Raw genomic sequence first — 144179 nt, 5'->3', positions numbered from 1 at the left:
ACACACAACCCTCAAGCTGCATCCATCAAACACTGAGAGTTGAGACTAGAGATAAACAATATTAAAATAGGAGTCGGCGACTTCAGCACACCACTCTCAAGGGAGGGCAGAACAACTGGAAAACACTTAATAAAAACACATTAGAACTAAAGAGCACAAGCAATCAACTTGACCTCTTAGACATATACAGAGCACTCCAGCCAATAACATCACAATATACATTCCTTTTAAAAAAACATTTTATTAGGGGCTCATACAACTCTTATCACAATCAAAACGCACATCAATTGTGTAAAGCACGTTAGTGCATTCGTTGCCCTCATCATTCTCAAAACATTCGCTCTCCGCCTAAGCCTCTGGCATCAGCTCCTCATTTCCCCCCTTCCTCCCCGCTCCCCCCTCCCTCATGAACCCTTGATAATTTATAAATTATTATTTTGTCATATCTCACACTGTCCGATGTCTCCCTTCACCCACTTTTCTGTTGTCCGTCCCCCAGGGAGGAGGTCACATGTAGAGCCTTATAACTGGTTCCGCCTTCCCAACCCACCCTCCATCCACAATATACATTCTTTGGGGCCACAAAGTAAGCCTTAACACATTAAAAAATGCAGAGATATTACAAGCCATTTTCTCAGATTACTACACTATAGAAGTAGAAATCACTGTAGGAAGGCCAAGTTAGGTGGGAAATCATATACATGGAACTTTAACAACATTCCACTTAAAACATTACTGGGTGATCGGAGAACTAAGGAACGGAATTTAGAAATCCCTTGAGAGAAATTAAAAGAAAAGCATGACAAACCGAAACCTTTGAGAGCCAGGAACAGCAGACTCTGTAGCAATGGCCACACTCACCCCAAAGGAAGGCTCAAAACTCTGCCCCTTCAACCACTAGAACAAAAGCAGAAAATAAACGTCCAGACTCCAGAGGGAAAGAAATAAAGATTAGAGCAGAAGTATGTGAACGAATCAGAAGACAGAAAAACAGTAGGAAAGAAATAAGACAAGAAGTTTCTTCTCTGAAAAGATGAACAACATGAACAAACCACCGGCAAATTTAACCAAGGAGAAGAAGCAAACGTCACTGACGATAAAAGAACAAGGAACTATCACAACAGAACCAACGGAAGTAAAAGAACACAGACGCAAGATTTTCCAACACAATCCTAGCTAGAATCCAATAATATATTTATAAAAAAATTCATGATCAAGTGGGATTTATATCAGGGATGCTGGTATAAAGGGAGGTTCGGCATTAGAAAATAACAAAGCAATGTAACCCGCTACATGAATAAAATAAAGGGAAAGAACTGCATGATCATATCAATGCATACAGAAAAGGCATTTGACAAAATCCAACACTGAACCCCGACAAAAACCCCCAGCAAAATAGGAATACAGGTCGAAGGTAAACAGCGAAACCAAAGGCCAACATCTCACTTAGTGGGGCGCAAATGGCGGATTCCGTTAGCTGGTGAACAGGGGGCCTCAACACCACTTTCATTCAATCGCTGGAAGTCTTGAAGCTATTTCACAAGAAGAAGAAAGCAAAGGCATCCAAACTGGCAAATAATAAGTAAAACTCTCTTTGCAGATGATATGATTGTCTCTGTAGAAAACCCCAAAGACTGGACAGGAATTGTTGGAAATAAACAGAAAGCATTGGCAACACGGCAGGGTACAAGGTAAACATGCAAGAATCTATCAGCCATTTCTATGATGGCAAAATGACACAACCATAATAAAACAAAGCTCTGTGGAGGAATGGCTAAAGGAGCTCTAGTACATACCCACCATGAAAGATTACTTATCCTGAAGAGAGCAATGATGAGTTCATCGACCACATCGTGGAAACATGAGAGGATCTTATGCTCAGTGAAGTTAGTCAGTCTCATAAAGATAAGCATTTCACGACACCGTTATGATAAGGGAAAGAATGGCGTTTCCACCAAAGGCAGAGACTTTGAAGACAGTGATGAAGCCAGGGACCGGAAGTACCGGGAGAGGGAAGGACAAGGAGGAGGGTGGACGGGGGGTGGGGGGGTGTGGGTGGACGGGGGGACAAGAAAGAACCACGGGGTTCCTCGCTGCCAGGGTTCTCTTATGCAGTAGGCCACGCAGTCACACACACGGTTTTCTTTGTATGTGTTATGTTTCACAAATGAAGGGGAAAAATGAAGATGAATAAAATTGAAGTTAAAAAGAGAGAGGGGGGCGGTGTCACAGCCTGAAAAACTCTCCAGATTCCTTCCCCATCAGACTAAACACTGGTTTACGGAAGAAAAGTAAAATTTAACTGACTTAATTTTTTTTCTAACACACCATGAGTTGGGTGTTTTTTTTTAAGATCAACCTGCAGTAATCAATTGGATTCTGGTATAGGAAAAAAAGAGCTCTGAAGTGATAATCTAGAAAACAATGCCATTACAAAGTCACACAAAACATGAAATTCTTAGAAATAAATCTAACCAGAGAAACAAATGATCTGTACAAAAATAAAACAAAACACACACACATTAAAAAACCCACAAAACACTAGTTCAAGAAAGCCATAGAGACCTACATAAATGGAAGAATGTTCCATGTTCATGGACAAGAAGACTTACCATTGTGGAAATGTCAATCATTACTACCCAAAGCAATCTAGAAAGATGAAGTTCCAATCCAAATCCTAGAATCATTCTTTAAACAAATGGAGAAAGTAATCATATCAATATTAATTGGAAGGGAAAGACCCAGATAAGCAAAGGACTACTTAAGAAGAACTAAGTAGTACGCCTCCTCTCATTTCCTGACCTCCAAACCTACTACACAGCCCCAATAGTCAAAACATCCTGGTACAGTGCCAGACAGGCAGACCAGTGGGACGGCCGAGACAACCCCCAAAATAAATCCATCCACCTACAAACAGCTGATTTGTGACAAAGGGCCAAAGTACACTGAATGGGGGAAAGACAGTCTCTTTAATCAACAGAGCTGGCAAAACTGGATCTCCATTTGCATAAGAAGGAAATAGGACCCATCCTCACTTCATACACAAAAACCAACTCAATGCGTAATAAAGACCTAAATGCAAACACTACAACTATAAAGTTCATCAATGAAAAAACAGGGATAAAATGAAAGGCACCAATGCATGGAGTGAATACACTAACACACACACACACACACTCACACACACACACAAAACAGAAAACTGAGAACCAAGGGGAACAAAAGAGAGAATAATCCAACTTAAGAAATGAGTGGAGGGCATGAACTGATCGTTTGCCAAAGACAACCAGGCAGCTGACAAATATATGAAGAAATGCTCAGATGAGGAGCCATTTGAGAAGGCAAATCAAAACAGTGATAACACCACACCCTGGCATTGATAGCAAAGTGAAACCAACCCACCCACCAACCAACCAACCAATCAACCAACCAACCAACCAACCAACCAACCAACCAACCAACCAACCAACCAACCAACCAACCAACCAACCAGAAGGCAACAAATGCTGGAGAGGGAGCTGAGAGACTGGAGCCCTCAGAGAGGCTGGTGGGACTGAAAATGCGCAAGCGCGGTGAGCATCAACGTGGTGCTTCATGGGACAGCTGGGACTAGCAGTTCCCTGTGACCGGCTGTCCGTTTCTCCGCACAGCCCTAGAGAAACAGGAGCTGTAGCCGGTACGGATACACGCATAGCCACGTGGCTCACAGCTCTGCTCACCACAGTACACGAGAGACAGGCCCTGCGGGCAATGCCCACCAGTGGGAGAATGGCTCAGGGCACTGTGGTGCAGGCACACGTTAGAATACTATGCGGCAGAGAATAATGATGATCCGAATGGTGACGAAAGTGTGAAGCCCCCTCTCCCCCCATGACACCACGGATGGATCTGCAGGATATGATGCCGAGCGAAGTCAGTCAATCACAAGAGGGCACACATGGTATGAGACCATTGCTACAAAAGAAAAAAAAATCAAGGTAACGTGTTTTTTTTGTACCCAAGGAAACAGACTCTGATGGTAGCTGGGGGCAATGGGCTGGGAAGCGAGAAAGAGGAAGCAATGGGCTCGAGCAGTGGTCCTCAACCTGTGGTGTGTGACGCCTTTCACATGGTCGCCTAAGACCATCGGAAAATACATAAACATCTCACAATATAGAATTACACATTGTTTTGTGATTCATCACTATGCTTTAATGATGTTCAATTTGTAACAATGACAATACATCCTGCACATCAGATACTTACAGGACGATTCATAACAGTAGCAAAATTAGCAATGATGTAGCAACGAAAATAATGTGATGGTTGGGGGGTCACCACACATGAGGAACTGTATGAAAGGGTCTCAGCACGAGGAAGGTTGAGAACCACTGGGCTAGCGGGGGGACGTGTTAACTTGGGCGAAGTGGAAGCTGATCTCCCAGAGGGAGGAGAGAAATAAAGGCGCAGATAGGGCAGGCTACTGAGCGGCTTGGTAAGTTGTTTAAATTGTTAAATACAAATAGGATGCTCTGAAATACAAACCTCCAGCTAATCCACAGTGAACGTTTAAAAATACACAATACCCTTGAAGTGAGGGCAGATGCAGGTTTGAGTTCAGACACGGCCGCCTACTAGGCATATAGATCCATGGGCGAGCCATTTGATTTCCCCTCAGTGTATAAAGCCCTTGGGAAATTGCTAAAGAAATGGTGCATGCACTTCTCAGAGGCCGGGGGGTGGGTGATCTGGTCATCAGTTTCTCAGGACGCGCTCGTGCGTGTGCGCGCGTGCGTGTGCATGGGGCCTCAGTACAGGGGATGGCGGGTTGATGTGGTGTGGGGAAGGTGAGCTTAGGTCTCGGGCTCTTGGACGGGGTCCTGTAGGCCACTCCTGGGGAGCCCTGAGTGCCGGCAGCAGCAGGGTGAGGCTAGGGAAGGCCGGGTGCCCGTGGGGAGCTTGGTGGTGGCGGTGGCTGTGTTGTGCTGGCCGAGGAGTCCGCCCAGGGCCGAACCGCAACAAGCCAGGACAAAGGGGAGCCCAGGGCGGGGGGGGGGGGGGGGGCGGGGAGGAGGGGGGGTGGAGAAGGGGGGAGGACCGCAGTAGCAGGCGAGGTGGACGGGTCTGCAGCGTCCCGGATTGCAACAGAAGGAGACAAAGGGGAGCCCGGGGCGCAGGGGACGGGGAGGTGGCAGTGTGCGCGCGCGTGTGTAACTGACCGATGGCAGACCAGGCTGAAGGGTCGGCCCAGGCCTGGACGGTAACAAGCGGAGACAAAGGGGCGCCCGGCGCGCGGGGTCGGGGCGTCCGGGAGGCGCCGGCCTTGCCCATCTTCCCCCACTCCCACCCCCCGGTCCCCGGGGACGCCCTCTGCCCGCGAGCACGCGCACTCTTACCTGGCTGGGGACGCCCCGAGCGGTGCGGCTGCACCCCACCTCGCGGCGCTCTGTGGCGGCTGCGCCCAGGGTCGGGGTCTCCGGGCGACGAGAGGTCCCGGGGCTCGGGGGCGGGGCCTGGGGACGCGGGGCGGGGCCTGGGGCGCCCAGGGCGGGCGGCGTACGCAGGGAGAGTGCCACCCGAGCAGGTGCGCCCCCAACCACGGCTGCGGAAGACGCCCAGAAGCTCACTCCTTCTTCCGGTGACCCGGGCGCTCGGTGCATCCGGGGAGGGGTTCCGTGCGCGAACCCCAAGGGCTCCCACTTGCGTCCCTGGGGTTACGTGGTTCCCCCCTTTGTGCGAGAGACCTGGCCACAGGCGTCCCTCTTTCAGCTACAGAGAAGAGCCCAGGCTTTAAAAACAGCAGCAACAAACATGCGATTGTCCACAGTGTCAGGGGTGAAAAGAGGGTTTTGCAATGCCAAGGCCAAGGTGCGTATCCGAGCGAGGGATCCGCTGCAGTGCACGGGGCACAGGCGACCAGCGGATCCCACCCAGTCAGTGACAGTGAGGGAGGGGCTCGTGGACATAGACAGACCGGCTGTTGGAAAATGACCGCGCACTGACTTCAGATCAGTAATACAGAGGGGTCAATTTTAAAAGAGAGGAAGCAGATGTAGATCGTTCCAGGGAGTACAAAACGCCTTCAAACTTTAGCTGGCGATGCTCCTTGCTGCAGTGTGTTCGCAGATCTTGGTCACAAAACCAAGTAAGGGTCTCAGTCCTCTGATTTCAGACATGACCACGCCATCGCGACAGGTGTACTGGCCCTTACGTTCTAACATGTTTGCTCCGTGGAAGGCAGCTGTCGACAGTGGGAGCCCTAATTTTGAGGCTTGGCCTGAATTCAGGTTCCATTCGTGTTCTTTCTGACCGGGAACATCCGTTTTGCATTCAGAGGGGTGCAACTCTGGGGAGCCCCGGCAGGGGGCCAATTTTGCTCTCAGGCTTCCACAAAGAACCAAGTAACTTTTCCGGGAGTATCCTTATTGATTTACTAAAAATAGCTTCACTTTATTTTAAAAGGGTCAACCTGAGTCATATGCCCCATCACCTCTACATAGCCGGATGACCAAATGTTCAGAAGTCATCTTGATAGCTTTTAAAACTTGCACTGTGCACATATCCCAACCAGGGTCCTTGCCCTGCAGCTGTCTCCCTGTCGACAGCAATGATAAGCTTGACAGGCCCCAGATCATGGGTTTGTAATCGTTTCCTTAATTCTCCTGCCTCTACACTCAGCCCCACAACCTTGAAGATAGCCGGCTCCATTTTGCCTGGAGAAAGTCAGGATTTTTTATTCCCATATGAGAGTGACAGCCATGGAAATTCACCACCGGGGCAGGTCCACCTTGTCCTGTGGGGTCGATATGAGTCGGCATCCAGTCGATGGCAGGGAGTTTTTGTTGGTTTCCTTTGGCCTAACCCTGAAGGTTTCCCTCAGCTGAATGAGCTCTGCTGAGTCACTGAAATTCAAGGCAGAAAAGCCATCCTCTTTTTGCCTTTGGGTTAAAGGAAGGTCCAGCGTAAAGCAGAAGAGTGGGTTCAGAAGGTGAGGGCGACTGTTTTGGGGTGTGTTTTGCTTTAACTCACAGGGGGTAAGGCCCTCAACCAGATGGACGGCACAGAGGCTGCAATGACGGGCTCCCACCTAACAATGTTGGTGAGGCTGGCATAGGACTTGGGCAGGGTTTGCTTCTGTTGTGCACAGGGGCCCCTACCAACAACATGGGGTAATCTCTATAGGTTTTCTTAAAGGACACAGGGCTATCGAGAGGGGGCTGCACAGGAAGAAATGTAAAGGAGTTTACTAACTGGACTAGCGAGGAAAAGCCACCGACACTGTGCCAACGATTCGCTTTCCATCCTGACAAGGGGAGTACTCATCTTATGAGGGCAGGGCTGGCCCAGGGGGATTGCTTTGGGAAACCTTACAGCATCTACCTGACAGTCAAGGTTGTGCACCTTCGGACTTCTTTTCGTTCCCCCAAAGTCAAAGAATATTTTAAAAGAACATGATTTGAGTCCCAGTCTAGCAGGAGCCCTGGTGTCTTAGTGGTTATGTATCGGGCTGCTAACTGCAAGGCCAGCAGTTTGAATCCACTCACTGCTGTGAGACAGGATTTCTTCTGTTTTCAATCATTTTATTGGGGGCTCGTACAATTCTTATCACCATCCATCCACCCATCCATTGTGTCAAGCACATTTGTACATTTGTTGCCATCATCGTTCTCAAAACATTTTCTTTCTACTTAAGCCCTTGATATCAGCTCATTTCCCCCCTCCCTCCCTGCTCCCCTCCCTCATGAATCCTTAATAATTTATAAATTATTATTTTGTCATATCTTACACTGTCCGATGTCTCCCTTCACCCATTCTTCTATTGTCCATCCCCCAGGGAGGAGGTTATATGTAGATCCTTCTAACCGGTTCCCCCTTTCTACCCCAACTCCTCTCCACCCTCCAGGTATCCTCACTCTCACTGCTGGTCCTGAAGGGATCATCTGTCCTGGATTCCCTCTATTTCCAGTTCCTATCTGTACCAATGTATATCCTCTGGTCTAGCCAGATTTGTAAGGTAGAATTGGGATCATGATAGTGGGGGGAGGAAGCATTTAAGAAGTAGAGGAAAGTTGTATGTTTCATCATTGATACGCTGCACCCTGACTGGCTCATCTCCTCCCCACAACCCTTCTGTAAGGGAGTGTCCAGTTGCCTACAGATGGGCTTTGGGTCTCCACTCTGCACTCACCTTCATTTACAATGATATGATTTTTTTGTTCTTTAATGCCTGATACCTGATTCCGTCAACACCTCATGATCACACAGGCTGGTGTGCTTCTTCTATGTGGGCTTTGCTGCTTCTGAGCTAGATGGCTGCTTGTTTTTCTTCAAGCCTTTAAGACCCCAGACACTATATCTTTTGATAGCCGGGCACCATCTGCTTTTTTCACCACATTTGTTTATGCACCCATTTGTCTTCAGTGATTGTGTAGGGAAGGTGAATCATGGAATGCCAATTTAATAGAACAAAGTGTTCTTGCATTCAGGGAGTACTTGAGTGGAGGTTCAATGTTGATCTGCTGCCTTAATACTAAACCTATAAATATATGCATGTAGATCTATTTCCCCACCATTCTATATAAAGAGATTTACATATGTGCATGCTTATATTTAGACCTTTATTTATTTTTGCAATTATTTATTTATGTTTTATTATTTTTTAACACTTTATTAGGGGCTCATACAACTCTTATCACAATCCATACATATACATACATCAATTGTATAAAGCACATCTGTACATTCTTTTCCCTAATCATTTTCAAAGCATTTGCTCTCCACTTAAGCCCTTTGCATCAGGTCCTCTTGTTTTTCCCCCTCCCTCCCTGCTCCCCCCTCCCTCATGAGTATTTAGACCTTTATAAATACCCTTTGTCTCCTAATTCTTTCCTCCCCTTTTACTTTCCTCTTGTGCCACTATCATGCTAAGCCTTCATTTGGGTTTCAGCAATTTATCTTTGTTACATTGCCCTTGCTGAATCCTTACCAGGTCTCTCACACCCTCCTTGCCACTAATTTTGGATTACTTGTTGCTCCCTTGTCGCTGGGTTTGTCAACACCACCTCTTTTCCCCTGCCTTCCCCTCTCCCATGTCCCCCTAGAACCCTTGGTCCCGCTGTTTTCTCCTCCAGACTGTTCATCCAGCCTATCTTATCTAGATAGATCTGAAGAGATAATAATATGCACCCCAAAACAAGGCATAGCAAGACAAAGTGACAAAAGAGAACACAACGATGACAACAACAAAGAAAACCAATGACCCAGAGAAGAATAAATTAACTAAAAAAATGAAAAAAAAACCCTATAAATAGATCAAGGTCTGATCTTTGACCTCTAGGCATGTCCTCCAGTCAAGTCTAAAGGGGTGCCATGCTCTGGTCCCAGAGTCTATCCTTTGCACTCCCTTGGGAGCTCCCTGCTCTGCTCACCCCCAAAACCTTAGTGTTTTGTCTTGGTGTGGTGGGGTCAGACTGGGCCAATCCAGACACTGAATCCAGTGTTGTTCCACATAGGGCCATGGGTCAGTAAGGGACATTGTGTCTCATAGTGGGATCAGCCATGTGGCCTACTCTGTGCACTGGCTGCTCAGAGCGGGAATATCATCCTCCAGGCCTGGTGGGCCGGAATGTGCTCCACTCCCTTTTTCTCCCCATTCATTTGCTCCTGTGTGCTCTGATCAGACATGTCCCTTTCCCGAGCTGCAGCTTCAGTGCCGTCCTCTAAAGTAAATCCTTCTGGGGGGAGGGGCAGTTCTGAGACAGGATTTCTACTCCTGTAAAAAGTGACTCAGATTTCAGATATCTCCAGGGGCAGCTGTACGCGGTCCATTAGGGCACTGACGCTGGCAGCAGGTTTGATTTGCTTTGAGAATATACCGAAACTTCCATTTTGCCGTGGTGTGAATAGAAGAGCTTCGAATCGTTCAGGGAAGGGCAGAGAAAGAACGCCTTCTGAAGTATCTGAGGCAGTGGTTCTCAACCTTCCCAGTGCCGCGACCCTTTCATACAATTCCTTATGTGGTGGTGACCCCCCACCCATAAAATTATTTTCCTTGCTACTTCATAACTGTAATTTGGCTACTGTTATGAATTGGGCGACCCTGTGAAAGGGTCCTTCGATCTCCAAAGGGGTCACGACCCACAGAAGTAATAGTTTCACAGTTTTCCATATGTTTTTTGTTTAACAATGGTGTTCATTATTTTGTAGCAACACTTTTTGACTCACCCTTGAACCCATCCAGGGGGTTGCCAGCTGTGTGGGTAATTACAGCAGGAATCCGAGGAAACCACTGAAGCTTGAGGGCCCAAAATGGGCAGGACATTGGAGGTCATGGCATCTCTTTAAAGAAGCAGAAGCAGAAGGAATGAGCAGTCTCCACCCCTATTCTGCCCACGTCGATGTGTGACTCAGAACACAAGGGAAGACATCCCCTCACTGATCAGAATATCTTGTGTGGCAGGAATGAGTGGCCAAATGAGGGGACCATTTCCAGCAAACTTGGGCAGGGGTCTCCCGTAGGGGAGTCACAATAGCTAATATGGGAGCTAGGCATGTATGCCCAGAAGCCCAGGGGTCAGCCAATAAGCTCTTCATCCCACACATGAAAGAAAAGTTCTTACACAGGCAGCCCGGTCCTCCTGGTGAGGCACACTGGTGACCATCCTGAGCCTCCACGCAGCCCAGACAGTATTGCAGTTGTGACAGGTTATAACTGCTGAGAAGAAACTAAGACGGCAAGGGAGAAGAGGGTGCAAATGGTGGGAAGAGAGAAAAGCGAGTGGCACTCTTGTTAGGGTGGCGGTCTATTTGGGGTGGCAAGCAGATATGGATGAACTTCGTGGCCTCTGATTGGCAGTTAGCAAGATGGACTAACAATGACCGCAGTTATACCCTGTGGAAAGATCTAAACACGGAACAAGCTTCGCTCCTGGTGTCTTGTTGCTTCTTGGAGGAAGCAGCCGTTGCCTCAAAGCAACATCGTGTGTTAAGCCCACTTGCAGGTTTGAACCCTGCAGTGGAATGGGAGGCCCATGCAGTGGTTACACTGACCCACTGCCATTCCAGCTCATATCAAGCCCAGAAAACGGACTAGAACTGTCCCTGTGGATTTTTCTAAAACAGCCAATCTTTATGTGAATAGAAAACCTCATCTTTGCCCCATGGAGGGGCTGGTTGTTTTGAACGGCTGACCTTGCAGTTAACTGTCCAAGGTGTAATCCACTATACCACCAGGGCTCCTCAAAGGTCACAGCTCATTGGTTAAAAACCAGCAGGCAACACGTGTTAGCTTTGGTTTACAAGCGGCAGAGTGCCTTCATCCTTGGAAGTCTTCAATGGTTCCAAGCCACTCCACCCCCAGACATTAATGTGCATGGAGGAAAGTCTAGACACATATTTAAGACATTCAACCCTACACTTGAAGCATTGCTGATACAGATCAGGGATGGTAGTCTTCAATGTAGATTACAACTCAATGTAAAGGAAGCCAAAATGCTCACAGCTGGGCCAATAGGCAACAGCATGTTAAATGGAGAAAACATTGAAGTGATCAAGGATTTTGTTTGTGTGGAGTCATAATCAGTGCTCGTGGAAGCAGCAGTCAAGCCACAAATGACACATTGCTGTGGGTCAATCTGCTGAACAAATCTCTGTAGTGTTAAACAGCCAGGATGCGACTCGAGGAGAGTGCTCCCTTACACTCAGGCCTGCCAGGCAATTGAAAACACAATGGCTTGGGCCAGGCCCATAGGGCTTCAAAGTGACATCGTGGATTTTTAATACTTTAACAAGATCTTTTGCAGTAGGTTTGTCCACTGCAAAATGTCACTTGATTTCTGGACTTTTCCTCTGGGTGTTGATAATGAATTCAAGCAAAATACAATCCTCGACAAGTTAAATACTTTCTCAGTTTATCATAATGTTGCTTATTTGTCCTGTTCTGCGAACTTGTGTTTTATGTTGAGATGTAATCCATGCTGAAATCTTTGATTGCCATTAAGTTGTTGTTGTTGTTAGGTGCCGTAGAGTTGGTTCCAAACCATCCCAACCCTATGCATAACAGGACAAAACACTGCCCCATCTTGTACCATCTTCACAATTGTTATGTTTCAGTCCATGGTTGCAGCCACTGTGTCAATCCATCTCCGTGAGGGCCTGCCTATTCTCTGCCCCTCGACTTTACAAACATGATGTCCTCCTCCATAGACTGGTCTCTCCAAAGTATGCAAGATGAACTCTCCGCATTCTTGCCTCCAAGGAGCACTTTGGCCATACTTCCACCAAGACAGATGTTTTTCCTTTTAGCAGTCCCTGGGACTTTCAATATTCTTCTCCAGCCCCACGATTCGAACCCACTGATTCCATTTCCACCTTTCACATGCATGTGAGGCAATTGAAAAAACAGTGGTCTGGGTCAGGTGCACTGTGGTCCTCAAAGTAACATCCTTGCTTTTCAGTACTCCAAAGAGGTATTCTGTCATCGGTGTTCAATGAGTCAAATTCATTATTGAGATATTCTTGAAATTCAGGTGGAATAGACTCAAGGTCATATTTTGGATTCGCTTTACTTTTCTTTACTTCAGTCAGAGCTTACAGAAGAGCAATGTCTGCTCCACAGTCAGACCCTGACCTGGATTTAGCTGCTGACTGAGCCTCTCCATCGTCTCTTCCCACAGACGTAGTCAATTTGATTCCTGTGGATTCCACCTGGAGAAGTCCACAGGTGTAGCTGCCTTTTGTGTTGTTGAAAAAAGGCATTTGCTATGAACAAGTCATTGGTTTTTCAGAATTTGATCATACGATCTCTAGTCCTGGCCCTACCACCAAGAGCTTATTTTCCAGCTACTGTTCCTTCCTGCTTGTTTCCAACGTTTGTATGCCAATCGCCAAAAATTATCCATGCACCTTGATTGCATGCTTGATCAATTTGACTGCTGTCGTCGGTAGAACTCTTCAATATTTTCATCACTAGCTTTTGTGTTTGGAGCATAAATGTGAAGAATAGCTGTATTGGTCGGATTTTCATTGAAGCGGATAGGTATAATCTTTTCAAAGACAGCATTTCACTTTATGATTGTGCTACTCCCATTAATAGTAAACCATACAATTTTCTGATTCAAAATGCCCAACAACAGTCCATTTCTGCTCACTGATAATCTTTACATGTTCCACCTCATCTTTGGCTACTTCCAGTTTTCCAAGATTCCTACTTCCCCACGAGTTCCAAGTTCTGATCAGTAGCTGGTTTTTTCAGCTGTTGCGCCCCACGGGAGTCATGCCCCATTGTCATTTGAACTTCTGAAGGCTCTACTCCCACAGGCGTCACCTCACTCATGTCAACACAGTCAATTCTACTTTGAGAAAGAGGCTCCTGCTCAGTCGCATTTCCAGTGCGTTCTGTTTCGAGGGCCCACTCCTCTGGCACCATCTCTGACACGGCTCTGCTCCCATGCATCAAGTCTTTATTATCTCATAAGGTCTCAGAGCTCTACATATGATTTTCAGTGGCCCTTTGCTCTCAAGTGGGAGCCAAGTCCTTCTTCACGATCTGGTCTTAGTCTGGAAGCTCTGCTAAATCCTGTTCACTTTGGGTGACACTGGTGGCATTTGAAATACCAGCGACACAGATTCCGGCCTCACATCAACACACAAGCTACCACTGTACACAGACAAGTGGTTTTTTCCAGTCTCCGTAATTTCCTGTACAGCTTTCTCATGAGCTAAGAGTAGAAGTCAGTCTATACTTTCAGTCTATATTGACATCAAAAGGAGATAAAAAAGAATACACAGAATCACTATATCAAAAAGTAGTTAACATTCTACCCTTGCAAGTAGTAGTATGTTAGCAAGAACCAATCAATGATGCTGAAGGAAGAAGTTCATAGTGCACAGAAAGCTTTAGCCAAAAACAAAGCTCTAGGAATTGATGGAATGCCAACTGAAATGTTCTGAAAGCTGAAGAAGCACTGGTAGCACTCACTCTTCTACACCAGGAAATTTGAAAGCCAGCTTCTTGGTCACGTGACCGGAAGAGATTCGTATTTGTGCCCATTCCAAAGAACGGTGACCTAACAGAATGCTCACACTACAGAATAATATCACTGATAACACATGCCAGCAAAGTGTTGCTGAAAATCATCCAACAACATTTGCTGCAGTGCACCGACAAGAACTTCTAGTCAGATTCAGGCCAGATTCAGAAGAAGACTTGGAACAAGGGATGCCATTGCTGATGTCAAATGGATCTTGGCTCAATGCAGAGAGTACCGAGAATATTTTTGCTTGTGTTTTATTAAGTAGGCCAAGGGATTTGACTTTGGGGGTCATAACAAAGTATGGTCACCTTGACAAGAACGGGAACTGCAGAACACTTCACTATGCTCACGCAAAACTTGTACACAGATCAAGAGGCAGTTGTGTCCATGAAACAAGGAAATACTGCGTGGTTTAAAATCAATCAGGAAAGGTGTGCATCAGGGGTGTATCATCATATTTATTCAATGTGAGTGCTGAGCAAATAGTCAGACACTCTGGATTAAATGAAGAATGTGGCATCAAGTTGAAGGAAGTCTTACTAACAATCTGCGATATTCATATGATACAACCTTGCTTGCTGAAAGTGAGGAGGACTTGAAGTTATCATCATAATAAATGGAGGAAAAGTTGAAGTTGTCAAAGATTTTGTCTTGCTTGGAGCCATAATCAATGCTCATGGAAGCAGCAGTCAAGAAATCAAAAGATGAGTTATATTAAGTAAATCTGCTGCACAAGACGTTTTTAGAGTATCGAAATGCACTGATGTTACATTAAGAACTAAGGTGTGCTTGAGCCAAGACATGGTATTTTCAATTACATCATATGCATGTGAAAGTTAGACAATAAATAAGGTAGATCAAAGAAGAATCCATGCATTTGAACTGTGGTGCTGGAGAAGAAGATTGAAAGTACCATTAACTGCTAGAAGGACAAACTGATCTGCCTTGGAAGAAGTATGGCAAGACTGCTCTTTAGAGGCAAGGATGGCAAGACTTCATCTTACATACTTTGGACATGTTGTCAGGAGAGACCAGTGCCTGGAGAAGGACGCCATGTTTGGTCAAGGAGAGGGGCAGCGAGAAAGAGGAAGGCCCTCAACAAGATAGACTGGAACAGTGGCCACAACAATTGTGAGCCTGGTACAGGACCGGGCAATGTGTTCTGCTACGAGTCAGAAGAGGCTCTATGGCACCTAACAACATCCTGACATCTCCTTGGGTTGGTGTTCTTTCCTGCCCTTTCAGTAATCCTCTGGTTCCTTCAAGTATGACCTTACCACACAACTCATCTGTTTTTTGTTCAGTCATCAGTGATCAATGCATCAATTACATTTTGAGATGATTTTAAAATTTAGATGGAATTTCTACTCAAGGTACAAGAAGGTTTGTGTAGTCAAGGTAGCACTTTCACTCTTGTGGGCTTATTTTAGTTTTCTTTATCTTGACTTTGAGTTTCCAATGAGCCATTGATGTTTGATTCTGAAATCAGACCGTGGCCTTGTTTCGACTAATATTGAATGTCTTTGATTCTAATGTGTTTCTGAGATTGATGAGTATAGCCACTGTTTTTATTGCTAAAAAATGCACCTGGAATGAATCAGTAGTCTTTCAAAATTCTATCATGTTCCATAGTGCACACGTGCACGTAGTTTACTGTGCACTAAGGCAGGGTTATTTCTAATTCTCATACTGACACCAGTTGAGGAAACTGAGTGTTTAGACAGATTGATATACTCATCTTAGACTACAAAGCTACAGAAGTCTGCTTGATTCAAAACTCAATCCCATTCTACTCCTGTGATTCAAAACTATTGGTGTACATTAGAATTATCCTGAAGGAAAATTTAAAAGAGTATTTCATTTTCAATTAAAGTGGGTCAGAAGGGAGATAAGATGATAAGGGGTTAAATTTTATCCTGCTTCTCCAATAATCCAATTTCCACAGCATTAAGAATTACAGCAAGGCTATTCAAGGCTCTAAGATCAGGGGGATTACTCCTTGGAGGCTTAATCTATGTGTATTTCCACTTAACTTTTTTTTTAAAACTAAAACAGCTTCGACATGATGTTAAACCATGCAGTATTCTCTTGTTCTGTTTGTATTGCCTCTTGGTCATTGACAGGTCCTACATAAGCACAATTGCGTGTTCTGGAATTCCCATTTTTCACAATGTTATCCAGTTTGTTATGATCCAAAGTTGAATGCCTTTCATAGTGAATAAAACACAAATGAACATCTTGCTGGTATTCTGTGCTTTCAAGATCCACTTGACATCAGCAATGACATCCCTCTTGCCATATCTTCTTCAAGCCATCTGGTTCGAATTCCTGACAGCTCCCTGTCAATGTACTCTTGCAACCAATTTTGAATTCTCTTCAGAAAGAAATTTACTTGTATTAATTTAGTGTCGATATTGTTTGAACTTAGTGCTAATGATATTGCTTGATATTCTGCATCATGTTGTGTCTCCTTGGGCACAGAAGGACCTCTTCCAGGCAGTTACTCAGGTAGTAGTCTTCCAATTGCTTGCATAGCAAGTGAGTGTTTCCCTTACTTCACCAGTTTGCGGAAACTTTCCATTGGTTTTCCACCAATTCCTGGGTCCTTTTCTTTGGCTAATGCCTCAGTGCAGCTTGGGCTTCTGCACTCAGTACCACTGGTTCTTGAGCATATAGTACCTTGTATATTGACAAGTTATTTTTGGCACAATGATGGTGCAATGCTCCCATCATCTTTTGATGAATGGCATCATATATAAATAAATATATTATCAAAGGACAGGAAACAGAAAACCAAAATGGATGTCAAAAGAGATGCTGAAACTTGTTCTTGCATATACAGAGGTAAAGGGACTAGAGGAGTGATGACTAGACAATTTCACAGAATAACTCAATAATGACTTGTGCCAAGACCCAGAATTAGAAAAGCAAAAGGGAAAATGCAGTTGGCATTTCTGGACCATAAAGGATGAAGGAAAATTCAAACAGGGGCCTGCAGCATTGAAAGATTTAATGGGCTAGATATTGTACGGCGATGGTAGCATACAGGAAGATAAGAGGAATACGTTGTTACTGCGCCAGAGAGAAATGGTCAGTGTTCAAAGAGGGTCACTTAATGAGTTAACATTGCGTAGCCTCCTGTCAACTTGAGTGAATGCGTGGAGTCAATCAGGTCATAGCCAGTGATGCTCAGTGTGGGCATGGCCTTCTCCTGAGGATTCTAGGAACTCATGGTTCCCTCCAGGAGGCGGGACACACCCTTTCTCTGCTTCACAATGCCTTGACAAACCATATGAAGTCAAGTTGATGGCATCCAGAGCCCTAGAGCCACGTGGAAAGTCATGCCAGCATTGATATGCTTCCACAAGACTTTTCACCTACTGACCTGTGATCTTCCTATTTTCAGCATCATTGCATGTACTGCATGAGTCTGCAGAAGAACTTAAGGACTCGTATTGGGCTTATGGGCTAATATTGAACTTATGGACTTGATCTGCACAGGGGCGCTTCCTGTCAGTCTGTGGAAGAGGTAGTCTTTGGTCACCTTCCTTGTCATGGCTGCGGGGGTTTGAACTGCCAATTTTGAGGCTAGGCGTCAAGCACGAACACTTGCCCCACAGACTTTGCTGTTCCTTCTCACAGAACACTTCCTGATTCCCCTGGACTGTGTTGGCCAAGGGTGTCTGGGCCTTCTGTACCAGTGTGCATTTCTGAGCTCAACCTTTAAACAGTGGTTCTCAACCTGTGGGTTGCGACCCCTTTGGGGGGGGGGTGTTCGAATGGCCCTTTCACAGGGGTTGCCTGATTTATATATAGCAGTAGCCAAATTATAGATAAGAAGTAGCAATGAAAATATTTTTATGGTTGGGAGGGTTACAACATGAGGAACTGCATTAAAGGGTCGCAGTATGAGGGAGGTTGAGAACCACTGCTTTAAGAGATCTTGTGTGTTGTCACTGCACTATCACTTCTCATCCCAGCAGCTGGTCTACTGAGGAGACGTGGGGGGTGAGGTCAGCACACAGCAGAGCTGTTTCTGCCCCTGCAGCAAGCGCTCAACAACACAGCACTGCTCCTGTGCCAGCCCTTACATGGCAGGTTCTTTCAGGATCCTCTTATTTACCAGAATAAGAGAATCCTTATTCCTATAACCAAGTGAGGAAACTGAGACTCCAAGAAGTCACAAGCCTGTCATGGGGACAAATGCCCAAGGCAAGACTAAGTGTATACAAGAGTAAGCACACATACATATAAACAAAAAACACCCATGGCCATCAAATCAATTCTGAGTAATAGCGACTCCATAGGGCAGAACTGCCCCTTTGTTTATAAGGCTGTACATCTACAGGAGCCGACAGCCTCATCTTTCTTGGGCAGAGCAGCTGGTGGTTTTGAATTGCTGTCCTTCAGCACAGCAGTCCAATTTGTAACCCACTACACCACCAGGGCTCCATGCACACCACACACACATACAGAGTGTGAGATGGTTTCAAAATGTTTGCGCATAAAATTTGAGTGAAATTTTCTCATGAACTCTGGGAAGCCCATGGGGCAATCCTACTGTCCTATCTACAGGGCTGCGGTGAGTAGGAACTGAATTGGTGGCAGAGAGACCTGTTGAGAGGTTAGTGGTTTGAAACTACCCAGAAGAACCTTGAAACAGACAGCCTGGAGATGTTTCTGCAATGCAGAGCCTTGAAGAGCCACAGAGCACAGAAAAACTTTGTCACATTTGGGTCACATAAGCTGGCATTGATTCAATGAGCAATTCTTTAGTGGCTCATATTGGACAACTGTTGTTGCAGGTGACAGAATTGCCATGACCCAGCGATTCAACTCCTACCTATATAATAGCCACAGGAGCGTTTTACATGGATATTCATAGAAATGTTATTCACAGTGGACTAAGGTGAAAAGAAACCACATTATCGGTCGAAATATAATGAACATACTATGATATATAAAACACACACACACACACACACACACCCCTCTGGTGGCATAGTGGCTATGGGTTCGGCTACTAACCCCAAGGTCAGAAGTTCAAAACCACCAGACACTCCTCAGGAGAAGGAGGAGGGTTTCTCCTTCTGGAGAGTCAAGTCTTGGAAACCCACAGGGGAAGTTCTACCCTGTTCCATAGGTCACTTTGAGTCAGCATTGCCTGGATGGCAGTGAGTTTTTAAAAAACATATACCATATACTCAACCTTAAAAAGAAATAAATATCTGATACATGTTATGACACTGATGAACCTTAAAGGCATTATCGCGAGTAAAAAAAAAAGACAGCAAAGGACATTACTTGCATGGCTCCATTTTTATGAAATGTCCACAACACGTAAATGCAGAAACCAAGAGTTCACAATGGTTACCAGGAACTGAAAGGGAGGGGAAACAGGCAGTTATTGATAAAAAGGTACGGAATTTTTCCGTGGGGCGATGGGATTGTTTTTAAATAGAGTGAAGGCTGCGCAACATTGGGAATGTACAAACTCATTTCCACATGTAAAAACATTAAATAACATTTACATGTGTTTTACTTTAAAAACTAAGAAAAACAAATGTCGAGTTCATAGAAAACACAAGATAAGTAACTTTGAAAAATTGTGCAACCTGTACTGTTAAAATTTTTTTAAAAAAAGGGCTACCACGTCCTCTGTTGCTTTAAATATTTAATTTCACGGAAGCACATGCTTACATGAAAACTGTGCATAAAGTCCCCAGGCAGCCCACCCACTGACATGCAGCTTCTCCTACAATCCTTTGGGATTGTGTGGCACACCCGTTCAGGGGCTTTCTGCTGTACTTCTCCCTTGGCTTATTTGTTCTTCTGACCACAGTCACTGCCACGGAGTTAGTGTCGGCTCAGAGCCACCCCATGCAGCAGGGCAGAAGCACCCTACTGCTTCAGTGAGTTTCTGAGACTGTCACTCTTTACGGAGTAGAAAGCCCCACCTTTCCCCCATTCTTCTGATAGACCAGTGTACTTCTTCATCAATTCCATAATTCAAAGGCATCAATTCTTTCCCAGTGTTCCTTACTCATTCTCCAGCTTTCACACTGTCCTGCATAAGAGATGGTGTAAGATTCCATGGCTTGGGTCAAGCAGATCTGAGCCTTAAAAGTTATATATTTGACTTTTCACACTTTAAGGTGGTCTTTTGCAGCAGATTTACCCCATATAATATATACTTTGATTTCAAAACTATTCCTGGTGTTCATTTTCATCCAAGTAAAATAAAAATAAACTAACAAGTTAGGAAGAGACGTAGAAGAATCTTAAATGCATAATGCCACATGAAAACAAGAAAAACCAGTACAGCCTTCAGTATAGTTTGTACCTCAATTAAAGAAAAAAATAATGTTCACAATTATACCAATATGCAATTCCACAACAAATGGAGAAAACATAGAAGTTTGGAAGTTTTCAAGGATTTAATTTTATTTGAATCCACAATCAACATTCACAGAAATAGCAATCAATAAATCAAATGATGATCTGCATTGGATAAATCTGCTGAAAACTATCTCTTCAACATGCCTAAAAGTAAGGATTTCACGTTGAGGACTAAGGTGTGCTTGGCTGATCTCCAATGGGCTCTGATACATGAGAAAGGTGGACAGTGAATAAGGAAGTACAGAAAAGACCTGCTGCCTCTGAATTGTGCTTCTGGTGAAGAATATTAAATGAAACACAAATTGTCAGAAAAACGGATATATGTGTTGGAAGAAGCACAACTAGAAAACGCCTTAGAAGGATGGTGAGGCTTCTTGTGTAATTGGGGCATGTTATCTGGAGGGAAAAATCCTTGGAGGACATTTTGCTTGGCAAATTAGAGGATGGGTGACAAGGAAGAAGAACTTGAACAAGATGCAGTGACATCAACCACAGCTGATAAAATAGGCTCAAACATAGCAAGTTGTGAAGTTGGCACAAGAAAGTGTTTCCGTCCATGATATTTGAGTCATTTCAGTAAGAACCAAATCAATAGCAATCGAGAACAACTTAAAAGTTCCAAATAACTGTGTGGAACAATCTGAGCAAAAAAGAACACCACCACCACCACCAGAAGGCCAGTTAAAATTTTGGTATAACAATTAAATAAAGGAGAAGAAAAAACTAATTTTTGGTATAATTCCAGATTTTATATAGATATATGAAATAATTGCGAATAGAAAATACTATTTGTTAAACAGCATGGTAATAATAATCACAGCCAAAAATCATCTATGAGCAGTAAAATTAGTAGGACAAAAGATGATGAGAATCAAAATATTTACACTCTCTCAGAATTTTTGTCCTAATAGAAACTTACTAGCAATAAAGGGTTTTTTAGTTAGCATTACAATAGGGAAGAATGAGAGAAAATGTAAAAAACATGGAAGCAGAGTAAAACACTCTTACACCAATACAAGATTGGGGTATTTCAGTGTATAAAATTAATGTCAATAACATTAAAAAACCATAAAATCACAATTTCTAAAGTTATTCCCTGCAGCCTCCTTGAGATAGCCAAAGACTTAAAGATAAAATTTAGGTTCAAGTAAGGAAGTAGCAAATACTAAGGAGGACACCAGCACCACTGTTGCAATGAAACGATCATTTCCCCCCATGCACAAAGTGGCTTTAACGATCCCTTCTGAGTCAGTATTGTGTTCTGGGAAGTTATTTTTTATTTTAGACTTCCAGAAATGTCCTATTTGATAGTATGTAAGCAAGAATGAAACAAACCTCCCAATGTTGTTCCAAATGTTGCTCTAGCCAGTAACCTGTGAGTCATGTCAAGTATAAAGGCTTTCCTATAATCTTAAGAAGATGGAATGACTGAGTGGCTTCAACAATGGGCTCACAATAATAAACAATCATGAGGGTGGTTCTGTTGTACATAGGGTCCCTAGGAGTCAGAATCGAGTCTATGGCACCTAAAAATAACTTGTCCCTTACATTCATAGAGCCTTCACCCACTATGAGTTCTTATGTGTGCATTGAGGGCTGAGACCTGCCTGAAGGCTTTCCCACATTCCTTGCATTCATAGGGCCTCACATTACTGTGAGTCCTTATATGTTTATTGAGAGTTGAGAGCTGCCTGAAGGCTTTCCCACATTCCTTGCATTCATAGGGCCGCTCTCCAGTGTGGGTTCTTATGTGTGTTATGAGCGTTGAAGAACAAATAAAGGTCTTTCCACATTCCTTACACTCATATGGCCTCTCTCCACTGTAAGTCCGAATGTGTGCAATGAGGGCTGAGAGCTGCCTAAAGGCCTTCCCACATTCCTTACACTCGTAAGGTTTCTCTCCAGTGTGAATCCGTGTATGTATCGTGAGAGTTGAGGAATCATTAAAGGCTTTCCCACATTCCTTGCATTTATACGGTCTCTCTTCACTGTGAGTCCTTCTTATATGTTTAGTGAGGGTTGAGAGCTGTTTAAAATCTTTCCCACATTCCTTACATTCATAAGGCCGCTCTCCTGTGTGGGTTCTGATATGTCTAGTGAGGGTGGAAGCTCGACTAAAGGATTCCCCGCAGTGTTTACAGTCGTAAGCCCTCTCTTCAGTGTGGATTCTTAAATGTTTAGTGAGGGCTGAGGCATGAATAAAGGCTTTCCCACATTCCTTACATTCATACGGTCTCTCTACAGTGTGAGTTCTATGTATAGTAAGGGCTACAGAATCCAAACCTTTCCCATATTCCTTGGTGTCACGAGGTCCCTCCACATGAATTCTTCTTACATGCTTAGTTAGGTGTGAGTGTCGACTAAAAGCTTTCCCACATTCCTTACATTCATAAGGCCTCTCCCCACTGTGGGTTCTGATATGTCTAGTGAGAGTTGAGGCAATTCTAAAGGTTTTGCCACATTCCATGCATTCGTAAGGCCTCTCTTCACTGTGAGTTCTTATATGTTTAGTTAGGTATGAGGCCTCAGTAAAGGCTTTTCCACATTCCTTACATTCGTAAGGTCTCTCTGCACTGTGAGTTCTTACGTGTTTGCTAAGGTTGGATGAACACGTAAAGGTTTTCCCACATTCCTTACATTCATAGGGCCTTTCTCCAGTGTGGGTTCTGATATGTTTAGTGAGGGATGAGGCCTCACTAAAAGCTTTCCCACATTCTCCACATTCATAAGGCCTTTCTCCGCTGTGAGTTCGTAAATGTCTAGTGAGGGCTGAGAGGTGCAAAAAGGCTTTCCCACATTCCTTACACTCATAAGGCATATCTCTATTATATTTTTTATCTAAAATGAGGGAAGAAGTTTGACTGTACGTTTTACAACATTCTTTACATTCACAGTTGCTTGCATGCTCCCAAAAGGACGAAAGACTACAAAAATCTTTCCCATAGTCATTGCATTCCTGACTTTTCACACTTGTGAGTGGTGTCACAGGAGTCTTAAGTGCTGAGGTACACATGAAGTCTTTTCCACATGCCTTACAGTTAAGGGGCTTCCTTCCATTAAGGGTTGTCATAGAGGTGAGAAGTGAGAGGTAGGAGGGAGAACTGGCTTCTCCACATTCCTTAAACGGACAAGTGCGGCGTCCACTTTGAGATGTGCCATGATGTGAGCAACGATCCACGAAGGCTTGCCCACACTCATAGCATTCAAAAGGGTTTTCTTCCGGAGGGTTTCTCTGTAACGCAGTAAGATCTGGAATCCAGCTGACAGTTTCTCCACACTGATTGTCTTGGCTATTTTCACAGAGGTTCTCTATTGTATGACTTCTGCTAAAAACAGGTAACATGGTTAGAAATACATTCGTTCCCATTTCTCAATTATTAAAGTAAATGTGTAAGGTTCCAGTCTTGTCACCTAGTCAAAATACTACTTTATCACTTTTTCAAAAACATATGGCTTCCTGATAACTGTATCCAAGTAATATATATTCCAAATACTTGATATCTTACACATGAACATGGGTAAGTGTATTGGGAAAGTTCATTGAATTTATAGCTTTATAGCTAGGTTTATGTATATGTTGTTAGGTCCTGTCAAGTCAGGCCTGCTTCATGGCAATCCTGCCTACAATAAAATGAAACACTGTGTGATCATGCATCAGTCTTTTGAATTGTTGCTGTTTGGGCCCATAATTGCAGTCACTGTATCAATACATCTATTTCAAAATCTTTTTACTGATCCTCTACTTCACCACAAATTTGTGTGTGTATACCTGTGTGTGTACCTGGAGGTGGGATTAACTACTGCCTTTGTAGTCCACAACTCAGAGTGCCCACAGGGCTCACAGAGATGTGTGTCTGTATGTATAAACCTAAGTTACATCTTGTGATGAAACACAGAAGTTTATCCTGAGGCACTAATTCCTCTTCTATAAATGACACTCACCTCAACTCACTCCTCTGTTTTTTCAGCTGATCTTTATCATCACCAGATTCAGAGGTTTCTTCCAACATGAAGGACCAGGTGTTATTCTTTGGAGTTTCCACTATTACCTGTTCACTGGATGACTTTTCTCCATCACTAAGGTTTTTAGACACTGAACCAATAATGCAAGTTCAGGTTCACAATATGAAACAAAAAAGGAAAGTAATTATTAATGAGGGAAAGGCTGCTGTGAACAAAGGCAGACTTAGCCACATCTTGCTGCTTTAGTATCTGGTAATGGTTACAAAGTAACGTACTAAGAAATGCGTCCATGAGGATTAGAAAGACCTAGAAACAAATAAGTATCATTAGGAGAGCTTAGTGGAAACATGTGGGCTACAACACCCACAGAGCATTCGATGAGGAAAGGGTCTCTGATTGCAGATGCAAGAGGAATGCTAAAGGCAGGAAAGTAAGCCCCAGTTCTCTGTGAAGCAGTGTCTTCAACCCCAAGGGGACTTTTCCTTGGTGACTGATTCTAGTGGAACCCCATCTCCACTGTTCCCCTCTCCTCCAGAGACAAAAGGTTGTCGCTGACATGGCTCCCAGACAGGTGTACCTCACGAGAGAAGCGAGGGGAAACCATGAACCATCCCCTTTGCTTTTCAAGGTCGTGGGACATGGATAGGGATGCGTTTTATCTGCAGGTAAATAATCATGTCACCTTTGTATCCAGCACAGGTGGATACAAGGTCTCCAAACACAACTCTATCAGGACCACAAAATAAACCCTGAAACTAAATGCTTACCTTACTCTTAGAACCCTTTCAAAACCTCAGGCTGCTAACTACAGTCTAAGTGAAAACTCACTTTACAACACAGGTCTTTCTATGTAAGGGCCCACGGTCGCTGGGGCTCTCGTCAGGTTTGTTCAATAATTATTCTCATTCTTTACCCCACAACTGAAGGAGTCATTGAGTAACACATTTTGTTCACTAAAAGAACATATATTTTTTTCAAATGATACTTTTCTTACCTACTGAGGCCAAGTTCTTGAAGGTTTCCGTCATCACATCTCTGTAGAGTTTCTTCTGAGTGAGATCCAGCAACGCCCACTCTTCCTGGCTGAAGACCACTTCCACATCCTCAATCAGCAGCGATTCCTAAAACATCCCACACGTAACCGATCAGAGCATGGTACCACGCATGCCCATGTGTACAAGAAATGAAAGGTGAGGTTAACAGGCTGGGGGAGGAGGGTGTCTGAAAATTCTTCAGGCTATAAAATGAGGTTGTATTCCACCTAGATTTCTCCAGAGTACACTTATCCACTTAATTTCCTCACTCACTATATTCCCTTCCCTATTGACTGCACCCTGTCTCTCAGGCTCCAGAACACGGAGACAAATTCTCAACAGTTTTGAGTACCGCCATATACAGCCTTTGTTCTCTCTTTATGGAATGGAGGAAAAGACCAAAATTGACATCTGCATAAACTCTAAAACTTGATGTTGAATTGAGAGTAGTTAAAGAAAATGGGAGAACCCCCCACCCCCGCCATGAAATAAGAGCTGGGCAGAAGTTTTCAAAGGGCAGCTCAGAAAGACAAAGTAACACACTGTAATAGACTAAGATGTGCAAAGACCTGGAGTGAGAAAACCACAGAAACTGAAAGAAGAGAAGAAACTCGCAGCTGAAGCTGAAGTGATAAAAGATTCGATGAGCACCACGTTACAGGCTCCATGAAGTGTCAAAGTGTATTGAAAGTGGACTGCCCTTAGAAGCGATAGCAACAGGAACTGACTGATACTCCAACCTTGCAGAGGTGCTTTATGGTCAAGAATTAATGGCATTTAAAGATGTCCAGAGCTTTAAAAAATTCTCTATTAAAAAATAAGCCACCAGGAATTGACAGAAAACCAAGAGAAATGTTTCAACAAATGAACACAATGCTGAAAATGTGAACTCATCAATGAGAAGAATTGGGGCAGCTGGGAAATGCAAATCAAAACAACCATAAGTTACCCTACTACCCACAGGATCGCCCAATTTAAAAACCAGAAAGCACCAAATGTTGGAGGGGGTGTGGTGAGATAGGAACTTTCATTCACTGCGGGTGGTCTTGTAGATACAGACAGCCACTGTAGAAAGCAATTTGGAAATACCCAAAACAGATGGAAAAATAGAGTTACCTTCCAACCCAGCGATTCCAATACTGGGCATCTACCCAGAAGAAAGAAAAACAGACCACGACCAGACACCTGCGCTCCAACGTTCATCGCTGTGCAGTTCACAATCGCACATAATTGGAAAAAGCCTAAATTTCCATCAATATAGGAAATGGATTAAAACTCTGGTATATAAAAAAATAAAACTCTGGTATATACACACAATGGAGTACTAGCACCCCTAAAAACAGTGATGAAATACTAAAGCACCCGTCTTGTGGAAAGAGCTGGAGGACATTATGCTGAGTGAAGCTAGCCAAGCAGAAAGGGACAAGTGCAGCGTGAGTCTGCTGAGCTAAGTTCCACAAGAGAATGGGCACGGGGGAAAGGCACATACAGCACCCTCCCTGGGCTGAGGCCCAGACACTCTGGCAAGAGTCGGGTCAAACACAATGCTGCATACGACATCAAATAAATACATAAATATAAAGAAAAAAAGATGCAGGTAACACCTGTGCGGAAAGACACCCCCTCCCCTCACCCCCACCCCCCATAGGCCTTTGTGGCCCACAGAGGGATGGGGAAGAGAACAGATGGGCAAGGGGGAACAGGGCACTAATCCACCCAGTGGAGGACACTGCTTATGTCTCCACAGGAAAGGGATAAAGAATAGATCACATTCCAGAGCGCCATGCCGTAAGGGTGACACCCTGCACAGGGCCACTCGACCCCACGGAGAGGGCTGCAGGGCTGGCCTCAGTTCCAGACATGACAGCCCCTCCACAGAGGGCAGCGCTGTAGAGGACGGCACTGAAGACACACTTGGGGAGTTGACCACGTGGGGGCAAACCACGAGGGGAGCACAACAGACCAGCAATGGGAGCAAAGCCATGATGTCCCTGAGGAAGTGCAATTGTAGACTTCGGACTTGGGGGGCAGCACTTGGCACCTCACCTTTACTGGTTGGAGGAGATTGACAAGGGGCCACAGAAAAAGTCTAAAGGCGTCACAGGGTGGGGGTGGGGCACTAGACCAATCCGTACTTGACTGCAAGGAGAGCAATGGGGGCTTGTAGAGCGGCAGTTCTCAACCTGTGGGTCGCGACAGTGATGAAGTAGCAATGAAAATAATTCTATGGTTGGGGGTCACCATCACATGAGGTACAGTATGAAAGGGTCACAGCATTAGGAGGTTGAGAGCCACTGCTGTAGAAGGCGCGTCCCTTGGGCTTGAACACTGAGGACTCAAAGGGTATTGGGGATATTCAGTGAGCAGGTCTTGGGAAAGGGACCCTGAAAGAAAAGGGGATTGGACGGTGGGTGATAACAGGGCTTGCTCGCTGTGTAGCAGAGGGATGCTCGGCAATGCTGGGTCAGGACAGCAGCTCGACTCGGAACTACTTGTACGGTCTCTCTTTTTCTTTTCTCTCCTTTGGTGTCTGTCTATAGAAGACCGGCAGGACAAGCAATCCCAAGGAGACAGCAATGGGACCGAAGATGAGCATGTGGGGGCTGGCAGCAGCTGCAGGTGCACGCATGGGAAAGGAGAAGGTGCGGGGAGTGGATCGAGGAGCCAACAACGACAGGAGCAGGGGAACAGCATGGGATATGAAATTGAAGGGGGTGTGGGGTATAGCATTCTGGATCATGTTCGATCAATGGAAATGTATCTGAGAGGAATAACTGAGAGGTGAACAATAAGTACACATGAGTGGGGTGGAAGGAAAGAAAAAGAAAAAAGACCCAGAAAATAATAATGCATAGAGGTATAAATATAGATCTATAAACATGTAAATATACAAAGATATAAAGATGGACTTGGGGCCTCTACTTAAATCTTACCTGAGTACAAGAATGGTTTGTTTTGATAATGTGGCAATGTATGATATTCACCTTCCCTACACGATCGCTGAAGACAAAATAGGTGCATTAGCAAACGTGGTGAAGAAAGCTGATGGTGCCCAGTTATCAAAAGATCTGGCATCTGGGGTCTTAAAGGATTATAGTTAGACAAGTGGCCATCTAGCAGGGAAGCAACAAAGCCCACGTGGAAGAACCATACCAGCTGGTGTGATCATCAGGTGTCAATGGAACAGGTATCAGAAGTTCAAAATCAAGCAATCAAATTGACTTGAAGAAACGTAGGCAAAGTGGAGACCCAAAACCCACCTGTAAGACAATTGGACAGTCCTTCACAGAAGGGGCATATGGGAGGGAGGATGTGTCCACGGCGCAGTACAGCACTGATGACATACATAACTATCCTCGAGTTCTTTAATATTTCTGCCCCTTACTATTATGGTCCCAGTTTTACCTCATTACCCTCGTGAGACCTGCAAATATTCATTTGAATAATGAAGATCGCTCGATGCCTGAAATCCAAGACAGATAAACCCTCAGAAATAGTAATTGTGGGGAGGGGTTAACAATAGTAATGGGAGCAATGACTCCCTGGGGGTAAGGAAGAGGGAGGAGGGCGAACCAATAGGAAAGATGACTGTATAACCTCCCCCGAGGGGAACGGATACAGTGGATGGTGTAAGATATGGCAAATAATAACTATTTATAATATAAGAACAGGGTTCCTGGGGGGGGGCAGGGTGGGAAGGGAGGGGATAAAGGGGACCTGATAGCAAAGAGTCCAAAGAGAAAGAAAATGTTTTGAAAATGATGGTGGCAGTAACTGTACAATTGTTTGACCTAATTGAATTATGGATTGTTATATTATCTGTAAGAGCTCCCAATAAAATGATTAAAAAAAAAAAAGAAATTTGGAAGACAACTACCTGTCCGATCACCTGGGAGATATCTAGGTATCAACATTTATGCCTATCCAAAGAAAAATCACTGAACAAAATGGGGAGTTTACTGAAAAAATACCAGTACTACTACAAGGAAGTAAACTTTGGCTGAAAATAATTGAAAAGCAGTTGCAGCAGTCCACTGACAAGGAAGTCCCGGACACCCAAGGTCTCTGCAGAGAAGGACGTGGAACAAGGGACATCAGCGTGGAGAAAACTAGGAAAGCTTCTACCTACGTTGTACAGACCAGGGAAAGTGGCATTAGGGACAACGTGGCAAAGAACGGGAGTTCCCGAGCACTTCATCGTGCTCTCGAGGGATGTGCACATGCCCCACGAGGCAGTCCTTGGAATCAAACAAGAGGATACCGCACGGTTTAAAGTCAGGAGAGATGCAAGTCGGGGCTGTGCCCTTTACCCACACCCATTTATTCTGCATCCTGAGAAGACACACAGTAGATGAAGAAAACACTGCAGCAGGAGAGAAAACAGTCTTGCTTACGGAAACTCATGAGAGCTTAAAACGCATACTTATGAAAACCAATGGCCACAGCCTTCAGGATTAGACTCAGCAAAAAGGAAACCAAAATGCTCACAGCTGGCCCAATAAGCAACACAGTGATTGACTCCACAATCAATGCCATGTCAACAGCTCTCATGAAATGAAATTTCATACTGCACTGAGGAAATCTGCTGCCAAAGGCCTTGCAAAAGGCTGAAGAGCAAAGATGCCACACTGAAGACCACGGAGTGCCTGGCCCAGGCTCCGCTTCCCGAGCCACAGCAACATGCAAACCTTCCCAGAATGGGCCGCCGGCAGTGAGGGCGGACCAGTGACACTCGCCCTGCGGAAACAAGCATAGCAGGCTGTGTTGACTGGCGGAGAAGAAGTTCTGTGACTGCACAGTACCGCAGAGTAAGCAGCAATTTCCACCTGCACACCTTGCTGGCTTGGCCACTGTTTGGTTACACGTACTTTTTACCACCCACACACCCACATAGACACATATTTGTAAGTGAGCTGAAGTGCAGACAGCTCACCTGTTAAATTACCCCGAAGTCACACACTTAACACCCAACCTCGAGGAACCATTCCAAAAATTCCTCAGATTTCCAGCCCCTTCATAGACCGTCACGCCAACCTGGACCCTGACTAAGGGACCCCTGTGTGAAATCCAGATGTTGTGCGAGAGAAACCCTGCTACACTGCATGCTGGGTGCTAACAAAGCAGCTTTCAAGGGTGACTCCTCCTGTCAGGGGAGCGATGGGGCAAGGCCTCCGCGCCTCGCTCATCAGCCCTGTATGACGGGTGCCCCAAATCCAAACTCCTCTCCCAAGGCAGGGGGCCACGTTCCACGTGTTCAAGGCACCCCAAACATAACAGCACCACAATGCTACGAGGCTCCGGCACCGAGGAACTGGGGTTCCTGGGAGGTTTTCAACATTGTTGTTGTTGCTGTTTTAGGTGCCATCTAGTCCATCCCACAGTGACACGACACACACAGAACGCAACACTGCATGGTCCGGCGCCATCCTTGCAATTGCTCCTGTGCCTGAGCCCACTGCTGCAGCTACAGGGCAGCCCATCTCACTGAGGACCCCAGTAACAAGTACTTACCACCGATCTCCAGTCTGACAAAGACAGCTTATACTGAAGGTCTATTTATCGATTCCATTTCCCTTGACTTTGTTCATAATCTCCAATGTTCAACAGCAGACTACCAGTCACACTGAAGACAGAAACACAACTTCAAGAGACAGAGCAAGCATCAAATTCAGACTAAGATCAGGCACAGATTTTTCAATGATCAGGCAACCGAGTCAAAAACCATAGGGTTAACATGCTGGGAACATCAATAAGCATACAACATGTAACATGTAATAACACATGGGTCATGTAAGCAGAGTGCTAAAAAGCATAACAAAGAAAACAAAGGGAATGTTGGAGATAAGAAAATGGAACGAGAGGTCGGGAATGAAGACCCCTTTAGCTCAGGCCAACTGGATGCAGCATTCTGTAGTCCTTTCAGGTTAAGAATGCACATTGAGCTGCTAATCCCACGGTCAGCAGTTCGAAACCATCGGCTGCTCTACAGGGGAAAGATGAGGCTTTCCACTGCTGGAAAGAGTTCCAATCTCACAAATCTACAAGGGCATGTCTACCCTGTCCTATCGGGTCGCCATGAGTCAGAGTGAACTCAACGGCACGGAGCTTGGAGTTGATTTTGGTGTGTACTGCCAGGAAAAGGGCGCAAGGCGAACTCGTATATTAACAAGTGTACATCTGATGCTGTCTTTCGGGTAACACGGGAACTGAAGTAGAAACTGTCTGCTGTTTCGCTGTAAACCATGGCAAGGTGCTTCCAAAAGTAACACAGTGGGCACTCGAGGGAAGACCGAGCTGGGTGAAGATGAGAGAGGGGACAGGTCTTCATAAAGCACACCTGCAAACTTCATGCGGCTCTGAAATCTGAAGGCATTCCCCACTGAAAAGCACAATTCCAGCTAATTATTGTACTTTTGGAACTTGATATCAATTCGATCTTAACTGTTTTTTTTCTAGGAATCACGTTCATACTAATAAAACTACTGAAAATTTGGCTATTTAGGATTCTGATGTTATTAAATAATCTAATGAACCAAACCCAGTGTTGTCCAGTCAGTCCTTGATTCATAACGATCGTGTAGGACAATAGCGTCCAAAGCTGCCATGTCTGAAAAGAACCGCTAAGTAACATCACGGTGAATGGGGAAAGGATAGAAGCCGCCCAGGATTTCATCTTGCTTGGATCCACAATCTATTATCAGGGAAGCAACAATCAAGAGATCAGAAGACCCACTGCGCTGGGTAGCTAACTATGCTGATTAAGACTTCTTTATAAAGCACTGAGAAGCAAGGATGCTACTTTGAAGACTAAGGGGCGCCTGACCCACACCAAGGTATTTTCAGTCGCCTCACACGCATGTGGAAGTTGGACACCGAATAAGGGAGTCTGAAGAGGAATCCACACATTTGAACTGTGGTACTGGAAAAGAATATAGAAACTACCATGGGCTGCCCAAAGAAGAAACACATCTGTCTTAGAAGAAGTTGACCAGAATGTTCCCTAGAAGCAAGGATGGTGAGACTTCGTCTCACGTACTTCGGACATGTTGTCAGGGGACCAGACCCTGAAGAAGGACATCGTGATTGGTAAAGGGGAGGGGCAGTGAATGAGGAAGGCCCTCCAGGAGATGGATGGACACCACAATGTGCCCAAACACAAAACAGCCGTCAGGATGCTGCAAGCAGGAAACACTGCTGTAGATGGGGGTCAGGTAGGAGCCCAAGCCAATCCAACAGACCAGCCACTGCCCGTGGGGATGGAGCGGCAACCCTCTCTCCTGCAGGAATGCCTAGTGGCTTGTGCAAATCACCGAGGGATAGATTCAAGTCCTGACTAGCCACACACACACCACAACCAGGGGTATTCGAGTCTGCACGCGTAGTTCACTCCGTCAGGAGGATGGTGCTACACGGCTAGATATTTAACCCTCGGGGTCTTGCACGGCTTGTTCCATGTAGTAGGGACTTTTTAGGTCCTTCTCAAGATTTAAGAAAGCTGATGGTGCCCGGCTATCGAAAGAGACAGTGTCTGGGGTCTTAAAGGCTTGAAGGTGAACAAGCGGCCATCTAGCTCAGAAGCAATAAAGCCCACACAGAAGAAGCACACCAGCCTGTGCGATCACGAGGTGCCAAAGGGACCAGGTATAAGGCATCACGCAAAAAAATATATATATATACATATATATACACCATAGTGAATGAAGGGGGAAGTGCAGAGTGGAGACCCAAGGCCCATTTGTCGGCCACTGGAGATCCCCTCATAGAGGGGTTTAGGAGAGGAGATGGGTTAATTAGGGTGCGAGGTAGTACCAATGAAGAACACAGCTTTCCCCCAGATCCTGGATGCTTCCTTCCCCCAACTACCATGATCCGAATTCTACCTTGCAGGGCTGGATAGGGCAGAGGTTGTACACTGGTGCATATGGGAGCTGGAGGCACAGGGAATCCAGGGTGGATGATACCTTCAGGACCAGGGGTGTGAGGGGCGATGCTGGGAGAGTGGAGGGTGAGTGGGTTGGAAAGGGGGAACTGATTACAAGGATCCACATGTGACCTCCTCCCTGGGAGATGGACGGCAGAGAAAGGGGGGGAAGGGAGACTCCGGATAGGGCAAGATATAACAAAATAACAATCTATAAATTATCAAGGGCTCATGAGGGAGGGGGGAGCGGGGAGGGAGGGGAAAAAAATAGGACCTGATGCGGAGGGCTTAAGTGGAGAGCAAATGCTTTGAAAATGATGAGGGAAAAGAATGTGCGGATGTGCTTTATACAATTGATGTATGTATATGTATGGATTGTGCTAAGAGTTGTATGAGCTCCTAATAAAATGTAAAAAAAAAGATTTAAGTAAGCTTTAGAGTAACCTTCACATCAGTCAAAATAGGCATTTCTATGTGTCCGAGGATTTATAGCCATTAAACTAAAAAATCCTGAGTAAAAGAAATATACCAACTGATGTAGAAATGCCTCTCCAGTGGAAACTCAAGAACTTAAATCCCCCCACTGCATAGGTTCCCCTTCTCTGCAGTCTTGCATTCCGAGTGAACACTCACAAATGACACACACTAAGTGCCAGCTCTAAGGGAAGTAGTTGGGGAGGACCTAGATTCAATGCTTCCTACATACTTGAAAGCCCGTGGGCAACCTCACTGGGTGGGGGGGGGTTGGGGAGGAGGAGGTGGCAGGGAACCCCAACGCATTGGTCTGGATGCCCCACCATCCCTAGCTCTCTACCTTTGTGGACTTCAGGAGACCCCAGCACCACCAGAATCCCCACGAACAGGCAGGGCATCCATCTAGGAACTCTTGCTGCCCTGGGTCCACAGTGAAGTGTGAGCCATCGGGCTCTAAGCTCAGAACTGTTCAGAAAAAGCTGCAGTGCCTGCTCTGTGAGAGGGGGCAGGGTTGGCTCTGGGGGCCACGTCTGACCTCCACAGCCAGCTGTGTCATCTCCAGGCTCTGGCCATTCACCACATGCCCAAGGCCCCGAGTGGGATGGTGAGGGCTCATGGCGAGGTGGGATGGTGAGGGCTCACGCTCAAGCACCCCAATCTTGAGAAGAAACACACCCATGTGTACAGAGGATGGGTGCAGGGATGGGGCAGGACAATGGGATGCTCAAGCATCTCCTGGTCCACCTTTTTCTTTACTGAGGAACCCCAGTCCCAGGGCTCAGCTCCCAACCACTCCTTTCCAGCCTTATCGACTTCAGGTGGAAACAACCTGGCTCTCGGCAGAACTCACCATGTTCTTGTTTGGGTTTCCAGAGGTCTCAGGGACTACTGTCTCTAAGGCTAAGCAGCCGCTTCAGGAAGAGGGATGGGGCTGGATACAGAGAACTGGGCTGTTTGGAGGCAGATGATCAGTGTTTGGTCCACACAGCCGTCAGAACCACTGAAATCCTTCCAGGGAATGCACCACACTGGAGGCCTGATTGAGAGGAAAGACCATGGTGTTAGCAGATTCTGACAGTTTATGGCTCCCTCCCAGCCACAGGACAAAGCCTGAGGGCCTCCGAACTTAGAGCAGAGCAGGCAGGCTCCAGCCTCTGAGCCCACACCTGCATTCACCCAGGACTCTTCTTAGCAACAAGACTATTCTCTCACTGCCATCTGGTTAATACAGGCTCAGAGCGACTCTACAGGGCAGGGTAGAACTGCGCCAGGGAGTTTCTGAGACGGTCACTCTTTACAGGAGCAGAAAGCCCCGTCTTTCTCCAGAGGAGCTGCTGCTGGTTTCGAACTGCTGACCTTGTGGATCGCAGCCCAGTACATAACCACCAGGCTCCAACAAGACGACAGAGGGAGGGATTTACTCATCCCGCAGCATGAGAAGCAATCATGCCAGGCTGGACACCTTGAATCTGACTCCTGAGCCAAGGGCCCCCCTGCCCACGCTGTGGGCTCACCTATATAGCTCCGTTCCTCATCTGACACTGACATGGGTGAGTTTTCCAGAAGAATGTATGTTTCAAAGTCTGTCAACGAATGGACTGCACTTCATTCCCTTCTTAGTATGTGCCGCTAAACACGCTCTCGGTCTTTGTTTCCCACCACTTCATTTATAGCACATCTGTCACATCGGTAGGAGGACCTGTAACGATACGGACTGGCACCGTGACTTCAAGACTGGGCGCAAACAGCTACGACTGACTGTGCAGACGCGATGGCACAGACCTGGGCAGGGCTGGGTTGTCACGTACACACTGGAGACGTGTTGGAACCAACTCGAGGGCATGCAGCAGCAGTGAGAGGTTTCTGTTACTTTGACAATAAACAGTTCTCTCTTTACCGTGAGCCCCCTTCCCTGGCATTCTCAAACCACACCACCACCAGTGGAAGTTTTTCAGGAATCTGAGCGGATTCTAGAACACCGTCTGTCAAGCTTGTAACAAATGGACCAACAGATGAATCAGAACATCCCAAGTCTCCTCTGACGGCTCACCTCCCGCCTGTGCCCAGTTCTCCCCATTCTCCTCCTGCTCTAAGCCGACTGGCATTCCTGCACTGCCTGGTCTCAGATCAGCTTCTCTCGCCAGACCCCGACACCACTGACCTCTCTTAAGCAAAAATTTGCTTCCCTTTTACTCTTTTGGCAACACTTTCAAGTCATGTCGCCACCTTTGCCTCCTGTCCAAGCTCTCCCGATGTCACTCACAGTGATTTGTAAGGTACGTTCTGTAAGTCCAGGTTTGTGTCCCTCCTTCTACGCCAGGATGACGGACTGCTCCCTGGAGTGCAGGGTCTGGTCGGGAGAATTTAGTGCTCTTTCTTTTACTAATATGTGTGCCATATCACCTAAGGTTTTGGAATTGTTTTATCGACTATAAAGAAACATATGTAGCCTATGTATAAAGCTGAATGCCTGTCCTTCCTGATTTCCTTCTTGCTTTTTTGGGGGGTATCATGTTATAAGTCATGTTATTTATTCTTTACCAATTTGAGGAATGAAAGGTAATTTGGTTATTTAATATCCCAAAAGCTACTAAACACCTCAGGTTTAAACTTCCAGTTCAACCTGTAAATCTGTTCTTATTGTACACAAACACATACTAATATTTGATCAAAAGGGGGTGAAAGCCAAATTGCATCCTAATTTCTGCCCTTACGATTCCAGCACCAAGGAGGAGCTTGAGCAGGAGTGGACTCTCCAGGTGCCCTCAGCACTGCCGAGTCACAGTCCCCGGCAACAGGGTGTTTCTAGTTGGTTCACGTTGCTCTTCCAGCACGAGGAGAGGCGTCGGCCCAGCTGCAGCGGCCCCTCCGGGAAGGCGCCCTCTACCAGCACGTGCTCTTGCACCCTCTTCCCTGGGACACAGCCTCTTCAAGGCAAGCGCTGACCTTCACTCAAAACTAGCTGAGACCCAAGAACCGCCTCTGAGCTAACACCACAGCATCAACTTCCCTGTGAGTGTTTACATGTTGGGCTGCCATCCACATGGTCTGCAGTTCAAAACATGGAAGAGAGACTCAGCTTTCTACTCCCATCAATAGTTACAGACACGGACACCCACACAGGGCGCCATGAGTCAATACTGACTCCACGGTGAAGGGACCCACAGGGGACGTCGTGAGTCACACCGACTCAGTGGGGAGCAGACCCAGGGGGGAGGCGCCGTGAGTCACACCGACTCCACAGTGAGCGGACCCACAGGGGACGCCGTGAATCAGGCCTGACTCTGGAGGTCCGGGGCTGATTCCTCTGGCCAGGAGGACACAGCCTGCAGGTTGAGAACAGACCTCCTGGAGGGTCAGACATCAGGCCACTCCCATCATCCACCTGGAACAGTAAGGCCTGCATGGCTCTGAAACCTAACATGTCCCAGACACTGCGATGAAAATTCTCACCTGAACAAACCTGCTTCTCACCTGCATCAATGGTCCGAGGCTGTAACTACTGACGGGGCTAGAAAGCTGATGGATGGTCCTGGCCCCCACCCAGCAAACAGCATCTAGGTCCACTGAGTGGACCTCAACTCACAGTGACCCCACAACTGTAAACCTTCACGGGAGAAGGACACACCATCTTTCCCTCACTGAGCAGCTGGTGGCCTGGCAGTGCGGAGTCTTGAGACAGAGCAACCAATGTCCGGGCTCTTCATCCACCCTCTCTAAGAGGGGAAAGTACCCTAGCCACGCTGAGAGAGGCAGACGTTAAAAAAGCAGCCTGTGAACCTACTTCTCTCCATCCAGCAACCAGAGACAGACCAACAACACACAGATGCAGACCAAGCAGGCCATCAATCTCACGGAGGATAAGCCCTGTGGGCTCGGCAGTGGCCAACAATGTCTTGGAGTTGGGCTTATGCCTCGCTTGCTGAAGTCAAGCGCTAACACGCTCTGAGGGAGAAAGCGGTGGCTTCCTGCTCCTAAAACTGCAGTCTCAGAAACCCACGGGGCAGCTTTACTCTGTCACCCACTCTGTAGGGTCACTAGGAGTCAGAATTGACTCCATGGCAGTGAGTTTGGTTGTTGGTAATTTCAGATAAGCAATTGGCACACTGGACCAAAAAACACTCCACCTTCTCAGAAAGACCACGCTTCCGCTGCCATTCAGCCTTGCGCTGTGCGTCTCTTGTGATGACAGAACACGTCTTCAACCTTGACACTCAGTACGTCTTATACTTAAGGGTGACATTAACGGTCATCCTCGAAACACTTCTCCCAGTACCATTCCCCAGGAGGGATCCCTAGTGCCCAGTGGTTGGCATTAGGCTGTTAGCCTCAGGGTCAGCAATTCGAAACCACCAGTTGCCCTGAGGGCGGAGGATGAGGCTTTCTTTCCCCATAAAGAGTGGCAGCCTTGCAGACCCACCAGGAGCAGTGCTACCCTGTTCGGGGGCATTGCTGGGAGTGGGAACCAGTTCCCGGCAGTGAGTTTCATGCTGGCACGACAGATGCCCAGCAAGCACGAGGCTGAGGCGCCCTGCATGGTGCCGATGGCAGTTTAGCTCTGTCTGCTGTGTTGGTCACCTCTGTTTCTGTCGAGTCCAGGGGGACAGGGTGTCCACCAGGCAGTGCTCTCTTAGTTATGATCAATCACAACGGGAATGAAACGTCCAGTCCTCTGGCTGGACGGGTCAGTGCCGCGCAGGCACACAAAGCTCACCCCAAAGCTAACCTCACTGCCACCGAGTCAATCTCAACTCGCAGGGACCCTACAGGGCAGAGGCAAAGCGCCCCAAGGGCTTCCGAGGCTGCAGAAGTGGACAGCCTCATGGCCCTCCCTCGGAGCAGCGGGTGGGTGGGAGCCACTGACCTCCTGGTTGGCAGCCCCGTGTCGCCCACTGTGCCCCAAGGCCCCTCATGTAGAAAACAAAACACACACCACCTGCACAGTCACCCTGGCTAGTGCTGGTCAAGAGCAGCAGGCCCAGCAGATGACGATCTGTGTGCCTCCTCCGTGACCCATGCCACGGGCCAGAAGAACAAGATGCACAATGCATGGTGTCTGGGGGGATGGGGAGAAACTGCTGGTGGATTGGAAAGTGGCGCAGCCCCTGGGAGAAAGATTCGTAGCCTTCAAAGAGGTAAATATTTCCATTTCTAGGGGTGCTGGTGGGGCACACGCTGCAGCATTTGGCTGCTCAACCAAAGGCTGATGGTTTGATCCTTCTCAACAAGTGCAAGAAAGTCCTGGCAGTCCACTTCCAGGAAGATAAACGCCTCTCCCAACAAACAAACAAACAAACAAACAAACAAACAAACAAACCAAACTCACTGCCCTCCAGTTCATGTTGACTCACAGCCTCTCTACAGGACCAAGAACTGCCTCTCTGTGCCCTTCACTGTGACTCGAGGATGCTTAGAACCTATTCGACAACTCTTCAAGAGAGTCCTGGCAGTCCATTTCCACCAAGACGAGACTCCTCCCACCCCATGCCCCAACAGCAACAACACCCCAACTCACTGCCCTCGAGTAGATGCTGACGCACAGTGACCTTACAAGACAAAGAGAACTGCCCCTCTCTGTTTCTAATACTGTAACTGTTTACGAGATTAGAAGGCTCCTTTCTAATCTCCCGTGGTTGTGAACTGCCGACCATTCGGCTCACAGCCTGCTGTCTAGCCACCAGGCCACCAGGGCTCCCCATAAAGATTACAGCCAAGGAAGCGCTATGCACAGTTCTACTGTCACACGCGGTCACTGCGAGTCCAGCACTGCCTCCAGTTAGGTAGGGACCTAACAACAGCTGGTACATGCCTGAAAGCAGGGGCACAGACGGGCATTTGTACACCAGGTTCACTGTCCATCAACTGATGCACAGATACAGGTGATGGGCTAGTGGCAGTCGGTCATAAAAAGAAATGAAGTTCTCACAAATACTGTTATTTATGGGCGAACGCTGTATGATCCTATATACAGGAAACATCTACACAGTGAAACAGACAGACACTGAAATGCAGGGGTCCTCAAACTCTTTAAACAGGGGGCCAGTCCACTGTCCCTCAGACCCGCTGGAGGGCCGGACTATAGTTAAAAAAAAAAAACAACTACGAACAAACTCCTATGCACACTGCACATATCTTATTTTGAAGTAAAAAAACAAACAAACGGGGCAAAAACACTTGGTGGGCTGGATAAATGTCCTCTGTGGGCGCGGGTCGTAGTTTGAGGGCACCAGTTTCTGCTCCTCAGTGGGGGCGGGAACTTGGAAGCCGACAGTGGTGATGGCCTCACAACAAATGAAATGACACTATAATGAAATATTTTTAAATTAGCCACTTGGCCTGCATGTGCACTGAAAGGAAGGAAATTGACATACTGTGATATGGGCTTCTGATCTGCAAGGTCAGCAGTTCAAATGCACTAGCAGCTCTGTGGGGGTAAGAGGAGACTCACTACTCCCATGAGTTAGTCATGGAAACGCACAGGGGCAGGTCTACCCTGTCCTACAGGGTCTCTACGAGTCAGCATCGACTTGATGGCATTGAGTCAAGGTATGGACACAGACAGGTTTCAAGCCAACCTTGGCCTGCACTAACCCAAAGAAGTCACATCACACGTGAGAGACTCCAGTGTGTAAAGAGGCGAGGGTGGTGACATGGACATGCTGTCGGGAGAGTCCAGGCCCTGGAGAAGGACCTCATGTTTGGTAGAGTGGAGGCAATGGCAAAGAGGAAGGCCCTCGAGGAGATGGACGGGCACTGAGGCTGCAACACTGGGCTCAGACATGACAGTGGTGAGGATGGCACGGGACCGGGTCCCTCAGAGTAGAACACACCCAGAGGCACCTGACAATAACAACAGGAGTGTGCAGAGAATGGCTTTTTAAGGAAGGCCACTGGATCTGGATTGCCAAGATAAAAAGGAGAAGAACTCTGTGATTTTTCATGGTCAACGGGGAAGAGAGAAAAGGTCCTGATGGCATGAAAGTGCCCAGTGATGTCTCACACAGAATACTTACATGCACGCACCTTACATTGAATGCAGATTGTCAGGCCTGTCTTTCACGGCATCTGGGGAAGGGGGATTCAAACCGCCACCTTTCAGCTGATAGCGCTACCCTTCTCTGTCCCCCTGTGGCCTCCCTACTTGCCTCTTCTGTTAATAACAATCCCAAGCGGAGAGAAAGAGAGAGATGATTTAGAGGTATCTCCGTGAGTGTTTGGTTTTGATCAGTGTAGCTTCATCACACATGCCTCCCATCCTGCCCTCATTCCTAATTCACGCTTCTGTCACCGGGAACATGCGCTGCCTGGGCCCCTGAACGCCTTCCAACTTTTAAGAAGTGTGTGTGTGTTTTTTTTGTGTGGCACAAATTGAGGTTCATCCCCAGCATCCAATCTACCGCAGGCCCACCCGTTGGGTGTGTGATCTCTAGACAGCCTCACCCGCGGTACAGACACTTCATCGACATATTTCACGTCAGACCCACTGGGATTGGCCGTATTGTTTCTTACACAGTCATGGAAATTTCTACTTTAGAGTCTAAGGAATTCCTCCCGGTGTAACTCTTACTAAGTATTCCCCACCACCAACAGAAATTGGAATTACAGTTGTCAATGTAGCCACCGGTTCCAACTGGCCTGCTTCTCTCCATCTGTCCTAAGCACCTGCCGCCATTAAAGAACAGGGGCTATGGCCCTCCCCACGACCTTCACCTTTTATGGCCGGCAGGTTAACAATCAACGTCCTGCCTGCGGAAGCACAGAGCACAAAGAGAGGCCACCACAGCAAGGAGATAATGATACAGAGGAAACCCCGGAGAAGCAGGCACAGCTCTGGAGCTGCGTTCAGACATTGCCATCGACAAGACACTTGTCTAGGGGCAAGCTATGTACTCTCTCTCAAACTATTACTCTTCAGAAAGGCGGTAAACACTCCCTCCTTCACAGTGCCGTCTTGTGAATAGAAAGCCCTTAGCTTGGTGTCCAGCCCTGTGGAATTGCTCAATAAGGGGTAAACACACGAACTGCGGCATGGGGGTGGTGGTGGTGGTGGGAGACAGAGGTCTGATGACCGGGAAGGTGGGGTGTGTGTGTGTGGGTGAGGTGTAATGACCAGACGGATGGGTAGGTGTGTGCACCCGCCTGTCTGCGTGGGCGTGGTGGAAATGTCCGCGGCTGTACCTACTGCGAAGCCCACGGCCATCGAGCTGATCTGACTCCTAACAACCATAGACGGTTTCCGAGGCTGTCAGTCTTCGCAGGAGCAGGCAGCCTCGTCTCCCTGCCTCCGATCAATCAGTCGGCGAGTTTGAGCTGCTGACCTTGCAGTTAGCTCCCCGACGCTCACCGAGAGCGCCAACCAAGGCTCTGGCGAAGCGACTCACCGTGAGCCCGCAGCGCCGAGGGGAACTGCCCCGCGCGTGTCCGAGGACGCTGTCAGTCCTTCACGGAAACAGACCGCTTCCTCTTTCTCTAGCGGAATGGCCACTGACCTTGAGGTTAGCAGCCCCACGCGTGACCCACTGCGCCACCAGCGCTCCTTTGTCTCCGGCGGGTGGCAACGGGAGAAAGAGACAAAGGGCGCCCGGGGCGCGGGGACGGGGCGTCCGGGAGGCGCGGGCCCTGCCCGTCTCACCTCGGGTCCCCGGGGACGCCCTCGGCGTCTCGTGGACGCGCACGGCCTCACCTGGGACGCGCAGCTCCGCCTCAGCCTCGCGGCGCCCCGCGGCAGCCGCGCCCGGGGGGGGGGGGGTGTCCCCGCGACGGGAGGGCCCGGGGGGTCCCCGCGGCAGCCGCGCCCGGTGGGGGTCCCCGCGACAGGAGGGCCCGGGGGGCGCAGCGGAGCGGGGCAGGGACCTGCGGGTCACCTGACAGCGGACTGACTGCGGCCACTAGGGCAGAAGCGACCTTTCCCCGGGGCGGGCGCGACCAGACGCGGCGGCGGACCGGCACCGCGGGTGCACACTTCCGCTTCCGGCTTCCGGGAGGCGCGGTGCCCGCCGGGAGCGCTGCGCGTGGCAACGCGGGGGGCGCCAACGCGGAACCGGGGCTGTTGGAGGCGGCCGGAGGTCTCTTTAGTTCCTCTACGGAGAAGGCGTAGGTTTTAAAAATGCAAATAGTAACTGTGGGGGCAGAGGGGGGCATGCGAATTTGATGAAACGAGATGTTTGCTCAGCCAAGCGGTAACCTGATCTTTAGAACGCGGGACCTGCACCTGCACAGTACACGGAATTACACTGGAAAACAAACACTCAGCCGCTCACCGCCGGCGGGGCGAATCCGAGCCCGCGTGGGCCAGGAGGGCAGAGTGGCACGGCCGCTGGGGGTTCCCAGAGCATCGCATCGCGCCTCGGCTGTCTCTGGAGACGGCCGCTGGCTTTGAACTGCTGACCTTGCTGTTATAATGAAAAGCCCGCTGCCAGGGAGTCAGTTCAGACCCATTTCACCCTGAATGGGTGGCCGAGAGCGCAGGTCGTTGCAGAAGGCGACTGCCACGTCTTTGTCGAGAGGGCAGGCAACTGGTGCATTCCAAGCTCTGCTGTTGGCTTAACAGCCAACCCCTTTCTGAGCTAGAATGGAGCCATATTATGAAATATACTCACTGGTTACGTATCAGTACAGGAAAATGAGAGCAGGAGCTGGTGCTTGGGTAAATTAAGGCTTTTCGTGGATTAGGTTCTAGTTCGTGACTATACGGCTCCCTGGGAACAAACTAGCAGCATTTTTTTTGGCAGGCAGAACAGCCCTGATCAGTTAAGTATTCCTTCCTGCATCGTTCAATAATTAACCCATAGGACCATCCATTATTGCAATTGGAGGTTTGAATAAATGTCTCTTTCAACTCTGCAAACGGCATTTTATTTAAAAGACAGGAAGGAAATCAGACATATCCAGTATCTGCGCCTTAAAAAAAGTGACTATCAAGAGATAAAGGGTCTGGGGTATTAAAGGCTTGAGGTTAAAAAAGCAGCCATCTAGCAGGGAAGCAAATTAAGCTCACATGAAAGAAGCATACCAGCCTGTGTGATCATGAGGTGTCATTGGGAGCAGGTACCAGGCATCAAAAGACCCAAAATAACCAACTACATCGATGTGAACGAGGAGGGTTGGAGTGGAGACCCAAAGCCCATCTGCAGCTAATTGGACACATGCCCCCACAGAAGGGTTCTAAGGAAGGAAGGGATGATTCAACCGGAGTGCAGTACAGCACGGACAAAACACACCATTCCTCTAGGTCCTGAATACTTTCTAACCCCCCCCCCCCACTACCATGACCCAGTTCTACCTTACAAATCTGGCCAGACCGGAGAACACACATTGCTACAGATAAGAGCTCTTGACACATGGAATTCAAGACAAACCTCTCGGAACAGTAGTGGGAATAGCGATACCATGAGCGTAGGGGGATGGGCGGGCAGGGTTGGATATATAGCACCCCCCTCCCCAAAGGGGATGAATAACAGAAATGTGGGTGAAGGGAGACAATGGACAGTGCAAGATATATATCTATATATATAGATATAATAATATATAATTGATCAAGGATTCACAAGGGTGGGAGGGTGGAGAAAGGAGGGAAAAAAGTATTCTAAGGGCTTGAGAAAATGTTTTTGAAATGATGGCAACATACGTACAATTACGTTTGATACAATTGATGTATGGAATGTTATAAGAGCTGTTAGAACCCCCAATAAAATAATTTTAAAAAACCTTTAGAAACATAGCAGTTTTTGCAACAAAAATATGTATTTATTACACATATCAGTAAAATTTGTCAAGACGTATCATGTAAACTGAAAGCACTTTAGACAAAGCATTAGTCTAATACAGGTTCACAGAACAGAATAAAATGGGATGTAGGTTGTCCTTAAATAGTACAATACAATACTTTAACGCAGTATTAACAAACTACTCACATTTAAGTACTACAGGATTTTCTGCAAGAATGTAGAGAGTACAGATGGTTTTTGAAGAACCTCCTCTGCATTTAGTCTATGTGTCAAATTGGGTGGATACTTTTCTACCTTTTACTGTGAAACTAAAAAGATTGCAGCTATTTGTTTGGTACTTTGCCAAGTAAACCCAACCCCTTGGAATGTGGGGCCTCTTTACACTGAGTTGTGACCCATACTGAAGAGGTGATGCTTCCTCACTCTCAGGAGGCAGGGGTGTGTCCTCTGCACATTGCAGGTTGTCAATATGCAAGCCTTCCTCCAATCCTGCTTCACTGAGTATTTGTTCAGGATACAGAATGAATAAGTATAGTTAAAGGACACAACCCTGATGCATATCTTTCCTGACTTTAAATCACACAGTATTTCTTGTTCTCATAACTCCCTCATGATCCATGTACAAGTTTGGCATGGGCATAATGAAGTGTTCTGGAATTTCCATTCTTCTCAAGGTAACCAGAGGGATTTTTTAAATGATCCATACAGTTGAATGCTTTGGCATTGTCAATAAAACACAAATAAGCATCTTTGTGGTATTTTTCTGCTCTTGGGAAAGATCTATGTGGCATCAGCACTGATACCCCTTGTCCATGTCTTCTGAATCCAGCCTGAACTACTGGCAATTCCATGTCAATGTACAAATGTTCTTGGATGATCTGAAGCAAAATTTTACTTGCATGTGATATCAGTGATATTTTTCCATAGTTTTGAGTTGGGTCACCTTTCTTTGGAATGGGTACAAATATGGATCTTTCCTAGTAAGCTGGCGAAGTAGCTGTCTTCCAAATTTCCTGGCATAGACCAGTGAGTTCTTCCAGTGCTTCATCAGCTTGCTGAAACATTTCAATTGGTATTCCACCAATTCCTGGAGCCTTGTTTTTGGCTGATGCTTTGAGTGCAGCTTGAACTTCTTCCTTCAGCACCATTGTTTCTTGCTCCCATGCGACTTCCTGAAATGGTGGAATGTCGACTAGTTCTTTTTGGTACAGTGACTCTGTGTAGTCTTTCCATCCTCTTTGTGTTTTTATTCTTTTTTAAAAGCATTGTGATCTGGGTGAAAGTTTACAGGGCACACTCGTTTTCCTCCATCTTCTTTGCAGGCTTGCTGCATCATTCGATATTTTACGCATAGGCTTTCCCAACATTGCAGCTCCAGGCTGGATTTTCCCCTCTCGGGCTCTTTTAATGTAAGACAGGCTGAGCATGCTCTCCCTTTCTTGGTTTTCAGATTCCAAGCCTTTCCACATTCCACTGTAACATTCGGCTTTGTCTTCTTGAGCTCCCCTTAACGTTTTTCTGTTCATCACATTTATTCAATTCTTTCTTATTTTTAATCTCATGAATTTATATGCAAACATGTACAGCCAAATATTAATCAGTTGACTTCAACAACTTTGTAAAAAATAGTGACAGACCATACATCTTCATGCAAAATTTTTTAACGAAATCCAATTCTGACTCATGATAAAAACTCCCAGCGAACTGAAACAGAAAGAAATTTTCTTCCTTTCATAAAAAATATATGCAAGAGTCTAAAGTTATAAAAATCCTACTTAATAGTCAGAAATTACATGTTTCTGTCCTAAGACTGGGAACTACGCACACGTGTTTCTCACCATTACTATTAAAAAAATCCATCATTTTATTGGGAGCTCTTACAGATGTCATGACATTCCATAATTCACATAGTTCAAGCATAACTGTACAATTACTACCACAATCAGTTTCAAAACATTTTCTTTCTTCTTGAACTCTTTGATGTCAGCTCCCTTTCCTCCCCTCCCTTCCCACTCTCTCCCAAAGGAACCTTGTTGCTATTGTTATATATTATTAATATATAGTTCTATTATTATATTCTATTATAATAACAAATCTATAGTTACCTACAATAGTTACCTGTTATTTGCTCCCCTCGAGTGGAGTTATACAGTCATCATTGCTATCAGCTACCCCCTGCTTCCTTGTTGAATTATCTATAGGTGTATAGACAAGTACACCTATATTTATATAGTTATATATTTACATATTTATAGATCTATATTCTTACCTCTAAGCAAATGCTTTGCTGTTTTCTTCTTTCCTTTTTTTCCCCTTGTTTCTTTCCTCCTGTTCCACTATTATGCTGACCCCTTGTTCACCTCTCGGGAATTCCTCTCAGACACTTCGATTGATCTAACCCAACCAGAAACACTATACCTTCCTCACTGTCAATTTTATAACTCTTATTAGTCCCCTGTCCCTGTCATAATTGGCTTAGCACTCCCCTCCCCTGCCTCCTCCCCTCTCTTGCCTCCCCCTAACAACTATCAGGTGGTGGTGGGCACTAGACCCCTCCATCTCTGACTACAGGGTGTGCGCCCTTGGACAGGAAGACTGAGGACTAAAAGGGAGGAAGTGCTACTAGGTAAGCGGGTCATGGGATATGGATCTGGAAGAAAGGGGGATTGGGCTGAGGGGTTATAACAGGTCCTGCTTGCATTTAGCCCAGAGATATTTATCCACTGTGGGTCAGACCAGCACTTAGACTTGGAACTACTTATTTATCATTGTTATTTTTAAATCATTTTATTGGGGGCTTATACAACTCTTATCACAACCCATACATACATCAATTGTGTAAAGCACATTTGTACATTCATTGTCCTATCATTCTCAAAACATTTGCTCTCCACTCAAGCCCCTGGCATCAGCTCATTTCCCCCCCTCCCTCATGAACCCTTGATTATTTATATATTATTATTTTGTCATCTCTTACACTGTCTGGCGTCTCCCTTCACCAACTTTTCTGTTGTCAATGCCCCAAGGAGGAGGTTATATGTAGATCCCTGTAATCAGTGCCCCTTCTAGACCTCACCCTCCCTCCACCCTTCTGGTATCGCTACTCTCACACTGGTCCTGAAGGGTTCCCTGTGTGACTTGGAACTATTCATAAGGGCTCTCTGTCTCTGGTGTCTATCCATATAAGACAGCAGGACAAGCAACCTTATGGAAACAGCAATGGGGCCAACCATTACTATGTTTAACAGTTTTATTGGCATATGAATTCACGTGTCATACAATTCAATAGTCCAGTCATATCAAACAGCTCTATGCTCATCACCACCATTAATTTTAAAACACTTTCTTCTTTCTTGTATCCATTGTTCTTAGCCCATTTCCTTCCAACCTCACTTGCCATTCCTCCAGGAAACCATTAACCTAATTACTATCTATAAATTTACCTATCCTAGATTTTATATACAGAAAAATATACAAAACAACAGCACAAGTAACAATATTAGACAGAGGAAAAACCTCACTTGAAAAGAAAGCAGAAAATATGCAAAACTAGAACAGATTTAAAGTGAGTTAAAGGGGGATGGAATGATGTCAGTTTTTTAACCTACAGGCATCAGTGACAATCCACTTTCCAATGCACTCTGCAAGATCGGTAGCAAGGACTTCGTTCCACTGCTTAGTCGGACATCCCTGCCTTCTGTCAGGAGGGAGAATCTCAACCTCCACAGAATCTGGACTTGGTATAAAGTGGATGAAATAGCTTATACAGGGAACTATAGACAATTACTCTGAGGAGTAGCCAGCTAAACTTAGAGACCTGACTCACCTTCAATATGGATGACAACTCAATGTAAAAGAAAACAAAGTCCTCCAGGTGGGGTTTGATCAAGTGCAATGTATCCAAGAGGAATGCCTGAGAGCTGAAGGGAGGTTGAGCATGATAGTGGGACAGGAGGAAGGGGAAAGGAAATAGCGGAAAGAACTAGGAGGCAAAAGCTATTTATAGAGGTATCACAATAGGTATATATGTAAATATATTAATTTATAATGAAAGGGATAGAGGCCAAAGTACATATATTTATATGTTAAGTATTAAGATAGCAGATGGATTTTTGGCTTGTAATCAAGGGCGCCCTTAACACAAGAACACTTTGTTCTCACTCTTTGATACTCACCTTCACTACACGACCACTGAAGACAAAATGGGTGCATAAGAAAATATGGGGCAGAAAGCAGATGGTGCCTGGCTATCAAAAGATAGAGTGTCTAGGGTCTTAAAGGCTTGAAGTTAAACAAGCAGCCATCTAACAGGGAAGCAAATAAACCCACAGGGAGGAAGCACACCAGCCTGTGTGATCATGAGGTGCCAACAGGAGCAGGTATCAGGCATCAAATGATCTAAAACAAACAACTATATTGATGTGAACAAGGGTGTTGGAATGGAGACCCAAAGCCCATCTGTAGACAGTTGGCTATCTCCCCACAAGGGTTGTAAGGAAGGGATGATGTAGCCAAGGTGCAGTATAGCACAGATGAAGCACACGTCATTCCCCTAGCTCCTGAGTGCTTCCTACTCTCCTGCCCTCCACTCTCGGATTCAGTTGCACCTTACAAACCTGGCTAGACTGGAGAACACACATTGGTACAGATAAGAGCTCTTGACACATGGAATTCAGGACAGATAAACCCATCAGGAACAGTAGTGGGAGTAGCAATATCACGAGGGTAGGTAGATGAACAGGGAGGGTGAAGGGGGAGAAAGGGGGAACCCATCACAAGGTTGGATCTATAGCCCCCCCTCCCCAAAGGGGATGAATAACAGAAATGTGGGTGAAGACAATGGACAGAGCAAGATACGATATAATAATAATATATCAAGGATTCATAAGGGTGGGAAGGTGGAGGAGGGAGGGGAAAAGACAGGAGCTTATACCAAGGGCTCGAGTAGAAAATGTTTTTGATCATGAGGTGTTGAAGGGATCAGGTATCAAAGAACAACAAAAAAAATCATCATTGTGAATGAGGGGGAGTGCGGAGTGGGGACCCAAAGCCCATCTGTAGGCAACTGGACATCTCCTTATGAAAGGGTCTTAGGGAGCAAATGAGCCAGTCAGGGTGCAGCAACAATGAAACATACAACTTTCCTCTAGTTCCTAAATGCTCCGCCCCCTACTATCATGATCCCAATTCTTCCTTGCGGATCTGGCTAGACCAGAGGATGTACACTGGTACAAATAGGAACTGGAAACACAGGGAATCCAGGGAAGATGATCCCTTCAGGACCAGTGGTGAGAGTGGTGATACTGGGAGCATGGAGGGAGGGTGGGGGTGGAAAGGAGGAACTGACTTGCAAGGATCTACCTCTTCCCTGGGGAATGGACAGCAGAGGAATGGGTGAGGGGAGACGTTGAATGGCGGTGCAATATGTGACAAAATAATGATTTATAAATTATCAAAGTTTCATGAAGGACGGGGGAGCGGTGAGGGAGAGGAAAAACTGAGGAGCAGATATTTTGAGAATGATGAGGGCAATGAATGTACAAGTGTGCTTTACACAATTGATGTATGTATTGATTGTGATAAGAATTGTATGAGCCCCTAATAAAATGATAAAAAAGAAAATGTTTTTGAAATGATGATGGCATTATAAGTACAACTAAGCTTGATACTATTGATGTATTCAATGTTATAAGAGCCCCCAATAAAATGATTTTAAAAAGTCTTCAAAACTGGACCAAAAGGTAACGTTACGATAAAAAGAAAAACGATTGAAGTGATCACGGATTTTGCCTTCGTGGATCCACAGTCAATGCTCATGGAAACAGCAGTCCAGAGATCAGATGCATTGCATTGGGTAAGTTTGCTGCCCAAGGCCTCTTTAGAGTATTGAAAAGCAAGGATGTTACTTTGAAGACTAAGGTGTGCCTGACCCAAGCCATGGTATTTTTAATCACCTCACATGCATGTGAAAGTTGGACATTGAATAAGGAAGACAGAAGAAGAATTGATGCATTTGACTTGTGGTGCTGGAGAATATTGAAAGTACTATGGACTGCCAAAAGGACAGACTGATCTGTCTTGGAAGAAGTAAGACCAGAGTGCTTCTTAGAGGCAAGGATGGGAAGACTTTATCTTACATACTGTGTGAGTCTGGGCAGACTAGAGAAATAAATCCATGGACACACACATATGTGTATAAGGAAGAGATTTATCTATAAGAGCAATTGAACATTGAGAAAACACCCCAGACCAGTCCAGATCAAGTCCATATGTCTGATATTAGCCCATATGTCCAATATCAATCTATAAATTCCTCTTCAGACTCACGAAATACATGCAATGATGCCAAAAGTAGAAAATCACAGGCCAGTGGGTAGAAAGTCTTTGGATCCAGTGGCATTGGAAACATCTCAGCGCTGGCAGGAGTCTCTGCATCAGGGTGGGTCCATGTGTCTTGTCAGCTGCTATGTCTCCCAGGGTGTGAGCAGAGAGTCTTCCACCTCCAAGGAGGAAATACCAGATTTTCCCAGAATTCTTAGGAGAAGGCCATGCCCACACAGAGGCCTCATTGGCTATGATCTGATTGACAGGCTAGACCACCCCTACACTCTTAATATTCATATTGATAAATGATTATATGTACCACACATACATTGGACATATTGTCATAAGAGACCAGTCCCTGGAGAAGGATATCGTGCATGGTAAAGTGGAGGGCTAATGAAAAAGAGGGAGGCGCTGAAGGAGATGGATTGACACCATGGCTGCATCAATGGGCTCAAGAATAGGAACAATTGTGGGGACGGCCCAGGAGTGTGCAATGTCTTGTTCTGTTGTGCTTAAGGTCAAATACAGATTGAATAAGTATGATGAGAAGATATCACCCCGTCGCACACCTTTCCTGACTTTAAACCATGCCATATTCCCTTGTTCAAGATAAAGCTGAAGAAAATTCAAACAAGTGCACCAGTGGCGATATACAACCTTGTGTGAGTCCAGGTAGACTAGCGAAACAAACTCATAGACACTCATATGCGTATAAAAAGAGCTGTATATAAAAGAGCAATTGTATATTGAGAAAGCATTCCAGCCCAGTCCAGATCAAGTCCATAAGTCCGATATTAGACCATGTCTGGTAAAACTGTAAGTTTTTCTTCAGACTCACGAAACACGGGCAATGACGCTGATTGCAGGAAGACCATAGGCCAGGGGTGGAACGTCTTTGGGATCCACAGGTGGTGGAAGCATCTCAGTGCTGGTGTGGGTCTCCACGTGGCTCCACCAGTCCCAGGGCTCTGGCTGCATCAAGGTAGCTCCATGTGGTTTGTCAACAGGAATGTCTCCATGTGGTTTGTCAACAGGAGTGTCTCTGTGTCCTGCCTCCAATGAGCTATTTATCTCCTAGTGCCTCCAAATGAGGTCATCAAGCTGTGACCTGATTGACAGGCTAGACTCCACCCCTTCGCTCAAGTTGACAGGCGCTGATGTAACTGCCACAGACCTGAGTCTATCACACCTGAATTTCCGGAACGTCTCAAGCACAGCCTTGACTCAGTGGACACTAATGACAGAAGATCTGATGCGCAGTGGGAGGCCATCAAGACCATCCTTCCTGAAGAGAGCAGGAGGTCATTTCAAAGACAGGAAAGAAAGAAAAGACCAAAGTGTCTATCTGATGAGACTCCAAAGCCTGCTCTTAATATGGAGTAGCTAGAGCAAACGGAAGAAAGGATGAAGTCAAAGAGTTGAGCAGAACACCTCAAAGGGCACCCCAATAAGACAAAGCCAAACATTAGAAGGAAATGTGCAAAGGCCTAGAATTAGGAAGCAAAAAGGGAAGAATATACTGAGCATATCTGAAGCCGAAAGAACTCCAGAAAAAATTCACGCCTCCAGTTGCATTGTTGAACGATTCTATGAGATATATATACATACTCATGGCGGGGGAGACCTGACCTTTGAGGCCTGGATATACTACAATTAAAGAGAGAACACCACAGCCCTTAACAAAGGTTATTGACACACTGCATCGGCACGGAAGTGAGTTTTGAGGAACATGGAAAGGAAGGTACAGAAGCACAGAAGAAAGCCATTGATCTTATGTTGACACCACGGAATGACCTGCAAGCAAGTAAAGCAAGACCTCCTTGGGGAAGAATTCTGTGGATACCTATTATGGCAGTTATGTAATCTCTTGTTAACATGCGAAGGGGTGGAGTGTAGCCTGTCAATCAGGTCATGGTCAAGGAGGCCTCTGTGTGGGCATGGCCTTCTCCTGAAGATTCTGGGAACTCCTATCTTCCTCCCTGGAGGGGGCATGCACATATTCTCTCTCTGCTTGTCTCTCCACAAGACATTCCTGTTGACACGCCACAGGGAATTACGTTGAAAGAGCCAGAACCCTGGAACTGGAGTAGCCATGTGGAGACCCACACCAGTGCTAAGATGCTTCAACCACCACTGGATCCACAAGACTTTCCACCCACTGGCCTGTGATCTTCCTGCATTCTGTGTCATTGCAAGTGTAGCAAGAATCTGAAAAGGAATTTCCAGACTGGTATTAGACATATGCACTCATACAGGACGTATGGACTTGATCTGGACTGGGCTGGGATGTTTTCTTAATATACAATTACTCTTTGATATAAAGCTCTTTCTTATACACATATGAGTGCCTCTGGATTTGTGTCTCTAGTCAACCCAGACTAACCCATATGGAATGAGTTCATGGAGTGTCAACAGTCTTACAGCTGAGGGCGATAGAAGCCCGCTAGCTTTACTTGGGTGTCGTGGTTGTTGGCCAAATGCTGCATGTACCACAACACTCACAAAGCCCTGGCTCAGAGTTCACCAAGCGATAACTTTGATGTATTTAAAGAATTCCCCACGGCAGAACTTTGAGTCTCAGGAATCCATCACCGCTGTGCGTCCTCACCTGCAGGAGGTGATGGGGACACTCAGAGAACTGGATTAAGGTCAGATCAACACTGAATTCTTTAAGTTTCTGCAGGTAAATGTGACCATCGAATAAGTATGTTCGTTAACTCTGGCAATTAACAAGAAACTGGTACAGAGCACAAGGAGGTACACTCGCAGAAACTTCTAAAGGTTTCTCTGTTTGGGAGTAAGTGTGATCTGTCTATCAGGAAGGGAGAGTAGTTGTCAGAAGGATGTAATGGGTTCTTGGGAAGAACTCAAACCCTTCATGCCAGTGAAGGTCGTTGAACGTCTTTGATCATTCCTTAGCATTCCCAAGAAGACGCACGAAAAAGCATCCATGGGGGGTGGTCACTGTTCTGAAAATTCTGGGTTTGAACTTATTACCGATCCAGTACTAGCTGCCTTCCTGTTGTCCCTAAACTGGCTCTGGAGATCCATTTTGATTATGAAATCCTGGTTAACATAGTAAGGTTAATGACACGATTCAGAGTACAGCATCCAAAGGAATAATATTAAAGAATAGTCAAAACTGACTGTAACACCTGAACATGGGAGCATGAGGGTGCATTTTAAAATTAGTCACAAGTGGAGATTTCCCAGAAGGGAAGCGGGAGTGGGCAGGTCAACCAGCAGTCAGCTTTCTGGGGTGGGAGGGGGAAGTGGGCAAGTCACCTAGCAGCTAACAAGAATGGAGTTTCTCTGGTAGGCTTGCTTCCGTGCAGCAGAAAGCACTGGTTGAATGACATTCCACCATTTCAGGAGGCGGTATATGAGCAAGAACCAATGGTGCTAAAGGAAGACGTTGAAACTGGACTGCAAGCATTAGCCCCAAACAAGGCTCCAGAAATTGACGGACTACCCATTGAAATGTCCCGACAAGCTGATAAAGCACTGGAAGCATTTACTTGTCTATGCCAGGAAATTTGGGAGACAGATACTTGACCAAATGAGTGGAAGAGATCTTTGACCCAACAGAATGCTCAAATTATAGAACAATATCATTAATATCACATGGAAGTAAACTTTTGCTGAACATCATCCAACAATGGTTGTAGGGAGCTGCCAAAGTTTCAGGTCAGATTCAGAACAGGATGTGGTTCAAAGGGTAGCACTGCTGATGCCAGATGGATCTTGGCTGAAAGCAGAGTGTGGTAATCAGATGATTTTATGTCAACTAGACACTCCTGGCTAGAGGGGGAGTCAAGCCTGTCAATAAAGTCACAGCCTAATTCTGTGTCCTTGGGAGTGTGGTCTTCCTATAAGCAGGGACCCTGAGGCCCACCCTCTAGGTCTTTCTCCTTTCACCTTCCTGCTTGTTGGCCACCCTGAGAGATGCCAGAGCCCTATACCTATGCTTTCACCCACCTTGGATCCAAGGGCTCTGAACCCACCAGCCTGTGATCTACCCACAGCCTGCATGATTGCGTGTGGTTGGATGAGGCTGGAGAGGGACTTATGGACTAGTATCAGACTTAAGTTGGACTGGGCTGGGACATTTTCTTGATAATTACTTCTTGATACAAAACTCTTTCTTATATGTATAATAGTGTCACTGGATGTTTCTCTAGTTAACCCAGCCTAACACACACGAATACAAGAAAGAAGTTTACTTGTGTTTTATTGATTATGCCAAGGTATTTGACTGTGTTGCTAACAACTCTATGGTTAGTCTTGAGATGAATGGGAATCCCAGAACACTACGTTGTGATCATGTGGAACCTATACATGGATCAAGAGGCAGATGTGCAAACAACAAGGACATACTGCATGGTTTAAAACCAGGAAGGATTGTGTCCTGTCACCATACTGGTTTCATCTGTATGTTGAGCAAATAACCACAGGAGAGGGGTTATATGACGAAGAATGTGGTATTAGAATTAGAGGAAAGCTCATTAACAACCTGCAATACACAGATGGCACCACATTGTTGCTGAAAGCAAGCAGATTTGAAGTACTTACTGATCAGGATCAAGGATTGGAGCCTTCCGTGTGGATCACAACGCAACGCAAAGAAAATAAAAAGCTTTACAACCGATCAATAGGTGACATGGTGATAAACAAAGAAAACATCCTCGAAAGTTGTCAAGCATTTTGTCTTACTTGGATCCACAATCAGTGCTCATGGAAGCAGCCGTGAAGGGATCAGACACCTTACATTAGGTAAGTCTGCTTTACAAGACCTCTTTACAGTGTTGAAAAGCAAGGATGGTATCTTGAGGACTAAGGTGAGCCTGACCCAAGCCATGGTATTGTCTCATATGCATGTGACAGTTGGACACTGACTAAGGAAGACTGTAGAAGAACGTATACATTTGAATTATGGTGCTGGGGAAAAATATTGTAAGTACTATGAACTGCCCCAAAGAAAACAACAATAAATCTGTCTTCTAAAAGTACTCCAGAGGCAAGGATGGGGAGACGTCCTTTTGTATACTTTGGACATGTTTTAAGGACCAGTCCCTGGAGAAAAACATCCTGATTGGTAAAATACAGGGCAGTGAAAAGAGGAAGGCTCTTCTGAATGAGAGGGATGGGCACAGTAGCTGCAACAATGGGCTCAAACATCTGAACAATTGTGAGGATGGTGCAGGACTTGGTGGTGTTGGTGGTTGGGCTCAGGCTGGGGTTTCTGCTCTTGGTGTTTTTCCCCCCCACATAGACTTATTCAAACCACACAACTGCATTAAAAATCCTCTCAGTATACTTTGGTTATACAAATCCACTTAATACCAGACCAAAGGAAATGAAAGTCTCCTGTAAATGTACAGTCTGCTCACAGTGTCACTGTTCTTTCTACCCCTCTACTACTGACTCAGGCCAAGAAATACCATCTTCTAAACTCATGCTATATGGCAGCTATAACTTTAATATGCCTAGGAAAAAATCAGAACTTCATAGAACATATTGTTTCCACACCTATTTTATTGACAGAAAACATTGGGAATCTCACGTTTCACTGAGTCGAAGAACACAAAATTGACTAGATAATGAATGCCATTGTTATGTGTTTGAAATTTCAAGTACAAAACAATAACATCCAAAAATTGAGATAGTTTCGTTCCTTAAATGTGGAGTAAGAAATAATGAACACGTAAAGGTACCTTGAAAAAAATTATTTCATCTTTTCGAGGGATAAAGGCTGAGAAGAAGGTTATTGTTTTCATTAAATATGCAAGGCCATAAAGTGATTAAATAATGAAAAATCTCCCATGGTTCTGTTTATATGTACATCAAGAGGAACATCCAGATGATACTGAAAATCCTCCATATGTTGTTTCAACCGTACCAAGCTAACACCGATACAGTTTACATGATTGTATTATCACTGTTCTTTTGGGAACATATTTTATGTTTGGCATTGGATTTGACTTTTTATGTAGTTGACACGTGTCAGCTAATGACAGATTGGAATGTACCCTAACTCCAAGTATGAGTAAATTTTGCTTATACAACTATAAAGCCAAATGGCAGGCTTTTCATATCGCCTATTTCTGTCCAACAAGAACATCAGAAGGTCCATTTGACTAAACTGCCTCCAAGGAGCAGGAAGTGCCTTGATGCTTTTTACGATGTAAAAACCTATTTGTTTTGAAAGTAAAACAAATTTTGGAATAAAAGGGGTAAGTGTGTGAAAAAGCCAAAAATAATATAAATCAAGAATTTGGGAAGTGAAGACTAGATGCTAAATTGCATTAAATTCATTAAAAACTTTTATGCTCTCTTTGTAGATACATTTGGAACACTTTCTACACCAGAGTTAATAAATTCAGATAGTAAGAAACTGGTCCTGAGCCTACAGTGGGCTTCATTCTGGAAATTAACTATTTTATAATGGTCTGAATGCACAGAAACAGTTTTAACAGACATTTCATGAAATTTTTAGCTCACATGGTCTCACACGGATGTGTATGTGTTGCAGTATCAAATATTAACATAGTAGTTTTGATAATCTAAGTAACTTTTCCCCTGCTTTTAGAAACTTTTACACAGCAACAACCAGATACAATCAATCTTTAACGTGTGTGTGAACACTCCTTTTTGCTCCACATCTGAACACTACAGAATTGTTTTGGATTGTATGTTGTATTTGGATCAAAGTAAATTCTAATTTAAGCTTTGATTCATAGTAACTTCTCATGTTATGGAATTGATTTGTACTGAACACAAACTGTATATAAAAACAAGTGAGAGAAAAAGCAAAATAAATGATAAAGATTAATTGGCAAAGGAATGGTATAATGGGCTCAAAAAGAAGTAGGCAGTGTTTTACTCTTATGAGTCTGAATTGACAGCACATGGCAAAAATCGCACTTTAGGGAGCTCCTAGTAACCACATTTGGGACAAATTGGGGCAAATCTGGGACAAAAGAAAAAAAATTAATATAGGTTAGGCTGTCCATGTATAGACAATTTCATAAATGAAGGTGAATTAAAGCAAAAACTATTTCTTGCAGAATTCTAAATAATAAACACAATGTAAGTGGAACAGAAAATATCATTTACTCAACAGTAATACTAATCAGAGATAACAGTTAGCTATGGGTATAAGATTAGCAGATCAAAGTATGAGAAAGTTACCAATTTTGAAAGGTAAACAGTTAACTTCACAATTGGAAAGAAATGTGACATACATAAAAACAAAAACAATCTTACACCAAATAACAAATCAAAGTATTTTATTGTATATAAAATAGTATAATTAAAACATTAAACATGTAAAACCAGCTTTGTCCTATGCTATTTCCTACATACTCAATTTGCCATGGCGCAAGGCTTAAGTAAGGTAAACCTTAGGTCAGATAGAGAAAATAAATACTGATAAGGACAGCTCCATTATTACAATGAAAATTTCATTTCTCCCAATGGTGCAAAACAGCTTCAATTACTCCTTCTTTAATATTCCTTTCTTACTCCGTAAAAAAGTTTGTTCTTCAATTGTGTACTTTCAGAAATTTGTTTTCTGAAATGATAGATGTGAGATATCTGTATATTTTGTCATAGTCTCTGCACTATGAGTTGTTTATCAAGTGAGGTGTGAGGAACTTCTAAAGGTTGCTGCACATGACCCACTTCATCGATGCGTCCTTAAGTGTGTCGTGAGTGCAGACAGCTGCCTGAAGGCTTTCCCACATTCCTTACACTTATAGGGCCTCTCGCCACTGTGGGTTCTTTTGTGTGCAGTGAGGGCCGAGTGCTGCTTAAAGGCTTTCCCACATTCCTTACACTTATACGGCCTCACTCCACTGTGGGTTCTTCTGTGTGTAATAAGGGAGGAATAATCACTAAAGGCTTTCTCACATTCCTTACAGCCATAGGGCTTTTCTCCACTGTGAGTTCTGATATGTGTAGTGAGGGCTGAGAGCTGCCGAAAGGCTTTCCCGCATTCTTTACACTCATAAGGCCTCTCTCCGCTGTGTGTTCTGAGATGCTTAGTGAGGGATGAGCAATCTCTGAAGGCTTTCCCACATTCTTTACACGCATAGGGCCTCTCTCCAGTGTGAATCCTCACATGTGTAGTCAGGGCAGAGAGCTGTCTAAAGGCTTTCCCACACTCCTTACATTCATAAGGCCTCTCTCCACTGTGTGTTCTTATGTGTATAGTGAGAGATGAGGAACACCGAAAGGCTTTCCCACATTCCTTACATTCGTAAGGCCGCTCACCCGTGTGGGTTCTTATATGCTTGGTGAGAGACGAAGCCTCACTAAAGACTTTCATACATTGCTTACACTCATAAGGCCTATCTCCACTGTGAGTTCTAATATGTGTAGTGAGGGCTGAGAGCTGCCTAAAGGCTCTTCCACATTCCTTACACTCATAGGGTTTCTCTCCGGTGTGAATTCTTGTATGGATAGTGAGGGCTGAGGCATCAATAAAAGTCTTCCCGCATTCCTTACATTCATAAGGCCTCTCTCCACTGTGAGTTCTTCTTATGTGCTTAGTGAGGAGTGATGCTCGACTGAAAGCGATCTGACATTGCTTACATTCATAAGGCCTCTCACCGGTGTGAATTCTTATATGTCTGGTGAGGTTTGAGGAAATTGTAAAGGCTTTCCCACACTGCTTACATTCGAAAGCCCGCTCTTCGGTGTGAGTAGTTATGTGCTTTGCAAGAGATGAAGCATGAGGAAAGGTTTTTCCACAATAACTACATACATGAGGCTTCCCTCTACTGTGGATTCTTGCATGTCTGGTAAGTTTTAAAGACTCCATAAAGGTTTTCCCACATTCCTTACATTCAAAAGGTTTCTCTCTACTGTGAGTTTTTTTGTGTATAGCAAGGGATAAGGAATCAATAAAGGTCTTCTCACTTCCCTTATACTCATGAAATCTCTCTCCACTGTGATTGCTTCTTATATGTTTAGTGAGATGTGAGTCTCTTCTAAAGGTTTTCCCACATTCGTTACATTCATAAGGTTTCTCTCCACTGTGGGTTTTTATATGTTTATTGAGGGCTGACAGATGCCTAAATGCTTTCCCACATTCTTTACATTCATAAGGTCTCTCTCCACTATGAGTTCTTATATGCTTTGCGAGGTATGAGGCATAAGTGAAGATTTTCCCACATTCCTTACATTCATAAGGCTTCTTTGCAACGTGAGTCTTTTTATGTGTAGTAAGGGCTGAGAGCTGCCTGAAACATTTCCCACATTCCTTGCATTCATAAGGTCTCTCTCCACTGTGAGTCCGTATATGAGTAGTGAGATATGAAGCATAACTAAATGCTTTGCCACATTCCTGACAGATATAAGGTCTCTCTCCACTGTGAGTTCTGATATGTTTAGTAAGGTTTGAGGAACTTGTAAAGGTCTTCCCACATTCCTTGCATTCATAGGGCTTTTCTCCACTGTGAGTCCGTATATGTTTCGTGAGGGAGGAGCCCTCAATGAAGCATTTTCTACATACCTTACACTCATAAGGCCTCTCGCCACTGTGTGTTCTTAGATGTCTGGTGAGGGATGAGGGCTCACTAAAGGCTTTCCCACATTCCTTACATTCATAAGGCCTCTCTCCACTGTGAGTTCTTACGTGTCTAATGAGATTTGAGGAACATGTAAAGGTTTTCTCACATTCCTTGCATTTATAAGGTCTCTCTCCACTGTGAGTTCTTAAATGTTTAGTGAGGGATGAGCTCTCACTAAAAGCTCTGCCACAGTGCTTACATTCATGAGGCATATTTTTCTTATTGAAGTTTCTTTCTAATATGAAGGATGAAGAACTACTATAGGTTTTACAATATTCTTTACATTCCTGATTCTCCTCGTGGGACCAAAAGGATGAAAAACTACAAAAACCTTTCCCACAATGACTACATTCGTAGAGTTTCTCATCAGCGAGTGCTGGTACAGGACTCTTCAGTGTTGAGATACAGAGGAAGTTTCCCCCATATACCTTACATTGATGAGACTTCTTTCCATTAAGAGGACTTGCAGTGTTTAGGTGAGAGGGACAACTGCAGGCTTCTCCACATCCCTTACACTGACAGGTAGTGCATCCAGTGTGAGATGTGGCACGAGGCTTCTGTGAGGAGGGATCCATGGTGGCTTGTCCACATTTACAGCATTCCAAAGAATCTACTTCTGGAGACTTCCTTCTCAGCACATTAAGACTTGGTTTCCAGCTGGAGGTTCTGGACACTGGCTGCCTTTAATACTCTCACAAAAGTTCTCTACTGTAGGTTTTCTGTAAAAAACAGGCAGCATGCAGTTAAAAATGTATTTGTTTCCATGTCCCTATTATGATACAAAGTGAGTGTGGATGGCGCTTTGCTTGACTTACTAAGGTTTCATAGCCAAAATTATGTAAAAAGATCATATCATTACTGTGACTATTTTTCTAAAACATGTTGGCTTTCTGATGTGATTCCTATTAAAACATTTCAAATGATGTGAAACTTTTCTGAACTCACTAATTCAAAGCTCAGGCAATAACTGTTGGGTTATGACAGGTCAGTTCTGCTTCATAACAATCCCATAGGTAAGCAAAGAAACACTGGGCACCACCTACAAAATCATTGGTATATTTGAGCCCATTCTTGCAGCCACTGTATCATGCCATCTCAATGGTCTTCTCTCCTTCAGTAATCCACTCCTCTTATCCAGAACGACACACACGTGTCTTGACATATACCTATATATTTAAGTATATAAACGTATCTATTATTATGACACAACAGGACAAGACTTTCTGCAGAAGTATTCTTTCTCTTGTACGAAGGATACTTCAAATGTGTCCTCTGGTTTTTATGCTCACCCTTATTGTTAGCTGATTTGGAGGTTTCTTGCAACTTGAAGGACCAGGTCTAGTCTATATGAAGTCTATATGAATTCTACTAGTATAATTTCACTGAATAACTTTACTTCATCATTTGTTTCTCAATAGACTGACCAAATAATGAAAATGAAGTTGACAAAATAAAGTAAAAGGGAATTAATAGGAGGACGGAAAAAGTGCTGTGAATAAAGAAAGATTTAGCTAAATTTAGTGGTTTCAGTACTGTGACAACTTCTAAGTATCTACCTAATGGAAAAATCATCCATGAACATTGAAAGTTTCAGGGACATAAATAGGAATCATTAGCAGAACTAAATAGAAATATACTAGAAATGACACACATATAACATTAAATGTGTATACGGCTCTCCATATCATCAGGTGTGAAATAACAGAAATGCTCAGGTACTAATGAAGTTGTAGCTTCAATCCAAAAGAGACTTTGTCTAGTCTCTGATTCAAGTGTAATTTGCTACCTTCACTGTCCTTTCTCCTCTAGGAAGACAAGTCAGGACCATTGATAAGGTGCTTAAAACACAAGTACTGCTGTCACGTTGTTTCGAACTCAGTGACCCTACAGAGGGTTTCTGGGTTATACATTTTCACGGAAGCAGAAACCCTCTTATTTCTTCTCTGGTTGGTTTGCACTAATCTCGCAGCGCAGCCCTACAGGAACCCACCACACCACCAGGGCTCATCGAGAAATGCATAGCCTAAGGGAAGACAGAGGAGAACAATGAAATTAACCTGAGCTACAATTTTCCTGCACAGGGACTATGAATGCGGAGAAGTGTGTTTACTTGCCGAAAAACAACTGTGCCAAACTAATCAATAAACTAAAGATTTCAACAAAGTATAAGAGAAATGAAAACTCACTTTGCTGCAAAGTGCTATATGTTCATGGGGATGTCAGGGCATGTGAGTATGACAGATCAAGGGATGGCATCTATTTCATAAAACAATTTATTCCCATTCCTTGGCTCAAATATCATAACAGAGTCAACGAGTAACATATTTTTGCTCACTAAAGGGATAATAAAGATGATATTTGCACCTACTGAGGTCACGTTTCCAAAGGTTAACATCATCACATCTCTGTGGGGTTTATTCTAAGCAAGATCTAGCAATGCTTACCCTCTCTGTCTAAAGATTACAGTGACATCCTCCCTGGCCACTAAGTTCTAAAATACCCTACACATTCTGGATCGGCAAACTACCATGCAATCTAACATGTACAAGTACAACAAGTCATGTTAACAGTCTTGGAAAACTGAGAATTCACATGGATTGGACACAAGGTTCTGTGTTTTATCAGGGTCTATTCCATGAACTGCTAAAAATCTCTTTTGGAAGAAGTACAGTCAGAGTGTTCCATCGAGGCAAGGATGGAGAGACTTCATTTTGCATACTTTAGACATGTTTTCTGGAGTGCTAAGTCCCTGGAGAAGGACACCATGTTAGGTAGAGGGGCAGCAAAAAGAGGAAAGCCTTTGATGAGACAGATGGACACAGTGGCTGCAACAATGGGCTCAAGCACAGGAACAATTGTGAGGATGCTGCAGGATCGTGCGGTGTTTTGATCTGTTGTGCACAGGGTTGCAACCAACTCGATGGCACCTAACAACACGGCTCAGGGACAATGCCACCAGTCTCTTCCCTCCACTCATATTCACTTAATCACTCACAGCACCCTTTTTCATAAAACTCACACGTAATGAAACGACTTTTCAACAATTTGACTGTGAACAATTGCAGTCTGTTACTCTATCTTTATATTTAAAAATGTAAGCCTTAAGTTACAGAAAGATTCTATATATGAAGTATTGTGTGATTTAAGCAACTGTAGAATATGAAAGAAATGTAGTCACTGCATCAAACACCTGGTTGATCTTCAAGAGGCACTATATGACCGTAATCCAGCTCTAAAGGAGAAAGTCCAGGTTGTTAAAAAAATAAAATGTGCTCATGAAAACAAGGCTTGAGGAATTGATGAGAAAAATAATATTTCAATAAATGTTGGAAGTACTCATTTATCTATGATAAGAAATTTGGGAGATATCTACTTGGTCAACCAAATAGAAGAGATCCATATTTATGCACATTCCAAAGGAACAACGGAAGAACTGAGAAGAAGTTATGCCTTTGGATTAGGATGATGATGCAGAAAAACAAAGAAGCCTAGTTTGGTAGAAATACAGTGGAAATGCTATTTCACAGTAAGGATGGTGAAACTTTCCTCTCACATACTTTAGACATGTTATCGGGGGGTGGGGGGATCAGTCCCTGAAGAAAGGCATCATGCTTGGTAAGAAGAGAGTCAATGGAAGAAAGGAAGTTTTTCAACAGGATGGATCGACACAGTGACTTTAGCAATGAGCTCAGATCTAGCAGTGACTGTGAACTTGGCACAGGATCAGGCAGTGTTTCGTTGTTTTGGGTGGAGTTGTTACAAATGGGGACTACAAAAACAAATGCAGCACAAGGCTTCATCTTTCTGTTCCACGGTGAAAAGAAGTTAAAAGTCATCAATCACTCCCAATCTCACAAGAAAAAAAAATCTGAAAATAATGAACTCAGAAAACTGAGGTCATGGGGCAAACTACCGCCTTCAATCTGGAGGGACACAGAAACAGTTACTGAGAATCAGAGTACAGCAAACACTCAGACAAATAGTTATTGAGAATCAGAGTACAGCAAACACTGAGACAGGAACTGTTATTGAGAATCAGAGTACACTGACAGGAACTGTTAATCAGAATCAGAGTACAGCAAACACTGAGGCAGGAACTGTTACTGAGAATCAGAGTACAGCAAACACTGAGACAGGGACTGTTACTGAGAATCAGAGTACAGCAAACACTGAGATGAGACAGAACCTGTCTAGCATCAGTACTAGCATAGAAAATCTAAGAATATAATCCATCAACTTCAGGAGGCTTGAGGTGGTCAACCTTCAGGGTTAAAAATGCCTAACTTGCCGAATCTTAGGGAAGACCTGCATGAATCCATTTAATGAATTTTATCAGTAGAAACCATATCAGAGCCTCAGTGTGATCAGCAGAAAAAAATCTTGTACTTCCCTGTGTAAAATTTTTAGTGTAATTAATGCTTCGATTAAGATATGGCCAAATATGCTAATAAACAAGCTAAATGACATGCAACAAGTGGATAATGTAACCAGAGAGGAGTATATGGAAACAAAGAAACCAAAGGAAATGATAGCAAAAAATCCCTATTACAGAAATGAAGAATGTCCTTAACGAGTTCATCAAATGACAGCACAAAGCAAAGGGAAGAATCCATGAACATATATATATATATATATATATTATTGAAAATTTTCAGAACTGAGATTAAGAAAAAGGGGATGGTGGAACAGGATATCCAAGAATCATGTGACAAGAAAATCAGATGGGCCATCTACATATTGAAAATACCAGAAAAGATGAGAGGAACAAACCTTAAAAAAGTTTGTGGTAATAATGAGCTAGAAATGTGAAAAGCTTACGACAACCACTAAAATCAAGCGTTCTGGAACTTCAGGGAGCACAACAGAGGGTATATGCCCAAACTTAAATCTAGTGGCATCACACTGAAATCTCACAAAATCAAAGAAGAAAGACTGAAAGAAGCCAAGGAGGCAGGGACTGGGGTTGGTGTGGAGGGAGAATGGGCACAGACAGATGTCTTTTTCCTACTGCAGAGCACGATTAAAAATTATATCACACTTGTGTTAAGAAACCAAGCAAGAAGAGACTAGCGTGAAACATTTAGTGTGGAGAGATAAGAAGAAAACAACTAGAATTAAGTGTTGACAAGGCTATGGAGAAACTGGGCCTGTCATGCGGCCCACTACTGAATAGGTCCCTTCTAGCTACATTAAGTTTGTGACTCCCACAACATGATTTGGGGAAACGACAAAAAAAGGGTGGGGGCTTGTGGTCCACCAATGAGACTAAACAGTCTGCTAATGTGGAAGTAAGCTGCATGAAACCCTGGCACCAGGGTGCATGATGCACATGGCACCTTACTGCACTTTCTTATTCTACTAGACTCAGAAGGAGCCAACTGTAAAGGCAGACAGAAGAACTCACCAAGAAGAAAGCAGAGGCAGGAGCGGAGTACCCCAAGGACTATGAGTTGAGACCTTCCTAGACGCAAGAGACACACAGAGAGTTAATACACTGGAGGCAGTGAGAAACGGCAACAGCGGCTCAGATGACACTGGAATTAAAGTAGAAAAAAAATTAAAGTAGCTAGAAAAGGCCAAAAAATTATGAGGACTGAACAATATATTCTAAAAATTACATGAGAGTCCCAAGAGAAATTGAAAAATACTTTAAGAGAAATACAACCCAACTAACCAAATCTGTGGATTGCACAGAAAACGAGGCGGAGAGGGCAATTTACAGCAGTGAATACACATCCCAGAGAAGACGTACCTAACGTCCACACACTAGGGTTCCCTCTGAGGAAACATAAGAAAAGGGGAGGGGGCAATTAAACCCAATGAAATAGAAATGGTACCGTAATGAGGGAGGGGGAGCGGGCCGGGAGAGGGAAAAGAAAAAACGAGGAGCTGATTCCAGGAGCTCAAGCAGAAAGCAAGTGTTTTGAGAATGATGAGGGCAACGAATGTATAAGTGTGCTTTACACAACTGATGTATGTATGGATTGTGATAAGAGTTGTATGTACCCCAAAACAATTTTTAAAAAAGAGAGAATAAAAATGGAACAGGAACTCAATACAGGATGTCACAAAACCAAAGCCTCAATTGCAGGGGGAGGGAGGGCGCAAGGAGGGGAGAATAGGATAAAGACAATTCAAAATAGAGAAGACATAATGATAAATTTCAGAAATAAGTGGCCATTATCGGTGACCCCCATATACATTAAGCAGGTAAAACAAGAAATATCACGAACAGCATGCCTATAAACTTGGTAACACAGATAAAATGAACTAATGTTTAATAAGACATGGTTCACCTACACATAAGCAAGGTGGAAGGGATCACACTGAACTGGTCTAGGTCCTTTAAAAATGATGCCACTGAGTCAAAGTACACAAAACAGAAAGCAGCGGGCAAAGGAGGTCAGTGGTAAACTCTCAAATGTGTACTCAGGAAAGAAAACCAAAGTCCGCTTTCTCTTCTAAAAAATGAAAGTAAATACTTGAAGTATGAGCCACCACACCTCTGCCAGCTGTCACACTCTGGTGGCCTGTGCGTTGCTGGAAGCTGTGCCACTGGGGTTTCAAATACCAGCAGCTCTCCCAAAGGGAGAAGGCTTCAGCGGAGCTTCCAGACTAAGAACAGGCTGCAGAGAAGGAATAGCCTGGCCCCTTCTGAGCAATTCGTCACGGAGAACCTTTTGAATAGCAGAGGAATGGCGACTCATTCATCCAAAAGGGTGTTTCAAGATCTACACTTACGTACAGTGCTGTCAGCGATAAGATCCTATCTGTCCACATAGGAGGAAATCCAGCTAATACAACTATTCAAATACACACGTCTGAAGTCGATCAAACACGCAATCAAGATTCATGATAACAATTGGTCAAAACATCAGCATTTGAATTCAACACTGTATAACAAGGATTTTGTACTACAAACAAGGGATTTATTCATAGTATACAAGACTGGCCTGATAAGAAAATAATGCAATCCATCACATCACATCACACGCTACACAAGAAAAATAAATGGTATGTACCAGTAGCTGCAGAGAAAGCACCTAAAAAAATCAACACCCCGAAGGGCTTAAGTGGAGAGCAAATGCTTTGAAAATGATGAGGGCAAAGAATGTACGGATGTGCTTTATACAGTTGATGTATGAATATGTATGGATTGTGATAAGAGTTTTATGAGCCCCTAATAAAATGTAAAAAAAAATCAACACCCATTTAGAATAAAAATTATAAAGAAATGTCTTCCATGTACTAAAGAACATGTATAAAAAGCTCTGCAGTTATCATCCCAATCACTGGTACAAACATAGGTGACTTTCTGCTACGCTCAGGAACAAGTCAGGTGTCCCAACATCCCACCCTTAACCGACACTGCACTAGAAGTCCCGTCGTTATCACGTGTCACCCAGTCCATTCTGACTCAAGCACTCTTATGCACAAAGGAAGGACACACTACCCAGTCCTGCATCGTCCTCAGTGTTCTTTGAGCCACTATTGCAACGCCTGCGTCAATCCATCTCATTACAACCTCTGGATCAATCCATCGATCCTTTTATTGCTTTGCTGACCCTCTACTCTACCAACCGTGATCTCCTGGTGCAGGGTCTGGTCTCTCCTGATAACATGTCCAAAGTACATGAGACGGAGTCTTGCCGCTCCTGCTTCTAAGGAGCATTCTGGGTGCACTTCTTCCTACAGACGTGCTTGTTCTCTGGCAGTCTATGACACTCTCAGTATTCCTCACCAGCGCCATCATTCAAAAGCATTGATTCTCAGTCAATCTTATTTTTCAGTGACCATCTTTCACATGCTCATGAGATGACTGAGTTGGGCACGCCTTGGTCTTCAAGTTAAAAGCTTTGTTCATCAACATTTTAGAATTTTGTTTTTCACCATTTTAACAGTTTTATTGGAATTTAATGCACACATCATACAGTTCAATCATATTAAGAGGTGTGCAATCATCAATTTTAGAACATTTTCTTTTTTCTTGCATTCATCATCATTAGCTCCCTTCCCCCCTAACTTACACAGCAGGTTTGCTCACTGTATTGGGTCATTTCATTTGAAAACCTTTTAATGGTGAATTAGGCAGGGGTATACAAATCGTTTTTGCCTTCAAAAATGGATGTACATATATCTGCTCTTGCTGTGTCCCTATTTCTGAGGGTATATACCAAGCAGCACGACTGCTGGGTCACACGGTACTTCTATTCCCAATTGTTTGACAAAGTGCCACACCGCTTTCCGTACTGTTAAGACAGCCCCCAGCAGTGTATGAGGGTCTCTACCTTTCTCCGTCTCCAGTATTTGTGGCTCTCTGAACTTTAATAACAGTGGTGAGGTGAGGTAATATTTCACAGTTGTTCTGATTTGCATCTCTCGAATGGTGAGTCATCTCGAGTAATTTCTTCCTATGTTTGCTGGCCACCTGAATGTCTTCTTTTGTAAACGGTTTGTTCATGTCCTTTGTATCTTTTATTAACTGGATTCTTCATCATTTTCTTGTTGGTGCACTGAAATTTTCTATAGATTTTAAAGATAAGTTCTTTGCCCAAAACATCATAGTCAGAATGTTTTCCCAAGTCTGTGGGCTCTATTTCCTATTTCTCTACTTTTAATGAAATTTTTAATGCACATGTTTATTATTTTTAGAAGTCCTATTCTGTCTTCTTTGTGTGTGTGTATGTTGTGCTTCATAGTGTGTTTGTGCCATGTATAACATGGATGTATACCAGGAATAACATAGCCAAGAGAAAATGTTATTAAAAATAACATTTCAGGGTCTCTCTTCAAGAGATTATATACATATATACATATGTCTATTAGGAGGTTTAGTTAATATAACTGTTATTCAAGTCTATGTACCAAGCACTGAAGCTAGTGATGAAGAACTTAAAGAATTCTACCAACTTTAAAAATATTAAATCAAACAAATATGTAATCAACATATATGAATAATTATTGGAATTCAATAGTTGTTTCATCTCATTGAGAGTCTTCTTTTTCGCTGCTCCTTCACTTTACCAAGCATGATGTCCTTCTTCAGGGCCTGGTCTTTCCTGACAACATGCTCAAGGATGTAAGGTGAAGTCTTGCCATCCTTGCTTCTGAAGAGCACTCTGGCTGTACTTCTTCCAAGACAGATTTGTTTGTCCTTTTAGCAGCCCATGGTATTTCCGGTATGCTTTGCCAGCACCACAACTCAAATGCACCGATTCTTTTACAGCCTTCCTTGTTCAATGTCCAACTTTCACATGCATGTGATGCAACCAAGAACACCGTGGCTTGGGGCAGGTGCACCATAGTCCTCAGGGTAGCATGCCTGCTCTTCAACACTCTAAAGAGGTGGGATTTGCCAGACAGAACATGCAGGACGCAGACTGGCTGCATCTGTGGGAAGAGACAGTGGAGAAGCTCAAGATCATCAACCAGAATGAGGCCAAGAGGTGATTGTGGAGCAGACCTATAATTCCTCATAGGCAAGTTCAGGTTGAAGATGAAGAAAATAAAATGAAAAGAATATGAATTAAAACAAGTCCATGAGAGCCAAAATATGAATTGAGTATATTCTACCTGAAGTTACAGATCATGTCAAGAACAGATTTGATACTGAACATTAATGACAATACCTGGTGAGTTGTGGGATGAGATCAAGAACACCACACAGGAAGAAAGCCAAAGTCAATGAAAAACCGGAAAGAAGACAAAAGTGGATCTCAGAGGAGACTCTGAAACGGCTTTTACATATAGAGGAGCTAAAGCAATGGAAGAAATGGGGACATTAAAGAACTGAAAAGAACATTGCAAATGACATCTTGGGAAGACAAAGTACAGTATTAAGATAAAAAGAACCAAGACCAAATGATAGAAAGGAAAAAACAAAGTGCATATTCATCGTATTTCAAGCTGAAAGAATTGAAGAAAAAACTCACACCATGCAGTGAAATATTGATGGGATCACGGGCAGCAAACAGCAAAAGAAGACGGAAAGAATGGAGCGTCAATATACCCAAAGACTCGGTCAACGTCCAACTCTCTCAAAAGGCAGCATATGATCTCAGCCAGAGGCACTGAAGGAAGAAGTCCAAGCTGCACTGAAGGTACTGGGAAAACGGCTCCAGACATTGGTAGACTACCAAGGAGTCAACAAGCAAGTTAAACACCGTCCCCAGTGGCAATGACTTTGCGCTCAAACGAGACAAGGGTGGTATCCCCTTCTGTCGAGCACAGGGCTGCTGTGAGTCCGAACTGCCTCGCTCACCTTGGACTACAGCACACGGATGAAAGCACAAAGGGAAACAAGAAGCGATCATCGTAAGTGCTGCGGTGTTCATCACGTCAAAGACGAGACGGCGCAGGGCTCGGGCAGGAGCCCCCTATCTCTGTGACATGGACGTTCATTTTATGCACCACTCAACTGGACACCGACCGTAAACATTTGTTTCTCTATCAAAAACACTCCAATTCAAAGGCGGTCAAAGAAAGACATGCACAATCTGACCATGGCAGATACAAAACATGTACCCTAGGGGCTTACAAACAAGGCAATTCATCCTTTTCCCAGTAGAAGATAGATAACAACGGGAGTCATCATTGCGTTCCCAACAGATGATGCTAAAGGCTGTAGCTGGCACATGCCTAAAGAGGAGAAAGATGAACAATGTTAAATGGGGCTGTGAGCCTGTGCTGAGCCTGTACAATAACAGAATCTACCCAGGATTGAGGCACCTATAGGGACAGTAAGTAGAAAAAGGGTTTCGGGGGTGGGTGGTGGGAGGTAAAAGGGAGATGGTGTGAAGAAGTCCAGGAAGAAAAAGAATGTTTGGAAACTGTGGAAGCAATTTTACAATTCTGCTCAATGTGTCTGAACTATGGAATGATATATATATATTAACTCCCAATTAACAATAAATTAAAAAAATAAAAATCATTCTTATTATCTAAAATAATAACAGTAACAGTATCTGTAGAACCACAAGAGATGGTACAGCTGATTATATGTCTGAGATATTTTAGCGAGTATTCAGATTAAACTATAAATATCAATGAAAGGCTTACTTTACATATTTTGTTTATATATACACTATTACCAAGCAGTTGAAAATTTAACTTAAAAAAACCCGTGTATTTCAGCAAAACCAAAAGGTATTTAAAAGGAATACAATAAAGTAAATTAAAGATCCTAATAAAAAAATAAAACAGAACTAAATGAAACCCAAAGAGCCAAGATAAATGAAAAAAGCAGAGCATGAAAATGGTTAAAAAATGTTTTTCTCAAGATTGACTTATTTCCATACAATTCCAAGGAATTTAATGACTTTTTTAGGATCTTACACACCCAGACACAGACACAAAATACACTAAAAATGTCGTCGATAGTGTCAATGCCTTCAATTAGCCAACATGTTCTAAGGGGGGAAGGGGAGAGGCATGGGAAGGGTTTGTCCACACCTGTCATGTAGATAAATACAGATTTTATAGATTTACCCTGTGAATAAAGATGTTACATATTAGTGTCCTACTAGGCTAACACACTGCTCTCAACCTGATTTCAACTCGTAGCAACGCTGCATCGGGTTTCTCAGACTGCATCTCGACAGGAACAGCAGGCTCATCTTCCGCCCAGAGAGTAGCTGGTAGGTTTGAACTGCAGACCTTGCAACGGCAGCCCAGTGCCTCACCCACACCACCACCAAGGCTCATCTAAAACAAAGGGAAAACCAAACAGATGGAAAGCACCACCGATCTATTCGGCTGGTTCACAGCCCGCAGCGCAGAGCGGTGACTGATGGCAGGCGCCACGGGGCTTCGGACAAGCGAGAGCTGCTGCGTGGAGCTCCTGAGAAGCACCAAGGGCTCAGTGCGAGGTTACATCTAAAAGGCTGTTGGTGTGTGTTCACCTGCAGGCACCCCTGAAGAAAGAGCAGGCAGTTACAGCTAAAAAACCAGCCACCACACACCCCAGACAGGGAACTTCTGCTCAGAAACATTTGGGGTGTCGTGAGTAAGCAGAGACCTGCCCGATGCCCTCACTGCCACCGAGGGGATGCTGACTCTCCGCGACCCACTGGGCCCAGCGGAACCGCCCCTTTGCGTTCCTGAGACTTCTTTCTTTCTGCTTCCTCCAAGCCATTTCATTCGGAGTCGATCCAGAAAGCACAGCACTTCACAGTTCAATCATACCAAACAGTGCTGCACAGTCACTACCACAGTCAATTCCCTAACATGTCCTGTCTTCTTGAACTTGACATCAGCTCCTCCTTACTGCCCCCCTCAAGCTCCCCAGTCACGCCCTGCAGAACCCCCTATTCCAGCTACTGCCTCCACAGATCCACTGATCTCGGGTTGAGACCTGAACTTTTCACCAGAGCAGACAGCCTCATCTTTCTCCCATGCAGTAACTGGTGAATTCGAACTGCTGAGCTAGTGGCTTGGAACTCAAGTTGTAGGCCACTACGACCCCCGAAAATTAACGTGAATTAGCTCCAGTATACACTCTATGGATAACACCAGTTCCACTAGGTTAGAGTTAAAGACAAACAAGCGAAATGATACTTTCACAAGTGATGAGGCAGTGATCTTAGGAGTGAAAACTTGACAAATCCAGCTAAGCTATAGTGTCAAGCATTCATCCAAGGGCAGGGACAATGGGTGAGCAGCAGGGTGACACACGAGGGAAAGTTCCCCGAGTGAGAGGTCACGGAAATGAGCCCGCTGGCTGTGGTTTATGACCCGGCCATTCTGCTTTCTGCAGGAGCACACGGGGCAGGGACAGAGAATGAACAAGGCCGCAGACGTAACGCTCGCACCACCCAAGTCCCGGAAGCCTGACCACGGCCAGCTAGACTGTGGTCCATTCACACAATCGGGTCCACGTGGGTAAACCAGAACCACAAGCTCCAACATGGACGAAACCCAACAGCATGCTGAGGAAATGAGTCACCTGACAGAAATCACTGATCTTACAGCAAGTGGAGAATTCTCAGTCTGAGACCTGGGTGATGAAGCTCCCACCAAAGCAACGGTCTTGGTAAAGTCACGCACGGCACAGTCTGGCCCCAAGCTTCGTGCAGGAGAGGACAAGATCAGGTGGGGCACACCAGGAGGCCGGCATTACTTAGATCCCAGACGCTCACGCACTCCTTAAGCTATGCTGGACAACTGGACGCGTGCGGCATTTCTTAAAACGCAAAAGAGGCATGCTTCCCAATAGGCTGACTTCGCAGAGTCACCTGAAAACCTCTACCTCTGCACCTAGCTTTATTTGGAAAGGTTTCCGCACAAAGCTAGGACTTGCACATTCACGACAGCAACTGAGTCACGGGGTCCAATCCCGGCCCTCCTGCCTTGCAATGTGGTGTATGCCAACAAAACAACCCCAAACTCCACCAAAGGTCAAGCAGGTGCCGTATTCTGGGGTTTGAAAAGAATTTAGATTTAAGTACAGCGAGAGAGCTTGCCTCTCTCAACCGGGATAATTTATTCACCAAAATTCCACGCTATCTTTTGTGAGATGGAGGAGGAAATCGAAACTTTCTATCTAGATTCGCTCCCTTTTACACAAACACCAGCAAGACACTTCTGGAGACAGTAAAGCTGGCTGTGCAAAGGATGCGGGAAGAGGGAAAGGGCTGAATGGGGCAAGAGTGGGAATGAGTCTTCCTGAAGCACACCTTTGGAGGTTAGATTGAGTGCTGAGCACTGATGGTATTATTTTCAAAACAAAACAAAACATGTTTTCAGCAAACAGTATTATATTTTCAAAGAAACATGGTATAAACTGGGTACTGTTTTTACTAGGACTTTACATTCATAACAACAAAACCTGAAATTTAATCATTTGGCACCAAGCTGTCATTACGTTTATTGGCCGTTGATTAAATTCCAACTCCTAGTGACTCTCACGCATCCAACGGCCCCCTTTCCAAGGCTGGAGTCTTTCATGTAGCGCGCGGCCCTGTCTTTCTCCCAAGGAGACGAAGGCACTCGCGCAGATCACGAAACCCTACGTTAGAGCACTCTTTCTAACACAAGAACCAGGGACGCCAGGATTTGCCCAGCCACTGTATCTCAGCGAGAGAATTTGTCTCCCTTAACGAAAATTCACTGCCATTGAGTTGATTCTGACTCAGAAAGGCCCCGTTCGACAAGGCAAAACTGTCCCTGCGGGTGTCTGAGATTGTAACTCTTTACGGGAGTAGGAAACCCCATTTTCCTCCCATGGAGTGGCTGGTGATTTCGAACTGCTGACAGCGGGTGACAGCCCACCTCCTCCTCTTCTAAATACAAGAACCACAGAGAGAGACAGTGACAAAGAAAAGGTTCTAAAATTGACTGTGATAATGATTCTTACTATGCGTGAGCTGTCCGGTTAATCTCAGCCCGCGGACTGGCTCTAGATGGCTAAATCGCCCACACGCCTCCAGCCGTTTTAAGCTCTTCCTCACGCTTCAGGCTCCTTTGTGTGCATCTGCTCGGTGTGCCTGAGGCGCCTGTATCTGTGAGACTGGGAAAGACCTGCCGACGGGCCTGGAGGGAGCCCGAGAACTAAGTACCTGCATATGGCAGGCTGAGTTTCCTAGCAAAAGCCAACGCTTACATGTGAGATTCAAACGTGAGACAACAGAGACCAGTGAAGCACGATGGGGCCGATCTAGCTGTGGGTACAGGTAGGATGACAAGGACCCAGACGGGGATTGTGCTTTCCACGTACTGGAAAGCCTGTGGGCAAAGCCATTGGCCACTGGGGTTAAAGACAAAACACACTGGTCCAGAGACCCCACACAGGACCGGGCTGGGCTCCCAGCCTTGGTGACGGATGCCTGGAGACACACCACCACCACCCAGGACCCAATAACCAGCCAGGGCTCTCCTCCATCTCCCACGTGCTCCCTGCTCTCCCAGCCTGTGACGCCAGGTGAGGGGCGCGGTGGCTGTGGAGCTGCACAGGAGGTGTTCCTGTGTCGGGGGGTGGTGCGGGGAGGAGGATACAAAACTGGTCCAGAGACCTGGGACAGGCGGGCGGGCGAAGAGAGGTCCTCAGCCTCCGCCATCAGCACAGCTGCATCTCCAGGCCCAGGTCAGGAGACTCTCATTCACCAGAGAGCACCTGCCCAGCTCTGAGCGTCACTTAAGGAAAGTGGCTTATGGCACTTGGATCTTGAAAGGACACATAGTGAAATGTCCAGAGGAAGGGTCCAGGGGTGACAGACAATGGACTGGAAACTCAGGACACCGCTGGACAGGAACCCGGTCCTCGTTGCAGTCAACAGACACTTAGGCCGCCTCGCAGGGCTCCTTTGTCCTTCACCTGGAACCAGCGCCACTGCCCACCGCCGGCCCTCCAAGGTTCATGTCCAGGCTCACCCACTTGTGGTAAGAAAGCCCAGTGTGTGCAGGGGGAGACAATATTCTACCAGAAGGGTATGGGGGAAAAAAAAGGTAGGATTAGGGCAAGCCATGGGGGGGATGGGGTTGATAAATTGTGATATGCGAAGCTGACCATCTGATATGTAAACCACCAGCTAATCCACAATTTTAAAAAAGGAGCCTCTCCCACACCTCCCCGCTCTGAAGAACTTACCACTTCCTCATTTCCAGAGCCAAGGGAATGAGCCCAGCAGCCGCTGCGGGAAGAGGGATGGGGCGGGTGCTGAGCTCCAGGCAGCTGGCGGCAGATGAACAGTGTTGGGTCCACAGCCAAGGAAGTCCTTCCTTGTGATTCCCGGATGTGGGCGGCGGCTGCTCAGGCCCCCAGTGGCCTAGACTGGACTACTTCTCCTGCACCTGGAGACCTGGAAGGGAAGGAGGATGGGAGGAGACAGTGCTGAGGAAGCAGCTTCTTCCCAGACTCCAGGCACTGGGCCTCGCTGAGGGCACTTGGACTTGAGGCAGAAGCACCTCGGGCTGCAGTGCACGCACCTGCACTCACTCTCCAGGCAGCTGGGCTTCCAACGCACACACCTGCACTTGCCAAGCTGCTTCAGGGGCCTCTTCTGCTGGAGGCATTAAAGGTAGCCCCACCCCCAGCACGAGAACCAACCAGGCCTGGGCCACGTAGAACCAGGAAGTCAGGAGTCCAATTCCGAAGCCGTGGGTTCACCTGTGTAACTTTCCCTAAGGTGAGTGGGTTTTCAGGAAGAGCCTATTCTCCGGGTATGTCAATGAACACACTCTGGCTTACTCATCCCTGGTTCTGTGCGGTTACACACTGTGCAACCCCCCCACCCCCCATGGAGAGCATATTTATCCTAACATGTGACTGCGAGGCTCTCCAGCACATGGCTGGCACCGTGGCTTCAACGGTGGGCTCACAGGCAGCAGCTATTGGGAAGGGAGGACAGGACCTGCCGCGTTGTGCTTTGTTCTGTTGTGGCCGGAACCCCCTGGTCCCCAACGGCCACCTCCACGGCAGTTGTGCCACGTCCACCAAGAACATCCTCTTCCTGCCGAGTTTGTGTTCTCCCTGAGCGCCACGCCACGGTCCTGGCACTCTCAAGAAATCTGGGCTGATTCCTGAATACTCTGTCCTTCCCCAAACAACAACAACTCCGCCCCGACTCAGGGCAGAACTGTCCCTGAGGGCTGCTGAGACAGGAAGGCCGGGAGTAGGAAACCTCACCTTTCCTTAAAGCAGGTGAACCAGCGGATGAGCCAGGCACCCTGAGGTTTCATCCAGGCGCTCGCACCGCTCTTTCGCCCGGTTTCCCTCTAGGCTAACGCCAGTCCTCCATTTCTGGGTCTCAGGCCAGGGTCCTCACCCCGTGTGTCCTCTCTCTGCAAGCACAAGCCCTCCTTTGATGACAGTGGGGCCTCTTTACACTAGCCCAGGCCCTACACTCCTGTGTCAGTCTGGGTACTTTAGAGAAACAAATCCACAGAAACTCATGTACAAGAGAGGATTTTATATAAAAGTTAAGTGTGCATCAAGAAAACATCCCAACCCACAAGTCCAACATTAACTCATTAACCCATATGTCCAACACCAATCCACAAAGTCCTCCTCCATCTCACAAAACAGATGCAATGATGCCGACTGCAGGGGGAAAGCAGAGTCAGCGAATGTGTAAACATCTCAGCGCTGGCAGGGGTCTCCACACGGCTGCTCCAGCACCCAGGGCTGCATCGGGGTAGGGTCATGTGGCTTCTCCTCAGGGATGTCTCGCAGGAAGTGAGCCTTGCCAGCTGAAGCAGGGCACTGGCTAAGGCAGCTGCACCCCGGTGCGACCATCAGAAAGCAAGAGACCCCAGAACTAGAAAGGCTCACGGAGCCATTTATCCCTCCGCCCTTCAATTAACCCCACATGTGTTTATCGGCCAGGTTGGCACAATAAACTAACTACCTCAACTCATTCCCAGGACCACCCAGAACTGAAATACAATTAGCCCTGTAACAAGACCCCTGCGGTTATCCATCGCAACAGTCCAGCCGGAGGAACTCCCACTCATCTACGGCCTGTAAACCAAGGCAGGGGCAGTCTGTGGGCAGATGCCCTTTGAAACACCTGCACCATCTTCCTGATCCACAACCAAGCCCCACAGGAAGCCTCCGCGCTGTCTGCCTCCTGTCACTCCGTCACGGCTGTCATTTCCAAAGTTCGTTTTCAGCACGGGAACTGCCTAATGCCCGCCTGCACCGGCCTCCCAAAAGCCCAGTGTCCCCAGTGGGGGTCTGAATGACCTGCTGACGTTGCCTGGCCCCACTCGGCTCACAGACGCCTCCCGTGCGCTCAGCCAGCACGTGCACGTGGTGTGCTCTGCTTCAAGCCTCTCTTTCATCGAGGAGAGGTGGGACTGGACACGAAGCTGCCTCGGGGTTTACACGCTCTTCTCCCGACTGAAGGGAGACTTTCCATGCCTCCCGTGCCACAAGGGATCAACCCTTACACAGCCACTAAAGAAAACGAATGGTCAAGCTCCACTCTTCACAACTTTCCTTTGCAAGCAGTCCCCCCTCCCCACCCCTCGTGGGCTAGGTGCGTTTAGCACAAGCCGCTGTTTATTGCAAACGGGCTGTGCAATTGCAGGTGCCGCTGCGGAGCCTCGTGGACAGCTGCAGCGCGGGAGTGCGACTGGCCAAAGGCAGGTCAGCTGCACTTCCCTGTGTTTATACGACTTACCTCTTTCTGGAACCTACGATGGGCTGGAATTGATGTGCAGAAACAAACTCATGGGAGTCACGGAGCCTGAGGAGGGGACCGTGTGAGGAAGTGAGACCTGAATGACAGGAGTGATGGCGCTCTGGGTTCCTCTGATCAGAACTCCCTGGGGAGGCTGAACCACGGTGCAATCGATGGAAGATGGAGAACTAGCTGTAAGGCCCACCGACTGCATAGGCCACCATGGCCACGGTAGATGATGTGGGTATTATGCAGGGATCAACAGTCTACTAGGTCGACATTGCTGCAATCCGCCTCCTGCTGGGGGTGCACATGGTCCCTACTGTGGACTGGCGGGGAGGGGGGTAGAGTAGGCGACCCAGAAGCTGCTTTCCTAAGGCTTGGACCACTCTCCTGATCTGGAGGGTGGGTGCTGATGTCACTTAATGGCTGGAAAAGGCAGGTGAAAAGCAGGTTTGCTCAGGAGAGATTTTGGAGACCTGGTGGTGTAGTGGTTACATGTTGGGCTGCGATCCCCATAGTTGGCAATAAAAAAACCCCAGAAGCTCTGAGGGCGGAAAGCCGGGCTTTCTTCTCATGTAAGCAGTTAGTCTCAGAAACCCACGGGGTCTCTAAGACACAGCACTGACTTGACAGCGGTGAGCTTTTTTGACTTTGGGTCTTGGACAAGGTAGATTTCTAAGGCACAGTCCTCAGTGCCCCAGGGGTACAATGGGAGGGGTTGGAGTCTGATTCCATTAGTAGTCAAGGGCCCTCATCTATACCTGTAACTCCCTTTCCCCTGGCCATGAAGAACCCGCCAGACCTCTGTAATAGGCTCTGTCCCCATGGGGAAGCTCTGCGCTACAGGCCAGGACAGGAGGAGCACACTTCTGGCTCGGCCTGGCCTTTCGCAAAGGTAAACTTGCTGTGTGGTGTCATCTGAGGGGCGAGCCTTAAAGATTCTGAACCCGGAAAACTCACTTGATTTGAATGAAGATTTGAATATGACATGAAGTGATCTGACTTATCTCCCAAGAGAAGTCCAATTCAAAAGAGAAATACTTTCGGATTATCAACCACTAGAGACAAAAAGGGAAAAGAACAAAAGCTGTCCCATTCCCCCCCCCCCCAAGGCTGGGACCTCAAGTGGAGAAGCTATCCCATCCCCCAACAAGGCTGGGACCTCAAGTGGAGAAGCTATCCCATCCCCCCCCCCAACAAGGCTGGGACCTCAAGTGGAGAAGCTATCCCATTCCCCCCACAACAAGGATGGGACCTCAAGTGGAGAAGCTATCCCATCCCCCCCCCAACAAGGCTGGGACCTCAAGTGGAGAAGCTATCCCATCCCCCCAACAAGGCTGGGACCTCAAGTGGAGAAGCTATCCCATTTCCCCCCCAACAAGGCTGGGACCTCAAGTGGAGAAGCTGTCCCATTTCCCCCCCAACAAGGCTGGGACCTCAAGTGGAGAAGCTATCCCATTTCCCCCCCAACAAGGCTGGGACCTCAAGTGGAGAAGCTATCCCATTTCCCCCCCAACAAGGCTGGGACCTCAAGTGGAGAAGCTATCCCATTTCCCCCCCAACAAGGCTGGGACCTCAAGTGGAGAAGCTATCCCATTTCCCCCCCAACAAGGCTGGGACCTCAAGTGGAGAAGCTATCCCATCCCCCAACAAGGCTGGGACCTCAAGTGGAGAAGCTATCCCATCCCCCCAACAAGGCTGGGATCTCAAGTGGAGAAGCTATCCCATCCCCCAACAAGGCTGGGACCTCAAGTGGAGCTATACTTGTAACTCTACGCAATGTTGGACTTTCGATGCACGCAATATTTTTACAACTAAAAAGAAATTTCTTTTCTTCACATGCTACAATGCATTATTTGACGAGAGGCCAGAAGCACAACAGTAAAAGACAAAAAAAAGATATACTAAAAATCATGGGCATTGAGGGGCTTTGTCAGTAAAGTCAAGAGACGACCAGAGACGGGGAGGAAGGAGCGACGCCTGCGCGAGCCGGAGCTCGAAGGGGCTGCCTTGGTCTTTATGGGTCTCACAGTTTTCCCACCGTGACAGCTTTACCTGGTTCCTCTCTCGTTTTAGAAGACAATACTTCCTTTTCTTTCTTGGACAAGTTTCCACTGAAGGCAGGTTTATATGTCCACAGGTTTTACTGCCACTGGGAATCAGAGGTCTCAAAAGGGTTTAAAATCCAGGAAATATAAATAACTCCCACCACTCAACGTAACATACAAAGAAACCCCCTTTTTTTAATGGGCAAAAAGGGGGGCAAGTGGGGAGCTAACCACAACAAGTACAAGAAAAAAATGTTCTACAATTGATCGTGGTGATGATTGTTCAGCTCTTCTCGATATGTCTCAATTACTGAATTGTATGAAATACGGATTATGTGCTAATAAATCTTTAAAGAGAAATAAAATGGGGGGAGGTTCTTACTGCCACTGTAAAGAGCCATCTCATCAAAGATGACCTGCACATATTAACAGAAATGTGCTCAAGGCCCAATGTCAGCAGTGAAATGAATTAAAACCACGTGAGGCATCCTCATCCCGATGGGTATGCATATTATTCTGACTAGGACACATACTCCCAGCGAAATGAAACAGACAACCATGGTTGGGGAGAATGCAGAGCTGGGGCTGATGGGATCATGAAAATAGGCAACCTCTGTGAGAAGGTTGGATGGTTCTTCTACAAGTTAAACATACCAGTCATTACCTCTTAACAAGAAATCCCCTTTTCTAGGAGCACTGGTCTGCAGGACCTCGGAACACCTGGCTGCTCTCCAAAGAGATGACAGTGCAGGCTCACTGGGGTGGCTCTGCAGGATGAAGGCCTGGCCAGCAGCTTCCAGGGAGGCTAGAGCCAAGAAAACACTACGGGGCAGTGCTAGTCGGTGCCCTGCGCTGGTGTCACTGAGGGCCTAAAATCACCTGCACAGCCCCCGGCAGCAGCAATTTTATACCCCAAAGGTTTGAAAGCAGCCCCACCCGTAACCACACCACCACCAGGGCTAGAGAAATACAAATGCATGGAAAGTACTGCAGCGTTTAACTAAGGTAAGCGAGTCTGAACCACCTTGCTACTATCAGGAAGTAAAATAATAGCCCTGTTCCAAAGCAAAGTCAATCACATGAATTTTAATTCTTGGCTTAAAAAAATAATTAAAATGGATTATGTCATGGCATTAGAGTCCCCCCCCCCCAAAAAAAACAAAAACCAACAACAGCACTGCAGACACTTAAAGCCTACACCACTGTGTTTTCCGTGGGAAAACATGGCCCAACCTGTTTTTCAAGGCATAGAAGGAGTGGGCTCAAAGCACCAATTTTTCAGCTTTCAAGTTTAACCTTTTCTGCCCCCGGGCTCCGGACTTGACTCCTTTACTTTGTAACCGAATTGTTACAAAAAAGTATGTTGTTGCAACACGGGAGGCTTGGCTGACACTCTAGGATCTGCTGAAGGATTTTGTTTAAACTTCCTGGCACCAGCCCAGTTACCGCACCCTCCAGCCTCTGCTGTTCTGACAACGGGTACATGCACAGCATGCGCTTCAAGAAGCCTTTGGCGTTGTAAGAAGTGTTGTCCTACAGTCGCAAAACGTACTTCAGTCCCCAGCACCGCAATCTACACAGGCCACCCACGCGGAGCGTGTGACACCACTTACAAGGTTGTTCAGCGATATCATGCCTTCCTTCAGACTAAGCAGGGTGGCCTTTCACTCCATCATGAAAACCGCTGCCTGGGAGCCAGACAAAGCCCTCAAAACCGGACTCTTAGAAAACATTTCCCCCTTGAAATGGGGAAGAATACGGTCGCAGAAGTTCATATGATAGGCAACTCATTTTTCTTAATTGTCCACTGGTCTTTAATACCTACAGCCATTACGGAAGAGGACCGCACCCCCCCACCCCCATCTTCGTTTTTTGTGGGAACAGCAAAAGCCCTGTCCGAGGAAGCCCAAGAAACGGAGACGAGTTTTCAGACAGGAAGCCATCACCTCCCGAGCGTACACCCTTCAGAAAGCACAGATTCCCAGTCCCAGGCACTGCCTTCCACTAGACACTTGTTTGCGGACAAGCTATTTGATTCCTCCCAAACGCTCGTCTCTGCAAACAGCCGCTACGGTTGTCCGTCAGGGTGGCTTTGCGATGCAAAGGAAGTACTGTGTGTGAAACGCAAACGTGATCCGCCTTTCTGGAAACAATCAATACATGGTAAATACACGGACTGGCTGCAGGGGGAAGGGGGTGCACGTGGGGGTGGGGGATGTGGAGGGGGATGAGGGGTGCAGGGAGGTGGCCGGCGCATGTTTGAAGCTGGATGAGGAGCTCAATGAGCCTGCGGTGCACCCGTGCATGTGTGTGGGAGCATGTACGTGTTAAAGAAAGGTAGCAGACAGGCCGAAGGGTGGGCCCGGGGCTGGGCGGCAACTAGAGAAGGAGACAAAGGGCGCCCGGCGCGCGGGGTCGGGGCGTCTGGGGGCGCCGGCCCTGCCCGTCTAGCCCGGCCCCCGGGGACGCCCTCTGCCCGCGAGCGCGCGCTCTTACCTGGGGACGCCCCGAGCGCGCGGCTGCCCCCACCTCGGCGCCCCGCGGCGCTGCGTCAGGGCCCGGGGTCTCCCCCGGGAGGGGGGTCCCGAGGCTCGGGGCGGGGGCCTGCGGGTCACTGACAGCCGACCGGGCAGACCAGACACGGAGGCAGAACTGTAACCTGACGCTCGCTGCTGCAGCCGACCAAGCCCACTGCCGAGCAGAAACGAGACCTAGCGCCTCGGCGGACCCTGTTAGGGGACGTGCACTTCCGCTTCCGGTTTCGGGAACGGCGGTGCGCGGAGGAGGGGTTCCGGGCGTGCAGCCGGCGGGGATCCGTGGTTCCCCCCGCGCCTGGGGTCCGGCAGCCTTGTTCTTACTGCCTCTGCCGTGAAAAGCCTGTTTTGTTCACTGAGGATATGGTCTCAGACTTGGACTCAATTAGAAGAGGATTTTATTAAGCCGAGACAAAGGCAGCCACGCGAGTGATGGATCTGCTAGCGTGCACAGGGCACTGATTCCACCGAATGACAACCCATCCCCACCCTTTTGTCAGTTCTGACGGAATGGCGACCCTATTACAGGTTGGGAGTAGCTAGTACGCTTGTCCTAGCGCACAAAACACAAACTGCTGTGTCATTGCAGCAGATTCGTTTCAGATTAATAATTCATTTGAAGATGTACCTAGATAGATGATAGATACATAGCAGATCTAGATTATGGCAACGAGGAAACGGAATGTTCTCTAAAAGGAACTTTTGGCTTAAAAAATGAGAAGTCCAGGTCTCCTGTAATTTGTGAGCAAGAACTTGTTTGCAGATCATTGATCAATAAGGTATGGGTGTTGAGGCAGGTGAGGGGCAGTGAGTAAACGGAGTAGAAAGTGCCCTCGTTTAAAGGGAAGCCCATCTGCACAGATAAATTGCTTCAAAAACAATCTCCAGTATACCCCAAATGTTCACACTCACCTGGGCAAGAAGCTTGTATGTACCCAGGAGATAGATATTTCTTTCAGGAGCAAGTAGATGATAAGAGGCAGCTGAACACACACACACACACACACACACACACACACACACACCCCTTCAGAGGCAGCTGACCAGAACCTGACTTCAGGTGTGCACAAGAGACATGACCTTGTCCCAAAGCTACCCCAGAATGATGGAACTTGTGTCAAGAGACCAATAGTCATCCCAAGTACATCCTACTGTACTACCTGGACCCACTTCCAAATCAAGACCTAGCCCAGCTCTTTATGAATTGTGCATGACCCCTTATAAATATGTGTAACTGCCTCCAGATAGTTCATGTGTGTATATAATTTCTTTGTTCTCAACTTTCCTATAAAAACTTCTTCCTCATTTCTTTTAGGGAAGCAGTTTAATTTTCCTAGAAGCAATTCTCACTGACTCTTGCTAGCAAAAAAATAAACCTGACTTTCATAATGTGTATTTTTACCAAGGACAAGCAAGGATCTTTTGAGTCTGCAGGGGACCCCAAGAAGGGGTGTTCCCTGCTTGGTAACTGTCTCAGTCATGTATCAGGGCTTAAATCGGGAGCATCAGCTTTGCAGAAGGCTAGTTTATGGCGGGAGCCCTAAATCCGTTTCGAGTCTCCACATAGATTAAGCATTCATTGAGTTTTTTTTCCTTAACCACTTTATTGACGTATGCTTCATGTAAGAAACACTCAATGGTTTAAATATATTAAGAGTTGTGCAATCATCAGCCCAATAGATTATAGATCTTTTTTTCCTTCTTGTATCCATTGTTATTAGCGACCCATTGTCCCTCAATGTTTCCCTATTATAATCTCAAGGGTCTATTAATCTAGTTACTGCCTATGGAGATTTACCTATCCTAGATCTCATATAAAGAAAACCATACAACCCACACCCAACAATAACAAAATAAAACACAGATAAATTTCAAAGCAACAAGAAAGCAGAAAACAATGAAAACTAGACAAGTTAAAATGAGTTAAAAGGGAAAACAAATGGTAAGATGTTAAACTTTAAGCTAACTGTATCTGCAGTAATCCACTTTCCTGTCTGAGGACAAAACTGTTCACATCCCTGGCCAAGGGAGTTCAGTGGAGGCGTAATCCACAGGAGGGCTCTGCAAATGGGTTTTGAGCTTTCACTGTCATCCCTAGCCATCTGCAAACCAGGTGCTCAGAATTTAAACTCTAATACATCTCCCTCTGCTGGTCTTCAATTTTATTATTTACAATCTTTGGATCACACTGGCTGATGCGTTTCCTTCTGGGTGGATTTCTTTCTGTTCACTGACTGCCAATGTAAAAAAGCTTTGCCTTTAAGTGAAGAGTGTTCCCTGTAGCTTCCCTTGGCCGACTCTGGGAGGGGCAGTCTCGCTCTCAGCAGCTTCCCTGGACTTTCCCTTTATGAAAACTGGGGTGCTAGGAAGGAGTGGTTATCAGTTGCACCCCAACCAAGATTGTCAGAGGTTCTCAGAACGAAGTCTGTAAAACTTCCTAATGTGCAGTAGTGTATGTTTACTGAGTATGGTCCCTTTCAAGCTTCTGTAATTATGTCTAAAGCTGTGATTCATTGATCAGTCTTCTGATGTGATTTTGTGACAACTTCCTTTTTAAAATTTTCCAGTTTAAGTAGCCACTTGTCTATGAAGCCTTTGGACACCATTGTGGCTTCGTGTTGATGGTCTTCCTCATCTGGATGGTTTTTTTCTTTGTCATAGTTGTTGTTTTTGTTTGTCCTTTTCTTTACTCCTGTACTCCCACTTTTGACTAGAATTAACTGATTGGACACTAATCATGCCTCTGTGATGATTTCCTTGTCTATCATTCATCTCTAAGGAGCCCTGGTGGCACAGTGCTTTACGCAAGCTAAGTGCAAGGTCTGCAGCTGGAAACTACCATCTACCCCACTCCATGAGAGCGAGACAGTCCTGGAAACTCACAGGGTCGCTATGAGTTGGCATTGACTTGAGGGCAGTGAGTTTGTTTTGTTGTTTTTTTATACTTAGCCCCAAGAAGCCCTGGTGGCACAGTGGGTTACACTGGGGCTGCTAAGTGCAAGGCCAGCAGCTTGAAAACACCAGATTCTCCACAGGAGCAGATAAGCCTTTCTACTTCCATAAAGACCGACAGTTGAAAACCCACAGAGTCAGCTTTACTCTGTTCTAGAGGGTATGAGTCATAGCTGACTCGGAGACAGACAGACACACACACACACATCCCATGGCTGTGAATTCTTTGGACTCCATTTTGACCTCCTGCTGATTGTGTCCCTCGTCGGGAGGATTTTCTTAATCCTGTAGAAGGCGTCTCCGTGGATGGTGCTTACATGTGGGTCTTTTCTCTCCTTACAGTGCAGGCTAGTCTTTAAGGAACCTGCCGGCTAGGTTTACAAGGACAGTGCAGGTCCCTCGCCAATTCAATGAGGATTTCCTCCTGCCAGTGACCTTTACAGTGTAGTTTGCAATCTGGTTCATCTCCTCAAGCAACCACACCCTTCACGAGTATTTGTATGTGGAACTGGCTCGATGTGTCACATCGAATCACCAGTGCCTTTGTCTCTTCATCACTTCAAAATGGAAGCTCACTCGACCTACAAAATACTCCCCCTGTCGATCGTGGGCAATTCTGTTGCCCTATTGATTGCAACTACCCAGGGACATGCTTGCCAATGCTGCTCCCCCCGTGACCATTGCCACTTTTGGAGATAGTTTAGATTTGGCTTGATATAGTGGACCCCAAAGGGTAACAGTGGCCAAGGCCAGCCAGAGGTTTCTGCATGGTTCACGTATCAGTATCAAGTGGGTGGTGGTTTTACATCTGTTTTGAATAAAGAAGGGTGGGCAAATGTATGGTGTCCATGTGCATGGGTTTTTGTACTTAAGAAACAGAACCTAGAGTATATTTCTTTATGCATATCATTTCAGATTTCCCTCTCATCATTAACAATATGATTACTAGAAGGACAGTAAGACTAATCTCTTCAAGCTAAGACCTTAGTACATGAATTGGACAATTCATCTGGTTTTACAACATGGAACCAGGAGGTTTGGAGACTAATTTTATATCTTGTTCAATAATTCTAGTGTTGTTCACCCATGAGCAATGAGACGTGTTGGCTATTTCAGATAGAAGGTTTATTGATGTTGTCGATTATCTATGCCCTCAGCAACTTCATTGGCAATCTTACCAGAGGTATAGATACATTTCATATTGAGGTTTCTAATACAGGTATTCAAAATAATGGAGTGAACGTGTGGTAGTTACATAATCTGATGTCAATTTGAGACTTATGAGTGAAGGGGTAAAGTTTAGCCTGTCAATCAGGTCACAGCTTGATGACCTCATTTGGAGGCACCACGGAGATAAATAGCTCACTGGAGGCAGGACACAGGCACACTCCCTATGAGACATCCCTGTTGAAAAGACACGTGGAGTTACAATAGAGCCCTGGAGCTGAAAAAGTCACGTGGAGACCCCTGCCAGCACTGAGATGCTTCCACTGTCACTGGATCCACAAGACTTTCCACCCATTGGCCTGTGATCTTTCTGCAGTTGACATCATTGCACGTGTTGCGTGAGTCTGCAGATGAATTTATAGATTGTTATCAGACATCTGGGCTAATATCGGACTTAAGGGCTTGATCTGGACTGGGCTGGGATATTTTCTTAATATATAAAGCTCTTTCCTATCCACATACGAGTGTCTATGAATGTGCTTTTCTAGTCAACCCAGACTACACAGACGGTTTCTAAGAGATCGTCCCCCAAGCAAGTTGACTGACAAAAGGAGTTTCAGGAAAGATGCAGGTTCTTTCAGTGATGTCGAAATACTGAACATCATTGGTCCAACGGTAGCTGCTTGGGCCCTGTGCTCATGGGAAGGAACTCCAAGAGTACCTCCAGTGAATTGGCCCCATATTCTCCATTCATTCACTCAGTTAGAGATCCAAGCTACCATGTTATTAGGAAGATGTTGACCATGTAAACCAACAAATTGAGAGCCACCAGACCAAAAAATATATACTCTAGTGGGTGGACACACTATAGTAATATTTAATTATCATTGAATATGGAAAAATTAATATGGAACAACCAAGCGTCATCAGTAGTAATAATTACAAAAATCTGACCTACTAAAATCAATCTGAAATACATGGATTACATTATTAATAAGGATCTACATTGTCCATACAGTTTCTATAGTAATTTCTATATAACATAGGGAAATCAGGATAACTAAGACTTCATCCACAGTTTGTTACAATCCACACAATCGAACATCATTACATAGTCAATAAAACACAAATAAACACCTGTACTCTATTTTCTGATTTCCGTCAAGATTCATCTTATGTCAGCAAAGATATCCCTCATTCCATGTTCTCTTCAAAATAAGGCTTGGATTTCTGGAAGTTCCCTGTCAGTATACTATTACGCAATTTTGAATTGTTTTCTGCAAATTTTTACTTGTATTTGGTTTTAAGATTTTCCCCATCCATGTCATTAAGGTCAACACTGCTTTAAAGAGGCAGTTCTTCCTCTGGCTGGACTCCTTGAGGGATTGTGTTCTGGTGGTGCTACTGGGTAAGGGCTGGAATGCTATAGTCAGTCTTAAGACCCCCGCACAGGGTCAGTCTGAGTTGGAAGAGGCTCTACGGCACTGAGGTAAGATGATTCGTATAATCACTAAACAAAATTGTATGGGTCTTTACTTCATAGAATTGAGTTCTATAGGTTTCAGTTCAATTAAAGCAAGGGACTGTTGGGATGTTTTTGCCCAGAATGCCCAAAGATAACCCCCCAGAGTGAGTTTGTCTACACCTGAGTGGTTAACTTTTGAAGGAGGACAAGGTAACAGTACAGATAGGAACAGAGGCTCAGAACCTCTCTGGAGTCTCAGAGTTATGGTGAAATATCAAAAAATCAGTCATATAACTGACAAAGGAAAAAAGGGAAATGGTAAAATACCACCAAAATTTTACTCACCGTGCTCACTGTGAGATGGTGAAGGTAGGAAAGGAGGAGGTATTTTATTTTAGCCAGGGGTGCATTGGGGATTCATTTAATCAGTATCAAAATCTTGAATACTCTAAAATGTTTGAAAAGAGCATCTGCATACATTTTAATTTTCATACCACTTTCTTTGGTATAATAAAAGCAACGTTTAACACCATTTTAACAAATTTCCTTGTAACATATCAAAGCCAATGGTTGACCTTCCAAAAGGTAACCTTAAGGTTCATTCTATTTTTCTCCAGAAAGGTTTAATTCATGAGGTCCAGAAGGGGTGTATCTTAGCTTTAGAAGTTCGAATGGTTAGACCCATGTTCTGTCAGATTTGTCAGTGTATTTGTAACTGTCTACTTGGTCTGTCAATCATTCCTGAGGGCTGATGATAAGATCAATGAAGTCTGTGAAGAATAGAAAGTACTTAAAATAGGCTTCTTGCTCACTACATAATTTTGTCAGAGTTCCTCAGACCAAAACTAAATCCACTGGAATCCAGTCAATTCTGACCCGTAGCTACCCTATGGGACAGAGACCTGCCCTGTGGGCTTCTGAGACTGTCACTCTCATCGTTCTCCCTCAGGGTCACTGGTGGTTTTGAGCTTCTCACCTTGCGGTTAGCAGCCCAACGTGTAACCACTACACAACCAGGGATCCCCAGATAGTTAAGTTTGGTGATTCGATCTAGATCTCCACTTCTGTTTATTGATCTCCTTGATTACAGGATTGTTTTGTTTGTTTATTGTTTTTAGCTCAGTAGCAGTCTTAGCAGCCCTACATGCTTAGTCGTTTCTTATGGTCTACTGAGAAGTGGCTTCCTCAGATAGCCGAGAAAGTAACAAATAGAGATTCTGCACCACTGGGTGTTGAGCAACGGCAATGAGGTGCCATTGAGTTGGCTGCGACTCAGTGACCCTGACAACAAAACAAAACACTGCCTACCTGGTGCCATACTTAGGGTCCTTGCTATATTTGAGCTCATTGTTTCAGCCAGTGTGTCAATTCATCGTCTTGATGATCTACCCAATTTTCACTGGCCTGCTAATTTACCAAGCACTAGGTCCTTTCCAAGGGCTGTTCTTTCTTGATGTCTCAAGTACATAGGTCAAAATCTCGCCATCCTCACTTCTAAGGAGCACTCTGTCTGCACTTCTTCCAAGACAGAGGTTTTTATTCTTCTGGTAGTACACAGTACTTTAAATATCCTTTGCCACTGACATTAATAGCCCTTAACATTTGGACAAATCCCCACCGTCTATTTCCTGCCCTTGTGAAACTGAGCTATTACAGCGACAGTTCCTAACCCGTGACCCTTTCACAGGGGTTGCCGGATTCATAACAGTAGCAAACTAAGTGAGGAAGTAGCAACAAAAATAATATGGTTGGGGGGGGGGGGTCACCACAACACAAGGAACTGTATTAAAAGGTCATGGCATTAGGAAGGTTGAGAACCACTGTATTAAAGGAACTAGTGCAGGATTCCTGCTCCACTCCCCACCCCTCAGGAAACCATGAGTAATGAGTTAATCCATCATTAGCTTCAGGTTTTAAAGGCTATGATTGATCTGAGGAAAGGGCTTAAAAGTAACTATTTGGACTTCCAGAGGGTTAACTGTGGAAGGTTTGAAATTGCCTATAAAACAGAAGGAACTAGTTCTAATTTTATATTTAATAATATTTATCTTAATATTTTCCACCAATATTTGTAAATAATAAGTAGTGTCTATCTTTCTCTGTTGGAAAAGGGGAGGGAATAGTCAGTAAAATCTCTCCCTGAAATGTGAACTACAAATACTAGTTCTGTTTAGCTCACCACAACTAGTTGGCCAGCAGTCTGGATGAAATCCATATTTGTACCCATTCCAAAGAAAGGTGACCCCACAGAATGCTCAAACTATAGAACAATATCACATGCAAATAAAATTTTGCTAATGATCCTCCAACAACTGTTGCAGCAGTATGTTGACAGGGAGCAGCCAGAGGTTCAGGCTGGATTCAGAAGAGGACGTGGAACTAAGGATGTCATTACAGATATCAGATTGGCTGCAAAAAGAGAATACCAGAAAGATGTTTCCTTGTGTCTTATTGACTTTAAGGCATTCTTCTGTGTGGACTGTAACAAATTATGGATCGTCTTGAGAAAAATGGGAATCTTAGAATACTACATTGTGTTCATGTGGAATCGGTACCTGGTTGGATGAACTGAACAAGGGACTGCTGCACGATTTAAAGTCAGGAAGGGTGTGTCAGGGTAGCATCCTCTGACCATTCTTATTCAATCTGTATGGTGAGCAAATCGTCAGAGAAACTGGATTATATGAAGAATACAGCACCAGGATTAGAGGAAGGTTTGTTAACAACCTGCAATATGAATGTGCATAACCTGCTTGCTGAAAGTGAGGAGGACTTGAAGCATCTGTTGATGATGATCAAGGGTCGCAGCCTTCAGTGTGGATGACAACTCAGTGTAAGAAGACCCAAATCCTCACCACTGGACCAGTAACATCATGATAAATGGAGACCAGACTAAAGCTGTCAAGAATTTCATCTTGCTTGGATCCCGAACTAATGCTCATGGAAGCAGCAGTCAAGAGATCAAATGATGCGCTACATTGTAAAAATCTGCTGCACATGGCCTCTTTCATGTGTTGAAAACAAGGATGTTACTTATTGTGAGGACTAAGGTCCGCCTGGTCCAAGCCATGGTATTTTCAATGATCTCATATGCACGTGAAAGTTGGACATTGGATCAGGAAGACCTAAGAAGAATCAGCGCATTTGAGTTACGGTGCTGGAGAAGAATATTGAAAATGCCATGTGTCCAAGTACTGCCAGATGCTCCCGAGAGGCAAGGATGGTGAGGGTTTGTCTCATGTACTTTGGACATGTTGTCTGTGGCAGTTACATAATTTCATGCCAATGTGATAAATAAGTACAGGGCAGAGTTTAGCCTGTCAATCAGGTCATAGTTTGATGATGCCTCCTTGGTGGGTGTGGCCTTCTCATAAGGATTCTGGGAACTTCCTCTCTCTTGATTCTGCCATCAGAAGAGATGCACCTTTCTCTTTCTTTGCTTCACTTTCCTACGAAGAAGCCACACTCAGAGAGCTGGAGGAACCATGTGGAGACCCGCACCAGTGCTGAGATGCTTCCACTGGCAATGGATCCACAAGACTTTTCACCAACCGGCCTGTGATCTTCCTGTATTTGGCATCTTTGCATATGCTGCATGAGTCTCAAGAAGCATTTATGGACTAGTAGACATATGGGTTAATATCAGACTCATGGACTTGATCTGGACAGGGTTGGCACATTTTCTTAACATACAATTAGTCTTTGATATAAAGATCTTTCTGTTTAAAAAAAAAATCATTTTATTGGGGGCCCACACAACTCTTATCACAATTGATTCATACATCCATTGTGTCAAGCACATTTGTTGCCACCATTTAAAAAACATTTGCTTTCCACTGAGCCCTTGGTAAGAATCTTTCTTATACCCACGAGTGTCTCTGGATTTGTTTCTCTAGTCAACCCGGACTAATACATTGTCCAAAGATGTCCCCTGAAGAAGGAAATTATGCTTGTTAAAAGTAGTGGGGCAATGAAAAAGAGTTCTGACAAGACAGATTGATACAGTAGCAGCATCGATGGGCTCAGATAGAAGAAGAATCGTAAGGACGTCCCAGGATTGGGCAGTGCTTCATCCTGTTATACGTAGGTGTAGTTACACCATCTGGTGTCAATTTGGGAGTGGAGAGGCTTAAGACTGACGGGTGGAGTCCAGTCTTTTAATTGGATCATAGTCAATGATACTGTGTAGGAATGGCCTTCTCCTGAGAATTCTGGGAACTCCTGTTTTTCTTCCTTGGAGGCGGGAGACACCTTTCTCTCGACCCACTCCCTGTGAGATACTCTGCTGACAAGGCTCACTCCCTGTGAGACATTCCTGAGGAGAAGCCACATGAACCTACCCTGATGCAGCTCTACGTGCTGGAGAAACCATGTAGAGACCCCTGCCAGTGTTAAGATGTTTACACCTCCACAGGATCCAGACTTTCTAGCCCCTGGCCTGTGATTGTCCTGCATTCGGTGTCATTGCATGTGTTTCATGTGTCTGAAGAGGACTTCATAGGTTGGTATTGGACATATGGGCTAGTACAGACTTACGGGCTTGGACTCGACTGGGTTGGGATGCTTTCTTAATGTACAATTATCTTTTATAAAAAGTCTCTCTTATACACATATGGTGTCCATGCATTTGTTTCTCTAGTCTATCCAAACTAACACAATAGGGTCACTATGAGTTGGATCTGACTCAATGGTACCTAAAAAGTGCCTAACAAGGTCACAAGAGTTTCCAAACTCAAGAGTACGTTCCTGTGGGGTGTGACGAATTTGTTACAATTAACAAATCATTACTGATACATTGTTAACTAAAGTCCACAGATTATATCAGGGTTCACTAGGTTGAACAGTCCTATGGGTTGTGACAAAAGCATGTCATGTGTCTTTCCTTACAATAACCTGGGTATAGTTTCATTGTCCTGAAAAGGAAGCCGGTTCCTCCTGTTCACCCCTCCTTCCTCTGTGTGTGTGTCACACACACACACACACACACACACACACACACACACACACACACACCCCTTGCTAATTTACCATTTTCCACATCTACTATTTAACAGCATCAATTACATCAACAACATTTTGTAGTCACCACCATTATTTTTTGTAAACCTTTCCATTAATGGAAGAAATTTAATTCCTGTCATGAGCCTGTTTACTCAAAGGCAACATTATTTATTTAAAATTAAAGGGGTATGGAAAGGTGGGAGCTTAGTTACATAATTTCATGTCAACTTGAAGATATATAAAAGTGTACGGCGTGGATTCTAACCTGTCAATCAGGTCACAGCCCGATGAAGCTTCCTTGTGGGCATAGCCTTCTTATAAGAAGCCTCCTGGGAAACACCTCCTTTCTGCCTTCGCCTTCCTGCTGGCACACCCTGGCTGCGGTGAGCCCTGAGATGCAGCCATTACCATTGGACCCACACAACTTTGCACTCACTGGCCTGTGATCCTCCTGTATTCTGCATCATTGCATGGGGCTGCATGAGTTTGAAAAGGGATTTATGGACTAGTGTTGGACTTATGTACTTGATTTGGACTGGATGTTTGCTTGAGATATAATTACATCTTGATATAAAGCTCTCTCTTACACATATGAGTGTCACTGGATTTCTCTCTCTAGTCAGCCTGGCCCAACACAGCCGGTCAGGATGATGGAAGGTCTGGAAGTCACATCAGCATTGCTAGTGAAACAGGGCAGAGCCTGAGTCACAATCACACCAGACCTTTTGCTAGGTGAGTCCTAGAGCAGAAAAATTGCTGCAAGACATGTCTTCTAATAATTTTGCAGTGTCCTCGGTGATTTGCTTGTTCTGTCTGAATCTACTCTCTTAAGTGATGGGCAGAAATATACAGACCCTGGCCAAATCTGCCAAACAGTTTGTTTTATAAAATACTGTTGTCTGGACACGGTCATCAGTACGCATGCATGCACTGACTACGGCTCCGCTCAAGCTACGGCAGCACAGTCAAGTCTCTGCAAAGGTGACCAGGTGTTCTTCATTAAAACGGATGAATTCTGCCCTCAATCCCTATCCAGAATGTATTTTGTTTCAAGTAGACTTTCTTGTAAGACATAAACGAATACCCTACTTTTGTACGTAGCGAGAAAACTATCATGTCAGATTAAACATGTGAGTAGGCTTACTGCTGATGCACTTACCCTGAAAATCCATCAAAACGAGCCTTTCTTCATTGTGCCATTCCTTCTACAATCTGTCTGCAGTGTTCCACACAGAAGTTAGGAAGAGGACGGACAGAAAGTGGGACAGATGGTAGTACTCAACGAATTCCCCCAAACACCCAGAAAACTAGGCTGAGCACAAAATTAGAGGGCAGTTAAGTGAATACCAGCTGTTATTTGTGGACTGCAGACACCCACTCACCATGCCCTCACAATCCCTCTAACAAGGACAAGGAAAAGAAGTAGGGCTCACCTTGTGACACCAAGTGAAGGGTAGAGAACCAGGGTGAGCAATAAACTAAGGGAGAACTGGAGCAGGGGCTGCAGGAACATAGAGATTTATGGAAATCCACATCCTACTCACCGTCCAGGTCAACTGGACCATGTTGACATGGCCACAGCTTTATTCATAAGTATCAAAGAAGTAAGTACAGGTGTGGATGAAAGAGAAGACTCAGACTGAGATAGGCTTGGAAGGAATGACAAGGTAGGTAAAGCATGTAATGAGACTAAGCAGACCTGACACTCAGGAATACAAGATTTTAGCATAGATCTGAGTTCCGGAAACTCCAGCAAAGTAGAGGACAGTGGTGTGGCCTCACCTGGGCACACCAAGGCAGAAGGCAGGAAGGACAGTGTGTACCATTGGGATGGGACACGGTAGGTGCAACAGTGCAGGTGAGGACAGTGGTAGGAAAGCACCCAGGAGAAGTTAGCCACAGGACAGCAACCCAACAGGAAACACTGAGTCACGCCCCCACTGCCATCTGAAGCAGCAGCCCAATGTTGCCAGATGCAGGCCCAGTATTGCTGCTGTAGATCTTCACTAGACAAACTTCATTCGTATTCAGAGCCTTTTATATTTATCTTTGTAATAGTTTCAGCTGGTTTTAGCAACATAATAGCATTAATGTACTAAATGTGAAAAGCTGTGTTTTACACTTTTACTAGAGATTTCATTTTTTCCAAATCTTTTCTTGGAAATACATGTTTCGTCTCCCTCTTAGAATACCAGCGATCAGAAGTCCTCAGTCCCCTTCTGACTCTTTCAGTTCATTCATTCACTAAAATGACTCACAGAGTGCACAACAGGTATTAAAAAACAACACCAACTAGATTTAATGTAAAACATCAGCTTCAATTGCTTGACTATGGCGTTCTAGAGTGCTTTATTGAGTAGGTTTCTGAAGACACAACCTGGCTCAAACAGTTCAGACTTCAGGGATTCACAATATCTGAAATCTCATTTGTAAGGGAAACGCTGGCACCAGAGCTGCTGCTGTGTTGGTGCCAGCCCCACTAACAGAAAAGTCCAAATGGGAGGAGAGAGTTCAGAAGAAGACCATTCTTATGATCACAGCATGGCTATAATAATAATATTAATAGTAAAATAACAATCAATGGAGATATACATAGGACAAAGTCTCGAAGGACCCCAGTGTAAAACTTCAATGTCCTTAGGACACACTGCCTCCAAACAGATGGATAATTCTCCACAACTTGGAAGCTGCCCTTTGTCTGACCAGTCCTGCATAAGCTAAATGATGCCTCAAAATGTTATTAGAATGAAACCACCAGGTGGTCTCCCTAATCTTATTGGCTCTCACTCATTAACCTCAGTTGTAGTCAGACCCTCAGGAACCTCAAAAAAACCTCTTTCTGCAAAGGGATTACCTCAGTTAGCCATTCTTAAATTATCTTACATATTTCCCAAGATCCTGTATATAATTTGTTGATAGTACTTAGTATAAAGAAGGTACACTAAAAGATGAAAATGATCCATGTGGTGTTGGACTAGAATCCGAGGCAAGGAGAATAATCTTGCAGTTTTAAAGTCCATATACAGAGGCATACAGAAACAGCAGGAAATATGTCTGTGTACATGTACACCAACACATTTGTACTTCCTAGATCTTTGAAGACCAGTAGGAATAAATGCATCTAGTAGCCTGATTCAATAAAGGGGCAAAGGGCTCTTGGGGAAAAGCCTGATGGCAGTGCTCATGAGGAAATAGGGCAGGATGAGTCTCTAACAGTTGCAAAAAAATACAAATCATAACAGGGACACGTTAAAAAAAGAGAAACCTATTAAGAGAGGTCCTAATAATCAAATTGTGATAATTTACATCCCCCCAAAAGTAATACAGACTAGCTTATACTGGTGTAAATGATTTAATAATAAAAGACAGAAATGGAAAATATATTCTTTGTGGAATCTTAATTAATAAACAGAGAAATGATCGGAACAGAAAACATCTGGTAAACACCACAGTAATAATCACAAGCATTAATGATCTATTCTCACTAAAGCTAGTAGGCCAAAACACAATGAAAAACAGAATATTTGCAGTCTCAAAGCATCACTCCACAGCAAGTTTACTATTACAAAGGTAAAATAGGCAATTTTATAATAGGAAAGGAATGTGACTAATATGGAAATAAAATAATATACACTTAAACCAAATGCAAACTCAGTGTAGTTTATTGTATGCAAAATAACATCAATAAAACATCACAACTATAAAACCACACTTGGCAACTATATTCCCTACAGCTTCATTCGTAATGACTACAGCTTTAAGAAAAGTAAAATGTAGTGTGGGCTGAGAAAATAACACTGATGAGAACAGCCTCACTCTTACAAGTCTAATTTCTCCCACAGACAAAAGTAGTACTGGTGACCCCTCTGAATCGCTATTGCTTTCTTACCTATTTAGAAACGTTGTGCCTTAATCAAGTCTTTGGAAATTTGCTTCCTGAAATCATAATAAAAAGGATGAAACATCCAACTGTTGAAAGTCACTCCACTGTGAATTATTAAAAACTAAAGATTCTCCCACATCCCTCCCATTCATAGGGCCTCTCTCCACTGCATTCTACGTGTGGTCAGTTCTGAGGAACACCGAAAGGCTTTCCCAAATTGCTAACTTTCATAGGACCTCTCCACTGTGAGTTTTTATGTGTCTGGAAAGGTGAGAAGACAGAATAAATGCTTTCCCACATTGATTACATTCGAAAGGCCTCTCTCCACTGTGAGTCCTGATGTGTGGAGTGAGGGCTGAGAGCTGCTTAAAGGCTTTCCCACACTGTTTACACACATAAGGCCGCTCTCCACTGTGAGTTCTTACATGTGCAGTGAGAGCTGAGAGGTACCAGAACGCTTTCCCACATTCCTTACACTCATAAGGTCTCTCTCCACTGTGAGTTCTTGTGTGTGTCGTGAGGGCTGAGAGCTGCCTAAAGGCTTTCCCACATTCCTTACACTCATAAGGCTTCTCTGTACTGTGAGTCCTTATGTGTGTCGTGAGGGATGAGTGGTACCTGAAGGCTTTCCCACATTCCTTACACTCATAAGGCTTCTCTCCACTGTGCGTCCTTATGTGTGTTGTGAGGGATGAGATCTGCCTAAAGGCCTTCCCACATTGCTTACATTCGTAAGGCCTCTCTCCACTGTGGGTCCTTATATGTATAGTGAGGGCTGAGAGGTACCTGAATGTTTTCCCACATTGCTTACACTCATGAGGCCTCTCTCCAGTGTGCGTCCTTATGTGTGTTGTGAGGGCTGAGATCTGCCTAAAGGTTTTCCCGCACTCCTTACACTCATAAGGCCTCTCTCCACTGTGGGTCCGTATATGTGTAGTCAGTGATGACAGGTACTTAAAGGCTTTCCCACACTGCTTGCATTCATGAGGACTCTCCCCGGTGTGGGTTCGTATGTGTTTAGTTAGAGCTGACAGCTGCTTGAAGGCTTTCCCACATTCCTTACATTCATAAGGCCTGTGGCCACTGTGGGTTCTTTTATGTGCAGTGAGGTCTGAGGAACACCTGAAGGATTTACTACATTCCTGACAGTCATAGGGCCTCTCTCCCGTGTGAGTTCTCGTATGTTTGGTGAGGGACGAGGCCTCACTAAACGTTTTACCACATTGATGACATGCAAAAGGCTTTTCTCCACTGTGAATCCTTGTATGTGAAGTGAGGGCTGAAAGGTACCTGAAGACTTTTCCACACTGACTGCATTCATGAGGCCTCCCTACAACATGTGCATTTATATGTGCAGTATAGGCCGAGAGCTCCCCAAATGCACCACTACATTCTTTGCACTTGTAGGGCAGACCTATGCTTTTCAAGTTTCTATGTAAAAGGAGGGATGAGGGAAGACTGCATGTTTTACAACATTCTTTACATTCCTGGTCTCTAACATGTGTCCAAAAGGATGAGAAAGTACAGAAATGTTTCCCACATTCACTGCATTCATAGCGTTTCTCACCAGTGAGTGTTGTCACAGGAGTCTTAAGTGTTGAGATACATGTGAAATCTTTCCCACATACCTTACATTTACGGAGTGTATTTCCATTCAGAGTTGTACCAGGAGTCATTAGGTGACAGGAACAACTGCAGGATTCTCCACACTCTTTATCCTGACAGGTACTGCATCCAGTGTGGGAACTATGATGCTTACGTGAAGAATGATCCACGAAAGTATTTCTATTCTCACAGCATTCATTAGGACTTACTTTTGGGGCATTACTTTGTAACACAGTGAGGTCTGGATGGATGATGGTTTTTCCACAGTGATTACCTTCCTGGCTTTCATAGAGGTTTCCTACTGTAGGATTTCTGTCAGAAATGAGCAACAACCTGTTGGAAACTTTGATTTTGAAGGATCCCATTTTCCTATTATCAAACTGAGCATGCATTCTTTTTTCTTATTCTGTTAGTTCTGATGTTTCATGGGTTCCACCACTGAACCAAAATGCTACAACTAGTCAGAGCTTTAAAACTATGTGGTTTCTGATTAGTGTGTCTAAGTATAACATATCTCAAGTACTTGATATCTTGCTCATAGAAATGGTGTATTGTGACAAGTACCTGAAGACAAATTTACATCCACATTCACGTATACAGTGGTTGTTCAGAATCATTGTGTCAGATTACACACACACACACACACACACACACATATCCTAAGTAAAACAAAATGAAGTCATACATGGTCAATGTGCCATCTTCAAAATCACTGTTATATTGGAGCCCATGAGGGATTTTCTGTTTTACTGACTTTCTACTTACCAAATATTATATACTTATATAAAACATACACGATAGGGATACATGGAGAAACTCTACTAAGATAAATTCAGACTTTCTACTTAGACAGTTTTCTTCTATATGACAGACACACTCACCTTATAATTCTCCTCTGGCCTTTCAGCTGGTCTTTGTGAACATGAGCTACAGAGGTTTTTCCTGACATGGAGGAGGAGGTGTTAGTCTTCATGAGTTGTACCATTAGGTGTTCGCTGGATAAGTTTTCTCCATCAGTAAAGTTTGGAGAGACTGGCCAAAAAATTCAAGTTAAGGTTCAGAATACAAAACAAAATAATTTATTAGGGAACATAAGCTGCTGTGAACAAAGAAAAGTGACATTTAGCTGTATCAGCAGTTTGGCAATGGTTAGAAATCAAGATACTGGGAAAATGAGGATTGAGAGTGACGATGACATTAGAAAGGTGTCATTACAAGAGGTAAATTGAATCATAATGCACATGCTACACATGTAGCATTAAAAAAGGTCCAGAGTCTGCATGATCACAGATGTGAGAAAATGAAAACTCAGAAAAGTAAGCTCAGATTATCTGCAGAGGTATTTCCCCAGACCAAAAGAGATTCTATCAAGTTGATTAATTAATATGAAATTTCCTCTTTCCACTTCCCTTGCACCTAAGGGATAACAGGTGGGTAGAACTGACATAATGCACATGGAGAAATACACATCATGAGGAAAGACCGTGCAGAAAACAAACGTATTCCTAACACCTGACAGCTACTTTGCTCTTTGTGGTCTCAAGAGGGTGTAGGTAAAAATTCATATCACACTTGTATAACTGCTTACAGTCTCAGAACAGAAATATTTACCGTAAAATGATCCATTAACACAACACTTAAAAGTTTCAGAGTTTTTCAATCCAAATGAACTCAAGACTCATATGGATGTGTGCTCACAGGGAAGCCAAAATAGGAGCTCCTCAGACCAAGGGCTGGGCCAGTTGTATGTAATAATTTATGAGCATTTTTCAGTCCAAATAAAAAAGGCCACTGACGACTGTTTAACTCCACTCGAGGGGTGCAAACTACAGAATTGTATGTGAATGGATATATTGGATGGTGTAAGATGTGGCAAAAATAATTAACTAAGGTTTCCTGGGGAAGGGAGGGGGTACAGGGGAGCTAATATTAAAGAGTTCAAGAAGAAAGAAACTGTTTGAAACTGACTGTGATAGCAATTGTACAATACTGATTGACGTGATTGAACTGTGGAATGCTATATCTGTAAGAGCTCCCAACAAATTTTTGTTTTTAAAAGGGTGATGCTTAAAAGAGTAAAAAATACACATGATACTATTCTTACCTGAGGACACATTTCTGAAGGTTTCCATCATCACATCTATGTAGAGTTTTCTCTGAGTGAGATCCAGCAAAGCCCACTCCTCCTGGCTAAAGACCACCGCCACATCCTCGACGACCACCGAGTCCTAAAACATGACACGATCTGGGTCAGCAAGGCTCCACACCATCAATGTCCACAAGGACAAGCACGAGTGGAACAGCCCTGCAGAACTGAGAATTCAGGATTTGAAACACGAGTTTGCTCCAGCAAGGGCTCCTCTAGGCACTTCCTACCGACTGCATCCTGTCTCACAGACTTCTCATGCGCTGAAATAACATATATGTAGTTTGAAACGAATTAAAAATTTGCACCACTTGTCTGTCAGTTTGTTGTACTGTTGTGGTTTACGTGTTGCTGTGATTCTGGAAGCCATATCATTGGCGTTTCAAATACCAGAGGGTCACCCAGGGTGAACAGGTTTCCAGTCTAAGAAGAGGGAACAGTCTGTCTACTGGAGAACTAACCACTGAAAACATTATGGATCGCACTGAAACATCATCAGATGTGGGGAAGAGCTGCCTTCTCACAGTAGAATCCATGACATGGACGGAGTAAAGGTTTCAAGGTCTTCATTTGCTGACGAGGCACAACTCAAAATGAGACAAAACAGCTGCAAACATCCACTAATAACAGGAATGTGGAATGCACATAGAACATGGGGCTTATGTGAGAAATAAGTTTCCAGGCTGGCTCATCTTCAGCAAACAGAGAGCAAAGAGTCAAGTAGCTACTAAATAACCAGGGCACCAGTTGATAACCACTAGATTAATCACTACAATGTAAGCACCTGGGGTATAGATTGTGGGAACTGGATGAATGAAAAGGGGCGAGGAGGACAGAACCTGCTGGTGGAGGGATAGGGATGGGGGTGGGGATAAAACTGTGTGTGATGCTAGGGGAAGACTGTTAACCCCACAGTACTCAGCCAACGAACCAGGGAGTGAGGCTTGTGAACTGGCATAAAAAATGCTTTTGGAGGAGCTGTGAAGCACACCTCCCTTTCTGCCCCATCTGTCTCTGGGTTTGGGCACCCTAATTTGCTAAATCAAACAATCAGGGCCTCTCTCTTGCCCAAGTGCATCAAGATTGTATTTGTTGAGTGCTCATCAGCTAAAATCCCATGGTGGCCCCTTGTTAAACTCCTGTGGGAGAAGGCAGTCCACCCAGCTCTCTTTCTTGGGAGACCCATCAAGTCATGTCCAGGTCAGGGGTTTATCTGATCTGCCAGGTGTCGAGAGGACCAATGCAGTGTCTGGGATTTTGACATTTCTCACCAGCCCCTCAGTAAGATGGACCAATGAAATGGCTGCAACAATGGGCTCAAACATAACAATTGTGAGGTTGGTGCAGGGCGTGGCACTGCCATTCTGTTGTCCACAGTGTTGCTGTGAGCTGGAACCTACTCAAGGACACCTAACAACAATTAAACTCTTACGCTTCCTTATGTATGTTGACTCTCACAAACTTGCTTTTGTTTTCTTCAGCTTCAGTTTGACCTTGTCGATGAGAAACTGATGACCCATTAGACAGCTGGTCGCTGGCCCTGGCTATTGGCTAGTGATATTGGTCTTTTCCATCCTCTCTTCTCACAGATGTAGTGAATTTGATCCTTATGTTTTCCATCTGGCAAGAGTTACGTTGGAAAAGGTGTTTGCAATGATATTCTTTATCTCCAACGTGTGCATTCCAATCACCAGTAATCATCAACTCATCCTGACTGCATCAATTTCTGGCTAAGAAGTTGGTAGACTGTTCAATTCCTTCATCACTGACTTGCATAGTTGGTGCATGAATTTGAATTAGTCATTCCCAGCACAGGAAACCAGGACTATAGGGATTCAAAAGGTCACCTTAGTCCATTTTTGCTGACTTGTGCCTAGGATAGCAATTTTTAAGCATTCCCTTTCATTTGAGATGATTTCCAATTTTCTCAGGTTCATACTTTGTACAGTCCACGTTATGGTTATTAATGAATGTTTGCAGCTGTTTCTTCTCATTTTGTATTATGACCTGTCAAAAAATGAAGGTCCTGAAAGTTCTACACCATCTATGCCATTCAAGTTGACTCAAATTTCAGGAGGCAGTATATTGTGAGTGCTTTACAACTTAAGAGACACATGGTCTGACAATGTTCAGTTGCAACTCACATGAAAAGGATAATGCTGGAATATCATGAGCCAATTTATGCTACAAACTTGATAATGTAGGTAAAATAGACCAATATCTTGTAAGACAAAATTTACCAAAACACATATAAGATGATCTTCAGAATAGGACTTTATCTAGTATATCGACAAGTAAAAACATCCCAAAACAGCACCAAGCTCAGATGGGTTCACTGATGTACTCTACCAAAGATTTAGCCAAGCAAGTATATGGAATTCTCTATCTCTTCCAGAAAACAGAAGTAATCTAAATGAGGTAGTTAGTTTACCGTGCCAACCTGGCCTATAAACACATGTGGGGTTAATTGAAGGGCAGAGAGATCAATGGCTTGGTGAGCCTTGCCTTTCGAGTTCTCTTGCTTTGTGATGGTCACACCAGGGTGCAACTGCCTTAGCCAGTTCCCTGCTCCAGCTAGCAAGGCTCACTTCCTGCAAGACATCCCCGAGGAGAAGCCACATGGACCTACCCCGATGCAGCCTGGGTGCTGGAGCAGCCGTGTAGAGACCCCTGCCAGCGCTGAGATGCTTACACATTCATTGACTCGGCTTTCCTCCTGCAGTCGGCATCATTGCATCTACTTTGTGAGATGGACTTTGTGGATTGGTGTTGGACATATAGGTTAATGGATCAATATTGGACTTGTGGACTTGGGCAGCACTGGGTTGGGATGTTTTCTTGATGCACATTTAGCCTTTATATAAAACTCTCTCTTCTACATGAGTTTCTGTGGATTTGTTTCTCTAAAGTACCCTGACTAACACATTAAATAATTTCAAACTAATTTTACAAGATCATCATCACCCCAATACCACAAGTAAATGCAGACTACAGGACATAAAAAGTAATAGCCTTCTGCAAACTGGATGGTCAGAATTTATGCTCAAATGCAATTCCCTCCTTGATCTTGGATTGTATCACTTGCAATCCTTGGATCACATGGGAGTGCTTTTTCTGTGTGTGCTTGCCCAGTACCTTACTTGGATGGCTGCTTGTTTTTAAGACATGCAAGACCTCAGGTGTGTTCTTCCTAATGGTTGAGCACCATTCACTTTCTTCACCAGTTTGCTATAGCACCCATAAGTTTACTGATACCTTCATCAAGGTAAGTATCAAGCATGTACCGTACTTACCCTTATCTCTTAAAATAAATTTCCTAGAAAGGTTTAGGAGTTCTTAAAAAATCCTAAGAGCTACCCTCTCTTGGCTCTAGTCACTAAGAGTTGTTGCTATCCTCTACCGTTACAGAATTCCTGGGAGATTGTGGAAACAGGACCATTTCTACCTGCATTCCCAGCCTATGGACACTTTCCCACTTTTAACCCTTTTAAACCTGTGGAACATATAAGGCCCACCTATATTTCTCACCTCTGAGGCTTAGTGGGAAGCTGCTATCCCATTTTCAGTGCATGATGCCCTTGGGTGGGCCCCTTATGACTGTAATAATCCCACCAACCCAAGCACCAGAGGTCATTCCAGGGATTTGTGTCTAACCAATTATATAAAATTCTATAGTATCCCCAAATCATTTTTTTCACTTCTTCCAAAAAGCTTTCCAACACTGAAAATATGTGGTTTTAAAAACAACAACAAAATAATAATTTGGTCTCGAAAAGATTACAAATGCTTGTTTTCTTTTCCCGTATTTATCTATTTCTAAATGCTTTGATAAAGGACAAAATTTCTTGTCCCTCTCAGCGATGTACTAGGGACTGTGAAGAAAAAATACATACCAACATCTCTTATGAACATACATAGACATACATATGTCTTATATAAAACTCCCTCCTGGCCAAAGTGGGTGAACAAGTAAATGTGGTGAAGAAAGCTGATGGTGCCCGGCTATCAAAAGAGATAGTGACTGGGGTCTTAAAGGCTTGAAGATAAACAAGCGGCCATCTAGCTCAGAAGCAACAAAGTCCACATGGAAGAACACACCAGCCTGTGTGATCGAGTGGTCCCGAAGGGATCAGTTACCAGGCATCAAAGAACAAAAAATCATATCATTGACTGCACACCTCCATGATAGGATCGCTGAAGACAAATGGGTGCATAAGCAAATGTGGTGAAGAAAGCTGATGGTGCCCGGCTATCAAAAGAGATAGTGTCTGGGGTCTTAAAGGCTTGAAGGAGAACAAGCGGCCATCTAGCTCAGAAGCAAAAAAGCCCACATGGAAAAAGCACACCGGCCAGTGCGATCACGAGGTGCCAAGGGACCAGGTATAAGGCATCATGCAAAAAAAAAAACAACGATATAAGTGTGTGTATATATGTGTATATGTATATATATATATATATATATATATATATATATATATATATATATACCATATTAAATGAAGGGGGAAGTGCAGAGTGGAGACCCAAGACCCAAGTGTCGGCCAATGGAGATCCCCTCATAGAGGGGTTTAGGAGAGGAGATGGGTTAATTAGGGTGCGAGGTAGTACCGATGAAGAACACAGCTTTCCCCCAGATCCTGGATGCTTCCTCCCCCCAACTACCATGATCCGAATTCTACCTTGCAGGACTGGATAGGGCAGAGGCTGTACACTGGTACATATGAGGGCTGGAGGTACAGGGAATCCAGGGTGGATGATACCTTCAGGACCAAGGGTGTGAGGGGCGATGCTGGGAGAGTGGAGGGTGAGTGGGTTGGAAGGGGGGAACTGATTACAAGGATCCACATGTGACCTCTTCCCTGGGAGAGGGACAGCAGAGAAGGGGGGAAGGGAGACTCCGGATAGGGCAAGATATGACAAAATAACGAGGTATAAATTACCAAGGGCACATGAGGGAGGGGGGAGAGGGGAGGGAGGGGGAAAAAAAGAGGACCTGATGCAAGGGGCTTAAGTGGAGAGCAAATGCTTTGAGAATGATTGGGGCAGGGAATGTATGGATGTGCTTTATACAATTGATGTATGTATATGTATGGATGGTGATAAGAGTTGTATGGGTCCCTAATAAAATGTAAAAAAAGAAAAGAGGAGAAAAAAATGATTAGGGCAAAGACTGTACAGATGTGCTTTATACAATTGATGTATGTATATGTATGAACTGTGATAAGAATTGTATGAGCCCCTAATAAATTGTTAAAATTAAAAAAAATTTTTTTAAAAAGAAAAAAAAAAGAAAATGATTAGGGCAAAGAATGTACAGATGTGTTTTATACAATTGATGTATGTATATGTATGGATTGTGATAAGAGTTGTATGAGCCCCTAATAAAATGTTTTTTAATAAAATTAAAAAAAAGAAAAAAAAGAGCTGTCAGAGCCCACAAAAAAAGATTTTTAAAAAATAAATAAATAAATAAATAAATAAAACCAGGAAGGAAAAAAAAAAAACTCCCTCCTGAAATATTAGAAAATTAAATCCAACAATGGGCAATAACAACTATACACTGCAAACAAGTGAGATTTATTTCAGGCATGGAAGACCGGTTTGACACTAAAAAATCAATTCACGTAACCCATCACATCAATAGGTCAAACAAGAAAAAGAATGAGAACGTATCAATAATCACAGATAAAGCACCTAACAAAATCAGAATATTAGTTCCCAGCAAATCAGGAAGTAAAGAAATAGCCTCGGTCTGTCAGGCTCTCACCGCCACTCCCGATCAGCATTTGCACTGGAAGTCCCAGGCAGGGCAGGTAAGGAAGCACAAACAGCACAAGATCGAAAGAAGCAAAGGTTGAAGAACAACATTCACGACACTCGTCAACGGGCCAAAGGGGCAGGACCAAAGGTCACTATCCAAGTTGGTTGCTTTCCTACATGCCAGTAAGGAATGATTGCAGATTGAATTAAAAACCCCACAACATGTGTAGTGGTAACAAAAATGACATCAACTAAATCTAACAAAGGATGTAAAATATGTAAATGAGAAAAACTGTAAAATTCTGATGAAACCATACAAATGTCTAATAGAAGAGCTCATGAGAAAACTCAATATTGTTACAGCCTCAGTTCTTCCATTTGCGATCCACCGCGTATTCAGCGCAATCCTAAAATCCCAGCAAACAATTTTATGACGTTGACAGACATAACATTCGCATGAAAAGAACAAAGGCTGGAGGCCATCACACTCTAAAGGGAAAAGAACAAACTGGAAGACAGGCAGGCGCTGCATCACCTCAAGACCAACTGACCCGCCCTAACCAGGAGGCCACGGTACTGGCCAAAGACCAAGCACATGGATCGGTGAGGGGTGAAGGAAACCAGGAAGAGGCAGAAATGGAACTGCTCGTTGGCTCTGCGAGGAAGGACCGGCCCCGGGGCACTCAAGGGAGCAAGGACAGCCTTTGCAGAGACGGCACTCAGAGACCTCGGCACCCACGAGCAGAGAGAGGCTCCAGGTGGAGCTCTGACACTTTACAAACATGAACTTAAAATGGACAAAGCACTACAAGTTAACACAAGCCCGCAGCCGAGAAGACCAGGTAACCTTGAGCGCGGTGGTGGCTTTTAGATACAAGACGGAAAGCACAGTCAGCCAGGGCAATCGGTGAGTAAATATCACCTATTGAAAATTAAAGTCTCCTGTCAGTGTTTCGACAGAAACACTGCATTATGGTTTATCTGCTCGATGTTGTGCTTTATGTATTATGTTCAATACATTTGACTGTGTGTGATCTGCAAACGGCACTGTTGAGGAAAAGAGAAACGAAAGCTTTTGCGCCGCTAAAGACACTTTTAGAGAAGGCATTTCAGTGGCAGCAAGCGGATTCCAACTCACAAGACAGACCCTCTGGGGCGGGGTTGGACTGCCCTGTAAGTTTCTGAGACTGTAAATCTTTACAAAAGTAGCCAGTCTCATCTTTTCCTGAGGAAAGAATGGGAAGCCAAACTCTAGGAGAAAACTCTATCCACACATGTATCTGCTAAAGGATTAGTATTTGCAACAGAAGGTCCTTGAGTAGGCCCATTGCTCAGGTTCAGGTACCAATACCAAAGTTTGCGGTTTGAACACGGGAACAATGGTGAGGGCGGCGCAGGACCAGGTAGTTTCCTTCTGTTGTGCACAGGGTCACTGTGAGTCGGAACCGAACACCAACAGCACAAGGCAGACAATGCTTTGTGCACCCTCCTGCAAACTATGGCTTGTTGTCAATACTCATGTATCAATATTGGCTAATCAACTGTGACAAACTTGGCACACCAATACAAGATGCTCTAACACTGAAAACCAAACGGGTCGTGGGTTTTGGAGGAATTAGGGTATATATGAAATCTGTATGCGCTAGTCCGGGAAGACTAGAGAAACAAATTCATAGATACTCATATGTGTATAGGAAATTAATGATCCTAACGAAAACATTATAAAACAATTATACCCAAATAGACCAAAATAAATTTAAAAAGTAGATAATTCTTAGAAAAACAGTTCTCCTCAGATAGTTATTTTCAAGGCGTTTAAATAAAATTGCAAGCAATTTAATTCATTTTTAGAACTTCACACATAGACACAAAAAGACATAAAAATGTTTGGAATTACAAATGTCCACAAATACCCAACATATTTCAAGGAAAAAGGCATGGCGGGTGGGGGAGGAGCCTTGTCCAAACAGGTCGCATTTACAACTATACTTCAATATGTTACGAGCATTCTATTAGGCAGTGGATGGTCAGGGTAGGAATCCACAACTAGACAAATGGAGAAAAAGGCCAAGCCGTGGCGAAGGCCCAGCCAAGCAGGCGGGTGACAGAAAACACACCTTGGACTTCAGTTATGTCATGTGGGTGATGCGACTAAATGGAGACCTTGAGTGGCCCAAAGGGTGAAATGCTCTCCTCCAACTGCAAGTCTGGTTGTTTGCAATCACCCATGGGCACCTCTGGACAGAGATGTGATGTACTTCTAAAAGGCCAAAACCCACAGTCAAACTTGTTGTCACTGAGTTAATTCCAACTCACAGCGGCCGGACAGGACAAGGTAAAGCTGCCCTGTGGGTTGCCAAGACAGCCACTTGTTAAGGCTCATCTTTCTTCTCTGGGCGCCGGTGGTTTAGACGGCTGGCTTTGCAGTTAGAGGGTGGCCCAACGAGCAAGCACTGCCAGCAGGGCTCCACTGGCAAGTCTAGACAGCGCAGTTCTATCCCGCAGCACAAGGCGGCCCCATGACTGGAACCAGCCCTCCAGCAAAGAGATGGTCTTAAAGCAGCAACTGATGATCTCATTGAAATACTCTATTACCATGCATTCTGCTAGCAGACAACCAATCCCAGGTAGACTGGTATAAAGACAAACTAATGAAAATGGCAATACTCTGAAGAGTTATAAACAAATGACCTTGGGCATAAAAATAGAAAATTCTTAGAGTAAGACATAGGGAAGAGATGACCAATTCAGCGGTATTAAAACGACAACTCTTCATCAAAGAGCAGGGAAAATTAGTGAGGACAGAAACTATCTTGTACTTGAAATAAATCAATTACTCCTTTTATTGATGACTCACGATCTTAATAGTAAAACTACTTAAAATTTAATGATGACAATGCTGCTAGGTGTGGTCGGGTCAGTTCAGACTCACAGGGACCCTGTGCCCAACAGCAAGACCAAACACCCTCTGGCCCTGCACCACGGTTACGATTGCTCTTATGCTTGAGCCCACTGTTCCAGCCGCAGTGCCAGTCCATCTTGTTGAGAGCTGTCCTCTTCGTCGCTGCCCCACCGTTTCACCGATTATGATGTCCTTCTCCAGGAACTGGTCTTTCCTGATAACATGTCCAAAGCCTGCGGCATGGCATCCTTGCACACTCTGCTGTACAGCTCCTTTGATCATTTAGGACCCAACGATTGATCGACAGTTCTATTACACAAACCGGTGAAGTGAGGCAGACGGTGATCCACGGAGACCCCGAGGGACACGCCTCGGGGTGTCCATGGCTGTAACCTTCAAGGCAGGAGACTGGCATGTCTCCTCCCCTGGGAAACAGAGAACGCTGCATATGACAAGAGCATGGACCACAGCTCTTCTAAGCCACTAACCAGGGCTATGAGAGTGTGTGCATCCACGCTATTTTAGCTAGGAGAAGGTTATACAGTGGCGAAACTACTGAATTAGGATTACGGAGAGCACTGGCATGACTTAAGTCAATGTAAATGCTTCTTAAGATTGTTCTCCGAATGCAGTATGCGTTACAACAACCTTTAAACCCGTTAAAATAGGCACTCTTGTGTTTGAGACAACTGTATCCATTAAATTGACAAAAGAAAGAGAAATCTGGGTACAAACACACCAAATGACCTATCCAGTCTCTCCCCAAGGAAACCCAACCCAAGGACTGAGACACACACACCTCATAGGTGGAGCTTCTTTAGCCAAAGGGAGCGCGTCATTCTCAGTAAAGACAAGAGGGCAATGGAAACCTACAGGGATTAAATACCAGGCATAGGAGGGACTTTGCTCCAGGTACTTTGGACACTATCAGGAGAGATCAGTCCTGGGAAACCCCGACTGGCTTGGTAAGGTGGAAGGGCAGCGAAAGAGGAAGGTGCATTGGCATAGTAGCTGCATCGACAGACTCCAACACAACCATGGTCAGGGCAGTGCAGGACGGTCCAGTGCCCACAGAGTTGCTGTGGGTCAGAACTGACTGGCTGGCTCTTAGAGACCAGTCCCAGGAAAGGAGGCCATGCTTGGTAAAGCAGAGTTGAGTGAATCCCCTCAACAAGACAGGCCAACACAGTGGCTATGTGGCAGTTACATGAGCTGCTGCCATTTTGAGGAAGGGGCGGAGTCTATCCTGTCAATCAGGTCACAGCCAACAATGATTCTGTGTGGGCGTGGCCTTCTCCTGAGGATTCTGAGAACTCCTGTCTTCCTCCCTGGAGGCAGGACACACACCTTCTGCTTGGTCTTCCTGCTTGATAAGACACAAAGAGCCATGCTGATGGAGCCAGAGCCCTGGAGCTGATGGAACCACGTGGGACCCACACCAGTGCTGAGATGCTTCCACTGCCACTGCATCCATAAGACTTTCCACCCACTGGCCTGTGAGCTTCCTGCATTCAGTATCATTGCATGTGCTGCGTGAGTCTGAAGAAGAATTTATGGAATGATACTGGACTTACGGATTTGATCTGGACTGGGCTGAGATGTTTTAATATACAATTACTCTTTGATATAAAGCTCGTTCTTACACACACGAGTGTCTATGACTGTTTGTCTACTCCACCCAGACGAACACAAGCTGCACCCGTGGTTCTAACATAACGGCCGTGAGGACAGCACGGCACCGAGCCTCCCCCTCTGCTGTGCACAGGGTCAAGGTGGGTCGGAGCTGACGTGACGGCACGTAACAACAGCTTAGGCACAGCAGGCCTAAACCTGGTGAGAAACAAAGCCCCGGGAATGGAACCAATATTCATGGAAACGCTCTGACTAACGAAAGCTCCACTGCAAAGCCAGGAAAGGAGTGCAACGGGCTTGTAGCCTTTCATTCATCACACCTATTCCATCTGCTGGCTGGGCAGGCTCCCCAGACGCTGGACGCTACAAAGAAGAGCCCCACGTCAGGATTAGAGGACGGCTCGTTAACGACCGGTGATGTGTAGATGACGCAGACTTGTTTGCTCAAAGTACAGAGAAGCTGAAGATCAAAAACTATAGCGTCAAAATAGATTACCCCTCAATATAAGGAAAACAAAATTCCTAACAACTGGACCGATAAACAACAATCAGGATAGATACAAAACACACCAGTGCAGTGATAAGATTTCATTTTACTTGTATCTAGAATCAACACTAGTCAAGTAATCAATAGGCAGACTGCATTGCGTAAATTATCTGCACATCATCTCTTTAAGGAAGCAGTTCTCAACCTGTGTGGTGTGACCCCTTTGGGGGTCGAACGACCCTTTCACAGGAGTTGCCTGATTCATAACAGTAGCAAAATTACAGTTATGAAGTAGTAAAAAAAATTTATGGCTGAGGGGGTCACCACCACAAGGAACTGTATGAAAGGGTCGTGGCGTGAGGAGGGTTGAGAAGCGCTGCTCTAAGGTGTGAGAAAGCAGACAGGGGCTAGAAGACCAAGGACGACCTTCTGGAAGCCGTAGTCTCTTCAGTCTCCTGAAACGCACGCAAGGCAGAACAGTGAATGCGGAAGACACAGCAGACACCGATGGTCTGGCGTTATGGCGTTGGTGAGGGATCTTAAACAGACCGCGGATGCCAGAAGAACAAACCCACCTATGTTGGAAAAAGCACAGTTAGCACGTGCCGAAGAAGCGAGAATGGCTTGACTTTTCGTCACGTACTCTGGCCATGTCCTTGGAGGGGCTGTCGCTGTCGAAGGATGTCAGGCTTGCTCAAGCCATCAGAGGGAAGAGGAGGAAGACTCTCGGAGGAGACAAGCTCACCCAGGCATGGCTGTGAGGATGGCAGAGACCGCAGTTTCATCCCTCTGCGCACACACACTCACTCATCGCGACCCAATAGGACAGGGTTAGAATGGCCCCCGTGGGTCTCCCAGACTGTAACTCTTAAAGGGTTAGACAGCCCCATCGTTCTCCCATAGAGTGGCTGGTGGTTCTGAACCGCTGACCTTGTGGATTGCAGCCCATCACTTCACCAGAGCTCCAAGAACAGAATGGCCTCACAGGTCCCCAGCAACTCACACTATGAATAAGCACAGGTGGGAGGGAGGCCGAGACTGGAATCCAGGCTCCCCACACACTTGGAAGCCTCGCGGTAAAAGCTTCAGATCCAGAGTGGGTCTGGAGACCCCACACAGGTTCCGGCTGGACTCAGTACCACCCACCGCCTGCTCCTGGTGGTGTCAGGTCACCAGGACATACTCTTGCTCTCTTGTAGCCCACAGTGCTGTGTGAGACATGGAGCTGTCTGCTTGGACCTGTGCAGAAACTTCCCCAGGGCTTGAGCCGTTAGGATTGAGGGTGGATCTGGAGGACCCAGGTTTGGCGTCCACAGTCAGAGCAGCTCCGTGTCCAGGCCCCGGTCAGGAGACTGTCGTCCAGCACAGAGCAGAGAGACACAGGGTAGAGATGGCAATGCTGCGGCTGGTGCCAGCTCTGAGACTCCTCTGTGGAGAGTGAACCCAAGCACCCAAATCTTGAAAACCCACCCTCAGACGTACAGAGGGGCCTGCTGACGGTGACAGTCTCGCAGAGCTCTTCCTTGGCCTCCTCGGTCATCTTTTGTCTCAACGAGCACACAGTCGGGGCCCCAACAATTCCTATCAAGCCTCACTCACTTATGCTGAGAATAATCCTGTCCCCCAGAGAACTCACCATTTCTTCACTCCAGCTTCCAGAGGAAGGGACTGTCTTCCCTGAGCCCAGCAGCCGCTGCAGGAAGAGGGATGGGGTGGGCGCCGAGCTCCAGGCAGCTGGCGGCAGATGAAGTGTTGGGTCCACACACCAGTCAGGGCCGTGGAAGTCCTTCCTTATGATTCCTGGATGTGGGCGATGGCTGCTCAAGCCCCCAGCGGCCTGGACTACTGGTCTGGTTCTCCTGCACCTGGAGACCTGGAAGGGAAGGGGGATGGGAGGAGACAGTGCTGAGAAAGCAGCTTCCTTCCAGACTCCAGGCACTGGGCCTCGCTGAGGGCACTTGGACTTGAGGCAGAAGCAGCTCGGGCTGCAGTGCACCCACCTGCACTCTGCAAGCTGCTCTGGGGCCTCTTCCTTCTGCAAACTTGATGGGAAATTTACTTGCACAGCTAGAAAAACAGCCATGCTGACAAATGTGAGTCTTTTGTTCTCCAGGGAGTCAGGGGCCCCATATTTAAATTGTGGGTTCACAAACAATAATTTGGTCCCTAATTTATGTGGGTGACTTTTCCGAAAAAACCTATTTTTCCAAGTTTTGTCATGGAACGCGTTGCGTTTCATTCACTTTTGGTTACGTGCAGTTCCCACCTTCTGGTGCAGGTTTGGCCATCATTGTTAGCGTATGTATTCAGTGGGATCGGCGGGAGGGCCCTACATCACGTGGGCTGACACAGCGGCTACAACAGGCTCACAGCAGTGACTGTGGGGATGGCTCAGGGCAGGGCCTGGCAGGGCATCTTCTGCTGAATACGGGGCGGGTTGCTGGGACTCGAGTCAACCCCTGTCCCTTCTTTCATGAGCAGCGCGCCTTTCTCCTTCGCCAGGTGTTCTTTCCCTCCTTGTTCTCAAACCAGGCCACGCCAGGACCTCAGCTTCTGAGACCTGGGAGGAATCCCTCAACCCCAAACAAAGCAGGGAATCATCAGGTTTCCCTGAGCACAGCTCCCACCTCCAGCCCCACTTCCTCTCACCCGTGCCCCTCTAAGCAGGGCGCACTGGTGAAGCTGCTAACCGCACGATCCGCTGTTCAAGTCCACCTAGCTCCAGGGGAGAAAGGTGAGGTAGCTCACCCCATGAATACTTACAGCCCCAGGCACCCCTGGGAGCGCTCCACTGTTGTTGAGAGTCGCTGTGAGTGGGAATCGACTCCAGGCCATGGATTTTGAGTTTCCCCTCGAAGCTGATGTCTACTCGTTAGTCTCCTGGCCTCAGTGAAAGGTTCTCAGTGAGCATGAACCTTGCCCCAGCACCTCCCTCTTTTGCATAATTCTCCTTCCTGTTCTCACGGAGCAGTGTCTACTTTTAAACCACATTCCTATTTCTGCAGTTATTCTTCCCATCAGAACCAGGAGCTTATTCAGCAATGTAGACTCTCCAGCCTTAGCTCGGAATTGTTTAATCAAAATCCACATTTTCAGAGCATGTGCAGTTTTCACACTAGCCCTCACGCAGGAGCCGCATTCTCACGGATCCTGCAAGCACCTCAAAGAATGGGCATCCTGCCACCGGAGACGGCTACCTAGGTCACTGCACTACCTTCTTCATGTAGGCACCGGAGACGGCTACCTAGGTCACTGCACTACCTTCTTCATGTAGCCCCCGGAGACGGCTACCTAGGTCACTGTACTACCTTCTTCATGTAGGCACCGGAGACGGCTACCTAGGTCACTGCACTACCTTCTTCATGTAGCCCCCAGAGACGGCTACCTAGGTCACTGTACTACCTTCTTCATGTAGGCACCGGAGACGGCTACCTAGGTCACTGCACTACCTTCTTCATGTAGCCCCCAGAGACGGCTACCTAGGTCACTGTACTACCTTCTTCATGTAGCCCCCGGAGACGGCTACCTAGGTCACTGTACTACCTTCTTCATGTAGCCCCCGGAGACGGCTACCTAGGTCACTGTACTACCTTCTTCATGGAGGCACCGGAGACGGCTACCTAGGTCACTGTACTACCTTCTTCATGTAGCCCCCGGAGACGGCTACCTAGGTCACTGTACTACCTTCTTCATGTAGGCACCGGAGACGGCTACCTAGGTCACTGTACTACCTTCTTCATGTAGGCACCGCAGACGGCTACCTAGGTCACTGTACTACCTTCTTCATGTAGCCCCCAGAGACGGCTACCTAGGTCACTGTACTACCTTCTTCATGTAGCCCCCAGAGACGGCTACCTAGGTCACTGTACTACCTTCTTCATGGAGGCACCGGAGACGGCTACCTAGGTCACTGCACTACCTTCTTCATGTAGCCCCCGGAGACGGCTACCTAGGTCACTGCACTACCTTCTTCATGTAGCCCCCGGAGACGGCTACCTAGGTCACTGTACTACCTTCTTCATGTAGGCACCGGAGACGGCTACCTAGGTCACTGTACTACCTTCTTCATGTAGGCACCGGAGACGGCTACCTAGGTCACTGTACTACCTTCTTCATGTAGGCACCGGAGACGGCTACCTAGGTCACTGCACTACCTTCTTCATGTAGCCCCCAGAGACGGCTACCTAGGTCACTGTACTACCTTCTTCATGTAGGCACCGGAGACGGCTACCTAGGTCACTGCACTACCTTCTTCATGTAGCCCCCAGAGACGGCTACCTAGGTCACTGTACTACCTTCTTTATGTAGGCACCGGAGACGGCTACCTAGGTCACTGTACTACCTTCTTCATGTAGGCACCGGAGACGGCTACCTAGGTCACTGCACTACCTTCTTCATGTAGCCCCCAGAGACGGCTACCTAGGTCACTGTACTACCTTCTTCATGTAGCCCCCGGAGACGGCTACCTAGGTCACTGTACTACCTTCTTCATGTAGGCACCGGAGACGGCTACCTAGGTCACTGTACTACCTTCTTCATGTAGCCCCCGGAGACGGCTACCAAGGTCACTGTACTACCTTCTTCATGTAGGCACCGGAGACGGCTACCTAGGTCACTGTACTACCTTCTTCATGTAGGCACCGCAGACGGCTACCTAGGTCACTGTACTACCTTCTTCATGTAGGCAACTAGGCTCCACATCCAGGCCTCCTCACGTCTCCCCTCATGTCTCCCTTCACTTATTCCTAGCAAGCGCCTCACAGCACCCCCTTTGGTTTTCTGAGACTGCAACTATTTGTGGGAGTAGAAAGCCTAGTCTTTCTACCTCGGAGCTGCTGGTGGTTTTGAACTGCTGACCATCTGGATCACAGCCCAAATCGTAACCACTATGCTGCACAGGAACTGCTTAGTCATCAGCAAGGCTCTAAAAGACCTGTGGCCGTCACCCCCTCCCACCTGGCTCACCCCACCCCCTGCCCACACCTTTTTTTCCCTGCTCTGATCCTCTTGTGACTTTTACCAAGGAATGGTACTGGATTCCCCACTATCTCTGGAAGGGCAAGCTCACTTTTTTCCAACAGAAATGCGCTTTCTACTCCCGCCGGTGCTTCAAGATACCCGCCCTACACAACCACGCCTGTAGCTACATAAAACTAACTTTCCGAATCTTCCCTGCAATAATTTTCCTCTTCAGGCAGTCTCGCCTGACTCGCGGGCGAGGCCTGTAGGTATCAGATCGCCCGGTTTTCCATGACTTATAAAGCAGCCCCCATGTTGAGTCTGTAGACCTATGGGCAGACACTGTGCGTTCTGCTTTCTCGTCCTTCTGCCCGTGACTCTGATCTCTGAGGACATACACAGAATGTCACCCGTTGTACAAGCTCGAGACCAGCACCATCCCGGGGATGTCTGAGAAGACACACTCCGCTCTGTGGGCACGAGCCCCAGGTGCCCACTCAGGACTCAACACAGGATGAGCGCAAGCAAGAAGCTGAAGTTTTTCTTTGAGCTTTAATGAACTTCAACTGAAATGAGAAGTTTGGGTAGGGAACATGTGGCACGCCGGTTCCGAGGGCGCAACACAAGCAGAGTGGGGGTGAGAAGTGCCATCCCCCCAATTCAGACCCCCAGAGGTTTGGCTCTGCTGGACTCCTGCCACACAGGGAAAGAGAAGTGGCCACAGAAAAGGCCACCTTCAACCCAATTTGCCTGTATTTACATGATCAAGGTCAATTTCAACCTACACTGAATCCAGCTTTCTGCACCCTATTATGACACCCTTTCTGAGGCGGCATTTGAAGAGATCAACATGACAAGAACTACCCGATTCCTATGGTTGAAGCCTTCTCCTCCGACCAGAAGACACAGATGAAAGGCACATGGCATCTTTGAAAGAGCTTGAAAAACACGTGTCAGGAGCTCAGCTTAAGTGACAGTTATGAATCTTATGTGCTCTATCTCTTCCTCCTCCTCCTCCACGGCTGGTAACCACAGCGCCACACACTCTTGCCTAATCTAGATAGGCCAAGAGAATTTTGTTAAAAAATGATTATGCTAATGGCAATGGACTTTCCAATTTCAGTTAATAATGTTAACCTTTATTCCCACCCAGTGACTTCCAACTTGAAAACGTATATAAAGGATGCGGTATTTGGGGCAGCACCGAGGTGTGGCTGACCCTGGGGCATCTGCTGAAGGAGCCTGATTAGCGTTACTACACATGCCTTCCACTTTGCCTCATTCCTCATATTTTTTTTGTCCTGACACGAGTAATGGGCATAGTTTGTGCTCCAGGAAGCCTGCCGTTCTTTGGCTGCAAAGCTTGCGGTTCAGCCCGCAGCCTCCAATACAGCAGACACTCCTCGCAGCATCCGACCGACTAGGACTGGAATCTCCGAGGCTGGCCCAGTCAGGACGGAAATCCCCGCTTTACATCCAAAAGCAATCCTGGAAACATGATTCTTACTGAATATTTTCCTTCCCGAGATTCCCCCTGGGAAGGTCACAAACGTACACACTCGTTCCAACTGGTGTTTAACTCTTCATGTGTTTAAACGCCTATAACTGTGAAATATATATTCAGAGGTGGGATATATTCTCGCCATTTTTGTCTGTCCAGCAGTCCCAATGAAAAGTCCAGCCTGGTGAAGCCCAGGTGCCATTTGGGGCAAGAAAAGAATGAGCAAGCGTGTGCCCCTTCCCTTTAAGCCTGTGGGGGCTTCAAAGAATTTGGGGTAAGGGGTGGGATTCCAGGATCATTTCATTTCACTGTCCACGAACTTTTTGATGCCAACTTGATAAGGGCAGACCTGCCTGAATTTAAGTTCAGAGGGTGCCACCTACGGGTTCTCATGGGCCCTAGGGCAAGCTATGCCATTTCTAAAGAGGATGATTTTTCTCAAAGACCACGGTGGGCTCTACTTCACACTGCTATTCTCCGAAGAAAAGGAAGGCGTGGCAGACAATGTACTGGGCGCTGCTGCCCATCTCGGGCAATCGCTGGATCAAGAGTACACAGACACCCCGGCCCGGGGGTGATGGGGCCGGAGGAGGCGCTGCACGGGAGTGTGCCCGTCTGTTACTGCACCTGCAGCAGACAGGCCGAAGGGTGGGCCCGGGGCTGGGCGGCGACTAGACAAGGAGACAAAGGGCGCCCGGCGCGCGGGGTCGGGGCGTCTCGGGGCGCCGGCCCTGCCCGTCTCCCCCGGCCCCCGGGGACACCCTCTGCCCGCGAGCGCGCGCTCTTACCTGGGGACGCGCCGAGCGCGCGGCTGCCCCCACCTCGGCGCCCCGCGGCGCTGTGCCCGGGCCCGGGGTCTCCCGGGGAGGGGGTCCCGAGGATGCGTGGGGGGGCGTGGGGAAGGGACGGGAGGGCTGCGGGGCACCCGAGCGCGGACCGGGCCGGCAGTGGACACGGGGCCCCTCCCACAGCGCGGCCCACACGCAGCGGCGGACCCGATTCGAGGGAGCGCACTTCCGCTTCCGGTGCCGGACGTTGGGTGCCCACGGGTAAGAGTCCGGGTGGGGGTGGGTGGGATCCACGGAACAAACTCCGAGCCCTGCGCGCCTGGTCCTTTTTAGCGCTTCCGGTCGCCCCGCACTGGGCGGAGCCTGCGGCTACGCGTCGGGCCGCTAACGGCAAGGTCTAGCCGCTGTGCGGGAGAAAGGAGGTTTTTTGCTCCCGGGAAGTTTCGCCCTCGGAAACTCTTGGGGGCGGTTCTACCCTGCCCTGCAGGGTCACCCCGAGTCGGAATGGGCTGCATGGCAATGCGTTTGGTTGATTTTGGGCGGTCACCCGAGTGCTCGTGCTTGGGGCCGCTGGCCACGATGCAGCCGCAGAGGACGTGGGCACACACGCACGGGGCACCGAGCAGTTACTGCGTTCGTAACAGGACACTCTGGGGGTGAAGCGGCCCAGAGGGACCCCAGGCTTGGGGGAGGCCATGGGCTTTGATTGGGTTCAGAGAGGCTGAGGGTGCTGGTAGAAGCGGTTCCTCGCTGGTGCTTCCCGCTTGATCTCTACCTGCAGATTGGTGTTGGCGTCCTTAGCCTAATTGGTGCCACAGAGCCTCCATCATCGTGTAGGACAGCTTGTCCAGAGGGGGCGGGAAAACCCGCCGTGCGCTAACTGCCCCCATCCCTTTGGGATTCACAATGACCTTGGCTTTCTTGGTGGTTTTTGCTTGGGCAACGCTTACAGGCAACCGCCAGCAGGGCCCTTGAATTACAAACACTCAGCTGTTAAGAGTAGCTGATATCGTTCTGGCTTATAAAGGAAAAAGAAAACAAAACAAAAAAATAAACCCAGACCCGCCCTCAGGGAGTCGGTTTGACTCATAGCAACCTTGTGTAGCGTTTCTGAGACTGCAAATCTTTATTTGTAAAAAGTTTTAGTAGCACTTCATCCACATGTCATACAATTCAATCCTATCAAGAAGAGTTATACAATTATCAACACATTCAATTGTAGAGGATTTTCTTCTTCCCCGTACTCATTGTTATTTGTGTAATTTTTTTTTCTGATTTTGGCAAAAAATATACACAACAGAACATCCTCCAATTCCACGACGACTACATGTATAATTCAGTTCCATTCATGATACTCTTTGTGCTGTGCACCATGATTGGCATCCTGCTCCAAGTTATTCCACCACATCGACAAACTCAGTGCCGCAAAACAACTCTTTCTCCTTCACCAAACCATTGGTCAAGTTTGATTTATTTCTCTTCTTTATTCTTAGTAGTTATCTTAATATAGTATTCCCATATCATACATCCGAGGGTGTAAATATTTTTTATTTAAATTTTTAAATTGGGATTTAATACATGAAACCTATCATTCTATATTTCAGTCACATCAAGTAGAATTGGGCAGTTGCTACCACAATCCGTTTCCAAACATTCTTTTTCTACATGTATAGTATTAGGATGGGGGGCCAGCCCCCACTGCTAGTCGTGGGTTCAACAAGCACAATTGTACAGTTGTGTGTGTGTGTGTGTGTGTATATATATATATATATATATATATATATAATGTATTGTATTAAAGTCGAGAGCATGAGAGACACAGAGATATGACAATTGTGGATTCAAACACCACACATAGTAGCATGCTCACCTCAGCCCTGCTTGGTAGTCCACGTGGAGAGAGGGGGAAGGGAAGGAGGACAAGGGGAAGGGAGAGGAGAGGGAGCGAGGAGAGAGGGCGTGAGAGAGGAGGGTGATCTCTATTGCTAATCCAGGCCTATATACCTTGGGGTGTGCAGGAAGGGGTTGCACTATAGGTTATACAGCAATGAGAGGGGGTGGTCTAGGGACATACACACAATAGGAAGAGGAGGGATTGGGGACATACATGTGACAAGATGGGCAGATCCTAGAGTCAGGATGGCAGCTGGATCTCCATAGGAACCATTATCAGTAGGGTTTGTAAACCCCACCCACAGGAACCAAGGTAATGGTTGCAAGCTTCAGGGAGAAATAGTCCATTGTCCCCAGCAGCAGGGAGCAGGCCCACCGCTGTGGTGGGGTAAGACAGCAGTCTGGCAGAGATTTCCTTCAGGGAGGATGTCTGTAAGCATCTGGCCTCCCCCCACATACATGGACTCATTGACATCATCTCCCTTTACCCCCCTACTGTAAGAGGGTGTAAATCTTTATGGATGGGGGTGGCAGCCTTATGGTGAGTAGTCTCCACAGAAGAAAGGCAATTATAAAATTAGAACAAAGATTTATTTCAGATTAATTGTACAGTGAGGCAATCTTGACCAGAGGAGAGAAAGCAGACCTCAATCATGACACGGGTGTTCACAACGAATGTCCACCAGAAATGTGAAGCCACCTTCTTTCGAAGTTTGTGGAAAAACTGCATATGGCATATTTGGAGGCTATCATGAGGAATCAGAATATTAAAAATTATAAAACTAAAAGTATTAGGTGGAAGCCTGCAAACACCAGGTCCTCATTCCTGACATGCTAGATAAATTGTCCTTGAAGAACAGGCGTTGGCTACTGGTGGCGCCTCTGCCTGTCTCAGAGTTTTGCAGCTGCCAAAGACATTCTCCTTAAACTGTATAGGTAGAATTGAACAAGTTTTCTTTGTGCCTTTCATAAGGACAAGGTGCCCATGTCCTTGGAAATGCAGTGTTGTAGGCCCGACCTGTAAGCTTAAAAAAAAACAACCAAACAAACCACCAAAGACCAAAAAAAAAAAAACCCACAGGTAAACTCCATTTTACTCAGATGCTTTTGAAGAGGCCATGTAGAGATTGTCCATTTTTATCATCCGCGGAGTTCCGTTATGCATACTGTAACGCACTGGGCTGCTAGCCACAGTCAGCAGTTGGAAACCACCAGCAGGTCCAAGAGAGAAAGATGAGGCTTGAAGCTCTCAAAGGAGTTAGGAGACTCACAGCCGACAGGAGCAGTTCCACCCTGCGCTATGGGGTTGCTCAGAGTCAGCATCAACTGGATGTGGCTATGAGTTTGGTTTTGGGAAACTGTCCAAATCGAAGGAATACTTGAGCCTTTTGTTGAAGCTAGTGTGGGGTTCTAAATGAAGTCTTTGAAACGTTTATTTTTGCTGTTTATCATGATGTTGTCTTGGCCTAGTGAAGACGTTGGTTTCCTTTATGATGAGTTGCAATACTTGCTGAGGACTGAGGACCTTGACCTTCATTAGCAAGAGTCTTCCTCACTTTCAGCTAGCCGTTGTGTCATCCGCATATTGAGGAGTGCTAATGAACTTTCCACCATTCCTGATGCCACGTTTTTCTTCATATAGTCCAGTTTTTCAGATTATGTGCTCAGCAAAACATTAAATGAATAAGCACACCACTGTGGGGTGCAGAATTCATCTACCATCTTGTCAAAATGAGCAGAGTGAATGGGCATACATTGTTTTGGTGGTATGGAGCTTTTAAATTTGGATATATAATTTTAGAACACATTTAATCATTTTAAAAATCACAATGGATATTTTTGATGTTGCCAGGTGTTTTGAAGTCGGTTTCAACTTACAGTAGCTCTATCGATATGCAGAACAAAACACTCCGCGGTTCTGTGCCATCCTCACAATTATAGATAGGTTTGGTCCATTATTGCAGTCACGGTGCTATTCCATCGCGTTGAGGGTCTGGTGGTTTAGCCATGAATTAATTTTTGTCGTAATAAACTGATAAAGATAGAAATCACAGCGGCTAGACCAGCCGGAAATTGTTTCAAGACAGCACTGAACCTTCAGAGAAGGCACAATGAGCAAAGCTCTCATCTGCCCGAGTTGAAAACATTTCTGGACAAGAAGTTATCATTGAACATTAAATAGTGGCAGGCATGTTCCTGGGATACTTGATCCCTTTATGACCCTTGTAATGGATGAATGTGTAGAGACGGCGACCAGTGGACCACAGAACACGATTAGAATGTGTGGAAAACAGAAAGATTTCTCCCGTTGTCTCCCCCAAATATATGCCAAACTGAGCTGCTTGGCACACATGGTGAGTGACTATACACTTGCAAAGTCCCTAAGGGTTTTCAGCCATCCAGAGCAAGCAGACACCACTGTTTACCCCACAACTAGGGTCCACTCCCATCTGATAAGGATAGTAGTAAATTGTTTCCCTGAAGGAGTGCCCAGGGAGGTCAAGTCCACTCAAGGTTGATCAAGGTTAGGTTGCCATCATGAATCTAGGGTCCACTCCTCTTGTCACATGTATACCCCTAGTCCCTCCCCTTCCTGTCATGTGTACACCCCTAGCTCATCCCCTTTCTATTACGCTTATGACTATTATACATCCCCTTCCTGTGATGTGTGGTTACCTGTAACCACACCCCGTAAGTAGATATAAGCCTTGGTTAGCAATAAATCAACGCACCTCATCTCGCCTTACCTCACCACGGCCCATGCTGTGCATGGACCTGGCTGGTAAGGTCATGGCCATCCAGGAGGTGAGCATACTATCATGAAATGTGTCTCACTCCAGCATTTCTCTTCTATTTCTCATGTGCTCTATGACTTTATTAAAATCTTTATGTATCTTAACCGTACAGTTGCGTTTACTGAACCTGTAATTGGTTGTGGGGGCGGGCCTTTCCCCCCACAGGAATGGTGGTGATTGGAGGCAGTAACACGGGCGTGTTAGAAACCTTGGAGTAGTGACCGTGCTCAAGAGCGATGTCAAAGAACCTGTTTTAGGAGAATGCATTTTTCATGTTAAATTTTTTGTTAAGTAAATTTTTGCAAGAGTCCAAAGGATGAAAGAAATTCAGCGACAAAAAAAAAAAAAAAAAAAAAAGAAATTCAGCGACTGCTACGGGAGGACTGTCATGAAGTCAAGCGACTTGTTTTATGAAATCTCAAAACTTCCTCAATGCCATCAAGTTGATTCTGACGCACAACACCCTTTAGGACAGGACGGAACAATGGTAACTCCTCTGGGAGCAGAAAGCAGCTGGTGGCATCAATATTATAGGAATAATTAGTTTATAATAATGTTATTGGCTATGGACGTCATCGTTGTGAGAACCAACTGAAAGTGGTGCTGCCACCAGGAATGTAGAATGTAACCAAACACCTTTGTAATGGATTTTAAGAATGTTTCCTTCAGTTCCTCCTTCCTCAACCCAAGAGGAACAGGCGTTTGCTGCCATCTGAACAAATGTGACAAAACCACACTCTCTTCTGGCCTTATTGGTAATCACGAGGCATTTAAAACACACTGCCATTTAGTCGGATCTGATGCAGAGCAACAGTGTATGTGGTTTCTGGGACGGAATCTATATGAGAGCAGATAGTTTAAGTTTTCTCCCTCACAGGGACTAGTGGGTTTGAACCACCTTGCAATTAGCCGTCCAATTAATTGCCTGCCATAAAGGAAGAAAACTACCCAGAAGACATAAAAATAAAACAGTTATCATACAAGTGACCGAGGAACAAAAATAGGGCTCCATGAATAAGGGTATGTGAGTACACAGGAGACTGTGATAAATTGCTTAATGATTAAAATAAAAACACATGGGAATTGGATTAAGCCTCCGGTGAATTGCCTCTAAGTATAGACCAGCGTGGTAGTTACATAATCTGCTGTCAATTTGAGTATTAAGAGTGAAGGGGTGGGTCTAGCCAGTCAATCAGGTCCCAGCTTAATGACCTCATTTGGAGATGCTAAGGAGATAAATAGCTCACTGGAGGCTGGACACAGGCTCCCTCCCTGTGAGACATTTCTGACGAGAAGCCACATGAAGGTACCTTGTGCAGCAGGAGCCCTGGGAACTGGAGGAGCCATGTGGAGCCCCCGGTCAGCACTGAGATGCTTACAATGCCACTGGATTCACAACTTCCCACCCACTGGCCTGTGATCTTCCTGCATTCAGCGTCATTGCATGTTTTTTTTTTTTAATTCATCCATCCATCATGTGTCAAGCACATTTGTTGCCCACATTTTCTGGAAACATTTGCTTTCTACTTGAGCCCTTGGTATCAGCTCATTTCCCCCTCCCTCTTTATTTCCCCTTCCTGAACCCTTGATAATTTGTAAATTATTATTTTGTCATATCACACTGTCTGCCATCTCCCTTCACCCACTTTTCTGTTGTCTGTTCTCCAGAGAAGGGGTTGTATGTAGATCCTTGTAATCGGTCCCCCCCCCTCTACCCCACCTTCCATCCATCCTCCCAGTATCGTCACTCTCACCACTGGTCTTGAAGGGATCATCTGTCCTGGATTCCCTGTGTTTCCAGTTGCTATCTGTACCAGTGTACATCCTCTGTTCTCGCTGGATTTGTAAGGTAGAATTGGGATCATGATAGTGGTGGTGGTGGTAGGGGGTGTGGAAGGAAGCAGTAAAGAACTAGAGGAAAGTTGTATGTTTCATCGTTGCTACACTGCACCCTGACTGGTTAGTCTTATTGCATGTTTTGTGAGTTTAAAGAAGACTTTAGATTGGTATCAGGCATATGGGATAATATTGGACTATGGACTTGATCTGGACTAGACTGAGCTCTTTTCTTAATATTCAATTGCTCTTGTATATAAAGCTGTTTCCAATCTACATGAGTGTCTATGAATGTGTTTCTCTAGTCAACCCAGACACAACTAGGAATGTGCATGGTTTTGCTATCAATGGCTTTGCTGAGTGCAGTGGAAAGTGGGTTATGGCAAACATAGCAAGGTTAAGATTTAACACCGTATCATTTGATCTCCCTTTTGACCCATCATCAAATTGTAGTTTTTAATAATATCTGCTTTTTTCCGATTGAGATTTACACTATTTTGCTATTGTTGTTAGCTTTTTGTTTTTGTATGTTTTTCAGTACGTGAAATTCAGGATGGGCGAATCTATGGAGACAGTAACTGGATTGTTTTCTGCGGGGATGGCAGCAGAGGTTGGGGAAAATAGGGAGTTAGTAACAATGACTACAAGAAAGATTAAATGTTCTAAAGTTGATTGTGGTAATGATTTTATAACTTTTCTAGATATGATTGAAATATTGAATTGCAAATGTGAATTATGTCCCAATAAAGTTGTTATAAAACAAACACACACGGGAAGTCTTAGCTATACAAATCTATTTTATCAGTTGATAAAATCTAACTTACAGGGCTCAGTCAACAGAGATCAAAGGGTTTCAGGCTTTCACTTGAAAGAGAACAGCAGGAGCAGCAGTCTGGGGAACCCAAGGAGGAGTCAGAAGTATTAAGTGGAATTGGAAACACTGTGGAGACCTTTGGGAGACTGTCGGCAGCACCCAGAGAAACTGCCCTTCAGTCAATTTTGACCCCTGGTGGCCCTACAGCTCAGGGTAGAAATGGCCCTGTGGGTTTCCAAGACTGTAACTCTTTATGGGAGTGAAGAGCCTCATCTTTCTCCTGTGGAGTGGCTTGGGCCATGGGAAAGAAGTAACTCCTCCCCACTCAAACACACATACTCCAATTGACCTTCTAATGTGATCCTTTTCAGAGCAGTGGGTCATGGTAGCAAGGTGCCTCCCACTCCTGGTCGCAAGATTGTGGAGACCAATGTTAGACTACTGAGGGAAATTGAGCTTCAGGGGATGCTGCATCTTTGAGCCAAGTAGGGACCAAGTGGAAACCCTGGGGAACCTGAGAAAAGGGGCTCACTGAACTTTGGGGACACCACTGAAGTGGAAAAAGCTCCCCTCCCATGTTAGTCTGGGTTGACTAGAGGGGCAAATTCATAGATATTCGAATGTGTGTAAGGAAGAACTTTATATAAAAGAGCAATAGTATATTGAGAAAACATCTCAGCCCAGTCCAGATCAAGTCCATAATTCCGATATTAGCCCTATGTCTGACACTAGTCCATAAATTCCTCTTTACACTCACACAGCACATGCAATGATGCTGAATACAGGAAGATCACAGGCCAGTGGGCAGAAAGTCTTGTTGATCCAGTGGCAGTGGAAGCATTCCAATGCTGGGAGTTTCCATGTGCCTCTTCCAGCTCTTGAGGGGAAAGTGGGTCTGGCCTCTAGTCAACTATCTCCATATCACCTCCAAATGAGGTCATCAAGCTGTGACCCAATTTACAGGCTAGACTCCACCTCTTTGCTCAAGTTTACAGACTATTAACTCCTCTATGCTAACCCAGCCACTCAGTGGGAGAAAGATTTTCTATTCCTGTACAGATTTACATTTTCTGAGACCCATAGGGGCAGTTCTACTTTGAACTACAGAGTTGCTATAAAAGCTTTCTTTGCCACTGGGGAGTGCAGCAGAACAGCAAGGGAATGGAGCGGCAAGGTCCCCAGGGAATGCTGAAAGTGGACTTTGGGGCCAGGGCGTGGTGCCCCAACAGATTGGACTGGAAAACACTCCTAAAGGCCAACAAACGATCCTTGAACTAACTACAAGCTTTTCTTTCCTGATGTGTTTTGTTTTGTTCTTTGTCAGTGGTGTGTTGTTGCTGTTTTGTTGTCTGGTTGTATACTGTTGCTTTGTTTTCCTCTGTCTTGTTTTTGTGCATGATATTATCTCCACAGGTCTGTCTAAATAAGACAGGCTGGATGAACTATCTGGAGGAAAAACAATGGGCCCAAGAGTTCCGGGGGACTTGGGATAGGGGGAGGTCGGGGGGTGGTGGTGGTGGTAAGGAAGTGGTGTTAACAAACCCAGGGACAAGGGAACAACATGGGATCCAAATTGGTGGTGAGGGGGGAGTGGCAGGCCTGGTAGGGAATGATCAAGGGTAAGGTTACATAAAGAAGAGGTATAGCTGTAACCTAGGTGGGGACGGAGCATGATAGTGGGGCAGGAGGAAAGTCAAGGGAAATAGAGAAAAGAGCTAGGAGACAAAGGGCATTTATAGAGGTCTAGACAAAGACATGTACATTCATATATATATATATATATATATATATATATATATATATATATATATATATATATATATATGGGGAAATAGATCTATGTGTCTATAGTTATAGGTTTAGTATTAAGGTGGCAGAAGGACCTTGGGCCTCTACTCAAGCACTCCCTCAATGCATGAATACTTTCTTTTATTAAATTGGCATTCTAAGATGGTCACCCTCCTGACACAATTGCTGAAGCCAAAATGGATGAACAAGTAAATGTGGTGAAGAAAGCTGATGGTGCCCGGCTATCAAGAGATAGCGTCTCGGGTCTTAAAGGCTTGAAGATAAACAAGCGCCCATCTAGCTCAGAAGCAACAAAGCCCACATGGAAGAAGCACACCAGCCTGTGCGATCACAAGGTACCAAAGGGATCAGGGATAAGGCATCATCATAAAAAAAAAATCTTACCATAGTGAATGAAGGGGGAAGTGCAGAGTGGAGACCCAAAGCCCATTTGTCGGCCACTGGAGACCCCCTCACAGAGGGGTCTAGAGGAGGAGATGAGTCAGTGAGAGTGCGATGTAGCACCGATGAATACAGTTTTCCCCCCAGATCCTGGATGCTTCCTCCCCACCAACTACCATGATCTGAATTCTACCTTGCAAGTCTGGCTAGACCAGAGGTTGTACACTGGTGCAGATAGGAGCTGGAGGCACAGGGAATCCAGGGGTGGATGATACCTTCAGGACCAGGGGTGTGAGGGGCGATACTGGGAGAGTAGAGGGTGAGTGGTTTGGAAAGCGGGAACTGATTATAAGGATCTATATGTGACCTCCTCCCTGGGGGACGGACAACAGAGAAGGGGGTGAAGGGAGACGCCGGATAGGGAAATAAGACAAAATAATAATCTATAAATTATCAAGGGCTCATGAGGGAGCGGGAAACGGGGAGGGAGGGGGGGGGAAGAGAACCTGATGCAAAGGGCTTAAGTGGAGAGCAAATGCTTTGAAAGTGATTAGGGCAAAGAATGTACTGATGTGCTTTATACAATTGATATATATATATATGTATGGTTTGTGATGAGTTGTATGAGCCCCTAATAAAATGTTTTTTTTTTAAAAAGCTTTCTTTGCTTTTTTTGGTGTGTGTGTCTCTTTTTAAAAGAAAATTACCCTGAGCCGATGTGTATCCAGTCAGTGTTAACTACAGAACCCCATCAAGCACAGAGTCACGCATAACCAAGTTTTGTTTGCAGTAAGTCAGGGGAAGTGTAAACCAGAGTTCTGGTAGCAATACTTTGTACTGACTTTCATTTACAAACAGGGTAGTATACCCACGTTTAGTTTGTTCCTACTCACACACACATTTCCTATCGCTTTCCACTTTGAGTGCTGCATGGGTTTCTCTGAGGATTAGCACAAGGCTGGCCCTATGAGGGGAGTAAATATGTCCCAAATGTCAAATTTCTCCCAAAGGTTGTACTTGCATGCCGAAGAGAACAGCCTGGGAGTAATGGGGGTAGGTTGGGGGTTGTAAGCAGCAAAGGAAGAAAGATGAAGAAACAAGCCTAGAGACTAGAGTGTTGACAGGTGTTGACTTGGGTGAAAGGGTGGATGTAGGACAAGACGAAGAAGAGAAACAGGAGGGGGGTTGTTGATGAGTGGTCTGAGCTGCTGTTTGCAGTGTTGATGAAATATTCTTACATATTGGACGCACACTGAAGCTTTAAGGAAACTGACTGTGGTGACCTGAGTTACACCTGGAATAAGGCAGGAACTCAAGATATATCCCACCTGGACTCTGCCTCATTAACTTAACTCCAAAATGGCACCATAGTCAGAAAGGGCAAGTGTACACATCAAAGAACAGAGGAATGGGACTAGAAGGGCCACATTAAGTAATTTCTTGTACTGAAAAGTATTATCTAAGAGCAAACCTGATACTTAAATCTTTATTTCTAACTTTCATCTCTAATAAAGGAAAACAGGGTTGCCTGGAGAAAAGGCTGAGGGTAAGTAATGGGCAGGAAAAGGACAATGCGAGCCTTGAGTACTACAGGAAAACAATGTACAAATTATATCATTGGCACACATCAAAGAAAAATACCGGAGCCTACTAAAGGGAGTGCACAAAGGCCACATTCCAGGCAACTTAATAAAAATATGGATTAAAAACAATTTAATAAACAAAGGGGAGAAGGAAAAGTACGTCTTGTACAATATAACTAATAAACATAGGAAATAACTGGAATAAAAAAAACCTAGTAAAAAGTACTGTAACAATAATCATGGGCAATATTTATTAACGGTGACAAAGTAGTAGGCCAGATTTCAATAAAAACCAATAATTTGTACAGCCTCAGAGCTGTGTCCTATGATTAACTAATTATAAAGGGAAAAATGGTTAAATTTACAATATATGAGAATGGAAAATAATATAAAAATTATAAAAGCAAAACACTCATATTAAAATCAAGAAGAATGTATTTTATTGAATGTAAAATACCATGAGTAAAACATTGCACAGTATGAAACATTGGCCAAAGCTACTCACTACAGTTTTATTTGTAATAGTCAAAAAAGTTAAGACAGGTATGATTTACCTTGCATTGATAAAGTAACAAACATTGATGTGGACTGCCTGGTACTTAGTTCTCTTGAAACTATCATTTTTTCTGAAAGCACAAAGCATCTCTAATAACTTTCTGTTTTTGTGTGTGTGCCTTAGCACGGTTTTCTTACTCATGGAAAAATTTTATTTCTCAGACTTTCATGTACTTGTTTAAAACTATGCTAGGAAAGATAAAACATCCTACTTCTGAAATAGTATAGTTCCTCCCCTGTGAGATCTTATATGTCGTGAGGTATTCCCATTCATTATATTCATAAAACTTGTCTCACATATGAATTCTACTATGTAAATCAAGGTACGAGGTACTCCTAAACGTTTTGCCACACTCGTTACATATATAGGGTGTTTCTTCTTCATTGTGAGTCCCTATATGGGTAGTGAAGGTTGAGAGTTGCCGGAAGACTTTCCCACACTCCTTACATTCATAGGGGGTCTCTCCTTTATGTGTCCTTATATGAGTAGTGAGGGTTGAGAGCTGTCTGAAGGTTTTCCCACATTCCTTACATTCATAAGGCCTCTCTCCACTGTGAATTCTTAAATGTGTGGTGAGGGCTGAAGAAGTTATAAAGGCTTTCCCACATTCATTACATTCGTATGGCCTCTCTCCACTGTGAGTCCTTAAATGTGTGGTGAGGGCTGAAGAACAAACAAAGGCTTTCCCACATTCCTGACACCTATAGGGCCTCTCTCCACTGTGCGTTCTGATATGTTTCGTGAGGGAGGGGGCATAACGAAAGGCTTTGCCACACTCATTACACTCGTAGGGCCGCTCTCCATTATGAGTCCTTAAATGTATCGCTAGGGCTGAAGACCAATGAAAGGTTTTCCCACACTCATTACATTCATAGGGCCGCTCTTCACTGTGAGTTCTTACGTGCTTAGCAAGTGATGGAGCATGATTAAAGGCCTTCCCACATTCTTTACATACATAAGGCCTCTCTCCATTGTGAATCCTGATATGTAAAGCGAGGGTTGAGGACTGCCTGAAGACTTTCCTACATTCTGTACATTCATAAGGCTTCACTCCATTGTGGGTCCTTGTGTGTCTAGCGAGGGTTGAGGGCTGACTAAAAGCTTTCCCACATTCCTTACATTCATATGGTCTCTCTCCACTGTGAATCCTAAAATGTGTGGTGAGGGATGAAGAACAACTGAAGGCTTTCCCACATTCGTTGCATTCATACGGCCTCTCTCCACTGTGGCTTCGTATATGTGTGGTGAGGGTTGATGAACAACTAAAGGCTTTCCCACACTGATTACATTCATAAGGCCGCTCGCCAGTGTGAATTCTTATATGTGTACTGAGGGCAGAGAGCTGCTTAAAGGCTTTTCCACATTCCTTACATTCATAAGGTCTCTCTTCACTATGAGCTCTTATATGTTTAATGACAGCTGAGGAATCACTAAAGGTTTCCCTACAAGTCTTATAATCTTGAGGTCTGTCTCTAATGTGAGTTCTTATATGTTCAGTGAGGGACGAGGCCACACTAAAGGCTTTCCCACACTCTTTACATTCATAAGGCTTATCATTGTGAAATGTTCTATGTAAAATGAAGGATGAAGGGCAGCTATAGGTTTCACAGCATTCTTTACGTTCATAATGGTACCTCACATGTGCCCAAAAGGAGGAGAAACTACAAAAACGTTTCCCACACTCATTGCATTTATAGGGTTTCTCCCCAGCCACCGTTGCCACAGAATCCTTCAATGTTGAGATACAAAGGAACTCCTCCCCAAATCCCTTAAATTTATGGGACTTTTCTCTATTAAAAGTTCTCATAGGAATGTTTAGGTGGGAAGGACAACTGCAGGCTTCTCCACATTCCTTACACTGACAGGTACTGAATCCAGTCTGAGATGTCACATGATGTTCTTGGAAGGGGCCATCCAAAGCTTTCTCATACCCAAAGCATTGAACAGGATGTACTTCTGAAGGATTTCTTTGTAGTACAGCATGGTCTGGAATCAAGCTGAAGGTTGTCCCACACGGATTGCCCTCATTGCATTCATAGTCATTTGCTGCTATAGGAATTCCATTGAAAACTGGCAACACGCTGTTGGAAATAAATCCATTCACATTTCACCATAAGCACATATGTATCACATGGTTTTTGCTAACTGCTTATTTCATTGATTTATACATATAGCATAAAATGCTGTTAGTGGTTTTCTAAAATATGTGTCTTTCTGATGACAATTATGTCTAATGGAAATTTGTTTCAAATACTTGCTATCTGACACATCTGTGAACATGCTCCTAAGATGCACTTTCCCAGCTACATGTATTGGTATCACTGGTCAGCATTTAGTGGCTGTTACTCAGAAATCCTCCCCACCTGGTGTTTTGGCATCTTCATGATTGTTGCAGCCATGAGGTAAGTGATTCCAACTGAGGGCCTTCTTTTCCCCCTGACCCTTTGTCAAGTTTTCTCTCTACAAATAGATCTATATATGTAACACACGCACACACACACACACACAGAGTGTTGTGACACTAGGAATTTCTCATGAGGCACTGTGTCCTCTGGCATGAGCGACACTCACCTCAAACAGCTCATCTGGTTTTCAAGCAGCTTTTCATTGTCACGTGCTTCAGAGACTTCTTCTAACATGAAAGACCAGGTGCTATTTTTCATGAACTGCACCATCATATGTTCTAAGGATAAATTTTCTCCATCATTAAGATTTTCAGAGACTGACCCAATAATTCAAGTTGAAGTTCACAATATGAAACAAAAATGGAAAAGAATTATAAGGGGAAAAGGCTGCTGTGAAAAAAAAACATAACTTGTTTTGAAAATGGTGGTGGCAGCAACTGTACAATTATGATTAATCTAGTAGAATTATAAATTGTTATAATATCTGTAAGAGCTCAAGATAAAGTGATTTAAAAAATAATCGAATAAAAGAAATAAAAAGACATACATCACATCTTTCAAGTTCAGCATATTGGTAATGGTTTAAAATCAGCTGAGTGTGAAAGAAGCTCCACAGACTGAGCGGGATAGTGTCATACACAGGTGCACTTAGGAACGCTAAGTGTATGGCACTGGCTACATTACTGGTGTCACATTAAAAAGGGGGAAAGGTCTCCACCACATGTGACAGGATTGCTAAAATAGGAAAGCACGCACAGCTCCCCGTGAAATTGTATCCTCAATCACTTGCTGAGTGATTACAATGTAGTCCTCTGAATCCTGGGCTGCTCCTTTACAAAAAGTTCTAGCTTTCCTGGAACATGCCAACACAACAACCCTGGAGTCTCAGCCCCACCGCACTTGCGATTCTAGAAAACACACCACTGCAAGTGGCACGGTGCTCATGCAGAAATGCACGTCGCGAGAGAAGGCAGTGTAGCGCAACATTACCCTGACACCGAGTCAATACTCTGACTTCCAGGGTGACTGAAAGGGACAGGTATGAGTGTCCCTGCAGGAAAATATTCATGTCTAACTTGGAAAAAACACAGCAAAACTCTAAGTCCCCACACCACAAATCTATCCCTGAAAGGGACTCCTGAAGACAAATTATACACTTAGTAACAGTCTCAGGGTTTTTAATAACAGAAATGTAGACCCACTTTTACTACATATATATATATACACACACACTTATGTATATAGGGCAATAATACTATTTGAACCTTACAGAGCAAGAAGCCATCTGTTTTACTCAATAATTTATCTTCATTTCTAAAACCAGATAAGCAAAGTTGAGGAGAATACTTTTGTTCACTACAGGAATAACAATAATTAAAAGGTGCAATTCTTACCGACTGAGGCAAAATTTCTGAACGTGTCCATCATCACATCTCTGTAGAGTTTCCTCTGAGAAAGATCCAGCAAAGCCCACTCTTCCTGGCTAAACACCACAGCCACGTCTTCAACAACTACGGATTCCTAAAATATCCCACACATGCTGGATCAGCAAGGCGCCATGCATCCAAGAATGAAGCCAAGATCTACCTGACAACAGAAACTATATTCCTCATTCCTCTCCTGAATCTGGCCTGCATGTTCGACAGTTTCTGCGGTACTGCTGAAACGGTGAATTGTCTTCAGCAAAATTATACTTGAAGGGAACATTAATGATGTTGTTCAACAATTTCTGTATTCTGATGGGCTGCCTTTCTTTAGAATGGGCACAAATGTAAATTCCTTCCAGAAGGTTGGCCAGGTAGCTGTTTTCCAAATATCTTGGCAAAGACCAGAGGCTGGCAAACTATGACTGACAAGCCATATGGAGCTCCTATGGAATCTACATGTGGCGCTAAAGTAAAGTTGAAAGTGAAAATAAAACTACTATTCAGATAATGATTTCATTTATTGGTAAAATATATGTATGGCTCTTGAATAATTTTTAAATAGTTATGAGGGGCAGGATTGGCTCTTCTGTCTCAAAAGTTTGCCGACTCCTGGTATAGACTAGTAAGTGCTGCGTTTGTTTGTGGAAACACTATCAATCCTTGGAGCTTTGTTTCCCTCAGTGTTTACAGTGCAGGTTGGATGGAATACTTTCAATACCAAGAGCTCCTGATCACATGCTACTTTTGAAAAGGCTGATTCTGCCAATTCTGCTCAGCAGTAACTGTATTCTTTCCGTTTTTTGATGCTATATCATTCAATATTTTGCACACAGAATCTTTCTACAGTACAAATTAAAAATGGCCTTTCCCTTCACTTTCCCCAGCTTGAGACATGTTGTGTTGTACACTTTCGCTTTCTAATTGTGGTATTTGTACATTTCATTGTAATAATTACTTAATCTTTTTGAGTTGCCCTTTGAAACTTCCTGTTCAACTCTTTTATTTCATCATCTCTTCCATTTGTTTTAGCTATGCTAAGTTCAAGTGCAAGTTTGAGTCTTTTCAGATATTTCCTTTGATTTTTTTCTTTTATTCCTGTCTTTTTAATGATCTTTTACCTTCTTCATGTAATATGTTCTTGGTGTCATCCCACAGATCATCAGGTCTTCTGTCATTAGTGTTTGAAGCATCAAATCGGCTCTTGGAGATTCAGAATTCAAGTGAGATATACTCGAGGTTGTACTTTGGCTTTTGTGGACTTGTTTTGATTTTCATGAGTTTCAACAACTTATAGATGGGCAATTGATAGCATGTCCCCAAGACTGCTGCTCCTGGGCTTGTTCTGGCTGACGACATTGAGTTAGTTTCTCCATCATCTCTTTCCACAGAAGTAATCAGTTTGATTATGGTGTATTACGTCTTGTAAGGTATGTGTATAGGAGCCGCTCATGTTGGCTTAAAAATGTATTTGTAACAAAGAAGTCACTGTTCTTGCCCAATTTGATCATGTAATCTCTACTTTCATTTCTACCACCAAGGACATAGTTACAAGTGAGTGATCCTTCTTTGTTTCCAAACTCTTGCATTACAATTACCAATGCATCTGATTGCAGTGTTTGATCAAGTTCACACTGAAGAAGTTGGGAAACTTCTGCTCTTAGTCTGGAGGCTCTACTGAAATGTGCAAACAATGGATGACCCTCCTGGTACTTGACACGCCCATGGTTTAGGCTCCAGCATCACAGCAAAAGGAAAGGCACCACAACATGACAAGCTGACAGGTGAGTGGTGAACACTGCTTCTGGCACACTTTAAAACGCAGAAGAGAAGTAATTCTCATATAATAATTATACAGTGTCCTCGGAGAGCCCTTTCATTTTACTTTTCTTCATTTAGCAAGGCTTTTAAATTTATACTATTAATAATCAGATCTTAGAAATGCACGTTTATATTTAGTAGAATAGGGTTGTAAAATTTAACTGATGGCCACAATCTAAATTTTCATTCGTGGCAGCACAGTTGAAAAACAGAACCCCAAAGTTAATGTCAACTCTGTAGCATTCTGGAATTTTATACAAGAATTTATTTTAAGCACTGCATGTGCGATAAAAAGACCACCCAAAAAACTTGTCCATTAAAAAGCATATAATACCTTATGTAACTAAAGAAGAGAAATAAAACATTTTCCAGAAGAAATATAAAAATATTTATTCATTATCTGTTAGGGCATGACTCAAAATTTGACAAAACAGCTTCAAACATCTATTAGTAATTGGCACTTGTAAAAGAATTACTTGATTTGCCATAAACATAGACAAGGTGCTTCTGAATGTAATCAAGTTGTTTATTTAACGAAGCTGAAGGAAGAAAATTGAGCTAGAAGAACAGTCATTCTTAAAATATACTTTCAACTTAATATTGAGTTTCAAACTTTGGATGTAAACATATAGGAAAAATAGAATTTCAGTAAAACTCTGTAGAGTTAATTTGGACGTATGGTGACCCTAAGGAGGACAGAGTAGAACTGTCTTTCAAGTGGCCAAGGCTGTAACACATTGAAGGAGTGGGAAACCTCCTCTTTCTTCTGTGGAGCAGCTGGTGACTTTGAACTGCTAGCCTTGTTTCAGCAGCTCAAGCTTAATTCACCATGCCACTTAATTTCAGCAAACTATGTTGTATAAGGGGGTACCCCGCAAAAAACGAAGTATTTTTTTCAAAGCTATGTATTTAAATTTTTTTAGAAAACAACCCTATCACCCTCAAGGTAGTTTACATTACACTTAATACATTTGTCAAATCTGTGATTCCATTCTGGAACACAGTTTTCAAGCTCATGTGTTTGGATGGCTGACAGCACCATCCTGGTTTGTTTCTTCACTTCTACATCCTCAAATCACTCTCCTTTCATGTGCCTCTTCAGTTGTGGAAACAAAAAGAAGTCACACAGAGTGAGGTCAGGTGAGTAAGGTGTATGGGGCAAGAGAGTCATGGTTTTATTTATTTATTTATTTAGCCCCAAATTGGCACACTGAGATGGCTGCACAAGCAGGTACATTGTCTTGGTGGCAAAAACAGTGCCCCTGTCTGCCACAAATTGGGCTTTTGTTGTATACTATTATGCATCTTTTCAGAACCTGTAAACAGAAAGCTTGATTAACAGTCTGAACTGGTGGAATGAACTCCAAATGCACTATACCCCTCACATCAAAAAAACAAAAACAAAAAAAGACACAAATGACACAACAATCTTGATCTTTGAGTTCACTTGACAAGCTTTTTTTGGGCGAGATGACGACGGCATCTTCCATGGGCTTGACTGATGTTTGCTTTTCGGGTCGTAAGAATAGCACCATGTCTCATCACCAGTAATGACCTTGGGAAAAAAGTCTGGTCGCTTTGGAGCTGTTCTTTCAAAGCTCGACATTTCCACTCGATGCTCTTTTTCCTGGTCAGTCAGAACCTGAGGCACACATTTCGCAGCAACCCTTCTCATTTCCAAATCATCTCTTAAAATTTGCTGAACTGAGCTCCAAGACAGTCCAGGTAACTTCCCCATCTCTTCAATGGTCCGTTGTCGGTCTTCAAGCACAAGTGCAGGAATTTTGTCAACACTGTCGTCTTTTTGGGAAGTTGACGGACGTCCAGAATGAGGTTTGTCATCAACTGACATTGCACCTTTTTTGAAATGAGAAAACCACTTGTGCACTTGAGTTTTTCCTATAGTGCTGTCCTTGTAAGCTGTGTTGAATATCACAACAGTGATCTGTGGCGTTTTTTCCCGAGCAGGAAACAAAATTTCACACCTGTACGCTGTTCTCTTAAATTGGCCATCACAAAAATTGAGGTTCAATCGAAATTGCTTTTATCAAAAAATGCACTGTGACCAGAGAGAACTTCCCTGAGCGAGTTGCTGGATGCTTACTATGAAAGCTCCGCCCAGCAGAGCTCTGTTCTGTTTTCGGGGGGAGGGGGGCCCTATTCTCCTCTGCTCGTCAGTTTGTTGTCCTGTGGTGGCTTGTGTGTTGCTGCGATGCTGGCAGCTCTGTCACTGGTGTTTCAAATACCAGCAGGGTCGCCCACAGGGAGCAGAACAGAGCTTCCAGACTATGAGGAAGGAACAGGCTGTCCACTTCAGAAGAAAGAGCCACCGCCAGCCTCAGGGACAGCAGAGTAATGCTGTGAAAACCGTGCTAAAAGATGAGCTTCTCAGGTCGGAAGGCGCTGCCTTGTCAAGGTCGAGTCTACTACAACGCCTTGGAGCAAAGCCTGCGTGAGTCAGGCTTTTGGGACCTTCACTTCCTGTTGGAGCAGGAACAACTATGAGAACAGCTGCAGACGTTTATCAATAATCAGAACTTGGAATGTAGGAAGAAGCTAAAAATGTTAAAATCATCAGAAATTAAATGCACAAAGATCAATATTATAGGCATTAATGAGTTGAATGGACTTATTGAATCAAAACATCTTATGGTTTAATACGCAAACTATGAGAAATTCTAGAACAGCTTCTCATTCATTGTCAAAAACGACATCTCAAAATACATGATGCTGTCTGTGATAGGATATCTATTTGTGTACAAGGAAAATCAAATTTATGCACCAACCACTAAATCTAATGATGCAGAAATTGAAAATTTTAACCATTTTCTTCAGTCAGAAAATTATCAAGCATGCAATCAAGATGCATTGATAATTATTGGAGACTGGAGTGCAAAAGTTGAGAAACAAAGGAGGAACAATAATTGAAAAAGATGGCCTTGCTGACAGAAACAAAGCTGGAAATCACATGACAGAACGTTGCAAGACCAACACTGCCTCCACAGCAAACACTTTTCTCCAACAAGATAAAAGGCAAGCATGCACACGGACTTTTCAGACAGAATGCACAGAACCCAAATGGACCACATTTGTGGGCAGGGGTCATGGAGACGCTCTATAGCAGCAGCTAAAACAAGGCCAGGGCCCATCTGTGGAGCAGACCATGAATTGCTGATATGCAGGTTCAGGTTGAGAGGAAGAAAATGAAAATAAGTCGAAGAGAGTCGGAGCACCTCCTTGTGTCTATCTCACCTGAATTTCCAGAAGCCTCCAGAAGAGATCTGATGTTCTGAACACTAACGTGCGAGACCCGAGGCGCTGCAGGAGGGCCTCAAGAACAGCACACGTGCACAATGGGTCATTAAAAGACGGAAAGACCAAAGTGGTATTCTGAAGACTGCTCTTAATTATAGAGTAACTAAAGCAATTTTAAGAAATGACAAAGTCAAATAGCGGAAGAGAAAATGTCTAAGGGCAGCTGAATGAGCCAAAGTAAAAATATAATAATAAAATGTGCAAAGATCTCTAGTTAGAAAGCCAAAAAGGAAGAACACATTCAGTGTATCTTAAACCGAGAATACTCGAGAAAAATTGCAATATTGAAAAAGTCTATTGGCAAAATATTGGACAATGTAGGAAGCATTAAAAAAATGAGGGAATGTGTATACCATATTGAATGAAGGGGGAAGTGCAGAGTGGAGACCCGAGGCCCAAGTGTTGACCACTGGAGATCCCCTCATAGAGGGGTTTAGAAGAAGAGATGGGTCAGTCAGGGTGCGATCTAGTACCAATGAAGAACACAGCTTCCCCCCAGATCCTGGATGCTTCCTCCCCCCAACTACTATGATCCAAATTCTACCTTGCAAGACTGGATAGGGCAGAGGTTGAACACTGGTGCATAAGGGGGCTGGAGGCACAGGGAATCCAGGGTGGATGATACCTTTAGGACCAGGGGTGCAAGGGGCGATGCTGGGAGAGTGGAGGGTGAGTGGGTTGGAAAGGGGGAACTGATTACAAGGATCCACATGTGACCTCCTCCCTGGGAGATGGACGGCAGAGAAGGGGGGAAGGGAGACTCCGGATAGGGCAAGATATGACAAAATAACAATGTATAAATTATCAAGGGCTCATGAGGGAGGGGAGAGCGGGGAAGGAGGGGGAAAAAAAGAGGACCTGATGCAAAGGGCTTAAGTGGAGAGCAAATACTTTGAAAATGATGAGGGCAAAGAATGTACAGATGTGCATTATACAATTGATGTATGTATATGTATGGATTGTGATAAGAGTTGTATGAGCCCCTAATAAAATGTTTTTAAAAAATGAGGGAAATAATACAGTGTCCCCAAAAGAACTAGTTCGACATTCCAACATTTAGGAGGTAGCATATGAGCAGGAACCAATGGTATTCAAGGAAGAAGTCCTGGCTACTTTGAAACATTAGCCAAAACAAGCCTCTAGAAATTGATGGGGCTGCTGAAGCAACGGAAGCACTCATGCGTCTATGATAGGAAATTTGGAAGACAGCTACATCTCTTTATCCCGTACAAAGAGAGGTGACCTAACAGAATAAGTAAATTACAGAACCATATCATTAATGTCACATGCAAGTAAATGTTTGCTTTAGCTCAGCCAACAACAGTAGCAGCAGTACACTGACCAAGGGCTGCCCGAGGCTCACAAAGATAAGAAACAAGGGACATCATTATTGACGTCAGATGCATCTTGGGTGAAAGCAGAGGACACCAGAAAGATGTCTGTTTGTGTTTTATTGACTCTGCAAAGGCATGCAACTGTGAATTATAACACACCATGGATAGCCTTGAGAAGAATGGGAATTTCAGAACACTTAATTGAAGAATGCAATATCAAGATGGGAGGAAAGCTTATTAGCAACCTGCAACATGCAGATGACTAAACTTTGCTGACCGTGAGGGCTTGAAGTGCATGCTGACGAAGATCAGGATTGCGGTCTTCAGCACAGATTACTCAGTGCAAAGAAGACCAAATCCTGACCACTGCTCCAACAGGAGGCATCACCATAACTGCAGAAAGAAACTGAAGTTGCCAAGGGAAGTGTCAATTTGGGTCAGGTACACCTTGGTCCTCAAAGCAACGCCCTTGTTTGGCAACACCTAAAAAGTTGGACACTGAATCAGGAAGCATCAGTGCATTTAAAGTGTGGTGCTGGTACAGAATATCGAAAGGACCACGGGCCGCTAAACGACAAACTGCTCTGTCTGGGAAGAAGTAAGACCAAAGTGCTCCCTAGAGACTAGGATGGCAAGCCTTCATCTTACACCCTTTGGACATGTTGTCAGGAGTGCCCAGTCCCTGGAGAAGGGCGCACATTTGGTAAAACCGAGGGGCCGTCAAGAGAGGAAGACCTTAGACAAGAGGGACGGACACAGTGGCTGCATCGATGAGCTCAGACAGAACAACTGTGAGGACGGCGCAGGTGTTTGCTTCTGTTAAGCAGAGGGTTGCTGTGCACCGCACAACATATTGCACATTTGAGTATTCTATATGCCAAGTGAGAGATGAAGTGTTCTTGGTAGAAAATACCAGGTACAACATGAAAAATCATTGAAATGTTTGCCATTTTAGACCTGTTATCACCCCATCTAATACACTTGTAGCATCCTCGAAAGCATATGTTTGACCACTTTCTGAAGAGAGTAACCAGGCAAACAAGACTCTAAACACCATGGAATTTCAGTCAGGAGACTGTTTCTAACACGGCTACACTATTTCACAGTAAGGGACCCAGCCGAGCTTCTCTCGCAGCAGAGAACACCTTTACATGAATTCTAAGTCGCGGCCGTGGAGAACAAAGCAAGCTGCGGGGATGAAATGCCAAGTGTAAGCATTAAGTCAGAGGGCAAACCCTGGTTTGGGGATTCATGATATCCTCACCACAGAAAGCCTGGCAGCAAAGTAACTCCCCTGGGGGAGGGGCATGGGTCTCACAATCAAACTGTGAAACATGCAGCAGGGTCTTAGCAGGGCTCACCGCCTTGGTCTGCGGTCCTGCAGCACACAACCGGTGGCCCTGCAACTCACTTCACATCCCACCCACTTACGGTTACAATAACCCAGCTCTCCTCTGCGGAACTCACCATTTCCTCACACCAGCTTCCGGGGGTCTCAGGAATGCTGTCTCTACGTCCAAGAAGCAGCTTCAGGAAGAAGGATGGGGGTGGAAGCAGAGTTCTGGAAGTTTGGAAACAAATGAACAGTCCACACGTCAGTCAAAGCCGTGGAAATCCTTCTTTGTGACTCATGGACATGGGAGACAGCACCCAGTGGCCTGGACTGGACTACGTCTCCTGCACCGACCTGGAAGGGGAGGAGGATGGGAGGAGACAGTGCTGAGGAAGCAGCTTCCTCCCAGACCCAGGGCAACACCCACCCCAAGGGCATCTCAACCTGAGGTAGAAGAGGCTCCAGCCTCCCAGCTCACACCTGCACGCTGGGCAGCTCCACACCCTCTTTCTCTGACGTCATCATCACGGATGGAGACGCTCCCACAGCATGGGAGGTGACCATGCCTGCACCTACTGGAAACTTGAATCCCATTTCTTTTTGGGGTCGGACGACCCTTTCACAGGGGTCGCCCATTTTTTAACAGTAGCAAAATTAGTTATGAAGTAGCAATGAAAACAATGTGGCGGCCGGGGCACCACACGAGGCGCTGCATGAAAGGAAAGGGTGGCGGCTCTGGGAAGGCTGAGGACGGCTGCCCGAGGGAGAAACGGCGCAATTTGAAGTTGACGGTCAACTTCTTCCCACTGCTTGTGCAAGGAACACTTCTTTCCCTCGGGTTTCTCTTCCACCTTCTCTCCCCTTTATTCTCCAATCAGGACAAGTTTCTCTGAGGATGCCTTTAGATGGTCCCTATTTCTCTTCACCCAGTCTGTCCTCCAGGCTGACCCCTATTCTTCAATCTCTCCATATCTGTGGAAATTCATATTCATCTTCCACTGTCTTGACACAAATGTCTCTCTTTCAGCACAAGCCCTCTTTTTATTTACTATGTGACAGCACCCCTGACATTTCACTGGTGCACTTACTTCATCGTGAGTGAGGAGTGTGTTCATTAAGAACCCCGGAATTCATGAATGACCGTCAGCATTGTAACAAGATCCCTGGGACGCCCACGTCGATACTGCAGTGTGAGAGACATTCCCTGCTCTGTAACCTGTCACGGGAGGGATGAGCACTCTGTCAACAGACACCCGTTCAACCCCCGACAGCCACACGGTGTCCCTCACCATCTTCATGATCCCCAACCAATCTCCACTCTCAGCCTGCCTTCACTGGCTCATAACAAGCTCCTGCCTCAAGTCCTCCTGCCATGGGTGCTGTTTCCTAAATCTCCTCACAGCCCAGAAACTGCTCAATGCCCATCACTGGCCGTCCACCGGACTTCAAAAAGCCCAGGGCAGGCAGCATGGTTCTCCCAGACCTGCTGCCATTGC

General features: G+C 45.2%; 4 protein-coding genes and 1 long non-coding RNA gene across 6 annotated transcripts in view; all 5 read right to left on the bottom strand.

Annotated features, from left to right (window-relative positions):
* LOC142442879 (uncharacterized) overlaps positions 1–5595 on the bottom strand; it is a 22685-nt gene extending 17090 nt beyond the window's left edge. The window contains exon 1 of the mRNA XM_075544300.1: positions 5376–5595. The gene's annotated coding sequence lies outside the window, so the exon portion shown is untranslated. The remainder of the gene's footprint in view (positions 1–5375) is intronic.
* Positions 5596–19363: 13768 nt separating this feature from the next.
* Positions 19364–36927, bottom strand: LOC142442870 (uncharacterized). Its single transcript, XM_075544277.1, is given in 5 exon segments — positions 19364–23737; positions 24354–24504; positions 25369–25495; positions 34654–34839; positions 35318–36927. Coding segments are annotated over 4 exon segments (2109 nt in total). The 5' UTR covers positions 34657–34839; positions 35318–36927; the 3' UTR covers positions 19364–21909.
* A 21147-nt stretch (positions 36928–58074) lies between these two features.
* Positions 58075–61186, bottom strand: LOC142442854 (uncharacterized). Its single transcript, XM_075544245.1, is given in 2 exon segments — positions 58075–61102; positions 61105–61186. Coding segments are annotated over 2 exon segments (2628 nt in total). The 5' UTR covers positions 61172–61186; the 3' UTR covers positions 58075–58541.
* Positions 61187–97080: 35894 nt separating this feature from the next.
* On the bottom strand, positions 97081–143907 carry LOC142442861 (uncharacterized). Of its 2 annotated transcripts, XM_075544265.1 has the most exons (6): positions 143772–143907; positions 142818–142911; positions 134851–134977; positions 133623–133773; positions 131348–133132; positions 97081–99023 (listed from the first exon to the last, which is right to left on the bottom strand). In XM_075544265.1, the coding sequence occupies exons 1-6, from the start codon at positions 143774–143776 to the stop codon at positions 97832–97834; spliced, it is 3354 nt and encodes a 1117-aa protein (XP_075400380.1). In that variant the 5' UTR covers positions 143777–143907; the 3' UTR covers positions 97081–97831. The 2 variants fall into 2 exon arrangements, with proteins under 2 accessions (XP_075400380.1, XP_075400371.1); XM_075544256.1 differs by lacking the exon at positions 97081–99023 and having other exon boundaries at positions 130913–133132; positions 133623–133734; positions 143772–143902.
* On the bottom strand, positions 112274–119551 carry LOC142442876 (uncharacterized). The gene is made up of 3 exons (XR_012783484.1): positions 119385–119551; positions 113773–114009; positions 112274–112711 (listed from the first exon to the last, which is right to left on the bottom strand). It is a non-coding gene; the product is annotated as an uncharacterized LOC142442876 (long non-coding RNA).
* Positions 143908–144179: the final 272 nt, after the last annotated feature.

The sequence above is a fragment of the Tenrec ecaudatus genome, chromosome 1 (genome assembly GCF_050624435.1).
Source record: "Tenrec ecaudatus isolate mTenEca1 chromosome 1, mTenEca1.hap1, whole genome shotgun sequence".
In the NCBI taxonomy this organism is placed as follows: domain Eukaryota; kingdom Metazoa; phylum Chordata; class Mammalia; order Afrosoricida; family Tenrecidae; genus Tenrec; species Tenrec ecaudatus.
This window is presented reverse-complemented; position numbering and strand designations above follow the sequence as displayed.

Excerpts from the sequence above, each read along its gene's own strand:
- LOC142442861 (XM_075544265.1), bottom strand. Across the intron at positions 134,978-142,817 it reads GAAGCTGGTGTGAGGAAATG|GAATCCGTAGTTGTTGAAGA; the intron begins GTGAGTTCCGCA and ends GGGATATTTTAG. Across the intron at positions 133,133-133,622 it reads AACCAGATGAGCTGTTTGAG|CGTGTTGCCAGTTTTCAATG; the intron begins GTGAGTGTCGCT and ends TATTTCCAACAG.